Source organism: Panthera leo, chromosome F3 (assembly GCF_018350215.1).
Source record: "Panthera leo isolate Ple1 chromosome F3, P.leo_Ple1_pat1.1, whole genome shotgun sequence".
Taxonomy (NCBI): Eukaryota; Metazoa; Chordata; class Mammalia; order Carnivora; family Felidae; genus Panthera; species Panthera leo.
In genome coordinates this window covers 64779347-64895140 of record NC_056696.1, presented here as the reverse complement: position 1 = coordinate 64895140, position 115794 = coordinate 64779347, and the positions used below count along the sequence as shown (strand labels likewise).

General features: G+C 59.3%; 6 protein-coding genes across 16 annotated transcripts; 1 reads left to right on the top strand and 5 right to left on the bottom strand.

Moving 5' to 3' along the window:
* Positions 1 to 14435: 14435 nt before the first annotated feature.
* Positions 14436 to 20951, bottom strand: VSIG8 (V-set and immunoglobulin domain containing 8). Its single transcript, XM_042926073.1, has 7 exons — positions 20903 to 20951; positions 17732 to 17907; positions 17100 to 17301; positions 16782 to 17003; positions 16063 to 16182; positions 15590 to 15788; positions 14436 to 14718 (listed from the first exon to the last, which is right to left on the bottom strand). The coding sequence occupies exons 1-7, from the start codon at positions 20949 to 20951 to the stop codon at positions 14436 to 14438; spliced, it is 1251 nt and encodes a 416-aa protein (XP_042782007.1).
* A 9703-nt stretch (positions 20952 to 30654) lies between these two features.
* Positions 30655 to 59589, bottom strand: CFAP45 (cilia and flagella associated protein 45). Its single transcript, XM_042925766.1, has 12 exons — positions 59513 to 59589; positions 53744 to 53869; positions 51266 to 51402; positions 48663 to 48807; positions 48203 to 48373; positions 46637 to 46815; positions 44478 to 44607; positions 40704 to 40850; positions 35832 to 35945; positions 35053 to 35246; positions 31162 to 31386; positions 30655 to 30858 (listed from the first exon to the last, which is right to left on the bottom strand). The coding sequence occupies exons 1-12, from the start codon at positions 59513 to 59515 to the stop codon at positions 30780 to 30782; spliced, it is 1650 nt and encodes a 549-aa protein (XP_042781700.1). The 5' UTR covers positions 59516 to 59589; the 3' UTR covers positions 30655 to 30779.
* A 14917-nt stretch (positions 59590 to 74506) lies between these two features.
* Positions 74507 to 81482, bottom strand: TAGLN2 (transgelin 2). Its single transcript, XM_042924758.1, has 5 exons — positions 81396 to 81482; positions 76487 to 76693; positions 75905 to 76079; positions 75517 to 75619; positions 74507 to 75264 (listed from the first exon to the last, which is right to left on the bottom strand). Exons 2-5 carry the CDS (start codon positions 76664 to 76666, stop codon positions 75123 to 75125), a joined length of 600 nt encoding a protein of 199 aa, XP_042780692.1. The 5' UTR covers positions 76667 to 76693; positions 81396 to 81482; the 3' UTR covers positions 74507 to 75122.
* LOC122211516 (WW domain-binding protein 11-like) lies at positions 78670 to 88869 on the top strand. Of its 3 annotated transcripts, XM_042924757.1 has the most exons (5): positions 78670 to 79440; positions 83752 to 83786; positions 85104 to 85327; positions 88363 to 88414; positions 88556 to 88869. In XM_042924757.1, the coding sequence occupies exons 1-5, from the start codon at positions 79363 to 79365 to the stop codon at positions 88629 to 88631; spliced, it is 465 nt and encodes a 154-aa protein (XP_042780691.1). In that variant the 5' UTR covers positions 78670 to 79362; the 3' UTR covers positions 88632 to 88869. The 3 variants fall into 3 exon arrangements, 1 of the variants encoding a protein (XP_042780691.1); XR_006198711.1 differs by lacking the exons at positions 88363 to 88414; positions 88556 to 88869 and having other exon boundaries at positions 78670 to 80094; positions 85104 to 85323; XR_006198710.1 differs by lacking the exons at positions 78670 to 79440; positions 88363 to 88414; positions 88556 to 88869 and adding an exon at positions 81501 to 81770 and having other exon boundaries at positions 83732 to 83786; positions 85104 to 85323.
* Positions 82952 to 101125, bottom strand: IGSF9 (immunoglobulin superfamily member 9). Of its 9 annotated transcripts, none has more exons than XM_042924749.1 (21): positions 100489 to 100503; positions 99712 to 99829; positions 98223 to 98477; positions 97777 to 97965; positions 93219 to 93371; positions 92375 to 92529; positions 91986 to 92103; positions 89578 to 89961; positions 89341 to 89483; positions 88098 to 88238; positions 87565 to 87681; positions 87246 to 87396; positions 86921 to 87044; positions 86503 to 86678; positions 85982 to 86232; positions 85725 to 85809; positions 85443 to 85619; positions 85177 to 85219; positions 84003 to 84863; positions 83615 to 83742; positions 82952 to 83451 (listed from the first exon to the last, which is right to left on the bottom strand). In XM_042924749.1, exons 3-21 carry the CDS (start codon positions 98278 to 98280, stop codon positions 83270 to 83272), a joined length of 3636 nt encoding a protein of 1211 aa, XP_042780683.1. In that variant the 5' UTR covers positions 98281 to 98477; positions 99712 to 99829; positions 100489 to 100503; the 3' UTR covers positions 82952 to 83269. The 9 variants fall into 9 exon arrangements, with proteins under 9 accessions (XP_042780683.1, XP_042780682.1, XP_042780689.1 ...); XM_042924748.1 differs by lacking the exon at positions 100489 to 100503 and adding an exon at positions 100013 to 100168; XM_042924755.1 differs by lacking the exons at positions 99712 to 99829; positions 100489 to 100503 and adding an exon at positions 100013 to 100168 and having other exon boundaries at positions 89578 to 89723; positions 89820 to 89961.
* Positions 101126 to 105179: 4054 nt separating this feature from the next.
* Positions 105180 to 107615, bottom strand: SLAMF9 (SLAM family member 9). The gene is given in 5 exon segments (XM_042924789.1): positions 105180 to 105422; positions 105790 to 105937; positions 105940 to 106073; positions 106757 to 107098; positions 107532 to 107615. Coding segments are annotated over 5 exon segments (777 nt in total). The 5' UTR covers positions 107578 to 107615; the 3' UTR covers positions 105180 to 105315.
* Between the last annotated feature and the right edge of the window lie 8179 nt (positions 107616 to 115794).

Genomic DNA, 115794 nt, shown 5'->3' with positions numbered 1-115794 from the left:
CTTCAGAATACACATCCCTGGGGTTGAGGTAGCCAGGAGCGCCCCCATCTGTTTGGGTGCCAGATTCCTCCCACGACAACCTTTATACCATTATTTCCGGTAGGCTCTGTTTTTTGCTCTTTGTTTTCATCCAACTTTCCTTGAGCAAGAGGCTTTGTACCTGTCCTTCCATGCAAAGCACAAAAGCAAGAGCTGCTAGGGTGGAGGGGTCCTGTGACACGATGCCAGAGAGAGTGGAGAGGGGGGCACGGCAGAAGAGAAGTGTGAGAGATACATGGTTTTTTGGCATCAGTGGGGATAGGAACGCCCAGTTCCTCATTTAAAAAGTTTCGCAGGGGCGCCTGGGTAGCCCAGTGGGTTTAGCGTCTGACTCTCGACTTTGGCTCAGGTCGTGATCTCACGGTTTGTGAGTTCGAGCCCTGCCTCTGGCTCTGCGCTGACGCTGTGGAGCCTGCTTGGGATTCTCTCTCTCCCTTTCTCTCTGCCCTTCCCCTGCCTGTGCTCTGTCTCTCTCTCTCTCTCTCTCAAAAATAGATAGACATTAAACAAATTAAATAAAAACAAAAAAAAGGACGGCACAGAGCAACCATCTCAACCACCCCAGATCCGGGAAAGTTTCAGTGGGTGCCTCCCCTCGGGCTGTGCCCTGGTCAGCGTCAGCCCCGTCTGCCGGGGGTGTGGGGGGGATGGCAGGCTGAGCACACAGGTAAGTAACAGAGATACTCCCTCTGCACAACTAGCCAGTTCTGGGAGCCACACTTCCAGGGAACCACCGGAAAACTTGGGTGTCAAGAAGAGAATGACCCAAATCGCGAAAAGTCTAGAAGCCTTATCATCCGAGAAATGACAGAAGAAACTGGTCATACTGAGCCTAGAACAGAAGACTCAGGGGGTCCCCAAGTGTTCGAAGGGCTCTCCCGTAGGCAGGTTGTACAGCCGAGGCCACAGGAACACGTCCCTGAGAGGCAGATGGTGACTCATACCAGTAATAGGACCTTCAAGCTGGAAGGAAACGTTGTGGTTTCTCAGTTCAGGTTTCTCATTTCTCAGGGGGAAAGCCAAGGCCCAAAGAGATGGTTACTCCTTGGAACAACATAATTGGTCAGTGACAGAGTCAGAGTTAGCTTCAGGTTATCGAATCGGCCCAGCCCCTCCCCTGCACCACACTGCCAGGGAAAAGCTCCCTGCCAGATGGAGAGCCCAATATGAAGTGAGCTGTTTTGGTGACAGCGGTGGCACAGAACCCATTGCAGAGCGATATTACAGACTAGAGCTTTTTCGTGTCAGGTGGGAAGTCACGGCACATCGGGAATGACAAATATGCGCTCCCTCCACGCCGCCCTCCAGCACCGTGCCGGGTGTAATTACTTATGACACACTGGTCCCACTGAGTCCCCAGGCAGCCCAACGCTCAAGTGACTCGGGCCAATTAACAGAAGTTGGGAGCCAAGATGAAACCTATTAGCCGTCCCTGCCCTACACAACCCATAAGAGCCTTCCCACATCACACGAGAACTGTAAAGTAAGGGAAGAATGAGGGGACAGCGAAATGAAGGAGGCCGATGAGACGATTCAGCTTGTGTGTCAGAAACACGCCAGCTTCCTGCAAACAAGATTTCTCCCAGCTTCCTTTCCTCCGCCCTTCTCTCGGCCTGTTGCCCAGGAATGTACCAGAAATGAACAGGGGGAGGCATCAGTGGGAAAGCCAGGAAAGCACAAAACGACACGAAATCAACCAAATAAGTCAATAGGATACATTTGGCCGTTTAATAAATCATGCTCTTGGGGCGCCTGGGTGGCTCAGTCGGTTACGCATCCGACTTCAGCTCAGGTCACGATCTCAGGGTTTGTGGGTTCGAGGCCCGCATCGGGCTCTGTGCTGACAGCACAGAGCCTGGAACCTGCTTCGGATTCTGTGTGTCCCTCTCTTTCTGCCCCTCCCCTGCTCATTCTCTCTCTCTCTCTCTCTCTCTCTCTCTCTCTCTCTCTCAGATAAATAAACATTAAAAAAAATTAATAAATAAGTAAATAGCCATGTTCTTTAGGATATCTAACAATATTGTGAAAACCTGGCATCAGAGTTCTTTGGAGGCAAAGAACAGAAACCAACTCTGGTTTTAACTAATGCAAAAGGAGGAATTTTCTAGAAAGCTGTAGGTAGCTCAGTGTCTTAGTTCAGGCTGCTCTAGAAGAATACCAGAGTCTAGGTGGCTTAGAAACAACAGAAATTTATTTCTCGTGGTTCTGGAGGCTGGGAAGTCCAAGATCAAGGTGCTGGCTGATTCGGTGTCCGGGGAGAGCCCGCCTCCTGGCTCACGGATGGATGGCCATCTTCCCACTGTGTCCTCACATGGCAGAAGGGGAGAGAGAGCTCTCTGGGGTCCCTTCTATAAAGGCACTAATTCCATTCCCAGGGGCCCTGTCCTCAGGACCTGGTCCCTTCTGAAGGCCCTACCTCCAAATACTTTTACACTGGGAACTGGATTTCAGCATATGAATTTGGGGAGAGGGAACACAAATGTTCGGTCTACAGCACTGGGAGAGCCAAAGAAAACACTGAGGAACGGGGCCTCAGAAAGGACAAAGCCAGGTGGCCTCGGGGATACAGGCATTGGCACAGCGTCCTCGGGGCCGCCGTCGAATAAATCTGCTCTCTTTCTGTTCAGTCTGAAGATCGAAATTCCCGGCAAACAAACTGGGCGCAGTCGGCCTAGCTGGGATCAGGGGTCCTCCCTGTGGGGAACAGAGAAGAGTCGCGGGACATCTTGTCCGAGGGGGTGTCGGTTTAACAAAATCAAGGGCAAGAAGAAGTCTGAACTGGGATCAGTAGGGAAGGCAATGCGTCTATCGGTCCATCTGTAACACACCGACCGCTCACCTGCCGGTCTCCTCTTGCCCCAGCACCAGCCGGGAGGCAGAGGAGGCCGGATAGAGGCGTCGCAGTCCGATGCCAGCGAGTAAACCGTCATGCAGCCCCCAGCGTGTGCGCCAAGGCATCTCCTGGCTCCTGAGACGTCGGTCCCCAAGGAGGGCAGTCAGGTCCCCGAAGAAAGTGACGAAAGGGACAGAGACTCCGGCTGGGAGTGGAGCTTCCATCAGGAGGAACTACGGCACAGAGGTTTCCAGGGGCCGGTCTTCCCAGGGCAGCATCCCCGGTGGGTCGGCGGGTTGCCCTTAGGGTCCCCTCCAGGGGACAACAGCCAGGAGGAAATGGAGAGCTCTCTCGTATGACTCACCCGAGAGGGACCAGCTAGAGCCTCGGCCAACTCCGGGCAGCGGACCCTGCAGTTTGTTCTTCCGAGGGTTGTGTCCAGCAAGGACAGGTACAACAGGGTGTCTGCCTCTCCACTCCCTGTCCAGTTATTCCCGGAGGCCGCGAGCATAGATAGTGTCACCCTTCTGCCAAGGCGAGAGGGCCGCGGCCCCGGGTCTGTACCGCAGAGCCTGCTGTGAGTCTCCTGCACAGGCAAGGGTCCGTCCACCTGGAGCTCCCTCTTACCCTTCTAGAACAATCCAGAATCCTGGAATCCCTTGCCCACATGGGAACCTGGGCCTTGTACAAGCCCTTTCCTGCACTTGCCCTCCCAAAGATGGAACAAAGTGCCTGTATGGGCACCCCTACGCCTGAGGGCAGCTAAGAGGCAGCTTTGGGGGTCAGCTCGAAGCTCAGACACGGGGCCAGGGTGCCACGCAGGTGGGCAAGCCCCTCACAGTGTGTGGGACAGAGCTGCGGGCAAGAAGGGGAGGGGGGAGTCTTCTTTGGAGACTGAGCCCTGCTACGAAACCCCCAAAAGCCAAGATTTTGGAATCTGGATCTGGCCTTCCGGGTCATTTTGAAGGTGTACTTGTCAAAGTAGGAGGGCAGGACGTGTTTTCCGTAACAAACCGTTAGCTCGGTTTAGCACTGCAAGTGTTAAGGGCAATATGGACACTTCTCCCCCTGGATTTCTTTCTATCATGATTCCCACCCACCTCTTGAACCTGAGACCTCCCCCCATGGCGTCCCCCACCAGCTGTCACTGCAGCTCCAAAGGAACACGGGGGAGTGGGTCTTGATCAGACCGGGACAACGGCCCCTGGTTTCCCGGAGGACTGAGCAGTCTGTCCCCAGCAGTCACCACGCAGCACATCTTGTAATGAGCGGGTAGCGCCCTGGCAACACAGCCGTGAGCCAGACAGATGGGGCCCTGCACCCAGGAAGCTTGCAGTCTAGTCTAGAGACAGACAGACAATAAACAGATACACACAACCTCCAATTAAAACTGTGTTAAGCTCTTTGCAACTACGGGGATGGAACTGGAGGGTATCGTGCTAAGCGAAATTAGCCACTCAGAGAAAGACAAATATCCGAAGACTTCGCTCATGTGTGGAATTTAAGAGACGAAACAGATGAACACAAGGGAAGGGAAGCAAAAATAATATAAAAACAGGGAGGGGGACAGAACAGAAGAGACTCTTAAATACGGAGAACAAACTGAGGGCTGATGGGGGGGTTGTAGGTGGAGGGATGAGCTAAATGGGTGGGTGGGGGGATGGGCTAAATGGGGGAGGGTCATCAAGGAGGACACGTGTTGGGATGAGCCTGGGGGTTATACTTGGGGATGAATCGCTGGAATCTACTCCTGAAATGAGTATCGCACTATATGCTGACTTGGATGCAAATTTAAAAATAAATAAAATTTTTTTAAAAAATGCGTTAAGCTCTACGGAGAAGAGCCAAAAATTGTGAGCAGGAGTAACGAGGGAGCCAAGTAGGGCCGGGGCAGGTTGACACAAAGGGTGACTCCGGGGACCAGCCCACGCTGAGACCCGCAGGGACGGCCAAGGGGGAAGGCCTGCCGTGCTGGGGAATGAGCCACCCGAAAGCCCTTCTGGAAAGATCCAGAAGGGTCTGCAGGAAGGTCCCTGTGGCCAGGCAGTGATGAGCAAGCTGCACTCTGGGAGGCAGGAATGGCAGAGGTCAGTTCACGCAGGGTCTGGTAGGACACGGGAAGATTTAATATTTAATTCTAATGCGAAAGGAGGCCACTGGAAAGTTTTACGAAGGGAAGGAAGGCAACCAGACTGGCATGTTTAAAAGCTCGCTCTGGGGCCTGGGGGGAACGGACGGAGCAGGAGAGCAGCAGGTGAGCTATGGCAGTGACAGCAGCAAGATCGAGACCACGGGGACAGCGTGGCTGCGGGGAGGGGTCAGGGAAGACACCGGGGCGTCTGACCTTAGTAACCAGGAGGAAGGAGGTGCCATGTGCCCAAACTGGACATGCAGACAGAATTTTTGGGGAAGGGGGCTTTAAAAGAAACAAAACAGGGGCGCCTGGGTGGCTCAGGTAGTTGAGCGTCTGACTTCAGCTCAGGCCAGGATCTCACACTCCGTGAGTTCGAGCCCCACGTCGGGCTCTGTGCTGACAGCTCGGAGCCTGGAGCCTCCTTGGGATTCTGGGTCTCCCTCTCTCTCTGCCCCTCCCCTGCTCATGTTGTCTCTCTCTCTCTCTGTCAAAAATAAATAAACATTAAAAACAATTTTTTAAAGAAACAAAATATTTGGAGGATGAACAGCGTGTTGAAATGAATCATATGAAAATGGCCATTTGTAGAAGTTAAAAAGAAAAAGGTCCCATATGGGTAATTTCATACAGTGCAAGCTAATGGTTTACATGCAGATGATTTGAGGAAGAAAAGCCACCACTTCTGCTCCGCTCCACTCCCCGCCCACCCCGCCCCGGGACAATGGTTCATGCCCGGAGCCGGGTAGGTGTTTCCATTCCAGATCCTTCTACCCGGAGCCGGGTAGGTGTTTCCATTCCAGATCCTTCTACGCGAACTTGAGGCTGGAGGGGCTGCAAGAGCCTCAGGCCAGAGGGCCCCCCCACCGCACCCTCACCGCACCACCGCGCTGCCCTTCCTGCCCTGGTCAGCTTCCCTGCCCGGCCTGAATCCCGCCAACCCAGCCCCGGAAAGCCTGGAACGCTCGGCATCTGAGGCTAACAAGGGTGGGAGGTGCTAGAGCTGCATGGGTGGCCATGAAGGGCTGTCCTTGACCCCGGCACCCTCCGGACGCAACCCACCTCATGCCCCCTGCTGCAGCATCCTGCGTCCCACCTGGGTTGTCCAGGTGGAGCCCCCGATGCCACTCAGGAGCGCGCTTCCAAGCAAAGGGACAGTGTCATGGAGTGACGGTCAGACAGCACGCTGTCCCACACAGGTAAGTCGCGCTAGCCAGGTCAAGGCCACGGGGTAGTGAGGACATCGAGAGGAGTGGCCTCAGGGTCAGGCCGGCTGGTGGAAGGAGAGTCTGGTGAGCCTTGGTGGACGGTAGGGAGGGGAGGGTCCAGCCTTCCAAAATGGAGGCCAGCGCCTGCCTGCATGGGGCTCTCAGCCGCAGAGCTGGAGCAGGGTTGAAGCAGAGAATATCTAGCTACCGAGTCACTCTGGGCTGGAAATGTCCCAGATTCTCCTGAAGGGGCAATGAGTTACCTAGGGGAGCGGAGGGCAGGGCAGGGCAGAGAGCCAGGGGCAGCATGAGTCAGGGCCTAGGGGTGGGGGTGTTCTCAGGCCAACAGAGGGGGGCACTGACGGTCTGCTGTGGCCCATCCCTTGGAGCTGAGGCCATCTGGCCACCACAGACCGTGGTGAACATCCTACCCCTTCACACACGGCCTCCTGTGAGGTTGTCCAACCACCCAGTTTGAAGGACACACAAACATCCCATCACCAACGTCTCTTTGCCTTGGGGACCAGCATAGCCTCAATGCTGCCGTGAGATCGGGGCCTCCTTCCTGGTCCCTTACACCACCGAGAAGAGGAGTGCTCCTGTCCTGCCTGGGGCAGCGGGCAGGGGAGACAGAGAACAAGCTGGAGTCCCGGAAGGATGAGGCCTCATTGGACATTTTCAGCAGAAGTGAGGGCCCTCAGCCTACAGGATGGAGGAGGGAACAGCACATTCCCACACACCCTATCCCTGTCTGGCGAGCATCTCAGGCAACACACACACACACACACACACACAATGTGGCCGCTCTGCCCTGCAAGGCCTTATGTTAGAAATGACTGGGCATGGGGCACGCGGGGGCTCAGTCGGTTGAGTGTCCAACTTCGGTTCAGGTCATGATCTTGTGGTCTGTGAGTTCGAGCCCCGCATCAGGCTCTGGGCTGGCAGCTCAGAGCCTGGAGCCTGCTTCGGATTCAGTGTCTCCCTCTCTCTCTGCCCCTCCCCTGCTCATGCTCTGTCTCTCGCTCTGTCCAAAATAAATAAACATTTAAAAAAAATTAAAAAAAAAAAGAAATGACTGGGCAGTCAGCCACCTTCCATCACAGGGCCTGACACACTCACCCACTTTGTCCCTTTTTCCAGGCTCTTCCTGCACCTCCCAGGGAGAATACAGCCCTTTGTCCATCTTGTTCTCTGATCAAAGCTCTGAAACCAGCCCCGGCCACCCGGGGTCCCAGGACCCTTTCCTCCGGTGACCTCAGAGCGCCAAGTGTCCCAGCGTGGCAGGAAGCCGAATCAACCATCATGAGCATTATTCTTTCATTTTTCCGGATGAGGCTAAGGGTCTCCCTAGGGAGCCCGGGAGCGCCCAGAAGGTTTAGTAGCCCCTCCCACCACCGACACACAGGAAGTGCATGGCCAACACGCACTCGTGAACAGCGCGGTCAGTGCAGGGTGTGGGGGGCGTGCAGGTGCAAAACAAGGCACTCTTCTTCAGACCGCCCCTCGCTGAGGAAGCCAGGAGTCTCAGGGTGGGAGATTCGATACCTGGCTGTCCCCCTTCCAGGCAGCGTAGTCCTGTGGTTGGGCTCAGACCACCTTTGGGGCCTCCAAGGGAGCTCACGGGCACCCGGGAGGAGACGGGCTGCTTCCCATGAACTTCCCACCCCCTCAGGGGCCCTGGGCCGGGGTGAACTCTCCCTGCCGAAGCTTGCCTGTCTTCCCGCATCCTCGCCAACCCTTTGAAACGACATGTATTGAGCGCCTACTGCGTGCCTGGCGTTTTTGCGTCTTAGGTACGCGAGCGAATAAGACAAAGATCTCTGTCCCCGTCACGGGGTCGAGTGTCAATCAGCAATCACCACGACAAATACACTCCTGTCCTAGCATGTTTAGAAGGGGCTGCATTCTATGGGTTAAAGAAAAACATAGAGGGGGTAGGGCCATCAGAAGTGTGGGCAGAAGGGCACCATAACCTTAAATAAGACTCAGTGAGATACTTGAGCAGACTTGAAAGAGGTGAGGATTTAGCCGTTGGGAAGGCTGGAGGAAAGCCATTCTGGACAGAGAGACAGCCAGGGCTGATACTCTGTGGTGTTCAAGAAGCAAGAGTCAGCGTGGGTGGAGAGGAGAGGGCCAAAGGGAGAAGGGCCGTAGGTTATGTCCCTGTGGCACCATGACAGGTCTGGAGGATTAGTGTAAGGACCTTGACCTTGGTTCCAAGCAAAAGGGGAAGCCGTTTCGGTATTGGGAGCAGAAGAATGGTCTACGTATCACTCTGGCTTCTCCGCTGAGAATGACGTGTAGGTGGGCAAGGGGCGGGGGAAGCAGGCAGCAGGGACCCCAGCCAGGACGCTGTCTCTGTAACTCAGGCTGGGAGCCTTCTGGAAGGAGGAGAGGAGGCTCAGACACTGGAGCTCCTCTGAAGGTAGAGCCAACTGGACTTCTGACAGGTTGGATGTGTGTTGCGGGGAGGGCAAAGTGGGGGACAGAGCTGCCATCGACAGTTGGGGAAGACGGTACCAGAAGAGACTCAGCAAAGGTCAGGGGCGTGCCGAGTCTGAGATGCCCATTCGACATCTGAGCAGGTAGGGAGCATGGGGTGTCGGAGTGAGGTCCGGCCCTGGTGCATAAGTCCGGGTGCTATCGGTGTATCGACTTTAATTTTTTTTTTTAAGTTTTTTTAATTTATGAGCTGGGGAGGGGCAGAGAGAGAGGGAGACACAGAATCCGAAGCAGGCTCCAGGCTCTGAGCTGTCAGCACAGAGCCCGACGTGGGGCTCAAACTCACGAACTGTGAGATCATGACCTGGGCCGGAGTCGGACCCTCAACCGACTGAGCCACCCAGGTGCCCCATCGGTATATTGACTTTAGAGGGCTAGGTGGAGAGCTTGGAAGGAAGTCATTGCCATCCCCACTCCTCTCCTTCTCCAACTGTGCGTTACATTCTTGGAAAGGCTTATGGGCATTGAAAGGAGGGAATCCAGCTTCCCCGCAGGAACCCCGTTACAAGAACAGCTTAGGCTCCTGACCAAGCAATTTTCTGATGGCGATAATCACGAACATGCATTTCCTCAAGTCCTTAATAAGCTACGAATGAGAAGCCCCCTCCCAGGGCCCCAGGGTGGTTGAGTCGGTTAAGCGTCAGATTCTAGATCTTGGCTCAGGTCCTGATCTCACGGTTTGGGGGTGTGAGCCCCACATCAGGCTCTGCGCTGACAGCGTGGAGCCTGCTTGGGATTCTCTCTCTCTGCCTCTCTCTCTGTCCCTACCCTGCACACTCATGCTCTCGCTCTCTCTCTCGAAGTAAAGAAATAAACTTTAAAAGAAGAGGCAGAGGAGGAAAGAAGGAGAAGGAGGAGAAGGAGAAGCCACTTGCCGCCACCCCATGCCATACAGGGAAGAGCTTCCTACCGAGCCTGGAAGTCAAAGGCATGGGGCACAGTGGCCTGTCCAGGAGAGTGCTGCCTGGTGGCCGTCCCCCTGTTCTGGAAGGTCTGGAACGCCAGTAGACTCTCCCCAGGTCCTACCTGACTTGCTCATCAGCGGATGAGCAATGTTCACCTTGAGGAGGGTCTGGGGGGATTTGTGGGGCTTTTTCCCTCACGTACCCCCAAGGGAATCACAGCCATTGGCTGTTGGTGGTACCCAAGCTGGGGGAGAAGCGTCCAGCGCTGTCTTTATCCGTCACACTAATCTTAGGGAAGATCAGCCCAGGGAGAGAGTGTGAGCTCTCAGAGGGAGTAGATACTGGGAAAGGACGTGATCCAGCCCTGCCCTCAGTGGAAGTGTGATGGAGATAGGAGGGTGGCAGGACACTCCAGGACAGCTCAAAGATAGCAAAGTAAACATCCTCTCCCCTCCTCTGGGAGCATGTAGAGCCTGGGGTAATAGAACCAGATATGGTCAGTCTGCCTCTGAAGACCTGACACAGGTTGAGAGAGACAGAGAGAGAGTCTGGGGGGAAGTAGGGAGAGAAGTGGGGGAAGGAGGGAAGGAGGGAGAGAGGGAGAGAAAGAGAAGAAAAGGGAAAGAGAGAGGGGGAGGGGAGAGGGCGAGGAGGGGGAGGGGAGGATGGGGGGAGGGGAGGGGAGGAAGTAAGAAGTGTGGCAGGCAGTGGGGCTCAGGCCAGGTGGGGGTTGGGGCTGGAGGCGGGATTACGAGTTGGCTGAGCCGAGAAGCGCGTTCAGGCAGGTCGGACAGGGAGGGGCCTTGGGCTTCAAGTGGCATCCAAGTGGGAGAGGGGGAGGGGCACAGACCAGGGGGTGTCCGCAGGGACCGACAGGCAGAGACAGGCAGGAAGTGGAACCTGTCCTGAGCCGAAGGAACTCAGCCCCAAGACTGAAGTGATTCTCCCAAAAATGTGTGAGAAACTCCTCTGCTGGGAGGGTGGCCCCTCAGCTTCGGGACAGCTGGGTGGGGACCCCTCAGCAGGGACTGTGCACCTGGGAGGGGCTGTCGAGGTCCCCGCTCCAGGGGTTGCCCCAGTGGGCACTGTGCCCAGAGGGCAGCAGACGCGGGCCTGAGTGCTAGTGGGTGGACAAGACAGGGCACAGGAGGGCACGCCCCGCCCGGTCCAGGGAGGTGGCCCTGAGGATCCTGGCAGCCGGTCCCCAGGCCTGACTCTGGGACCCTGCTGAGCTTGTGTTTCTGGTGCTTCCTGTTATTATTATTAGTAACCCTATTACTAATGAGGATTATTGTCAATATTAATACCCGCGTGTGGATTCCGGAGCTCAGAGGCAAGGCCTGGCTCTCCTCCCACTTCCCTATTGGCTGCTTTCTGGGCTCCCTACCTCCTCCCCCACAGGGTAAGTCGCCTCCAGGTTCAATCCCAAGGCTTCATTCATTCCGTCCCCCTCCCCGCGTTGGGCCCGCCACTGACCCAGCCCCCACGCCCTCTGGCCCAGCGGAAGTCACATACCAAGGGCAGGCGGGGAGGCTGCAAAGCCCCAGCGGTGTGCCAGGCTCCGTAATAAGCACTCACACAAAACAGCCCTATGACTAGTCCATTTTACAGATGAAGAAGCTGAGGGCTGGGGGCTTATTAAATACCAGGAGTAAATGGGAGATCGCTGATCGCTCCAGAGGGGCCGGATGGGTGCAGAGCAGGGCTTTCCTGGGGGGGAGGGGGCTCCGGGGAGGGGGGGTTCCGATTGTGTAACTCTGAAAACCCCTTGGCTTCCGGGGAGGCAGGAGAAACAAGGAACCCCTCCCCAGAGTCACCCGGGGTCTGCGGGTCTGGACCAATGGAAATGTCATCGGGCAGCAGGATGTGGCTAGTTGAATGGCAGCCCAGAGAAGAAGATTCACTGGGATTCCATGCCTCTGGGGTCTTGAGAATGGGGGCTTAAGAGAGGGTGACTGCAGCACGACTTCCTAAAACCTGCGGAGAGACTCAGGAGGAACTGGGTCAGGAGGGACTCGGCGTCTCGTGAAGAGACGTCATATTCATGGAAATTCCGTGGATGCCAAGCTAGGGATCTGGTGGTGACCAGGGACGCACAAGTTATCTAATGTTCCGGTGAGCAGAGGATCCGACCCCGGCAAGGCTGGGGAGGGACACCGAAGGCAGCGCTAGGAAGCAGAGCGGAGACAGCCGGCTTCGTGCTGCTGGTGTCTCCACGGAAAAGCACAGAACACCTGGGACCAGACTTGAGATTCCCTCTCCCGCGTTTGGGTGGCCCCCCTACAATGTACAAGCCCCCCCCCCTCGCCCCGTTCAACGCGGCCATTGTTAAAAATTAACTTCCATAAATTTACAAATAAATTGCATCCAGACAACAGAGGTAGGTACTCAGAAAACGCCTCACTTCCGAATTATTTCACTGAAGTTCACTACTGCCTCCGTGGTGGGGGTCATTTACCTCCACGGCACCTGTCTCGTGGAATGCGTCCTGCATGCTGCTCCCACTCGACGCGGGGACAGCTGGAAATCAGCCGCACCGGGGACGCGCGCATCTCAGAAAGGCCAGATGTTACCAGTCAGGGCGTCCCTGCCCCCGTCCCTCCCTCCACTCCCAAAGCCACTGTTAAACATTCACCGCAAGTGTTTCCCCCCCACCCTCGGCACCCCAGCGGTGAGCCCACAGGTACCCACTGAGAGCCCGCCTCTAGGCACTTCCCGGCGTGCACTGAGTCACCCTCTTGGAAGTTGTTTCCAGAACCTCTCTAAAATCTCTTACTGCTTTTTAATAAGCTTTCCTTCCCAGGGCCTCTCACTGTTCTCACCCTCCAAGGAAGGCTGTCTGAGCACAGCTCCCTGGTTCCTGGAATGAAGAAGATGATGTCACTCAACACAACCCCCGCAGCCAGCTGTCCATCCCTCGCCACCTTGCAGGAGGCTGAGCTGGAGGCTCCTCGGACTGGGAGGGCCCTCCCCAGTCATCCTGTTCAGTCCCCTGCCTTCGGGCCAGAGTGTGCCAGGCCCCGTCCCTGCCAAGAACCTAGCTCTCTAGCTGCTACAGATGCTCGTGAATGTGTCCAAGCAAACAAGGGGATGAATTCGGTTCCTGCGGTTCTCTGTTCCCCTCACCATTCAATGCCCTTCTCCCCTGTAACCCTGCCCCCACCCCAAAGCATTTGTCCCTGGTTCCTTCGGTCCCACTGTCTCTCCTTTCTCTTCCCAAGCTCTAGCAAGGCAGAGCCTCCAACGCCAGCACCCTTTTGTGCATATCCCAGACAACCGGAAGGGCTTCCTAAGCGGCGTGTGACCACGCAGGGTTGCAGGGCTTCCTCGGTTCAGAGACTTGAAACCCAGGTGCTTTGAGGTGCACCCATACCCCACACTTCATGCGGTGGGTCGCAGGGTAGGAGCGGGGAGGGTTAGGAAGCCTCCAGGGGAAAAGAGGCAAACAGACGGAAATGCCCGGGCTCTCGACAGGCAGGTGGCTAGGCAGAGGCAGGCAGAACTATGCTCTTCAGAAGACCCTCCAACCCCCTAGGCCAGACACACTTCTGCTTGTGACTGCTGCAGCCATTGTGGGGGTGGGGGTGGGGGAGGGGACAACCACCTGGTCCCCTAGAGGCAGCTGAGAACTGAACATGTGATGCTTAGGGCTCCCTGAGGGCAGAACTGGGACCCAGGGATAAAAGCTCTGGGAATAAAAATTGGGCCCCCGCAGTAGCAATATCTCTCAGACAGAGGTCAAACGGACCGCTTTGGGAGGTAGTAAGATGCCATTGGAGGTATTCAAGGGGCTGGAACATCCTTGGTCAGAAATGCTGGGGAAGGAATTCAGGTATCAGAGAACCGGCCTGAGGTCCTAGAGTCCAACATGCCTGGATCGACACCTTCGTTATTACCTTTGTGGCCTTGGTCAAGATAGCTACTTCCTCAAGCCTCTGTTTCTTCATCTGCCCAATGGGATAGTGCACGACTTCATGGGACTAAAGCGAGGATTGAAGAAGACAAAAAAAAGCGGGCAAGCGCCTGGCACCTAATGGGCACGCAATACACGCCCACCCCCTTTCCTTTAAAGCAGGCGTGGGGGGGTGGGGTGGGGGGAATCGCTACACGAGACGCCCTGCAAGGTCTACTAGCCCCAAAGTATGGCTCTGAAATCCTTCCTGGTGGGTGGCACGGAAGGAAGGCATACAGCCTGGAGAGAGAAGGAAGTCCGCAGGAGGTAGATGAGGGAGGAGGAAGAAGGTGCTGAGGGTGGCCGGGAACCTTTCGGGAGGTCAGCCCTGCCAGTCCCCCCCGGTCTCCCCTCGCCTGCCTCAGGAATGAGAGGGGAAAGCAGGACTCCGGGCCTACCAGGAGGTTCCCCATCCGCAGGGTGACGGAGGGGGGTTGGCAGCCGCTCCCAGCCCAGCCCGACCGTCGGAGGTGGGAGGGAGGGACCGGGGAGGAGGGGCAGCAGCCTCCCGCCCGCGCCCCCGGCCGCGCGCCAGCCCCTCCGTGGAACCACAGCCACCACAATCTCGGGTCTTAACAGTCGCTTTATTGTGCTAACACCGCCGCTCGGGAGCTCAGACCTGACACGCAACCATCCAGTCCGGCCCCGGGGCCCTCCGCCTCGCCTGGGGACGCCGGGCCCCCGGCCTCGACCGCGCTCGGCGCTGCCCCCTACCCACCCCCCCGCCGTCCCCCCCACCCCCCGCCACCGCGCGCGGGCCCCGGGGGAGGCGCCGTGGGTCCCGGAGGCCCGGAGGCCCGGGCGGGCGCGGCGGGCGCGGGGCGGAGCGCGTCCCCAGCTGCGGGCGGGGAGCCCCGCGGCGCGCTCACACCAGGAGCCCGTCGGTGCGCTCCCGCCGCCCCTCGGCGCAGTCGGCGGGCTCCGCGCTCTTGACCTTGACGTAGACCGGGGAGGGGCCCGCTTCGCAGGCGGCGGCGGCGGCGGAGGCGGCGCAGGGCGCCAGGGCCACGTCCTCGGGGCCGCCGCAGGGCGGGGGCGCGTACTTGCGGCGCAGGGAGCGGCTGACGGTCTGCGTCGGGTACCCCAGCAGGTGGGTGACGCTGCGGCCGCGCCCGCCGGCCTTGCACCCGGGCGCCTCGGCGTCCTCTCTGTGGAAACAACAGGCGGGCGGGTGAGCGGGCTCCTCCGGGCGCGGCGCGGGCACGGCCTGGCCGGAGCGGGGGGCCGCCGGCAGCCTCTCGGCCCCGCGCCGCCCTCCGCCGGCGCCTCGCCTCTCCCTCGGCCTCCGCCTGCTCTCCTCTGCCTCCTCCTGGCCGGCGACCCCACGCCGCACACGGGGCCCGTCCGCGAGCGTCCGCCAGCCCCCGGCGGGCAGCCCCACGGGCGCCCCCCGGCCCCTTCCGACGTGCGCACCCGTCCCCGAGACGGGGAGGGAGGCTCGGAGGCCCGGGAGGAGCCGCCTTCCCTGTCCTTCGCTCTCCTTAGCTAACACCAGCCTCGCCCTCGCCTTCTCCTCGCCTCGCCTCTGCCCCTCGACCTCCTTCTCCACCTTTGCCTCCTTCCCCGGGGCTTTGCGGTCATTAGCACTCCTAGGCTTGTTCTATGTTTATTTCTAGTCGGTTTCGAATATACCTTATTAGCACTATCCTTACTATTGACTCTTCTTAAATAAGCATGTCCAGAGTTGTCACCGGCGTGAAACAGGGCAAACACGGGGGGGGGGGGGGGGAATACGGTCCCTGCCCTCCAGGAGCTTACAGTCTAGACAAGGTGCACAGAGAGGTGCATAGACAGGAGGGAAACGGAGGGCAGGGGAGCAGAGGTGAAGACTGGCGCGGGACGGGGAGAGAGGAGCCACGGCGGGTGGCAGGTCGACATGCTGCGGTCCCCGGCACTCCTGGCGATGGCCGGCAGGGTGGGGGTGGGGGTCCCGGCCGGCCCGGTGGCAGGCAGGGGTGAGGAGGGGCAGGGCGCCGGTCCCCTGCCGCTCGGCAGCATGCAGCATGCATCAGGTTTTACCTGATCTCACTAGCCAAGTCGCCGCAGGCCCCTCCGCCGACCCCGCCGCCGCCGTTGCTGTAGCCGAAGGCACCGCGGGAGCCGCCGGCCCCGCCCCCGCAGCAGCAGCAGACGAGCCCCCAGATGCCCACCAGCAGACAGCCCAGCATGAGCAGGGAGCCCAGCACTGCGCCTATGATCATGCCTATGCGCCGGGAGTCTGTGGAGACAAGTGAAGACAGTCAGGCTTCCTGCAGCCCGGCAGGTGCCCCCGAACCGGGAAGTGTGGGGCCGGCCCTCTGTGGGGAAGAGAGCGAGGGTCCCAGCGGGTGTCGGGGCCCCGGGACACCCAGTGAGGAAGGATGAGGAGATGCCTGTGTCCCCCGCGGCTTCCCAGCCCTGACGGAAATGGGAAGGCAGAGCAGACAGCCCAGGCTCCTCCAGTCCCGCCCTCCCCGCCCCAGGGCCCCCAGGGCCGCTGCCACCGCACCCACCTGAGACCTTCACCTCCACCACGCACACACTGTAGCCCACGTGGTTGGCCACCGTGCACTGATAGAGCCCGTCATCCTCCCGGGAGATGTCCTTCAGCACCAGGTCGCCGTTGTTCAGGCCTGAAACTGAAAAAGCACCACAGGGCTGTGGCAAGGGCCCGGGGGCCACCCCAGCCTAGACCACTGCCGGTGGGGAGGGAAGGAGAGAAGGCGGATGCACCCACGCACACGCGCGCGCACACACACACACACACACACACACACCGGCCCACCCCACTCTCCCGATGACTCACTCCCCCGGTGGTGCTGAAACGGAGAGACGAGGCAGCCCCTCTCCCAGCAACGGGACGGAGACACCCTTAATTCACTCTGCCACCTTGGGCAAATCTCTCCCCTCTCTGGACCTTGGTGTCCTTCTTTGTACAGTGAGGACAAGGTGAGACCAGAGGAATTCTCCAGGTCCCTCCAGCTCTGAGAGTCTCTGTTTGGCAGTGAGTACTGTCCAGCCTCCCGGTGGGCCTCAGCCCTCTGAGTCCCCCCCGCCCCCATGGCCCCGGGAAGGCAGGCGCTATCGCTCCCTCTCCCTCTGTGAGGCGCCCAAGGCACAGAGGGGTGCAGCCAGCCGCCTGAGGCTCACAGCGGGTCAGTGCAGCAGCCAGGACCCAGGCCTGGCTCTGTCGGCGTGTCCCCCCAAGGTCCCGCTGTTCGCTCAGACCCACCTTGGTTCAGGGAGCTGTGGAAGGACTCCTGGTAGGAGAGCTCCGAGTGGAAGCTGTGCTGAGAGTGGTAGGAGCCGGCGCGGTAGGGGTGGGTGTGCCCGCTGATCTTGGCCCACTTGTAGGAGAGAGGCGGGGTGCCTCCGTTGGCAAAGCACTTGAGCACCACGTCGTTGCCGTGGGTCATGTGGCCCTCAGACCAGCACAGGGGCACCGCGGGCCGCGCTGCGGGGAACCGGGCAGGTGTGAGCCGGGGCCCGGCCGAGGGGCTCTGGAGCCTGGGTGGGGGAGTGGGGGGCGCCCGGAGGAGTCCGGCCATACCTTGGACAGTGACGATGACCTTCCGGCTGGCCATGGTGGTCTTCTTCACCCGACACTCGTAGGTGGCCGTGTCAGACACCTGCAGGTTCATGAGGTTGATGGAGGCATCATACTGGCTGGGGTCTGAGGCTGCAAAGCGGACCCTCTGCTGCAGGTGGGGAAGGTTGCCATGATTGATCCTCTTGTCCTGGTAACTAAGGAACTGGGAAGAAAGAGAGGACACGGAAGCGGTGAGCCAGGCACGGCCAAGGAGGGCCACGTGGCTCGGTGGCCTCGGGCATTTCACCGATCTTCTCCGCGACTCCGCTTTCTCTGCTGAAAGATGCTGACGATGATACCTGACCCGTTAACCTCCCAGTGAACGTGCGAGAGCACATGAGATCAGGCGCTTTGGAAAGCGTCGGAAAGTGTCGGGTCAGGCTGGGACCGTCCCGAGGCCTCCCCTGCCCTCCGGAGCAGGTGGGAGAAGGCCAACTAATGGTGATTTGTGATTACAGAGCCCGCGGGCCTGTCGCCTCATCCCTGGAGAGGCCACTGGGGACGTTCAAGATCTTCATTTCCTTCTCTGCCCTCCTTTTCCCCTCAGGCTGGCCTACAGGTAGGGCAAGGGGAACCCTAAGCCCAGCACTCACCACATTCTCCCGGTGTGAGGGGTCTGAATTGACCTGCATCCACTCGATGTCCAGCCCATTGGGACCATAGTCCTCAGGGTCCAGGATGTAGGGGCAGCCCAGCCTCACATTGTCACCTTCTGCCAGGTACAGGATCTCCTGGCCATCCCCGTTGATCCGCACAGCAGACAGCAGTGCTAAGGGAGAGGCAGGGCAGGTGGGGGGAGGGGGGGAGAGAAGACCAGGGGGCGGGGGCAGTCAGCTTCTGCCCCTGTCTCCGCCATCCTGCATGGAACTGCCTGGGGAGGAGTGGCTGCTGTGTGTGTGTGTGTGTGTGTGTGTGTGCGTGTAAGCACGCGAAGCGACCAGAGTTGAACGCTCTGATGGAAAATCCTGGCTCATTAAAAGATGCCTTTTTCTGGGCCAAGAGAGTGTTCCCGCGTGGAGACCGGAGGGTGGAAGCCATGGCCGCTGGGGTCCCTTTCCAGCCCCAGGAGTCAGAGACGTGACATGATTGCGGGTGTCTCTGCGTATGACACCTGCGTGTCTGTGGCTGTACCCTTGGGTGTGACCACGTGTGACTGGCTGTGTCAGGGCGCTGAGTGATCGCTCGTGCCTGTGCGCGATGGCAGGCAGCTGGGAGGGGGAGCCTGGCTGCGTGGGTCTGGCGCTGCTCGTGGCCTGGGCCTGGGAATACGGCCACATGCATCCGTAGGACAGTCTGAGCCTTGTGTGATGACACATGGCATTCTGGATTTTGTGTCCGTCCCCCTGTGCCATCGAATGGCTCAGGCACAGCCGCCCACACATGCTGGCTCCAGTTGGGGCCCCTCCCACTGCTCACAGCCCTGGTTCCACTGAGTCAGCCCCGCTGAGAAGCCAAGATCTGGAAGCTCAGGACCCAGCTCCTTGCCCTCCCTCCCCTGGAGCCCCAGGCAAACACTAGCCCCAACCGGTTGGACCCAGAGAGGAATACGGAGTGTGGGGAGTGGGGGGGGGGGGGCCGCCCCGACCTTGGCAGGCAGGACAGGCAGGCTCCACCCCCCAGGCTCCTGCAGCCCTCCCTGCCCAGGCCCCTGGCCCGGCCTGGCTCACGCTCCGGCCCACCAGACAGCCAGCAAATCCCAGGAGTCCCAGCCCTGGTCTCGGCAACTCCCGCTCTGCCCTTCTCCGGATCTCTCGGGGCCCGCGTCTCTGTTAGAGTGTCTCACACCTACGGTTTCACACGGTCACCGCCCCACATCGCCACACTTAACAGACCTTCAAAACGCAGACACATCTCTATGCGGGTCCCACTTTGCTACCCACACAGACACGCGTCTGCACGCACAGTGCGCCTTCATCCGGAAGGCACGCATCCCTGCCCACGGCGCCCTCCCCGTGCGCATCCGCTCAACACTACACGTCCCCGCAGAAGCTTGGTTCACTTCCAGAGGGCCAGCAGGGGCCTTTTTAACACCCCCAGACACCTCAGGCATCCCCCGCCCCCAACCCTGGCGGGGCCAGCAGCCCTAACCCCGCGGGCTCCAGGGTGACCCAGAGCAGGCGGGCCGGCCACGGGGCACTAGCGGATCGTGGGGACACCTCCTCCAGCCCCGGGCCAAGGGAGATGTGATCGGCTCTCCCGAGATAAGGATCCTGGCACTGACTGCCAGCTCCTGGGGCGCCAGGAGGCACACCAGGGATGAGCCAGAGCCTAGAGAGCAGAGGCTCCACCCTGGGAAGGGCTGCCGGGAGGGCTGTCCCCATACCCAGGGGGCTGGCCCAGCAGCCCAGCAGGAGGGTAGATCTGTAGGGGAGGGGGCTGGGGAAGGAGGGGACAGGCTGAATGAGAGCGCCTCCGCCCTGCACTAGGCAGTGTCTTCCCTTGTCCCGGGCCAGGGAGCCTCACCCTAGCCTTTCAGTCTCTCCAGAAGCCTCTCGACCTCCACCCTGTCCGCGGGGCTCCAGCCTTTCCACACCCCTCACTCCTCGCTGTCTCACCTTGGTCCCTCTTGCTCCTGCACTGAGGAAGTCTTGCAGGGAGCATGAGACAAGAGAGGGAAGAGAGCCAAGGAGAGAGAGCTGGACAGGAGTCCCTGGAGAGGAGGGAGGAAGGGGGCCAAGGCGAGGCAGTGAGCCCCCTCCCGTCCCCCAGCCAAAGCACCAGGGACTGTGCGCCCCCTGTGGGCGTCCTTGGTGCGTTTCCCAGCTGCCTGCACAGCTCCTAACCCTCCCTCTGGAGGTGACAGAGCAGAGAGAGGGTGTTGGAGCATAGACACACGGAGTGCCGGTCTGTCCTGCCACACCCACGCCCCACACCACACACATGGACGTGTCCCGGGTCCCCAGACCACAGCTGGAGCTTCGTGAGGGGACCCTGCTGTCACCCTGCCAGTAATGCAGTCTCTCTCTCTCTCTCTCTGTCTCTCTCTCTCTCTCTCTGTCTCTCTCTCACACACACACACACACACGTGTGTGTGCATGAAGGCTGAAAATGCTCCCCGAGTTCCTCCCACAAACGCGCTCCTGCGAACCCAGACCCCAGGAGGGTCTCAGCCATTTCCAGCCATGCCCACACACAGGGGCTCCTGCTGGGACTTGCCCCAACAGGGGCAGGGGGCCACAGCGTCAACCTCTGAGCCCTGCCCTCGAGGTGTGCCCCCTCGGGGTGAGGGGGCTCTGGGAGGCGCCATCCCCACCGCCCCCCCCCCCATCTCATCCTGGGGGGTGGCGCTACCCTGGAGCTCTCAGAGCACAGTCCGTCTCCTAGGGGGCGCTGTCTCCTCTCAAAGCAACTCCCTGCCCTTGGCTCTAGCCTGGGGGTGGGAGCGGGTCCTCCCAGGGGGAACAGCACACAGAGAGGAAAAGGGGCCTTTCCGGGGAGAGCCTCCCCGGCGACACCAGCCTCGCCGTGCGCCTGACACCCTGCCCCACCCCCAGATCCCCAGGCAAGCTCTCCAGGCAAGCCCTGCTCTCCGTGCACAGCGTGTGCGTGCACGTCCGAGCCCCACACGGCTCACAGGCACCGCGAAGATCCATCAAGGCCTGTGCCCCAAACCCTCGGGCACGGGGCCGTCTTGGCCATATCCACAGCCAGCTGGCAGCGGGGCCTCGGACCACCTCCGAGGCGCCGCTGCGGGCCCATTGTGGTCCCTTTCCCTGCCCTCCTGGCATCGCGTGGGTGTCCTTGCCGGATGCCCAGCCCCATACCTGGGCTCAGGCACACGAGCAGAAGGTGGAACGCTCCTCGGACTGCCATGTCTCTAGGCTTGGTGTTTCCTCCGCTTGGGCTGGGTGTCCCTGGGGCCAGCGGTGGTGGGTATGTGGGGACAGGTGGAGGGAGGGGGAGCGGAGGGCCCAGACACTGCCCGGGGTGGCAGTAAGGTGCAGTGAGTGCCGGGGCCACAGCCGGAGTTATTTCTATAGGAGGGAGGGGGCCTGGTCCCCGCCTTGGGGAGGAGTCCCGGGAGCCTTAATTATCGGGGTGACAGAGCGGCCTACCCAGGTATTACCCAGCCCTCACCCAAGCTCTTCCCTCTCCCGAGAGTGGCAAAGGGAGGCCGGCGGGACTTGTAATTAGGCACCTGTTAAGCTTCCAATTCCTCCTGGCCCCATGCTCGGGGTAACAACAGTCGCCTGGTTCTACAGCGTCCACAGAGCTCCCCTCACCACTCATTTGCTGCCTCCTTCCCCCGGGGAGACAGGGAAGCGGAAGGAGAGCCAGGCCTGGGGAGGAAAGGTGGCCAGGCTGGGAAGGGTTAACCCGGGGCCCAGGGACACAGGGGTCTGACCCAGCCTTTCCTGCAAGCTCATCTGTGACCCTGGGGGAACCCCCCCCACCCCGGCCCTGGTTGAGGTCTGTGGGAAGGGGCAGCAGGAAAGGGGACTCTGGCTGGAAGGAAGGCCCAGGCAGATGAAAGAGCCCAGGAACGTCCAGTCCAGCCCGCCTTCCCCTGAGGCCTCTGGCCCTTCAAAGGGAGTCGGGTCTCCCCAGGGCTGAAAGAGGGAGGCGTGCATGGGCACAGGGGCTTCCCCTGGCTGCCCCTAGGGAGCTGTGGCACCCACCCCTACCTGAGGTGAGGCCAGCCCCGAGCGCAGGGGGTTCCTGGGCGCGGGGGTGTTGGGGGCCACCGGAAAGACCAGGAAGGGGGCGTGCGCGCATCACGTCTCCGCCTGTGCACACCTTTCAGGGGTCACTTGGTGCCCTTGCTTCCAGGCACAGGAGGGGAGACGAGGCCCCTCGAGACCTGGACTGCTCACTGGGGTGACCTGGGAAGGTTGGAGCTGGGTGGGTAAGGGAGGAGGCAGAGCGAGAAGGCAGAGGACCAGCCCCCGGCTCGTTGGCCTAGGGGGTCCCAGGACCGCCCACCCGCGATGGTGGGGGTCAGGTCCTGCGCGGTCCCATTCAGCAGCTCAGCTCCCTCAGCGGGGCCGTCGCTGACAGGGGCCACAGGGAGGGCAGGGGTGAAGAGCCTTGGGGAGAGTTACGGGCCGCGGCCAGCTCAACGAGGAAGCGCGAGGAGTCCACGCGCCTCTGTGTTCCAAATGCCTCCACCACCCCCCTCAGCAATGACAGGGTGCTCTAGGGCCCGCCAGAGGTACCAACGAATATCTGTATTTCCTTGTTTATTTTGAGGTTTATGAGATTGCCCTGCACCCTCGGGAGAGCAAGGATCATTATCCCCCCTTTACAGATGGGGGGGGGGATTCAGCCCACCTGCTGCTGCTGAGCCTGGCAAAGTGGGGGGACGCCCAGGCATCCTGACCCTCAACCCAGAGCAGTCCAAGGAAAGGGCTCGGTGGTTGTGTGGGTTAGTAAATGTACCCACGGGGTAGAAGCTTGGAAGGCCAGTGATGGGGGATGGGGGGGGCGGAGAACCGGGGGGGCCAGGAAGAAGGGGGACTGCATGGCAAAGAGGAAAGCTGTGGCTCCATCAGTGTCAAGTGTAGGGCTGGTGGATTGGGTCCTGGCTGTTGGTTCATATCAGAGCCGGGGCGAAGGCTGGGTCGGGCGGTTGGGATCACCAGTGAGCTCGAGGTCACCCTTGAGGAACTAGGGCTAGATTAGGCTAGAGTGACAGCGAGAGCTGAGGCTAGGCTGTGTGACCGGGGTCCGTGTCGGGATAAGGCGCGAGTGAGGGGTTCATTCACAGCCACGTGTGGTAATGCGGCTACGGCCAAACTGGAGGCTGGGCCGAGGCCGACTTAGGGTTGGGGTTCCAGTAGGTTGAGGCTGGGGTTTGTGGTTTCTGCGTTCGGGATTTGAGCTAGGGTGGGCTGTGGTTAGGGTCGGGACGTGCGTTAAGCGGGCCGCACGATTCATGGGGATGAGAAATGAAGTTTGACTTGAGACGCGGGAAGACTTCAGTCCCCATCTGCTAAAGGGCAGACTGGCCAGCCTATCTATCCCTTGGCTCTGGGACAACACCAGCAGTGTCGTACCAACACGGATCAGTGTGTGAATTGAGGGTTTGGGAGAGGGTTCCAAATAGGCGTGAGCCCACCAGAAGCAACCTAGCCCCCTAACAAAGGATCCCCCCCCACCTGAGTCCTGCTCCACAGCCTAAGTCCGCCAGCAGTCAAGCTCCCCCAGCGACAGCTGGGGACCTGGTGTAGGAAGCTATCAGCAGGGAGTGGGGCTTGGGCTCCAAAGTGATCCAGAAGACAGGGCCCACCAAAGGCACTTTTACTGGGTTGGAGTGGGGGGTCCCAGGGGACGCGTGCTGGGGGAAACTGAGGACCTAGATACTCCTAGAAGAACAGCCACTTTTGAGGGCTCCACACCGGGGGCCCTCAGAGCCTCAAAAGGCAAGTCACATTGTTGTTCTCCTTTGACCCACTAAGGGCTAATTGCCACCTCCTTGCAGTTTGGGGCCCATAAATGAAGCTGACGGCCTTCCTGCCTTGTGCCCTGAGCCCTGCAGGGTTTGGAGGCTGGTGACGAGTGAGTGCACTGAGTGTCAGCTTGGTTTTCACAGCAGAGGCCCAGCCCCCTGGCTCTGAGACCAGCCCCAGCCCGTGTCTCTCTCTGGGCTCATCCTCAACAGAAGAAGAGAGGCCACTCCCGGGAGCCCCCCACCCCCACCCCAACTCTTCCTCTCCCTTTCCCTCACCCAGTCTCCACCCCAAACATCCATCTTCCCACCCACTTTCTTTTCAGGTCTCAGAGAGGCCTGGACAGATCCAGGGGACTGTTGGGGTCTGTCTGTGCCCCAGGGAGAAAGAAGACGGTCGAGAGAGTCCGTGCTCAGCAAAGGGGCACAGAAACACATGTGGCATCCAAATGGCCCGTCAGAGGCTCCGAGGGGGAGAGAGGAGGCAGAGGGCCCAGGCTGCCATTTGTGGTCCAGCGAACCCTAGACGGCCCCCCTTGCTTTTCCCTAAGAAATGCACAGTTCATTCAGCACAGGAGACGGGGCCTCCTTTGCGCACACCCGCCAGTTGGGGCTGTATTTGCTTCTCTCTTTTTTTTTATTTATTTGTTCCATCTTTTTTAATGTTTATTTATTTTCGAGAGAGAAAGAGAGGCAGAGCGTGAGCAGGGGAGGGGCAGAGAGAGGAGGAGACACAGAATCCCAAGCGGGCTCCAGGCTCCGAGCGGTCAGCACAGAGCTCAACGCAGGGCTCGAACTCACAAACTGCGAGATGGTGACCTGAGCCAAAGTCGGACGCTTAACCGACTCAGCCACCCAGGTGCCCCTGCTTCTCTTTTTTTTAATGTTTATTTATTTTGAGAGAAAGAGAGACAGTGAGCATGAGTGGGGGAGGGGAAGCGAGAGAGGGAGAGAGAGAATCCCAAGCAGGCTCTGCACCATCAGCACAGAGTCGGATGCGGGGCTTGATCCCACGAACCGTGAGATCAGGACCTGAGCCAAAACCAAGAGTCAGATGCTTCACCAACTGAGCCCCCCAGGCGCCCTGATTATATTTGCTTCTGTCCTAAGACAGAAACAGAATCTCAAGACACAGGCTTAGAAAGGAGTGAACAGAGACACGGAGGAGGGAAGAGGCAGATCCAGGACCCAGAGAGGCCCAGAGGCTGCTTCTGAGATGAGGCGCAGCCCAGCCCCACGACGTCTTGGGGAAGGACAGGCAGAGGCCCCGGCCGGCCTCCCCTTCCTCCAAAGCCTTGCACAGCAATTTCACACAACCGCTGTGGGCCCGGACCTCCTGCCCTGCCCCCAGGTCCCCAGGCTCAAGCTGGAGCTCCCATCTCCCCAGGTCTGCAACCTGCCCCCTGCTAAGCTACACACACACACACACACACACACACACACACACACATGCACAATCAGCAGGCCCTTACCCCTCTCCCAGGCCCCCGTGTAGACCCAGGCTCACCCCTACAACACCCAGGAAGTGGACAGCAGACCCCAAGAGTGAGCGTGCCAAGAAAACCCCCAGAGGAGACGGCCTGGACGACCATGGACGGACTGAGAGAGGGCATGACACGAGTCTGAGAGAGGGCAGACAGGTGCCCACGGGTGGTCACACAGAGGCAGGAAGCCCCTGCGGCTGATCCCTTTCGACAGCTCTCAGCAAGGGCTCGCGGTGGGAAGGCAGCCGGACCAGGCCACGGCGGGACCAGAAGAGTGGGGGGACGGGGTGGGGAGGCCCAGGTGACATGGGGAGACACTGCCGAGCTCAGACAAGGAACGGTTGGTCGGTGACAGAGAGAAGGCCGAGATCCATGGGTGGGCTCAGTTTCGGGAACTGGGCCAGGGCTCGGGGACCGAGGTCAGTGCTGCAGGGTCAGGGGTGGTGGGCAAGGGCTCCTGACCCCTGCGCCTCCCCGAGCCCCTGCTCAGGCCTCCCGAGGCTCCACGATTCCTGCCGGTCCTCCCAGGAGGAGGGGGGCTCCTGGGGGGGCCCAGATGTACCCAAATCCCTCCCATCAAGCGATGGCCCAGACTCACGGGAGCAAGCAGCACAGAGGGGTCCCCAGCCCCTAGCGGAGTGGCCTGCCCACTACTGTGTCAGCACGGCAAGGCAGGGGGTGGGAGTGGGGGGTTGAAGGTTAGGACCCGACATGCTGTCAACGGAACCGCCTGGAAAGAGTCTTTGAATTCCCGATGACAAACCGAAGAATTAAGAGACTCTGATGATAAGATGGGGCGCCTGGGTGGCTCCGTCGGTTGGGCGTCCGACTTCGGCTCAGGTCATGATCTCACCGTCTGTGAGTTCGAGCCCCGCGTCGGGCTCTGTGCTGGCAGCTCGGAGCCTGGATCCTGCTGCGGATTCGGTGTCTCCCCCTCTCTCTGCCCCTCCCCCGCTCACGCTCTGTCCCTCTCTGTCTCTCAAAAATAAATAAAATGTTTAAAAAAAATTTTTTTAAAAGAGACTCTGACGGTAAGAACTATGTCCACCTCAAGGAGGTCAACCGTATCCACCGGGCCTCTCATCCACTGGCAAGCGGGCTGGGCCCTGGGGAGGCCGCGATTAGCACAACTGGGTCTGGTGGGGACGGCAGCGAGGAAGGGGGTGCCAGCTTGCTCCCAGGGTCACGAGCTGTGGTGATGTGCGGCAAGCCCCCTCACCTGCCGGAAGTGACCTCTGAACAGCTCTGGGGGTGACCCGTGACGGGCGCGGGGCACCGCAAGCGGCCGGGGGAGCATTTCAGTCCCTGGGAAAGAAACCAGGGGTCGGTCCAGCAGGACGCAACTCAGAAGAGCAGAGCCAGGGGAGTCCGCTGATGGTTACTTTTGCCCCGAAGGGAAGAGCCTTGACGGCCGGATCTCTGGGGACCTTCTCCCCATTCCCGCAGAACATTCACCGGGGTTGGAGCCAGGCCTTCAGGATGGCCACACAACTCAGACCGGTCGTCCGGGACCGCGTGCACGTCTGTGTGCAGAGAGGCCTTGGGATGGGTTCATTCACGCATCCGGTGGGACTTGGGACTTTGAACTTATAGAAATAAAATTGCCTTTTGATTCTGCCGTGTGGATTCCCCCCAACACACACGGCGGACGGGTACTGTGGTCCCCCTGGGTGCCGGGGGGCCGCCCCTGGCCCGCCTGGCCTGCCTGGCAGTTTCCAGGGAGGTTGTGGGGAAGCTGGCAGGGGCCGAGCAGGGCCGGGTGCCTGTCTGCCTCAGCCTTCCCCGCTAAGCCCGCCTGGCCCGCCCTCACTCTCCTCTCCCTGTTTGTTTCCGTTGCTGGGAGAGGGGAAGGCGGTGCCCGAGGGGTGGGGTTCAGGGGCAGCCGGGCCAGGGCTGGCTGGGACCATGGAAGTATTAACCGTCAGGAGAGCTAACTGCCCGGCCCAAGGGATAAAGGTTCCCTGCTCTCCCCCGCCCTCTCCTTCCAACAGCCCACCCCACCCCACAAAATGCTCCGAAGAGTCCTGTGTTTCCAGAATTTCGAATGCTTGCCCACATGGCTGCATGAGGTACCTGAAGGGGTGTGGTGTAAAAAGAGCCCGGACTTGTTTCGTGTGGTCCCGGCAGCCAGGCGGATGCAGAAAATGACACTCGGACCATCGGGGCTGACCTGAGACCGTTTGGGTTGCCTTTTGAGGTAATGAGCATCCTGTCTCTCAAGGTGTGCAAGCCCGAACTGTCCAATCGTTTGGTGAGAGGTTGCAAAAGGGATTCAAGCGCGAGAGGGTCTCTGCGGCCCCTTCCAGATTTGAGACTCTGATTTGGTGCTCACCCCACTAGCCCCGGAACCGTCTCTCCCCAGGGGCCATGCAGAAAAGCTCCTTAGCTCTGGGCACTTTCTCCCGCTCTCCGCTCCCACCCCCTGCCTTGACTCCTCTTTCCAGGAGTCTCCTGAGAAAGCCACCGAAAATCTCAACCCTATTCCTGTCCCAGCCTCAAAGTCGTCAAAAGGGCATTGGGGTGATGGGCACGCCTTGCCGAGAGTGCATGCAGAGCACAAGGAAAATGCAGAACCGGCACCAGGACCGAGAGTGTCCCAGCAGGGAGGAAGCTTAGAGGGAAGGTCTGGCTGTGTAAAGCCAGGCAGATCAAGAACGACCTAGCCTCTCCTGGGACGCGACCTAGCCTCTCCTGGGACGCGACCTAGCCTCTCCTGGGACTCGAGATTTCTGTGATGTTGGAAATGAGCTTCTTCCGAGTAACCTTGGGTGATTTGCTGGAATACGTCCCAGAGTATGGGAGGGGGAGGAGAGGGGGAGAGGTCACCCTCTGGTCTGGAGTGTTACCTGCCAGGCTCCCCCTCTGCAGGGGGAGCGGCCAGGATGGATAAGAGGGGGAAACAGTGAGGGACTTTGTGGCCTCCACACCTCGACTCCTTGTCTGAGACTCCAGCGTCTCCCCTCCACTGTCACCGAGGCGGCTGTCACCCTTTCTCACCCCAAAAGCCCTGTCTGGCTTTGAACTCTCTGAGCCCCTTTCATCCGAGCCGAATCAAAGTGCTTTTACTGAGACCAATTAATGTCTGGCGGTGACCCGAGTTACAGACGGGAATGCTGAGGCTTTGGGGGTGCCGAGGACATCCCAGCACCCCACTGAGTCAGGGACAGCCGGGCTTGGCCACCAGGGAAGGCTGCTGAGTCATGCAGCCGCCTCTCCGGCAGGTGCGGGGGGCTTGAGCCCGCCTCCCAGCCCCAGCAGAGGGTGACACAGAGGGCAGGTAGGGGTGCGGGGCCAGCCCAGAGCCGGGGGACATGTGCCCGCGCGGCGGCCGCCTGCAGAGCTGATCCAGGGCTCTAAGGTGGAGCCCCACCCCTGGATTTGCCAGACTACACCCGCCCGGCCTGACCCTGCGAGGACCCGAAGACCCAAGGGGCAGAGGACAGGCAGTTGGGAAGATGCTCGGGAACCCAGACGACAGAGTCAGGAGCTGGAGCTTTGCTTTTCTCTTCTTTCTTTTTTGTTTTGTTTTGTTTTTTTGCATTTACGTCAACGAAGACGCACCAAACAGCACTTCCCGATCTCCCAGCCCTGCTTCCGCACACGCTTCTGCCTCAGAGCAGAGGGCGGAATGCTAGAGCCTTCCCTGGGAGAAAGCACGGCCCCCCCCCCGCAAAGGCCCGATGTCTAGCTGGTTGTTCCTGAGCTGTGGGCCCCCCGCCCCCAAGTCCGAGGCAAGCCGTCAGGAATGCCCCACTTCTAGGAGCCGACTCGGGCCGGCCCTGACGCCTGCGGGAGCCTGTGCAGGGTGTCGAGGAATCCCAAGAGTAGCAACCAAGCCCGTCTTCCACATCACGGGCCGATTCCTGGGTTCCTGGAGGGGAACGACTCCCAGACCGTCTGCACCCGCCCAGAGGTGGCCGTGTGCCCCCATCCCCGAAGCCAGGCCTTCATTCAGACCTGCCACCACCCCCCCGCCACCCCACCCCCCGCCGCGGGTCTAGGCCACGGCAAGATGGTCTCATTCTTAGGCCGCGGGAGCTGCCAGGCCCCGCACACCCGCGGTTTCACGAGCAGCAGTTGTGGTGAAATGCAGGCCATGCTTTAAGCCTGTGAACTCTGCCCGCTTCTCCGCATGGGGCCTCACAGGTCAGCAACGGGCCTGGAACACCCTTTCTTCCCGATCCGCACTCCGACAGGGCCCTTGCCTCCTTGGCCCTCAGATGGGTGACTCAGGAAGGGATCTGGGCAAATTCCAGGCACCCGAGGCCCTTTCTGGCTTTCCTGGCAAGAGGTTGCCCCGGCACGGGTAAGGGCTCACTGCCTGGTCCCCGCAGGTAGTAACCGCAGTTGAGGAGCCTGAGGAGCTAAACCACCACAGAAGGCGCCGGAATCCTCAGCGGCGTGCCCGTGAGGTCAGGGGGTGTCTCCCGTCCTGGGAGAGTACCACATCTTTCCAAGATGGGGGCGGGGGCGCACTCAGGGCCACTGAGCAGGAAGGAGGGAGCCCCCCACCCCAGCAGCTAGCCTGGGCAGGGTGGGGCAGGCGGAGACGGTGCCTGGGGAGGCTTCCCTGATGAAGACGAGGCACAGGGAGAAGCTTGCCTGCCCACTCTCCCTGGGCCCTATGAAAAGAGCACTCTTGCCCGAGGCCCTTATAACCTGGCGTTGCAAACACCCAGGACGCGCCCGGCACTGCCCTCTGCGTCCTCTCGTGCAGGGCCCATGGAGGGAAGCAAGGCTGGGCTGTGGATTCGAGGCCTAGAGCACCGAGGGGGCGGGCTGGAGCCTTCCCCGCCCCCCTGGCATACAGAACGGGAAACGGCTCCACCCCTGGGCCACAGTTCTGCAGCCCACAAGGAGCCTGGTGAGCGGGGTCCTTCCAGAAAAGGCTGAGACTATTCTAGAGGCACAAGACATTTGGCGTGGAGCAGCCGAGGGAGGAGCAGGAGCAGACTGGCCAAGCGAGAAGCTTCCGGGAGGGTGGACCCAGGTCCGCTGCACCGGGTGCCTGGGGGGTACCCAGCCGAGGCAGGCGCTCAAGAAGCCTTTGAATGCGTGAATGAATCAGAGTGTTTGGGGGAAACGGAAGGCAAGCTGACTAACAGAGGCGACAGTGGCCTTGGGGAGCCCCAGCTGCCAGAGTTAGGAGAGAGCAGGTGATGGGGCAGCCGGGTCTGGGCGAGGAGCAGGGCCCTGGGTGGGCCTGGGGGTGGACAGGTGTCCGTGTTGAAGCACTGCCTGGAGTGGAGAGGGCAGAGCAGGAGGGTGCAAACGCCACCCCCACCCCCCACCCCCGCCACAGGAGGTGGGGTCTGAGTCACAGGTGGGGGCCCAGCCCGGGTCCCTCCTGCCCCAGCCCCTCCCTGAGAGACAGCTCCAACCGCTGGCACTGAAATACCTCTAAACCAGGCGTGGGACAGGGACAGAGCAAGGCTGTGCTGAAGGAGGACAGGAAGGCCACATCCCGGGGCCCCCAAAAGGCCAGAGGACGCAGGGCGAAGGGCCCGAGAGGCTGGGAGGGACCACCTGCAGAGGGCACCTTCCGGTCCCCTGCCCCAGGCCCTCACGCCGCCCTCGCCCTGGCTCCCGTTCAGTACCCTGCAGCAGACACAGCCCCCCGCCCCCAAGAAAGCTGAGCCGTTCCTTAAAGAAGTGGGATAAATTTAATCTGTACCTCTAAAATGTCTAGGCTAGTGGCAGTCATGGACGCCCAGAGACTGGGCAGAGCCTGTCCCCTTGCAGGCGTCCCCGGGGACAAGGAGGCCCCCCTCAGTTCACAGAGGCGGCTGGCAGGATGTTGGCTCTGCGCTCGGCTTCCACACAGTATTTCTCAGGGAGGCCCGTGGCTCTGCAGGGGGCAGGGGGCGGGACAGGCGTGCGTGGGCCGTGGGACCAGACAGAAGCAGCAGGAAGCAGGCCCCGGTGGGGGTTCCGGGACCTGGGGGCCCGCGCCCCCCATCCCGGCTCCTACAATCCGTCCCCCAGACACGTTCCCGTCAGGGCTCCGGCCCCTGCCACGGATCCAGGAGGCCCGGGCCCGGAACCTTCTGCGGCAGCCCCCCGCCTCCGGAGTCAGGAGTCGCCCCGACTCCCGCACACCGCGTCCTTGGGAGAGGGGGGCACGGGGCGGGGCGCAGGGATCCGGGCGCACCTCAGCTCCTGGATCTTCTTCTTCTTGAGGTCATCGATGCGCTCGCGCCGCTTCTGGGCCTCCTCCTGGAGACGCCGGCCCTCCTCAAAGGTGGCGACGCGGTCCTGCACCTGCTTCTGCTGGTTCTCGCGCACTTGGCGCCGGAGCTCGTCCGCGTGCCGCAGGCGCCCCGCGGCCTTTTGCTCCGCCTCCAGCCGCTCCTTCTCGATCTGCTCTCTCTGAGCCCTGGAGGAGGGACACCGGCTGCACCCCGGGAGCCTTCCGGAAGGGCTCCTCCGGTGGACATGCTTCAGAGACCGCAGCCCCGCACACTGCGGCCCTTTTCCGGGGCTCAGAGACCAGAGCTGCCCCCAGGCATGCGGCCCCCTCCTCAGCCAGGCCCGGCACCGCGGGCGGGCTCCGAAGGGCCCCGTGCGCGCTCTGGTTCTCCTCCATCACTGTTTTGAATTTTTTTTTTTATTTTTTTTTAATGTTTATTTATTTCCGAGAGAGAGGGAGACAGACAAAGTGTGAGCAGGGGAGAAGCAGAGAGAGGGAGACACAGAATCCGAAGCAGGCTCCGGGGTCTGAGCTGTCGGCACAGAGCCCGACGTGGGGCCCGAACCCACAAACCATGAGACCTGAGCCGAAATCGGACGCTTAACCGACTGAGCCACCCAGGCGCCCACTGGTTTGAAATTCTTAATACTTTTTGAACGAGAGATCCCGCATTCTTCTATTTCACCAGGAGCTGGCCTGTGCTCAGGGTTTCACCCACTGGAAGCTACTGTTCCAGCTCTTTCTGTCGTACAATGCAGAACTCGTCTCTGGCTTGTTCTAAGATAGTCTCTGTCTCTCTCCCTCCCTCCCTCCCTCCCTTCCTTCCCACAAACAATAACAATGACATTAACAAAACTGCAACGGGGATGCTTAGAAGTGACAAGGTCTGACACCTGTCGGGCAGGCTCTCGTATTTGCGGGAAGAAGGCGGGAGCTGGCCAAATTCCCCACAGGGGCCTCTTCACGAGGGGACTTTTACGGGCCCTGATTTCCCTGGCCAAGCAGCCAAGCAGCCCGTGTGGGCCAGACAGGCTCCGGAAAACTCAAAGGCACTGTGTTCACATCCCAGGGGGAGCGAGGTGCTAGGCCACCCTGAGCTATCATCTTAGTTCTTTCTTCTTTATTTTTATTAAATTGTTTTTTTAATGTTTATTTATTGAGAGACAGACAGACAGACAGAGCATGAGCAGGGGAAGGGCAGAGAGAGAGAGAGAGAGAGAGGGAGACACAGAATCCGAAGCAGACTCCAGGCTCTGAGCCGTCAGCACAGAGCCCGATGTGGGACTCGAACCCACGAACCTCGAGATCATGACCTGAGCCGAAGTCAGACACTTAACCAACGGAGCCACCCAGATGCCTCTTGACAGAATCAAAAACCAAAACAACATGTAAAATCATCTCAGGCAGGGATTCCTTACCTGCCCCCCTGCCCTGAGGGTACTCGTGTCCCCGACAAAGCTTCCAAAAGCACAAGTCACCTACTCATCTCCCCAGACCCACAACACACAGCATCGTCCCAACTCTGGGCACGTCCCTTACACCGGCGGGCACCTCCCAAACCCTGCACCTGCCACGGAGCCTCCCAGGCTGTCAGGAGACACGCGCTGGCCTCCTCACCCCTCTGTGTTTAGACTCCAAACCTCCACTGCCCAGACACATCTGTGACAGCAGGAAGCCTTGCCTCTTTGCCTCGCCCTTATTTTCCTAGATGGAGAATGGTTTTCTGTTGTTTTACATCCTGCGAGACAGGGTGGAAATGGGAAGCTGCGTGTGTCACTGGAGATCCCCTGGGCTGGCAGGCAGTGGGAAATCTGAGTGGGGAAGAGCCTGATCACTTCACGGGGTTAGGGCAGTGACCTTGGAGCCTGGGCCTCACCCCAGACCAGTTACATCAGAATCTGTGGAGGTGGAGCCCGGGGCCACAGTACTTGGTGAAAGCTCCAAGGCAATTCTCAGCACCACGGGGGAGGGTAGGTGAGCTCTCCCTGCCTAGTCGGTGAGCTGAGAGTCAAAGGCATCCCTCTGTCCGGAAGCAGGAAGCCCGTGTAGAGGCCATCCACAAGGTCATGCTTTGAAGTAGGAAAAGTTGGATTGCTGGCTCCGGGCAGGGACATTCCTAGCACTGGAAGACACCTGGCCTGGTGGTCACGTGGCCCTGGAGACACCAGGTCTAGATGCTAACCCAGAACAGCAGGTGAGACCGAACATCTCCGAGAGGTTGGTCTCGCTTTAATAACTGGCTGGTGCATATGCTTCAGGCAAACAAAGCAAAGAAGGGACAAATGGGTCAGGGGCGGAAGGAGGACCTTAATTTCTTTCCATTAATATTTATTAGTGCCTGCTAAAGGCATGTGGCAGTGAGGGCAGGCATCTGAAAGGTAGTTTGGAGCCCAGGGGCAGAATCTTCGGGGCCATTAAGGAAGCTGCCTTCCTCGGCAGGCTTCGGAGACCACGGCATGACCCTCGAGGGCAGGCAAAGGCCACCGCGGCTGGGGGAGCAGGCGGGGGGCCCCAGGGTCCAATAAAAGACCAGGACCCTGGCCCTGGCAAGGACAGAGATTCCTACAGATCTGCGCTGCCTCTGGCGGGGGGCCCTGGGGTCTGGCATGCAACTAATGGGGTCAATACCAAGGAGGACCTCTGACACATAGACCAGGTAGACCAGAAGGCCGGGCCGCACCTCTCAGTCTCTACTCACCGGAGCACGATTTCTGTAATCTCGTATCCACACCCCCATCGCAATTCGGTTTGTTTCTTTGAAAGCTGCTGCTATCACAGAGTCCGAACCAGAGCAAGAAAGGAGTCACTCCTGGTGAGCCCAGAACACTTAGCCCAGGGGGTGGGGTCTGGTGGCGGCAGGTGACCCCGACTGATGCCAGAGCAGCCGTGACGGCTGGCGGCTCTGGGGGTGAACGACGGGCAGGGAGAGCGACAGTTGTGAACACTTCACTTCCACTTACAGGTGGGAATTATCGCGGAGACAAAAGACAACGAAAATAAAAGGATGACGAGCTGGCAGGAAAGACAGATGGATACAGGGGAGGTCAACCCAAGTAGGAGTTGCTCACATCCTTCCCACAGCGGTGGCCAACGACAGTGTTTTGTTCACCTCCAATATGTCCCACGGCGGAACCTTGAGTTTACGTGTTTGATACTGTTTATCAAATGAGTGGCAAAGACACCCCCGCCCCCCAGAGCTCTTCTCCAGTGACTCACAAGCTTGGTGTCCGAAGCTCTCTCTGTTCCTCGTAATCTCCTCCACCACCTGCTGCATCCTGACCCCTAGCCAGCGGGGGTACGTCGAGGCAGGGGAGGGCAGAGGGACCAGATGTATACTTTTACCTATGCCTTTAATCCTCTGGGATAAACAATCCAAACAACACCCAATTCTTTAGACACCTCCGGGTGCTGGTTTCCAAATCCCTAATCAGAAAATTCTTGGCTCCTGGGGCTCCTGGGTGGCTCAGTCGGTGGAGTGTCCAACTTTGGCTCAGGTCATGATCTTCACGGCTCGTGAGTTCGAGCCCCGTGTCGGGCTCTATGCTGACAGCTCGGAGCCTGCTTCGGATTCTGGGTCTCCCTCTCTCTCTGCCCCTCCCCCTCTCAAGCTCTGTCTCCCTCTCAAAAATAAATAAACATTAAAAGTTCAAAAAAAACAAAAACGAAAACCTCTTGGCTCCCCATTCTTGTCTTTGAAACATTTCAACTACCCATCCATTCAGAATGGCTCCACCGTCCCGGGCAAGAGGAGAGCACCTCTGTCTGTGCACCTGCCAGCAGGGTCCTCCCCCAGTGCGGGCCATCCCTGCCACAGGCCAAGGAAAGGAAGCCGGGGTGCCCAGCCCCACCTACCGAAGAATCCTCTCGAAATCGTCCCGGTCCCGTTGCACCTGAACGGCCAGAGCGTGCTCCTTGAAAGCCACCTGTTCTAGCCGGCTCTGGCGCAGTTTGGCCTCTGTCTCCATCTTCTTCTGGGCGTTTTCCTTTTCCTTCCTGCGCCACTCCCTGTCCGCAACCTCCTGGTTGCGCTTGGCCCGCAAGGCGTCCTGGGAAAGGAGAGGGTGGGGAGACCAGCGAGGGTGCAAACCGACCCCGAGACCCAGCGGGCACCTCAGGAAGACACCAGCTGCAGACTCCGACACGGCCTGCTTTGAGGCGTGGCGTGGATTTCTCTGGCAACAAGGTCATTGCAGGGAAGAGTACATGGAATCTCGTAGAACTTTCTGGTCCACAGATACCCCGAAGGGTCACCTTGCCCTCCCTCGCCGCCACCCATCCCGATTCTTTCCTCCCCAGACCTCGAACACCTCCAGGCGGTCCTGCGATTGCCTCTCGTTTTAAAAACTGCTAATAATCGGGGAGGGCCTGGGTGGCTCTGTCGGTTAAGCGTCCGACTTCGGCTCCAGTCATGCTCTTGCGGTTCGCGGGTTCAAGCCCCGCATCGGGCTCCTGCTTCAGATTCTGTGTCTCCCTCTCTCTCTGCTCCTCCCCGCCCTCATCAGACTGTTCAAGTCTAGGTAACCTGCATCCCCTCTTCCGCACCTCTGCCCTCCAGGGTGGTTTCGCAGGCTGTCAAAGGGGGTAGTTAAGGGAGTGGCGGAGGCACAGGGGAGCCGAGACTGAGCGGGTACCTGCTGTGCCTGGTGATCCTGCGCCCTCTCCTGCATGGCCCTCAGCCGGGTGATCTCCTTCTCCTTCTCCCTCCGGATTCTCTCCTGCTCAGCCTCAAACTCTGCTTCTCGCGCCTGCCAGGAAGAAAAGGTCTCGTAGAGCAGCCCCCACCGCTGCAGCCTTGCAGAGACACGAAGCCCCCGCAACGGTCTGTCCGGGGTCTCCACTCCCTGACTGCTTTTCGGGTTGGACAAAACAAAGCTAGCAACGCATGCAAGCATCCCAAGCCCAGCCTTCACGCTCCATCCACTGCGTCGCAGACCGTGTCCGAGGAGCAAGGCCAGTGGGCCGTCTCTCCAAATACCAACTGCGACATCCTGCGTGTCGTGTAAAACGCAGCAGGTGGGGGTCCTTAGTCCCTGGGCACACGGCCAGCCACACTTCGGGCAGTCCTGCGGTGGCCAGCAGATACCCAAGGAGCGAACCATCAGAGTTGGCGCCCTTTGCCACTTCTCGGAAAGAACAGACATATCCCTACAATCTTCCCAAGCCCGGCTTCCCGACTAGCATTCTTGGGTAGTCATAAGACTAATGGCTTGGGTCGGGCGGAAACGTGATCCTCCCATAAAGAATGTTCCGTAGCCATCATTCTATCTGCCCAGGCTTCTGTGAAGCCCGGTGAGTTGCCCGCTTGTGAGTTGTGCACGGGGGGCTGTGTGTCAAGCTGGCCTCGGTTTCACCTCGCCCCAGATGGCAGGGCAGGGAACTCTGGAGACTTCCACAACCAGTCTCTGCCTTTAGCCCTAGAGGGGCAGCCCTGGCTGCAAGAACAGAGGCCCCTGTGAGGTGAGTCTTGTGACATGGGCTGTGGGCGTGCCCAAGCACCCGACCGCTATGCCGGTCGCCAGCCTATCCCAGCTCCGCCCCCCGGTGTCCCTTCCACGTGTGAAGACCAGCCCTACTCTTCTCCTGTTCAGAAATCTCTGGTGACTTCCCCACCAGCCCAGGCCTCCAGCTCTGCTCAAGGTCCAAGGGGTCCCCAACAACCGCTCTCAGCTCCCTGTCGCCTCGCCACCTCATCTCTTGTCGTGACAGCCACGGGCTCTGCAAACTGTCCACCAGCTCCCACACGTGACGGGCTTATTACCACTACATCCACCCATTCGGGGAACCGGTGGCTGAGCTCCGCACAAAGTGCACGGCATTCCAGGTACGTTCGACCCGGTCTGCTGTTGGACACACAGCAAAGCATTCAGGGTATTTTGCATCAGTCAGTGACAAGGCTTACAAGGTGCTGTAATGGTTCAGTGAGACAACACCTGTAAAGCATTTCACACAGAGCCCGTGCACAGACTGAGCTCCCGACGTACGGCAGCTCCGTGATCACTGTGATGCCCCAACCATCCCTGCCCCCAACCATCCCTGTCCCCAACCATTCCTGCCCCCAAACATCCCTGTCCCCAACCATCCCTGCCCCCAACCATCGCTGTCCCCAACCATCCCGGCCCCAACCATCGCTGTCCCCAACCATCCCCGGCCCCAACCATCGCCGTCCCCAACCATCCCATCCCCAACCATCCCTGTCCCCAACCCTCCCTGCCCCAACCATCCCTGTCCCCAACTATCCCTGCCCCAACCATCCCTGCCCCAACCATCCCTGTCCCCAACCATCCCTGCCCCAACCATCCCTGTCCCCAACCATCCCTGTCCCCAACCATCCCTGCCCCCATCCATCCCATCCCCAACCATCCCTGCCCCAACCATCCCTGTCCCCAACCATCCCTGTCCCCAACCATCCTTGTCCCCAACCATCCCTGTCCCCAACCATCCCTGTCCTCAACCATCCCATCCCCAACCATCCCTGCCCTAACCATCCCTGCCCCCAACCATCCCTGCCCCAACCATCCCTGTCCCCAACCATCCCTGTCCCCAACCATCCCCGTCCCCAACCATCCCTGCCCCAACCATCCCTGTCCCCAACCATCCCCGGCCCCAACCATCCCCGGCCCCAACCATCCCATCCCCAACCATCCCTGTCCCCAACCATCCCTGTCCCCAACCATCCCATCCCCAACCATCCCTATCCCCAACCATCCCATCCCCAACCATCCCTGTCCCCAACCATCCCTGTCCCCAACCATCCCTGCCCCAACCATCCCTGCCCCCAACCATCCCTGCCCCAACCATCCCTGTCCCCAACCATCCCCGGCCCCAACCATCGCTGTCCCCAACCATCCCATCCCCAACCATCCCTGTCCCCAACCATCCCTGTCCCCAACCATCCCATCCCCAACCATCCCTGTCCCCAACCATCCCATCCCCAACCATCCCTGTCCCCAACCATCCCTGCCCCAACCATCCCTGTCCCCAACCATCCCTGCCCCCAACCATCCCATCCCCAACCATCCCTGCCCCAACCATCCCTGTCCCCAACCATCCCTGTCCCCAACCATCCCATCCCCAACCATCCTTGCCCCAACAATCCCTGTCCCCAACCATCCCTGCCCCCATCCATCCCATCCCCATCCATCCCTGCCCCAACCATCCCTGTCCCCAACCATCCCTGTTCCCAACCATCCCTGTCCCCAACCATCCCATCCCCAACCATCCCATCCCCAACCATCCCTGTCCCCAACCATCCCTGTTCCCAACCATCCCATCCCCAACCATCCCTGCCCCCAACCATCCCTGCCCCAACCATCCCTGTCCCCAACCATCCCTGTCCCCAACCATCCCCGTCCCCAACCATCCCTGCCCCCAACCATCCCTGCCCCAACCATCCCTGTCCCCAACCATCCCCGGCCCCAACCATCGCTGTCCCCAACCATCCCATCCCCAACCATCCCTGTCCCCAACCATCCCTGTCCCCAACCATCCCATCCCCAACCATCCCTGTCCCCAACCATCCCATCCCCAACCATCCCTGTCCCCAACCATCCCTGCCCCAACCATCCCTGTCCCCAACCATCCCTGCCCCCAACCATCCCATCCCCAACCATCCCTGCCCCAACCATCCCTGTCCCCAACCATCCCTGTCCCCAACCATCCCATCCCCAACCATCCTTGCCCCAACAATCCCTGTCCCCAACCATCCCTGCCCCCATCCATCCCATCCCCATCCATCCCTGCCCCAACCATCCCTGTCCCCAACCATCCCTGTTCCCAACCATCCCTGTCCCCAACCATCCCATCCCCAACCATCCCATCCCCAACCATCCCTGTCCCCAACCATCCCTGTCCCCAACCATCCCATCCCCAACCATCCCATCCCCAACCATCCCTGTCCCCAACCATCCCTGTCCCCAACCATCCCTGCCCCAACCATCCCTGTCCCCAACCATCCCTGCCCCCAACCATCCCATCCCCAACCATCCCTGCCCCAACCATCCCTGTCCCCAACCATCCCTGTCCCCAACCATCCCATCCCCAACCATCCTTGCCCCAACAATCCCTGTCCCCAACCATCCCTGCCCCCATCCATCCCATCCCCAACCATCCCTGCCCCAACCATCCCTGTCCCCAACCATCCCTGTTCCCAACCATCCCTGTCCCCAACCATCCCATCCCCAACCATCCCATCCCCAACCATCCCTGTCCCCAACCGTCCCATCCCCAACCATCCCTGCCCCAACAATCCCTGTCCCCAACCATCCCTGCCCCCATCCATCCCATCCCCAACCATCCCTGCCCCAACCATCCCTGTCCCCAACCATCCCTGTCCCCAACCATCCCTGTCCCCAACCATCCCTGTCCCCAACCATCTCTGCCCCCAACCTCTGTTCCTGCTGTTGCCTGCATCTCCTGGCATCTGATAAGCAAGCCAAAGCCAAACAGTAAATAAATTAAAAAGCTTTGTTGAGCTTCATTTTCTGTGGCTTGCATTTGGAGCATACAGGTATATCTGATCCGCCATTTTCAGAACACGCCCGCGATGTCCCCCTGCCTGCCATCCCTGCTACAGGGAAGTAGGGCACGTTCTCTGTCACCACGGAGCCTCGGAACTAGCAGGAGGGGCACACATGCAGCACTGAATGCCTTTCCTGCCACCTTCAGTCCTTCCTTCTCGTTTTACCTAACTCCACGTTCGCTCCGTCTAAGCCAGGCTTAGAAGCTGTTTTCCACTCTCCACTCCTCACTGACCCTGGTCCCTCCGGTTCTCAGCCCGGCTCCTGAGTGAGCCCACATGGCGTGAGCGGCCTCTCCTGGATCCCCTGCTCTGCGCCACACCTGTGCTCGCGGCTTCCACAGCCACTGCGGGAGAAGGCTCTATTTTCTAACACCCAGGACGGGATGCCCAATGTAGGAATTTTCACAAGAAAGTTATGGGGCAGGTGACCCATGATTACTGGGGATATAATTATGCAGAGGCCACCAGGAATCCACAAAAACTTCACTTTCCCCGAGAGTTTTCATTTTGTTCCCTGCCTGTACCTGACCCTCATCCAACTTCTAATCAAAGGTGTTAACAAGGATATAACACCCTAAATTGGGTGTCCCTCGAGCCTGCTCTCCGTTAATGAATAAGTGAACCGGCCAACATGAAGAGGAAAAGGAGCCAGGTCCTTGAATGAAGGACATCCATTTTGAAAGGGAGGCATGGCTGCCTGCGGTGAGTCCCCTTAGATCTCAGGCCGGCCTCTCCGTGTCGTAGATGTTTTGTTCGTGGCCACAAGCCCCGGGCCTCGGAAACCTACTATCTTCAGGGGCGCCTGGGTGGCTCAGTCCGTGGAGCGTCCAGCTTCGGCTCAGGTCACGATCTCGCGGTTCATGAGTTCGAGCCCCACGTCGGGCTCTGTGCTGACAGCACGGAGCCTGCTTCGGATGCTCTGCCCACCCCACCCCGCCCCACCCCTTCCCTGCTTGCGCCCAGAGGAAGAAAGAAAGAAACCTACCATCTTCTTCTTGGTGAACTCCATCACCATCTGGTCCGCCAGCTTCTCCTGAGCGAGCAGCTCTGCTTTCTGTTTCTGGTTTTCGTCGTTAATGCGCTTAATCTCGGCTTGCATCTTCAATTTTTCCTGGTGCCTTCGTTCCATGTCCTGAAGGAAGGAAGCCTCCAAGTGGAAGGGGGCAAGACCAGGAGACACTGGCACGTGGGGGCAGAGAGAGGCAGGGGGACGCGCGCCGTCTGCGGTCTAGCCAGACCCCTGGTCAAGGGGCCCTCCAGCGTCGCCGGTGACCCCTCGCAGCCCCTCTTTGCCTTCTGTACCCTCTTGGCTTGGTGGCGGTCCTGACACTCTTGATTTCTATACACTCTCAGGGAAGCAGAGGCTCTTAAAACTCTACCCGGCGGCTCCCATGTGTCCTGCGAAGTCCTACCCGCTTTTCCCGGGCTTTTCCCCTGCCTTCAATTTCCTTCTCTTAGGCAACCCCTAGCTTTTGGTCTCGACTCAATGGCGATGACCAAAATAATAAAGCGTTGCCCTCATTGAGTATGTTCTACCCGTTGGGCACTTTATGCAGCCTAGCTCTGAAACCTAAATGCACCCCAAGACCCTGAAGGGTAAAGCTTGTTATGTCTCTCCTGCAGATGAAGACACTGAGGCCCTGAATTCTCAGGGCCCCACGCGGAGTCTTGTGCACAAGATGGAATGTTGGAATCTGGCCCACCTATACTCTCCCAGGAATCTCCATCTCTTTGCGTTCAATTCTTCTACCCATCAACTCCCGCTGCACACTATTTCCAGTTCCTTCCATCTGTCAAAGGCCAGGCCCCACCCAAGACTTCCAGCTCTTCCCCAGCCGCGCTTCTGACCTGACTCATCTGAGGCAACTCTGCGGGCTCTCCCCAAGCTTGACTCACAGCCGAGTTCAGGGCTCCCAGGAAGCTTCACGCACCAGACCAACACAGCACTGACTGTCCCCCCCACCTCCCCCCCAGGCCTGTGATGCATGAGTCATGGCCGTCAGCGCTCCCTCACTCTCGCCGTGCCTACCTCTTCACTCACCCCACTTTTCCCCACCTGGCCCAGCGACTCTCCACTCCTTTCCCCCTTCTCCCTTTCTTCCTTTCCTTTCTATCTGCTTCCCACCAGAGCTCGGGCTGCCACTGGTACCCATGCACTATTTAATCCCTTGACCAGCTCAACTAGAAAACCCACTGACTTCCCATCCACGATGCATACAACCATGCATTGACTCACGTCTTTGCCTATTTATTTACTTTTCAGTTTGTTGTTTTTGTTGGTTCACTAGACTTCCAAGAAACTGAAGGACTTTCACTGTCTCTGATCTCTGAAGCCATTGCAAAGCAACCCCAGGAACCACCCCCCCCGCCCTGCTCTTCTCCCTCTTGCTAGCAAGGTGGGGAGCACTGCCCTGCACCACCCAGAGATCATAAGGCAGGTCTGAGCTGGGAGACACACGTTCCTATCTTAAATTTTTTTTAATGTCTATTTATTTATTTTTGAGAGTGTGAGAGAGAGAGAGAGAGAGCACGTGCAGGGGACGAGCAGACAGGGAGACCCAGAACCCGAATCGGGCTCCAGGCTCTGAGCCGTCAGCACAGAGCCCGACGCGGGGCTCGAACTCACGAATCAGGAGATCATGACCTGAGCCGAAGCAGGACGCTCAACCGACAGAGCCACCCAGGCGCCCCAACACATTCCTATCTTCAAGTTGCCTAAGAACACTTCCTGGAAGCTCGGAAAGTGCCTCTTCGAAGGACAGTACCAGCACGACGAGACACATCGGGCGACGGTGTTGACTCACAGACACCTGGAACTTTCTCAGGGAGTCCCCCAATTCCCCCTCCGACAATCTAGCCAGATCTCCCGGTCTTCCTTTCGCACCCCTTCCCTGCATGCTGAAGCCCCGTCTCCTCTTCCGGGCTCTTTCCCTTGTTCCCTGAGCCAGGAGCTCGGCCAGGCCTCTCTGGCTTCTCGGCCCAGCTGGGCCCCCTTCTCAAGCAGCTCACAAGGCTGCCTGCCCTCCTGCCCCGGGTCTTCCTGACTCTCCCGGTGCTCCTCCCCTCACTCCCCACACAGGCCCTCACACTGTGAGGCACTCTGAGAAGCCTCCAAAACCATGAGGCTGCCCCCCAAGACCCCTCAGGGACCCCCATCCCTCACCGCCATCACATCACGGGGTGGGTGTGGGGGGGCGGGGACTACAACCAGCCATCTTAACGTGGGGAACGAGGAGAAAAAGGAAAGAATGCACACTCCACAAGTTAAATGACACCCTGAGGACATAACCCGACAGGCCGGAAAGGGGGACGCTCCTCAAGTCTAGCTAGCTTGGGCGCTCCAAAATACCGGTACCATAGCAATGAAGGCAGGAAGGAACCAGAGTTCTTCCAGGTGAAAGCTGACAAAGGAGGCCTAAGTGAATGCAAGGTGGGGGCCTTGATTGGATCCTGGTTGGAGCGGCAGAAGACAACTCAAGGCACCTTCAGGGAGCCACTGGGGGACTGAATGTGGATTCGGTATTAAACGATATCAGAGAATCATTGGATTCCGCTTTTCGACGAGGGGCTGTGAGTGTCGTAGCGTCCACTGGACAGAGAACGTCTCTGCGCTTCCGAGACGAGGGCTGCAGCATTTAGTAGCAAAGAGCCGAGACACCTGCAGCTCACCGCCGAATAGCGTAACAGGGACAGAACGCGTATGTGCTCCGAAAAGAGACAAGCGAGCAAGGCAGACTGGCAACCGGAAAGTCTCGGAAGCCTCGGCCCAGCGCTGATGGGTGTGACACAATTCTTCCAGTTTGCCTGTGTGTATAAAAATGTTCGCAGGCAAGGGGCGCCTGGGTGGCTCAGTCGGCTGAGCGACCGCCTTCGGCTCAGGTCACGATCTCACGGTCCGTGAGTTCGAGCCCCGCGTCGGGCTCTGCGCCGACAGCTCGGAGCCTGGAGCCCGCTTCGGATTCCGTGTCTCCCTCTCTCTCTGCCCCTCCCTCTCTCATGCTCTGTCTCTCTCTGTCTCAGAAATAAATAAACATTAAAAAAATTTTTTTCGATTTTTTTTTTTAAATGTTCACAGGCCAAAAAAACGGAGTGGGGAGGGGAGAACAAATAAATGTGCCAAATGCTCGCCAGCGAGGGGCCTCTGCCTAATCCCAGCAGACCAGACCCGCAAACAGGAGAGGATTTAAGTCTCCGCAGTTCGGGCGGGTAGCTCGGGCGGGTATGTCATCGTTTCTTCTGCGATGGATGTGCCCACGGGTTTTATTTAGACGAACGGGTTGGGGGGGGGGCGGCAGGGGGAAGGCTTGGTTCTTGCACACAATTAACCACACTGGGGTGCCCTGCGCTTTGAATGAGGGAACCGCAGGGAGCCTGGGCCGTGGACCCTGCGGTCCACCTGCCCGGCGCATCGTGTCCCCGGATAATGGCAAGAGGGCTAGAAAACATCCCTAGGGGCTTGCGTGTGCGAGGCAGACAGCTATGTATTTCCTTTCTGTGTCCACTCACGCAGACGCGTTGGTGTCGGACCCCGCGACCCGGGGAGGGGGGCGGGATGCCACGTGTCCAAATCCCTGCCCACCCCCGCCCCCTAGCGCGGCGCCACGGCCAAACGCGTGTCCATTACGGCCGCGACGAGCTAAGGGCGGCGATGTGAGATGCGCGGGTGCCTCACAGAAAAGCAGTGCACGCCCCAGTCCCCCGGATCTCGAGCGCCTTGGCGCCGGAGCCGCTGGGAGCGGCGCTCGGTCGGGCGCGTTACCCGCAGATCTTCCTCCTGGAGCTGCTGCATGGACGCCAGCACCTGCTCCTTCTCCTGCTCCCGCTGCTCCGCCAGCAGCGACCGCTCCTCCCGGTTCTTTTCCATCTGCTGCACGATGTGCCGTCTGCCCCTAGGAGCGAACGGCAGCGCAGGGGCTCAGAAACCCGGGGCCCGCGCTTCTCTGCTCCAGCCTCCACCCACACAGCCCCCACGAAGGGAGGTGGCAGTCACAGGGACAACTCGACGAGCGCCCCGTAAAACATCTCCGTGCTTCCTGAGACCAGACTGTCCTGAGGGGGCCGGTTCCCTCCCTTCCAAGCCCCCTTTCTTCGAAAATAATTTTTTAACGTTGATTTATTTTTGAGAGAGACAGACACAGAGACAGAGCGCGGGCAGGGGAGGGGCAGAGAGAGAGGGAGACACAGAATCGGAAGCAGGCTCCGGGCTCCCGGCTGTCAGCACAGAGCCCGACGCGGGGCTCGAACCCACGAACCTTGAGATCGCGATCTGAGCCGAAGTCAGATGCTTAACTGACCGAGCCCCCCCAGGCGCCCCAAGCTGCCTTTCCTGAGATTCCCCTTCTTCGTTTGTTTGCCCACGTGTGCACCCCACATTGCAACGCACCTTCTCCCTTTCAGTGTGTCAAGGGCTTCTGAAATCCTATCGTCAGCACCCCAAGCCCGCCAGAGCAATCGTGGGGCACCGCCCCCCCCCCCCGCCATGCTCACTTCAGTTAGAAAGCCCACGGTCTCCTTCCTGTGCTGCCTCTTGCTGCGTCCTGTCTTGTCCCCCAGCCACCTCCCCCGCCCACTTCGCTAGCTGTCCGTCTGTCTTATGCCCCGGCCCTCACCGCCGGTGGACAGGGCTGGGTGTGAGCAAGCCTCTCGGCTCAGCGATGCCCTGGCTTAGCTCCACAGTAAAAAGCAGAGAACCCAGAGTCTGCAATCAGCGTGGCCGGTGACTCCCTGTGTGTCGTTGGGGTGACAATAAACCCAGAGGCGTCCAGACCCCATGACGGATGAGTAAAGGCAGGGACAATGAGGGAGGACACAGGCCAGGGTGAGCATGGGGAGGAAGGACTACGAGACTCCCATCCAGGTGGAGCCCTTGAATGGCTTCCTGACTCCAGATGAAATAAACGGGAGGAATGAGTAAAAGAGTTGCAGGGAGGCAGGGCTGGGGCTCAATATAAGGACCAGCTCAGATCATTAGAGCGGCCTAATGAGGCAGGCAGAGATTTTTTCCTTAATTAGAGCCGTTTGTGCAGAAGATTAAGAACTACTGAGCTAATAAATAAATGTTTATAGGGAGCCTACTGTAGTCTGCCAGGGACCTACGAGAAGAACAGGGATGGATGGTTCCAGAGGACTGAATCAGACAGAGACAGACACCAGCCAGTCAGTGTGGTTCAAGGACTGTTTATGGAAATATTTCTTGCCTTCCATGGTGGGTGTTCTATCTAGATCTGGGACACCATGATTCTATGATTTACCTCCTCTGGGGCTTGTCCTTTCCTGCAAAGGGAAGGGGACTGAATTTATTCATTCTAACAGGCGTTAGCCACCGGCCAAACTCTCTGCGAGGCCCGGGAGCTACGGAAGTGAGTTAAGACGGGGACGCCGTCCTCGGGGAGCACGCAGTCTGGCGCGGGCCGGGGAGCCGCGGTGCGAGAAGCATAACACAGTGTGTGGGAGACCACACCGCGGTGTGGCCGGGCCCCAGAAGGGAGCCACCGAGCCTGCCTGGGGAAGGGAGAGGGGTTTCCGGGGGAGGTGACGGCAAAAGTGTCACCCACGGAAAGAAGAGAAAGCGTTTTCCAGGGGCAAAGGGGGGAAAGAAGAGGCTTCGAAGCAGGAGGAAGGACAGAAGCGTGAACTGTGACAAGCCCAGGGGTGCTGGGGGAAGGGGGTGGGGGGGACGCGCAGAGGGGACGGCAGGAAAAGGCGGGAAACGAGGCTGAAGGGGGGCCAGGTTGTGAAGCGACCACCTTAGGAATCAGCCTTGAGAAGCTCTGCGGTTCTCATAATCCCTTCCTCAGGCTCTGAGATGCTCACCGATGGCGATAGTGACCATTTCTCTTCGCCGCCCTTGGCAAGGCTACCCGCACCCAAAGAGCCACGGAAGCGCCAGGGAGGGAGGCCCCAAAACCACGGCTTTACCGGATTCTTTCCTCCCTCCGCTTCCTGTCCAGCTCCTCCTGCCTTTGAATGGCCTTCTGCCGTTCCACCTCCATCATGTGATCCAAACGCCTCTCCTCCGCGTCCAGCTCTCTTTGAATCAGCTGCTTCTCCAGGATCTGGGCATCCCGGATGGCATGGCACTTGGCATTGAGGATGATCTGGAGGCGGGGAGACGACAGTGGCCCTGGGTCAAGGCACGCGGGTCGGGCGGGATGCGCCAGGGGGTGTGGAAGGTGGGGGCGAGAAACGGGTACCGCTGGGTATGCTGGACACGCGCACAGCCTCGCGCAAGCCCGGGAGAGCGAGAGCATCCTGTGCTCGCCCTCGCCTCGGCGGAGCTCCACGCCGACATGTGCCAGGCCCCTGGTCTGTGCGAGGAGAGGCCACGGTAGCGCCTTGCAGGGTATCGGGCCTTCGTGTTCGGGGGGTCATGGCGCTTCGAGAACATAAGGAAAGCTGTGGACCCTGTCCTCCTTAAGATCCACTCACACACACGCACGTTACATTTCCATGAAACTTCAGAGGTTCGAGGTTCTCTGGGGGGGGGGGACCCATGAACCCCCACATTCAGACCCTCTGTCCTCCTTCTCAGGGAACCTAAGACACTCTTGCAGAGACCAAGCCGCTAGAGTTTTAAGGTGGAAGAGCCCCACATGACACGTCAGGGGACGGCCATCCGTGAGAATGAGCGGGAGAAAGTTCTGGAAAATAAAAGGAGGTGTGAGGAGAAGGTGTAGATGAGGGGGTTGGGGGTCGGCGGTGTGCATTTGCTTGGGACCCACGTGCAACCGAGAAACAAAAGTCCAAACGAGCCTCGGGTCTTCACGCTCTGGGCTAAAGGAGGCACTTTGGTGTCTTGAGAAGAAGCCCGCTGCGGAGGGGTGGGGGGAGTGGGGGGGAGGGGACAGGGCGCGCGGCCAGAACGGAGCCAGCAGGACAGACGCGGAAGTCGCGTCCTCACCTTCATGTGCCCACCACACTTGGGAGAGCCTCTGCTGTGGGTTAGCCCGTTCACCCCCGCCTATCACCCTGGTAAGTGGTTTCACCGCTCTCGCTCTACAAATGAAGGGAGAGAGGGCCGCCTGGGGGGGGCTGGGCCGTGGAGCGTCCAACTTCAGCTCGGGTCACCATCTCATGCTTCGTGGGTTCGAGCCCCGCGTCGGGCTCTGTGCAGACGGCTCGGAGCCCGGAGCCTGCTTCCGATTCTGTGTCTACTCCTCTCTCTGCCCCTCCCCCGCTCATGCTGTCTCTCTCTCTCAAAAATAAACATTAAAAAAAAAACAAAACAAAACAAAACACAAACAGATGAAGGAAGTGAGGCCCAGGGTGGGTATGTGACTTGCTGCAGGTCGCACAGCTAGCCTGTGGCAAGGCCGGTCCCCCCTCCGACCGCAGCAACACGCCCCCTCCATCAGCCCCTCACCGGTCACCCCTGCTTTCCCCACGTCCAGCTGGGGCGGAGCCTGTCCGGGCGGGGGTTGGGGCGTAAGAGGAGGGAGGGGGTGGCAGTGGGTCCTGGGGGTGCGGGAGGAGCGAGGCCCCCACCTTGCTCATGCCCCTGAGCTCCTCCTCCTGCTCGGCCTGCAGCCGGCTGGCTCTCTGCAGCAGGTCCTGGGCCCTCTGCCTGGCCTCCTCCCCCAGGTCGCTGAGCTTCCTGTTGGTTCTCCACACCATCTCCTTGTGCTTCATGATCTTCTTACGTGTGGCCGCTGCGTCCTACGGGACGCGGTCTGGATCAGTGGGGGGGATTGCCCTGGGCGCTGGCCCCGCCACCACGGGTGACCCAGCGTGACCCCGGGATGGCTTCACCCCGTCATGCCCTCGGAACCCAGAAGTCTCTCCGCCTGGCTTCCTGCTCGCCCCGCCCCCGCCCCCCAGCAGCGTCCACACCTGGCGTGCGCTCTAGGGTCTCCAGGAAGCACACGTGGGCGCCTCCTGCCAAGGCCCCCTGACCAGAGCTCCCCGCTCCCGTCGGCGGAGATCGGGGCTCGGGGAGGGCAGCTACCATGACGGCCTCCTTCTCCTTCTGGAAGGCCTGCTCCCTGGCCTCCAGCTCTTCTCTGCTCAGGACGTGGGACGCCCATCTGATGCGCTCAAAGTCCTCAGGGCTCATGATGAGGGGCTCCCCGGAGGGATCCTTGGCGGGAACACTGACGCAGGGGATGAGCAGTCAGTGGGGACGAGGGGGAAGCTCTCAGCACCGCTCCGCCCTCCCCTCCTCCCTCACCACTGCCAGGGTCCCCCCACGCCGGCCCGATGGGCCCCCTGGGGAGAAGGGGTCCCAGGCGAGGGACGGGCCAAACAGAGACGTTTTAAGGACTTTTGCTAAGAGGTCCGGTGCGTACGTTGCCCTGTCTGTGCAGCCGCGAGCCCCTGCGCCATGTGCACAGACGCGCATCCCCGCACCGGGCTGGGAGCTGACCTCCTGGGAGCCCACGCGTGCGGCTCCCGCTGCCCGTGCTGTGGCCCCGCGGGTGCAGCCTGTGTGCTGGGCCGCACGCTCCTCTAGGACTCAGACGCTGCTGACCGCACGCCCGGCGGCCCAGGCCACGGCACAGAGCTGGGCCCAGAGGCAGAGCTCAAAACGACGCTGGCGACCTGAACTCCAAAAATAGCTTATTCCTCGAGGACGACTTAAAAAGGGCGAGGGGACGCCGGACAAGGTCGAAACGGATGCTGTGAGAAACCTAGGCATCCCTGTCCATCCGGCCCAGAGAGAAGCTTTGAACCCTAAATATTAATTAAAATCTCTGATCAACAACAGTTGGAGGCATGTCTGTGGCCCTCTCCTCCTAGCCGCCCAGCACATTCAACAAACCAATAGTTAATTATAATGATTACAAACAAATGACATACATAGAGGATGCAGGCGGGAGCAGCAGGGGCCAGGACTAAAGCTGCTTCTGGGTGAGGCCATTTAACAGGGACACGGCAGCGCAACGCAGCCGGTCTGAGGCAGGAAGTGAGCCTCATCCCATAAAACTTGTGTGCGCACGCGTGCGTGTGTATGTGTGTGAGCACGCGTGTGAGTATAAGTGTGTGCCTGCCTGTGTATGTGTGTGCACGTGTGTGTGCGCGTGCGTGTGTGTGTGTGTCTGCGTATGCAAGTGTGTGAGTGCATGCGTGTATGTGCATGTGTGAGTACGTGACTATATGTGTACACGTGTGTGAGCAAGTGTGAGTGTATGTGTGCAAGTGTGCATGTATGTGAGCGTGCTCACGTGTGTGTACTGTGCGTGCACGTGTGTGCATGCATATGTGAGAGTACGTGTGTGAGTATATGTGAGTGTTCACGTGTGTGTGAATATGTGCATGTGTGTGCATGTGTGAGCATATGTGTGTGGGTGTGTGCACACGCACGTGTGCATTGTGTAGGTATATGTGACCATGTGTACACAAGTGTGTGCGTGTGTATATGTGTGCACGTATTGTGTGTGTGTGCGTGCAGGCCTGTGTGCACGTGTGTGCACATGTGTGCATGTGGCAGGCACGTGTGTGTGCGTGCGTGTGTGTTGCAGGTGTGGGTGTGTTTGTGCACGTGTGTGTTGGGGAGGGCCCAGGAGGAGACCCGAATGGTGTATATGTGTGCAGGTATTGTGTGTGCGTGCGTGCGTGCGTGCAGGCGTGTGTGTATGTATGTGCATGTGTGTGCACGTGTGTGCATGTGGCAGGTGCGCATGTGTGTGTGTGCGGGTGTGTGTGTGTGTGCGTGCGCACGTGCCCATGTGTGTGGTGGGGAGGGTCCGGGAGGAGGCCCGAATGAGTGATGGATCTGGGACGTAGCCTGGGACCTGAAGGACCAGAAACGGTCGCATCTGAGACGGCATCCCGGCCGGCAGGACTAGACGCCTCCAGGGAGGAACGCTGCCTTGGGCCCCACCGGTAGCTGCAGCTCTGCTGACCATAAAGGGCCATCTGACGCCAGGGGCTGAGCCGACCGTGCTCGCCGAGCCGTGTCGCAGCCGGGCTTCCCCAGCTCCCGACGCGGGCGGCGCAGCCGGGAGCTCCAGTTCTCCGAGGTGCGGCCAGAGTTGGGAGAACGGTCCCGAGGGTGCAGCCGGGCCCCTGAGCGAAAGCTCGGTTCACACTGCCGAGGGGGAGGCCTAACCCCAGGGCGCCCGCCAAGGAGGCGGCTCCAGGCAGGAAGCCGGGCGGGCGTGCGGGGCGATCCCAGAGGAACTTGGGAATTCCCCTTGGGAATTTCCTCTTCTGGCCTCAGAGCCCGGGAAGAAGCCAGGGGCCTGAGCAGCATCTGGGCAGTTCCTCCTTACTTCAGATTCTTGGTGCAGCCAGAGCACTAGGGGGGCTCAGCCGGGACCCACCGAGCATGGCCCCTCTGCCACCAGGCCCGTCAGCAGCCAGAGGAAAGGGAAAAGGAAGATGCTGGGGGTCAAGGGTAAAGGCAAGAAGAGATACAAAAAGAAGAGAAACAAGAGAGGCCGAAATGCCGAGGAAGGAGAGCTAGGAGGCAAACAGGGGAGACGAGTAGGAAAGAAAGGGGGGCCGGACCAACTTCATGAACCCAGGGAGCCCCCTCTCCCCGCACGGGTCTTCGGCAGAAGGGCAGGCTGGGACAGGAAGGCCGGGCACCGCGCCCTGGGCACTCACATGAGTTTCCGGACCATGTCCCGGGTGACGACCTGGATGGTCTCCGGCTTGTGGTCCAAGCTCAGGGCAGCGAGAGTCTTCCGAATGGCGTGCTTATCTCGGAGCAGCACGGTAGGACTGTTGTCCTGGGTCAGAGGCTATGGGGTCAGGAAGGACAGCTTAGAAGCTGGTCAGCCCACACCTGCCAGTCAATCCTAACTTCTTCAAGGGTAGCCTTCCCCTCTTTCTTCCACCCCAGCCGGTGGCAGAGAAGGCTGGCCGGCACCCGGTCCTGTGGGGACCGCCGAGAGTTGCTGGGGCACTGAGAAAGCAGTGTGGTGTTCTGCACTTGAACCTGGCTGCATGTGTTCTGTACCGACCAGCTTCTCTGAGAACAAGCCCCCCCAACCCTCCGTGTCTCGTGCAGACACTCCTGGGTCGATGGGGAGGGGAGTGCCTAGTATGTGTCCATTCCCAACCCCAAACCATCAGGAATGAAAAGCTGGGGTCTCCGGGGTCCTCTGCCTCCATGAAATATTTAAGAAGAGAGAATGGTCCCTCTCGGACGCATGGTGGGTTCGAGATAACACACTTTGATACAGATTCATCCAGTCTATGATATTTGGGAGTGTTTAATCTTTCCTTATGATTAATTTACTTGGACTCCCCCCACCCCCCGAAAAAAAAATCATATGGAGGGAGTTAGAAACGGCTAAAGGGCCTGGTAGAGACCTGCTCTTACAACTAATGTGGTGAGAAAGTCAGGGAGTCAGAATTAGCAAGAATACATATTAAATGTATGATTTTTTTCCCAAAATGTTCCAACCGTGAACGAGTCTGATAATAAGAATGCGAAACCACTGGGGCACCTGGCTGCCTCCATCAGTTAAGCGTCTGACTCTTGAAAATAAAAAAATAAAATAAAATAGAATAGAATAAAATAAAAATAGAATAGAATAGAATAGAATAAAAATAAAATAGAATGGAATAGAATAGAATAGAGTAGAGTAGAGTAGAATAGAATAGAATAAAATAAAATAAAATAAAATAAAATAAAACAAAATAAAATAGGGGCACCTGTGTGGGTGACTCAGTCGGTTAAGCATCTGACTTTAACTCAAGTCATGATCTCACGGTTTGTGGGTTCGAGCCCCGTGTGGGGCTCTGTGCTGACAGCTCGGAGCCTGGAGCCTACTTCTGATTCTGTGTCTCCCCCTCTCTCTGCCCCTCCCCTGCTCACACTCTGTGTCTGTCTGTCTCTCGATAACAAATAAGCGTTAAAAACAATTTTTTTAGTAAAGTAAAATAAAATAAAAGCACTTATTTCAGGAAAATTTTGAGCACAGGAGAGAATTTCACTTGTCCCAAATGCAGTAACTGTGATCCCAAGTGGAGGCAGGGGGATGGCCTCAGTGGAGGCCCTCCGGGTCCTGAGCTCACTTTGCAGGGACGTCCCCGGGGTGCTGCTGCCCCCTGCTGCCCATCTGCCGCCAAGAGGGCGCAACTCAGGCGCGCCGCGGGCCGCGTCTGCCCCCTACTGCCGGCTCAGAGACTTCTGACTCCCCCCGCAAGAGGCCAAAGAAATGGGCCAGGAACGGGCATTTTTCCCACTGCCCCTCCCGCTAGCCAGCTGGACGACTCCTGGAGAAGGCGGCCCTTTCCAAACCTGTCTTCACTGCAACTAGGAAACCCCCCAAGGGCCCCAAACAAAAGCTGCCTGCAAGTGACAGTGAGCTCCTCTGATTTTCCCTTGTCCGCAGGAAACTGCTGCAGGTGGGGGTCTTCTAATGGAGAGAGATGGCCGCCTTGAACCTTCTGGAAAGCCCTTTGCGGTTCACGGTGAGAATAGCAAGCACAGACCCTCCCCACCCCACCACTCCCCCCACCTGCCCGCCGCCCAGGTGTTCACAGCTGGTCTTTTCTCGGTCTCTCCGTCTCTCTCTCCTGGCCTCCCTTCTTCCTTCTTACCTGTTGCACATCCCCAGTACCAAGAATATCTCAAGCCGCTCTAGCTAGCTCTCCCTCTCGGCACCTTCTCTCCTTCGCTTCGTGTGGGCGACATCAGCACACGAAGACCTGCTCGGGGGTTTCCCAAAGCTCAGTAACCCTGCTGGCTGAGCCCCCGGGGTGGGGGTGGGGGCTGGGTTCCTCCCTGACGCTGTTCTCGGATGGAGGGGAAACACCTTACTCCCTCCCCATCTGCAAACTCGACCTTGAGCCTCAGACGTCTCCATCCTGGGGCACTGACTGGGCGGCCATCTGCTCTCCGCAACAGAACCCCCTCGACGTTACGCCAGATTTTACACGCCGGGCGGACGTGAGGCTGGCAGGGGTGGGGGAAGCCACGTGTCCCTGTCCCCAGGGGCTGCTCGGGTCTTCCTCGGGGGGGCCGCCTGGGAGAGGGCTGGCTTGCCCAGCACCGGCTGCGCCCTGAGCACCGCCAGTCCTGGTCACTGCCTCCCCCGGCCGGCCACCTGGAAGGGGCTGGGCAAGGGTTACCTTGACACCTCCGAAGAGGCTCTCGTCCACCTCGGAGCTCACGGCTTTGGTCCGATAGCGAGTTTTATTCCTCGACCTGTTGGAAGTGGTGGAAGAGGAACTCGGGATGCCGGCGGCACTCAGCGGCTGCAGGGAGAGGCAGAAAGTGGGGCTCGTCAGCACCCAGCGCCATCTGCACCCTGGGCGAGGTAAACCCTCTGGCAGCCCGTAGTGGGGAGAAGCAGGTGGAAAACCACTGAGGGAAAGCAGCCGGGAAACCCTGAAACGTAGGAGACACCCCACAGAAGCGGGGGATCCTCTGGGTAGGCGCCGGGTGAGAAGGCCCGAAGGAGGCCAGGTCCCCGTGTGGCACCGAAGCAGGGAGGAGGAACATGGGGATGGCAGGAGGAGGACATCATTGTCGTCCCGGTCCCAGTTGCCCACAAGGACACTCTCTCGTGAGGCCACTTGGGCTGCCTCCCCAGAAACGCAGCGTCCTCTCCGCCGCCCAGCCCCTCAGCCTGAGCTCGGAGCCCCCTTGGCAACTAACACGGCTCTCTGCCCTCCTCCATGTCTCCACCAGCTCACGAGCTTCCGGGGGGGACCAGAGGACACCGAGGATGGAAAGGCACCCGGCCCGCGGCTTGGCGCGCGGTGGGTGCCCCGTAAACTCCAGTGGACGAAAGGCTCCTCTACAATCAGGCAAACTGCTTGATGGTGTCCAGGCTGTGGCTTTCACTCCACTCCTGGGACCCCAAAAGCGTGCACCAGTCTGCATTTAACCACCCGGTACCTCCCACCATTTGGAGAAGTCCTCATCTAATGAGTTGTGAGAGCTACGGCCCATCTCTTCCAACTATAGATGCTAAAAACACCAGATGCACATGAGCCTTCTGAGCCTGGGCAGAGGGCCTCGGCTTCACCGATCGGATCCCCTGAGCCGGAGAACGGAGGGGAGCTGGCGGCCCAGAGAGGTGCTGGCGAAGGCGGCAGCACCAGCCGCACCCAGCGCCTGGGGCCCTGCTGATAAGGACGCCCGCAGCAGCACCCACCAAGCTGCCCGTGCGTCAAGGGTCCTTGCCAGGCCGGGTCCGGGTTGTGATTTTGGCCCCGGTTCCCTCTGGAGCATCTCCCTTTGTCGCCGTTTTCCAAGCATACTTTCCCAGCCGGGAGCTCTCCCAAATCCCCTCAGTGTATGCCCTTGTACTCAAAGTAGAGTTCTGGCCCTTGGCCTGCAACCAACGAGACTGGCTAAGACACCCTCCGCGCCCAAGGCTCAGCGAGGCTTCAGCTCTGCCCGGAGGGAAGTCTGTCCCCAGGAGGCGGTTTCTGTGAGAACTGGGGGGCGACTCCAGGCTTCATCTAAAGCTGATCCAAATCCCCCTTTGAAGGAGCCACGCGGTCCCACAGTTCTCTAAGCTGAGCTGTCTCGGGGGCACGAGCTACCCACTTTGGGTCTCCCGAGCCTGGGAATCGGCAGCCGTCCAGGGAAACGGACTCTGTCGCTCAAGGTCACCAGACCCTGGGCAGTGTGTTCTAAAAGCTCTCTCCGACCGGCCCTGACCAACCAGACAGCCCTGGGCACCTGTTCCACCTGGATCAGGCTTTCACACCAAATCGGGAGATTATTCTCTAGCTGAGCGCGCACCGCCTGGCTTCCAGTGGGAGCCTCCCTTTACAGCCTCAGGCAGCCCCGGGACGGCAGAGCAGGCAAGCTTGGATTTATTAAAAGGCAAATATAGCAGGCCCCGAGGATGCCTAATAACAGTCTGAAGGGTTATTATATGGTAAGTGGTGAGCAATGGCTCCCCTTTCCACCAAAAATAGAATAAGAAGAAATGAATAGAAGCTACAAAAGGGAGGAGGAGGGAACGCATTGGGAGACCTGGAAAAGGTGGAAGGCGTTGGATCAGCAGGGATGGCGAGAGCTCTGGGTATAATTAAGGGGAACGGTGTGGGGCCTGGCACACAGTAGACGCTTAGGATGCATTTGATGAAGAATGAATGAATAAAACCCGGCCAGGTGACCTCCACGAGGCCCAGAACACGCCTGGCTCCGGGTCACCGCACCGCTCCGCGTTTTCCGAATCACCGTGGAAACGAATGTATGTGAGAGGGCTTGGAATACAGATGGAAAGTATGATTATTGTTTTGCATTTGTTTTCCCGGTTCTTTTCAAGGGCTCCTGCAGGTTTTTTTCTTCGCTCAGGTGTCCACGGGACTACAGGTTCCTCCAGGGCTGAGATCCAATCCCCTCTTTCCTGCGCCCTTGGGACCCGGGTCCAGAGGAAGTCACTCAAGAGATACGAGAGCCTGCCTGAGCCTAGAAGGCAGATGAGAGGAAGGAAAAGAGATGACCACAGGAAAGTGGCCCCTGGGCAGGGCAGAGGGAAGCACTGAGCTCTCTAGGGTTGGGTGGCTGAGAAACCTCACGGGGGAAATGCTGACTTTGAAGCCACAAGCCACGCACCATGGTCAGCACAGCCAGTTTCGCCAAGAGTAACAAGGACTAGGGAGGTCACCGTGTAAAAGCACTAGGAAAAATGAAGAACCAAGCAGAAACGGAAAGTTAGATCCCTCTAGGCCAGAGACGGTAGCCAAAAGGTTCTTTCAGGAAGTGAAGGGCTGGCTTTATTTCTTGCATGACCAAATAAATATCCCCAAGAAGCTGAGCGGAGCCTACGGGGGGAGGCGGCTTCCGAAGGAAGGGAAGGAAGAGAGACCGTTAAAACTGGCTATAGCTGGGGAGGCAAGAGCGACTGGGAGGCTCGGGGACCGATAAAAATGCCAGCCCCGCTTTGATATTTTCATCTTGCTGACCTAGCTCACTCTCTCTCTCTCTCTTCAAATACCATCCCACCCCAGGACCACAGGAATTTGGCCTCTGCTAGGAATCTGGGGAGAGACTCTGATGCAGAAAGATTAGCTGGTCAGTCAGATGGCTTTCACTTTGTCATCGATACAGGACAATCTCCATAATACATCAACTTTTGCAGAAAGCAGATTATAAGAAACGTGCAAGTTATTCCTGCGGAAATGTGTGTTTGGAGGGTACACGCCCAGAATGCGTATCCACAAAAATGTTGGACAGAAATTTGGGGTGACCATTAATATCTTAAGACGGTTCTTGTAGTGGATAGTTTTCTGCCGTGGAGCAGGTAACTATTTTTGTAGGTAACACACTGTATTTATTTGAGAACAAAACAGGGCCGTGGGCCTGATGCTCTGACTCTGAACACAGAAAAGTGACGCCCTTAAAAACTTCGGATCTGGTACGTTCAGCTCAAATCCAGCAAGACAGCTGAAGCATGGATGACGCGGACGGCTGTGGACTTTCTCTGTCCTGTTACACCTGTCAGCTGAACAAAGACCTTTCACGCCCTCTCCTGGACGTGCTCTCCACCCCGGGTTCCAGTCCCTCTTTTCATACAGGTTCGCACCACAGGCCGGCAAATGCAGGCTTCCAGCTCTTGGCCCGATTCTATTTCCCCTTCTGTGGCCTTTGGTGGCCAAGAAGGTGGGGATGTCCACGCACCAGGCACCTGCCTTTTGCTGCGTGATCCACTCAGGCCACCTCTTTCGCCAGCCGGGACACAAGGTTGGCCATCTGTGCGATGCCATCCGAAGGTGGCATCCTGGTCAGTACTGAGGTCCCAAACCTCCTTCTGAAGGGTATTGCTGTTTATTATTTTTGCAAGAGTCCTGGAAATCTGCCTAAGTGTGACCCCTGCCTTCCTGCGGCCATCAGCACCCCTCCCAACCTCCCCACTCCTCCAAACACTCTCCGAAGCTAGTGAGCAGCACCATACACGCGTGCGAGCGTGCGCACACACACACACACACACACACACACACACACACACACAAGGCCTGCCGAAAGAGCAGAGATCACTCACTTGACCCACTACTTCTCAAAGGTGCCCACATGCCCAGTCCTGTCCAAGGGATTTCAGCAGGCCAACCCCGACCCTGAGTGGCCCTTAGGTGAGGAATCCCTCATCTGAATCCTCTAAAGACGACAATTCTGGGGGCACCTGGGGGGCTCAGTCGGTTAAGCATCCAACTCTTGATTTCGGTTCAGGTCATGATCTCCTGGTTCCTGAGTCCCAGCCCTGAATCAGGCTCTGTGTTGACAGTGCGGAGTCTGCTTGGGATTCTCTGTCTCCCTCTCTCTCTCTCCCTCTCTCTCAAAAATAAATACATAAACATTAAAAAGTTTTTTGGGGGGTGCCTGGGTGGCTCAGTCTGTTGGGTGTCCGACTTCGGCTCAGGTCATGATCTCACGGTCCGTGAGTTCGAGCCCCGCGTCGGGCTCTGTGCTGACGGCTCAGAGCCTGGAGCCTGCTTTGGATTCTGTCTCCCTCTCTCTCTACCCCTCCTCCGTTCATGCTCTGTCTCTCTCTGTCTCAAAAATAAAAAAACATTAAAAAAAAATTTGAGACCACAAGCCTAGTTTAAGTGCAATTCCCTGATTAATTTGCACTTGAAATATGAAAATTTTAAAACAGGAGAAAAAGGAACGAACATTCACTGTATGCCCTTAGATGCCAGGTGTGATGATAGGCCATCACAGACAGACCCATACCCTGTGCTCACAAGCGCTGAGGACAGCTTGGAATAAGTATGCCTGATAAAAGGGATAAATGAGGGGCGCCTGGGTGGCTCTGTTGGTTGAGCGTCTGACTTTGGCTCAGGTCATGGTCTCGCGGTTCGTGGGTTCGAGCCCGGTGTTGGGCTCTGTGCTGACAGCTCAGAGCCTGGAGCCTGCTTCGGATTCTGTGTCTCCCTCTCTCTCTGCCCCTCCCCTGCTCATGCTCTGTCTCTCTCTGTCTCTCAAAAATAGATAAATATTAAAAAAAGAAAAGAAAAGAAAAAAGTGATAAATGAAAGGGGATTCCCCACTACAATACCCCAGGGAATCCTCAGATATGGGGAGCTGCTCTTTGTTGGAGACTTGTTTGTTTTATAATTAACAAACCTCTTCTGAAATTCCTACTTGGGGACGCTGCATTTGAACCACTGAGCCCTAGAAAAGCAGGGTGACCTATGGGCATGAAACGTGTCTATGGTACACCCAGGGCAGCTGGTGTGCCCCAGAAATTCTAAGGTTATTTCCCACACCCAACCAAGGCTCCATCGCCTGTCCTCTGTCCCTCGCCCTTATCCGTCAGGGACCAACACAGTCCTCACCGAAACCCAGACACCCTTCTCAGCTCCTCCCAGGCCTGGTGCACCTGTCAACGTTCAAGACTCTGTGATCCTTCCCACCTTCAGGACTCCGTGATCCTTCCCACCCCGGGGAACCCCCAGGCCTGCCACAAGCAGACCCAGTCCCTCTCCAGGACTTTTCAAACCTTTCATTCACAAATGTTTGTTGAGTACCTGCTGACCTAGGTGACTTGTGCATTGTCACTCTGCTAATCGGTGGCCGAACAGGTGCTATCACCCGTCACGTGGCCTCCTCACCCGTGGCTTTCCCACATCACGGTCCACAGTCCCCAGCCAGTGGGGGCCCTAGCCTGAAGAACAGGGACGAGAACATCCCTTTCTCCGCAGCTCCCCGGCTCAGCACCACCCCACGCTTTCAATCCCTAGCGACCCCACCCATCATTCCTCCTTTGGAGACCCCTCAGGACTTCCCTTATTTCTTCTAGCCGCGCCCCTGGGCCTTCCTGACCCCAGACCTCGACACCACTTCTGCGCTCCCCAGCACCCCGCCCTCCCCGCTCGGAACCCCAACCCAGTTCAGGACACCTGAGGCCCCCCTCCTTGGTTCTCCCGGGACCTCACCATCTCAGCCGCAGGCTCTGGCTGCGCGCCTCCGCCGCCTCCAAAGCTCACACCGCCACCAGGGCGCTGGATGTTGATGCGTTACCATAGCAACAAGAGCGCGCGGGCTCCGGCCCCGCCCCCGGCCCTGGCCCCGCCCCTCGGCTCCCGCGGACGCACCCGGCGTCGGGCGCGGTCTGGGGACCCGAACCCCTGCCCCGAATGGGAACCGTGACCCGCAAAGGCTGAGCCGCGCGGGCGCCCCCGGCTCTCCTCTCCGGCTCTGGCTGGACCGTAGGGTCGGAACCCGAACCCTCAGGGGCCTGGCATAGGCCCAGGACGTCTAGCAAACGGCCCTCCTGCAAGAGCCAGGCCCCGGGACACCCCCTGGGTTACCATGGTTACCGTTGCGCCGGTGCCCCGGAGGTGCCCGCCAACCGTGGATCAGAAGAAACAAGTTTCACAACAGGAGAGAGTCTGGTTAGACCACAGAAGACTTCCCGCCCTGAGGATGTGTGTGTCATTTCAGGAGCAGTTCCTTGAAGTGTGGGGCCTCTGACCTCCAGCTCGGAGACCGGGGAGTTTATTCAGAAAAGAAAAACGCATGCCCTGTCGACTGTCTGAATGGAAATCTACGGAACCGGCTTTGGGAAACCTGCCTTTTAACCGCTTCCCAGTTTGTGCATGGACTGTTCTAGAAGTGTTTTTAGAAGTTTGATGATTTTCCCAGTCTGGTTTGGCCTCTTATACCTCCCCAACCTGCAGGGACGAAACTGAACCGGCCCCGGGCAGTCTGTGTGCCCCAAGCCTCACAAAGCCTCTGCACCGTCCAAGTACGTTTTCTCCTCCAGGCCCGGTGAGCAGAACGGGGGCCGAAGCGCCATGATGACTCTGTGACCCTGTGAGCCGCTCTCCCCCTCGCCAACCTCTCCCCGGTCCCTGGCAGCCTGCCGGTCCGAAGCTCACTGCCACTTGACTTCTGTGCTGCAAAGCCACAGGGTGCATTCGAGACACTCTCTGGGCTGAAGGGTTGTCTGCAGGGGCACCAGCGCTGTTGACAGGCCCCGGGGAACGCGGGAAGGGAGCTGGGGTCACCTCTAGTTGTTCTTAAAAGGACCTACTCCAGCAGGCTCCACATTCTTTCTCTGGAGTTCCCAGCCTTGTCTCCTTTGGGATCCTCAGAAGAACAAGGGGGGGTGGGGGGAGGCGGTGGCCACAGCCTTGGAGGTGGGATCAGGGTGGGGGTGATCCAAGCTAGCATACCCCGCAGGCCCGAAAGGGGGAGCACGACCCTGCCCGCAGTCAAGTGGGGGAAGGACTTTTCCAGGCACCTCTCCTCTCCCAGCCTCTTCCCAGCAGCCCCAGGAGGAGCCACGACGAAGTCAGCAGCCTGCTGACTACTGGCTGATGCTTCCCGTAAGTCCACAGAACCCTCATCCCTGGGGGGTAATTATCCGCATCGCCAAAGAGGAGACTGAGGCCAAGAGGGATCACTGTCCAAACTCACAAGTCTGTGTTCTCTTCTCAACCCAGGCCGCCTCTCTGAAGGAAAGGTGTCAAGTCAAGGCAGGAAGGACAGGGTGACAGTAGAGTGTCAGGGAATCCCCTGCCAGGCTTTCTCTGAATATACCCCAAAGCTCTCAGTGCCTAAGTTTCAGGACTTGCCTGAGCAGGAGCCCTTGCAAGACTCACATCAGGGCTCGCAGCTATGTGTCTGCTTGGCCGTGTGTTTTGTAGATTTTTGGATTTCTGTGAAACCTGTGTGTGTGGTTCTCCATCAGCTGCGATAGTGAAGTTGTTGCCTACTGTCCTGCTGGCGGAATGGGTGCCTGGAACATTCCCTCTGCCGGCCTGCCACGCCACCTCACCTCACACCAGGACCCGGAAAGTGCCAGCCATATTCTCGGTGGGAATAGGTGCTGTGGCACCCAACACCAAAAGTACGTGCAAAGCGGAAGAAAAACAAGGGTTGACACTGTTTAAAAAGCCAGAAGCCAGTGTGTGAAAAACTTCCAATACCTCCCATCGTGTGATATTGTAAGTAGAGATGCTGTTCTTCTCACTGCCTGGCCAAAACGGAAGTTCTCTCTGGCCAGGAAGAGACCCAGTAATGCAGCAAATATAATTATGAACACATCGTACGCCTCACCAGAGAGAAAGCTGCCTCCAGAGGACCTAAACTTGTCGGCCACTTCTGTTTTTCCAACAGTGATAGGGGTTTTCCTTTTTACATTCTTCTCTGAGATAATCTCAAACACAGAAGCCCACTTGAACTTTTCTGAGTAGAAGGAAACAGTCTTTCCATTTAAAAACGTTTCAGGCCTTGTGTATTAGTTTTCTACTCCTGCTCTAGCAAACCACCACGAATTTCCTGGCTTAAGACAGCACAAGTATATTATCTTACCGTTGAGGAGTTCTCACTGGCCTAAAACTAAGGTGTCAGCAGAATTGCGTTCCTTACTTACCAAGGCTCTAGAGTGAATCCTTAATCCAGTTTCTGAAGTCCGCCATATTCCTTGGCTCGTGGCCCACTTCCTCCATCTTTAAAGCCAGTAGCCTTTCGTCTCTGAGCACTCTACATGAGTCACGTTTCCTTCTACTGGGAAAGTGTCTCTGATTTTAAGGACTCCTGTGATTAGATTAGGTTGAGCTCACCAGGATAACCCAAAAGAATCTTCGCATCTCAGGATCCTTAACAGAGCCATATCTGCAAAGTCGTCTTACCGTGTAAGGTAAATATTTAGACATTTTTCGAATTGAGAGATGTTTGGAGGAGGGGAGGTGCCTACCACACCTTGCCAGGTAACAGTGACCTTTTAAGGATCTGAAACATTTCTTGGGAGACAAACACAAAATACAAAATGCAAAAAAAAAAAAAAAAAATTATTCAAAAAGTTGTTACAACTTGAACATGCATTTTTTTTAATATGAAATGTATTGTCAAATTGGTTTCCATACAACACCCAGTGCTCATCCCAACAGGTGCCCTCCTCAATGCCCATCACCCACCCTCCCCTCCCTCCCACCCCCCATCAACCCTCAGTTTATCGTGCCTTTCTGAACTGCATCTTGGAAAGTCTCTTTGAAGATTTAATATAATACAAGTGAGATTTAACAGATATGGGCAGATGTCAAGAGTACATCCTCTTCAGGACGCCTGGCAGGCACAGTGGGAACAGCCTGTGACTCTTGATCTCAGGGTCGTGAGTTTGAGCCCCACACTGGGCACAGAGCTTACTTAATTTTTTTTTTTAATTTTTTAAAGAGAGTACATTCTCTTTCATCAACTTTAAATGTATGTGTTGAAGAACAGAAAATTTACTTTAAAATTAATGAGCTTGAGGCTCCTGGGTGGCTCAGTTGGTTGAGCATCCGACTTCGGCTCAGGTCATGATCTCACAGTCTGTGAGTTCGAGCCCCGCGTCGGGCTCTGTGCTGACAGCTCAGAGAGTGGAGCCTGCTTCGGATTCTGGGTCTCCCTCTTTCTCTGCCCCTCCCCTGCTCCTGCTCTGTCTCTCTCTGTCAAAAATAAATAAACATTAAAATTGATTAACGAGTTTATTCTGTACAGAAAAGGAAACGATCAGCAAAATGAAAAGGCAGCCTATTGAATGAGAGAAAATCACGTAGTCTCCCTCTCTCTCTGCCCCGTCTCTCTCTCTCTCTCTCTCTCTCTCTCTCTCTCTCTCTCTCTCTCAAAAATAAATAAACATTAAACATTTCTTAATAAAATAAAATAAAATAAAATAAAATAAAATAAAAATAAACAATAAAATTCTCTCTCAAAAAAAAGAAAAAGGAAAAAATGTGGTATATATAGACAACAGAATGCTAGTCAAACAATAAAAAAAAGAGTGAAATCTTGCCATTTGTGATAATATGGATGTATCTTCAGGGTATTATGCTAAGTGAAATAAGTCAGACGGGGAAAGACAAATGATATGATCTCACTGTTGGGGGAGGCCATCAAAGACCTGACCTCGGTTGACCCATGAGCTGGACCCGGGCAATCCGAGGCTCCTTAGCCCCTCCTCTGTCCTTGGTTTATGGTTCCGCCTGGCTTTCCCCCTCCCAGAGGCTGCTCCAAGGACACAGCCTTGAGATAATGATGCGGCCCTGAGAGCATCTGGCCAGTATATGTGACCGAACCCCGTTAAGCCTTCTATATAAACTATTACGATTTGGGGGAAGCGGGGCAGGATCTACTAGTCTGGCTCCCATCCTCGTACGTAAGTTCCCTCACTAGTCAACCTGCCGCCTTCCAACCTGCAGTGCTCATTTCTTTCTTTGGTCTCTCTCTGTCCTCCACATACAGGGCCAGTTTGAGATTCCATCCGGGAAGCTCCTGAGAGGGTGGCAGAAAAACACTCACTTCTGTGTAGAATCGAAAACAACAACAAAGAAACAAAACCCAACTCAGAGATACAGAGAACAGATGTGCGGGGATCTGTGTGGCTACACGTGGGGAGTCAGGGCTGGGGGAGTTGAGTGAAGATGGTCAAAAGGCACTAGTTTCCAATTATAAGACAAATAAGTCATGGGGTGTAATTATAACATGATGGCTATAGTTAATAATACTCTATTGTCTATTTGAAAGATGCTAAGAGAGGCGATCTTAAAATCTCTCATGATAAGAAAGGCAACGGATGTTAACTAGATGTACAGCCGTGATCGGTTCTCAATAGATACAAATACTGCATCATTATGTTGCCCACCTGGAACTGATACAATGTTATGTGTCAATCATATGCCAACAAAAGTACTTAATAGGTTTATGAAACAAAAGTGGTAAAAATGAGCCATGAAATCAGGACAAATTATTTTGAAATTGAGAAGTAAATTGGAGCAAAAGTTCTATCAAAAAAGGCAATTCAATAAGAGAAATAGACAGAGTTTGAATAAACAGGCACTTGGATTGTTTAATAATCCAACTAACAAGAAGAAAATCATAGGAACACACTGGGAATATCTTACATTTCTTACTGGTTTGACATAAAATATTGCCATTGATAGAGCTTGCAAATTCGACAACTATAAAAATTGCTATTTCGCCCACAGCAAACTGTGAGATGAAAGAAACATCCTAATCTATTAATAATAATAAAAGTGTCGATCAACCCCTATCAGAGGAAAGAATGAGTTATCACTGTATTCTGTCTGTGTAAAATAATGTTATAAAATCACTGTCATTTGGAGAGACAAAGAACAAATAGCCCGATGGGGCCCCTGGGTGGCTGAGTCAGTTAGGCACCTGACTTCCGTTCAGGTCGTGATCTCACAGTTCATGGGTTGGAGCCCCGCATCGGGCTCTGTGCTGACAGTTCAGAGCCTGGAGCCTGCTTCCGATTCTGTGTCTCCCTCTCTCTCTCTCTGCTCCTCCCCCACTCATGCTCTGTCTCTCTCTGTCTCTCAAAAATAAATGTTTAAAAAAAAAAAAAAAAAAAAAAAAACAGGGACACCTGGGTGGCTCAGTTGGTTACGCGTCCAACTTCGGCGCAGGTCATGATCTCACGGTTCATGGGTTCGAGCCCTGCATCAGGCTCTGTGCTGATGGCTCAGAGCTAGAGCCTGCTTCGGATTCTGGGTCTCCCTCTCTCTCTCTGCCCCTCCCTGGCTCACACTGTCTCTCTCCCTCTCTCTCAAAAATAAATAAACATTAAAAAAAGATTTTTTTTAAGAAGCCAGAAAAGGTAAGGGCGACAGCTATTTTAGAGCTGAATTCAGGGAATTCACGCAGATTTTACGTGACTCTTTCAGATGTTACAATGTTTACAGTATTTGCCAGATTTGAAAACACTTCTAACTTGTCATGATTTCTTATTCTAAATAAATGTTTACTCCTGTAATTGATTTTGTCTTAATAATTCTGCCTTGTCTCTCTTCAATGGGGCTTCCAAAACTCTACAAGCCTGGGGCCTCACAATGCCGGTTCCACCCCGATAAGTAGGGAGGCGACTTTCCCCTTCTCAGCAAAACTTGGCTGCAAAGTGCAGCCATATCCGGTGGGGTCGGGGTGGGGTGCCCTTGCTCTCCCCTCCCAGCCTCAGCCAGCTCTGCCCACTCCTCCCTGCCTTCCTCTCCCACCTTCTCCCCTGCGCCCCGCCCTGTCCTGGCCGTACTCCCTGTTATGCGTCTGGGTCACCCGCCTCCTTTGGGTCCCATCCCCATGCTCCCCTTTGCTCCCGTCCTCTACTCCGCCCCTTTGCGGCCCGACTGACGCCAGGCCGCCCCGGGCCAGAGCAATCAAGGCTTAAAAGGCTAAGAGCCTGAGGAAGAGGGCAGGTCCCCACCCCCGGCCCCACTCCCAGGCTCCGTGACCCTTCCTAGCCAGTCGCCACTCCCAAAGGAGCCTCAGAGTAAACCCTGCGTGTGGTCCCAGGACCCGGGCTGCGCTGGGTCCCCCGCAGATCCTTCTCATCCCCCTGGGCCTTGAAACCATCCTGGGGCTTCCCCTGACCCCACCCTGCCAGCCTCCAGAGGTGCTCCCACCCGGGCTGAGGCCACAGGGATCAGAATTTTGACTCTGCTGGATAAGCACATGTCAATGGGAGGAGCCTGGGAGATGCGAGCCATCAAGAGAATCATCAAGTCACAGTTAAAATGAAAAGTCTGGCCTGTCGCTCGAGCTGGTCTCCCGTCCGGGAGCCAGGAGAAGGGACAGTGGTTCCCTGCTTCTGTCTCTCTTCCTCTTTCTCTCTCTGTGTCTCTCTGTCCTTGAAATGCATCTCAGAGGATCCCTGTAGCCCAGGGATCAGTGAGGCTTCTCAGAGTGGCTTGGGGGCAACAGGGCCACATACAGAGAACGGCCAAGAGACTCCCACGCCTCCTGTGGGAGAACATAGTTCTTCGTTCGCTAATGTGGTCTCTGAACTCCTTTGATACGTACGTCTTGGGACTTCTTCAAAATGGGGGCCCCACCTCCTTCCTCTGGACCTGCCCCGCCGCCCCAGCTTCTGCAGCCTCCACCCCTCTTCAAACCCAACTTCTGCTCCCCGTTGGAGCAGTGACCATCTGTCTGAGGAGGGAATTCTGCAATGCTCACTCAGTTCTCAGTTTAGCACAATTTCTTCCAGGCTGCCTCACAGCCAAGAAAATTCCCTCCAAGGGGCAGCTCCGAAGAAGCTCTCCTGTGATCTGTGCTCCCTGGGCGGCACATCGAAGAAGGAAAGCGGGACTCATTTTGGAGCCAGACCAGCAGGGTTAGGACCCTGGCCCGGCCACCGGCAGCCGAGAGACCTTGGGCCACCTGCCTAACCACCTGGGCCTTTGTTTCCTCTTGTGTGACGTTCGGAAATAGCCCCAAAGAGGGCTCAGAAATCCATTTGCACGGGGCCTGGTGGTTTTTCGTCCCTTCTTCTCCTTCCCCCAGAGCAGGGGGCTAAGCAGGAAGGGGGGAGGGCGGATATCTTCATCCTCTGTAGTATAAATACGGTCAGGCATCCGACTGTAAATCCTCTAAGTTGCAAGGGTGCCTGAAAGCCTATCTCACTGCCCCCTTCTTCCTGGAGCCCTTGAACTCTCGAACCGGCCGTCAATTCTTCCCAAAGTAAAGTAGAGCCGAACACATAAATAAATGCTTGAAGGCATGAGTTGTTTCACTCAAAGTATTTGCTGCCTCCCCTCTTTCTTCAAAACTCGCTCTCCCATCCTTAAATACTGTGGGGCCTCCCTGCTGCAGCCAGAGAGCCCAGGCGTGGGGCCGGGAGTGGGGAGAGGGTTTGAGGACCCTGGGGAAAGATGTTGAGCACCAGGAAAAGAGCAGAGGGGAGAGGGAAGGTTAGGAGAGTGTGCGGGGAGGGGGGGGGGGGGGGGCCCCGGGGGGGGGTGGTGGTGCTGGAGGCCCTGAGTCCAGAGGGAAGAAGGAGGGAAGGAGGGGAGAGGACACCGGCCAGGAGGCAATACCACCCTTGGGGCTGGGGGGGATGGTGGGGAGTGGGGCGCTGAACCTCCAGGGGACTGACAGAGACTTCTGGCCGCACATCGCACCCTCTACCTGGCCAGGGCCCCCCTGGGCGGACAGCCCCCGGGCCAAGGAGAAGGACATTGAGCAATCTGCAGCCTCCACCCCTCTTCAGAACCACATCCCCACACTCCTCCCTGCCCCAGGACCTGGGGCCAGCGTTTCCCCCGGTGCCCTGAGTACGCCTCCACACGCCTGGCACCGGGTTCCTCTCCTACGTGACCAGCACAGACCCTGGACTGGGTGGCGGATGTTGAGATAAGGCCAAGGAGGGAAAGCCGCCAAAGTCAGGAAGTTACACAGCCTGTTTCCCCTGGCAACTCAGCCACAGTCGCCAAACAGTGCAGGGTGGGGGGTAGGGCCAACTCCCATCCAAGGCCTCGAGCCAGGGCCCTCCCAGACCTCCCCGTCTTCTGGTTGGAGAAACTTCTCTCTGCATCCCCTACGACAGGGCTGCTTAAGAATCATGGGGGGAGCCAGGGTAAAAAGCAAATTCAAGAGGCGCCTGGGTGGCTCAGTGAGTTCAGCCTCTGACTCTTGACCTCAGTTCAGGTCGTGACCTCACGGTCCTTGGGCCCGAGCCCCGCGTCCGGCTCTGTACAGAGCATGGAGCTTGCTTGAGGTTCTCTCTCTCCCTCCCTCTCTCTCTCTGCCCCTCCCTCTCTCTCTCTCAAAATAAACAAATAACCTTAAGAAAGTAAAAGACAATGCAAATTCAAGACACCACCCGCATCAACTCCACCAGATATTCCCAGTCTAGTAGTTCTAAAAGGACAAACTGGGCTCTGCATTTCGAGCCGGCACCCTGGGTGACTCCAATCTTGGCCGTCTGAGGACAGATGTCACTGAGAGAGCAGAAGAGGTCTGAGCAAGCTGGGATTCCTTGTGGCAGGCCTGCGGGAGGCACAGGACGGGGAGCAGCGTCGCCCAGCCCTCTGTGTCTTCTTGAGTCAGCCCCAGCCCCAGGGATGGGTACGCACTTTGGGTATTTTCAGTGTCCACCGAGTGACCAGGAGTCCAGAGATCTGGGTTCTAGGACATGCAGAAGCAATTCAAAACCACGAACTTCCCCTGAGCCACCCTCCGGGCCGGGTCGTACGGGGCCAAGAACCATGAGGCGTTCGAAGATGCAGAAAGTGTGCAAGCACCCGGGGACCTTGAGCATGTCGCTCACGGTGTCTGGGTTTGTTTTTCTCTTTTTTCCAAAGGGGATAAAAATACTAAAGCCCCGGCGGCGGCTGGGTGGTTCAATTGGTTAAGTGTCTGACTTCGGCTCAGGTCACGATCTCACAGTTTGTGGGTTCGAGCCCACATGAGTTCGTGAGTTCGAGCCCCACGTCGGGCTCTGTGCTGACAGCTCGGAGCCTGGAGCCTGCTTCGGAGTCTGTGTCTCCATCTCTCTCTGCCCCTTCCCAGCTTGGGCTCTCGCTCTATCTCTCTGTCTCTCAATAACAAATCAATAAACTTAAAAAAATATTTGAAAAAAAAAATACTAAAGCCCCACCAAGAGGGGACAAGTCTGTCTGAATCTAGTAGGTATGGGGGTGCCTTGAAAGTGCACCTCTCCGTACATCGTGGGGGTCGTGGTAGCTTTTGTTGCTGGAGGTGAACACTGGGCCGTCAGGAAGCTCCAGAAAGTCAGAGAGCGTTGGGGACAGGAACCCCGAGTCACGGGATCCAGGGCCTGGGCCTCGGGGTCCCTCCGTTAGTCCTTTTCTGAAGCTGCCAGATCTTCGCTGGCCTTGGAGGGGCATTTGCTGTGAGCTGAACTTCCTGCACTGCTCCTCAGGCCCTGACGTCTCCCTTCCTCACTGTGGCCCCGGCCTCCACCCACAGAAAAACCGCAGCTCCTGCTGGCCTCCGGTTGAACCCTTCCCGGGGTCAGCGAGCTCAGGGGGGGACCCCTGCCAGGGGCGGGCAGTGAGTGTGGACGGCTTTTGCCATCAACCCCAATCCCGGTTCGGCCGCCAGCTGGGTTCTGAAGCTCCCCGTCGCTCTTGGCCTCAGTCTCCTCACCTGCAAAATGGGACAGAAGGAGAATCTGTGCGGTGGCGTCCAAAGCAGATACGCTGCTCCTGGATTTCCCATCCGAGAGACGACACCGCCCTTACCTGGTTGCCGAAGCCCTCTTCCTCACTCGCCACAGTCAACCAGAAGGCACTGACCGCCCTCCGCCCCCAACAAAGCCACTCTCAGTCCAGCCTAGACCAGTGCAGTAGCCTTCTAAGGTCGACCTGCCTCCGGAGTCTTCCCAAGCCCAGGCCCATCTCTACCCTACAGCCCGAGGAAGCTTTCTAAAGAAGACACAACTCTCTTCCCTTCGGCCCCCTGCTTAAAATTCTTCAGGGGTGTCCCAAGCGCTTGAGGAAGGGTCTAAAATCTTTCAGTTGACTTTGAAGCTCCTCTGAAGGGCTGGTCCCGACTTCCTTTCTCAACTGCACTCAGCCTCCAAGCCCACGTTCCACAGTTGGGTTCCGCCCGTTCTCATCTCCAGGCAGTGCCCATGCCGGACCTCCGCCCGGAACATTCTCCTCACTACCGTGGACCACCCCTTCAGGTTTCTTCCCGTCCTTAGATCCCCCGGTGCAGACATCAGCGTCTTCCAGAGATCCTCACTGACATCCTCCCCACGAGGCTGAGTGGTCCCCTCCTGTGGGATCGCATGGCACCTATGCTCCCCTCACCACGCCCCGAATCTCATTATACCTGGCTCTTTGCTTTTGCTTTTCTATCTCCTCCGAGGAGGCCAGAGATTCCACCTGTCTTGCCGAGGCTACGTCCCCCAGCACCCCCAGCACCCCCAGCACCCGGTGCATACATTGCCCTCAGTGGGTGCTCAAGAAATGTTTGCCGAAATAATTAAAGAACAGATACAAAATACAGATAAAGCTCGTAGCTCCGGGACCAGCAGAAGGTGGCAATGAACCAGCCCACACCGAGCCCCACTCTTTTTTCTCTCATGGAAACACAATTCAGAACTCAGGTCCTGCCAGTGGCAGGGTGAAATGGTGAGACAGCCCCAGCGTCCGAGGAGTTGTGTGATTGTCCCCCCGTCCCTACCCCGCGACCTTGCTCTGTCCCGACCCAGTCTCTGGTTCATACCCGACTCGGGCCTCTTTGCCCACCCCCACTCCAGGCTGGAAGGGAACAGCCCCTCACCCCCCACTAAAAGTTGACCTCTGATCACACAAGCGAGTATGACAGCACCTACCCGACCCCCCGAATCTGCTCAGGGGAGCACATCCCTGAGATACACAGCCTCAGCTCCCCCACGATATCACCACTAGCCTCCACTCCAGAAATGACCCGGGCAGCGGGAGGTTGGCATTTCTCCGAAGGCACATACCGCTGGCTTCCTGAATGATCACTGGCTGGGCTCATATCCGTTTTATCTCCCCTCCAGGACTATGTGCTCTGCGAGCAAAGAAATCATGTATTAATAATCATCACATCCCCCGTAAGGCCTGACGCAGAGAACCCCAATAATTGCCGAACGAATACATGAACTTAAAAACTGCATGCATGCGTATGCATTCCCAGGCAGAATCGCCCACTTTCCACCTTAGGATGGGATGTGTCCTATTATCGAAAACATTCCTCTTGACCCTGAAGAGATCCCGGAGGCTAATAACCTTGGGAGTCAAGAGGATCGTTTTTCCTCGTCTAACCTAAATTTCTCTAAATGCAACCTCAGTGCGTTTCCTTTTAATATCCTCCTCTGTAGCCACTGGGACGAAAACTCATTTCTCTGCAAGGAGACAGTTACTAACTTACTCTCCAGGCTTCTCTTCAACACATTTAATCCCAGACCCTTTACAGTTCCCTCCCTGGGGCCCCGTTGTCCAGGCTTCTCCCCTGTTCTGCGGCTCTTTGGGCCTTTTGCCAAGCTCTCAAAGGCCTCCCCCCACCCCACCCCGCCCGCCCCGGCTGTAGACGCAGGAATGGGACATACTGTTCTCCACGGAGCCATGTGCAAACTCACGGATGCTTACATTCTGCCTACGCACACGGACACACACCTCTCTGCACCCGGAACCCCCAGTCCTTGGCAGACACAGCCTCACAGGCGGCCTCCACACGCGGTCGGATTCCTCTGCTCCCACCTGCTCCCTGGAGCCCCCGCCCCGTGAGTTCTCACACACCTAAACACACGTTCACAGGCGCAAGAGGAGGCCACACAGACCTCGCCATGCTTTTACCCCAAGGATGAGCCAAGCTAGGCCAAGCAGGGGGAGCCATCTTCCTCCTCCTCCTCCTCCCCAACCCCCCCCCCCACCCATCTTTCTTCTCCAGGCCTTTCCATTGGTCACAATGGGCCTAACCTGCTTTCTCTCCACCTCCGAGGTGATTTTTCAAGGCAAGGAGAAAATGAACTGAAGTTGGCTCCTCCCTCCTCCCGCCCCCCCTCCCATTTCTCCCCCCAAATCGTCAGTGTGACCTCCATTTGCCCAGAACACATCCCCTTCCCAACCCACCCCTGGCCTCCCCCACCCCCAACACTGGATTCACAGTTTTGCACCTGTTGGAAATGAACCATGAGGGAGCATTGGAAGCTGACAAGACAGATGGGTCCATCTCAGACCCAATGACAGGCTGGCTGACTTGCGACCGTGGTCTGGCTGGGCACCATGTCACTGGGGCAGGCGATTCAGGAACGTGAGCGTAGGGTGATATTCATTGGCTCGACAAATATTTATCCAGCAGCTACAACATGCCAGGCACCTTGTCGCATCCACAAAACCAACACAAACCTGCCTTTACGCGGTGTACATTCTGTGGGTGGAGAGAGAAAATAAATAAGTCAAATACACTGTGTGTCGGGTGGTGATAGGAGAAAGCAGGGAAGGAGGACAGGGTGCAGGCGGAGGGTGGGATGTGCAATTTTAAGGACGCTGGCTGCGGAAGGCCTTACGTGGAAGGGGACATTTGAACAAAGACCTGGAAGAAGGAGGGAGCCATGGTGAGGATGGGAGGGGGACAGTCCCTGGGCGCAGGGCACTGGGAGACACCCGTGTGGACAACCTTGGAGAACGAGGTGCCATTCAGAGGAGCTCTTGCCCTCAACCCCAGGGCTGGGACCCCGAAGTGGAGGGATGGGCAGGAGAGACGAAGGAGGCCATATTAGGCACAAAACCGCGGCCTCCCGTGGCCACGAAAAGGCAAACCGAAAACAAAGCGAGTTTGGAGGTGTCCGTGCAGGCCATTTCCAGAAGGAGGGAGGTGCAGCTTCGTTGAGGGGAGACGGGGGTTTCCCACAGAGCTTGTGGGCGGGTGGCGGTCACAGGCAGAAGAGAGGCGTACCCTGTGGCCAGGCCTTTCTCCAAACCCGCCCATGTTTGCCTTGAAGAAGGGGTTATTCCTGGGGCGGGGGGGGGGGGGGGGCGGCTACAGCTCCCCGAAGCATCGCTGAGCGAGATCAGGGCAGCAGGGCGGTCAGGCGACACCGACCCCAGCGCAGGGGCCCCACAAACCCCATTGACCCCCCACTTCCGTTTCCTGGGTGCTCGCTGTGCCAGGGACTTTGCCCTGCTTTCTGCACGGGGCCACCAACACACTCGCAGCAACACGAGGAAGGAGCCGGTGTCTTGAGTCCTCGGGTGAGGGCCACCCCCACCTCCACACCCCTTTGGGCCAGCCCCGCTCCTTGCTGAGCAGAACCACACAGGCCCGCGGCCAGGCCGACCTGGGCTCAAACCCACGTCCCTCCATTGACTCCTTACGTGGCCCTGGGTCGCCCTGAGACCCAGCACGCTCATCTGGGGACCAAATGGGGGGAAGCGACGCAGGAATAGCCACCTCGGGGACCGCTGTGGGAATCTGCCCCGAGAAGGCAGGGACTCTCAGTCCTGGCTCTGAGACAGGCCGAGTGTCTCAGAAAGTTGTGAGGCGTGTGGCCGATAAGCCGTAGCTGTAAATAGTTAAATCAGGGAAGGCTTGGTTTTTTACGTAGAACTGTTAGTGAATTCAGTGTTGTCTCTGCAATGACATCACTCTCTGGCTCCAGCATCCCGCAGAATCTCCAGAACCAAAGGGGTAGGATGACAGCTAATCCCCTGGGAATTTGCATATAAGCTGCAGCCTATCTTATCTGTGTCTCAGCCTGAGGGACCACGGCCCCCAAGCAAATACCATCTCCCTCTGCAGCATCAGGTGCCTGATCAGGCGTCAGGATCAGGGGCTAATGTCCCCAGGCACAGAGCCTAGCACATAGTAGGTGCTCCTTGGCAGAAGTCGCCACGACAGGGCAGTGAGAGGAGAATGAAAGTCACCCTTGGGCACAATGCTGTGGCTCTGCCCCCCTCAGGAAACAGCTGCCCTGAAGGAGAAAGCGGGGAGGGAGGACCCCACTGTGGGGGGCTGGCCCGGGGCCTGTCCAGTTCTCCGAGGAAGACCCAGGGTGTGACAGAGAGGCCGTGGGGTAAAGGCGACACCTGGGAGCTGGAAACCACAGGGCGGAACGCCCATGCCTCGGTCAGGGCCAGCTCAGGACAGCCTGACCCCGAGATTGGTTATCTTGGTACGAGGCCGCCCACCCAGAAGGGAAGTGCTCCCGCCTGCTCTCCCAAGCACGTGGGGTCAATCAACAAGGCTTCCTCCCTCCAGCCACCACCACTGACTACTTCCTGCTCACTCACAGCCTGTCAATTCCTCCCCACCACTGCACCTTTGGCCCCTAGCCCCCAAGCTGATCTGGCCAACTGGACAGGGGCCACCTTGTCCCAAGCCTGCCCGAGGGGCCTCCCGCCCAGCCCCACCCTCCTCTGGCTGGGGGAGGGGGCCGACCAGGAGCACCAGGTGGGATGTCCAGTCCCTCGGGTAGCTGTGGGCACCGCCCGCATATCCTCCAAGGGCAGCTGTGAGGCCCCGTCCTCAACCCCAACCTCCCCTCACCTAAACCACGGGAGCCAGAGAACAGGGAAGAAAATCAAAGAAGGGGGAGAGGATCGCAGCCTTTCATCTGAAATCCCTCCCCCCTGTACCAATCACCACGCTGCCCCCCACATTTCCTCCCTTCCCAGTGGAGGGCTCACAGCCCTAGACACAACCAGAGTCCATCCAAAAAAAGGCAGAGATATTTATTTAAATCAGCAAACTCAGGTTTTTCAAGCCCTAGCCACAGCAAGGGGAATGGAAAATGGGAAGCCAAGAGGACCCCTGCCAGGGGCCAGCTGCCTTGATGTGTGGTGAGTGCAGCCCGGCTGTGGCTGGGGAGGCTGGGGAGGCGGCCGCCACAGGCCTCTCCCTATAAATTAGGTCCCTGCAGCCACAGCTGGGGGCGAGGCATGCTTGCGGAAGGAAGGCCGGAAGGCGGCGTCCCTGACCCCCGGCCAAGGAATGGATTCAGGGCACGGAGCTCAGGGGTCGTGGGGAGAGAAGCCAAAGGGCAAGTGAAGAGGTATGCGGCTGGGGGGTGGCGAGGCCCCCAAATTTTGGTCCCAGGAGAAAAGAGGCCAGTTGTGGTTGGTCCAGTTTGGGTGGGTTTGAGGAAGGGAATGTATTAGTAAGCCCAGGGGGAGAGCCCGCCGTCGGGTGCCCCCCAGAGGAGGCAGGCCAGGCCCCCGCCCTGGCAGAGGGGAGTCTGCGAGCCCCAGGGGCTCTCGGGGAATGTCACTGCTGAAATATACATATATATTAACCATCCGTGGGAGGGCGGGGCAGGGCGCGGTGGGATCAGAGGATCTGGCGGGGCATCCCGTAGCCGGTCATGCCTGCCTGGGACGCCCCGCGGTTGGTACCCATCTGTAGCCCGATCACGTTCTTGCCCTCTTGTAGCTGGTTGTCCGAGAAGTTGCGAGGGTTCTCCTTGGATTTCCTGGGCCGAGAGAGAGTGCTGGTGAGAAAGGGGCTGGAGGTGGCCCCGGTGAGTGTCTTCCCTGGGGGCTCGAGTGCTGCCGCCAGCTTCGCTCCCCCCGGAGCCACCTCCCTCCCCGTGTCTCAGAAGGGACAGTCCCTTGCCGTCCCAGGAGAGCAGCGAGGACTCGGGATGGTGAGGGATGTAAACGTGCTTTGAGCGGGACCATTTTCTAGGGACGGGGACAGGCCCCGGGCGCCCCGCGATACTCACTTAGGAAACCAGTTGGGATCTCCAGAGAAAAGCCCATCGTCCCGGGCTACCGCCAGCCCACCCAGGTTCATCAGCGTCCGCTGCACACACGCCATGTTCTTTCCTGGGAAGGGGAAGGCGGTGTGTTGGCCTCGGCCGCGCCGGGGGCCCTGGGTGCCGGGGTTCCACCTCCACCCACGTGGTCAGCAAGCCTGGCTTCCCAATTCTTCTCCTCTTCATCCCCACACCCTCCACCACCCCAACCCCCAACACGGCCCACTCCTCCATGAAAAACACACACACACACACCCCTGTCCGCGAGGTGCCAGAAACCCGCCCCCTTCTCCCTTCAAGACTGCCTAGCCCAGCCTCTGGCCTCCAGGGTGACGGCGCCCCGGCCCCGGCCCACCTTCCCAGAGGTCCACAGTCTGGAAGATGTCGGTGGTGTTGATGCCATAGCGTTCGGCCGCCTGTAAGAACTGAGAGATCTGCTCCATCTGCTTGAAGGCCATGGTGGAGGCCTGGATCTTCTTCACGGGGGCCTGCCCCTCGGGGTACAGCCCGTTGATGAGCTCACACAGCACCTGGGTGAGGACAGCAGGGGTGCAGAGGTGAGGCCGTGCTGCTGCCAGAGACGCTCAGCCCCGGAGGTTCCTGTCCTACCTGAAGGCGCTCTGCCTCCCCCGGGAGGGATGCCCGGGCTCCCTCCCGCCCAGCCCTTGCCTCTGAACCCAGAGTGAAAGCCTTGCTGTCCCAGCATCACTGCCTAGAACACCCCCCTCCCCCCCACCCCGGTTCTTCCCCGTGTCCCCTCGGGCCTCCCTTGCACTCCGTGGGAGGGAGGAAAACACGGGTCCTCTGCAAGATAGGTGCCCAGGCTGAGGAGGAAGCGGGACGGGTGTGCCCGCAGTTCCGCAGCTGAAATAACCCCAGGCCCTCGCAGGCCCGGCTCCGTCCCGGGCACTTGCAGTCAGAAGGGCCCAGCGCTCACCGTGCCATCCTTGAGCCAGTTCTGGAAGTTCTCGCGCCCAGGCTGGGGCCGGCCCACATCCTTGCGGCACTGGCTGGTGATCCACTGGATCAGGATCTGCTCCAGGTCTGCGTCATACTGTTTCTCGATCTTCTGCTGCACCTCCCGGCTCAGGCCGTAGGCAGGTCCCCTGTTGGCCATTCCAAAGGGCAGCGGTGGCTGTGGGAGCTGGGGAGAAGACGCGGCCGGGACCGCAGTCAGTTCTCTGCAGCCCGCAGGGACACACTCCCTATCCCCTGGAGACCCGCCATCAAAGGAGGGAACTTTCACCCTGACTCCGGGGCACAGGTCAAGCACTGCTCAGAGCTCTAGGGTTAAGGGGCCACACAGGCCATCTCTGGGTTCCCCCAACCCTATGACAAGCAGTCTGTTTGTTACACTGAGTCCTCCCATTAGATTTCATTTGAACAGCCCCACTACTCAGATGAGACAGAAAACCCACTGGAAGAGAATCTGGGGTAAATGAGGCCAAGCCAGGGGGTTCAGCTCCTCATTTGGGGGTGGTCAGCTTTAGCAAAGGCAAGCTGGCCATTCTAACCCTTCAGCCCTGGGGAGGAAGATGATTTGGGGAGAGGAGGAAGACCTGGATGGCTTGGCAGATCTCTGCCAGGAGCGAGGGCACTGGACACAACTGCCCTCAGTTAGCCACTGGCTTTCACTGAGCACCCACTATTTGTGCTGGGGGTTGCGGGAGAGACAGAAGCCTTGGGTCCCAGAATGCCAACAGAGAGACCAAGTGAGCACCCAGGAAAGGGTAAGGCTTGTACACGATAAATACCGCACAGGCCTACACAGTCAGACCCTACATCAAGGAAATGCAGAAGAGAGTGTGGGCAGAAGCAACCTGGAAGGCTTCCTGGAAGAGGAGGTCTAAGTAGGTCCTTAAAAGATTTCGGCACACAAAAGGAGCCTCCCACGAGAAACCACTGGGCAGTCCAAACAAATTCTACTTTCCTTTCTAGAAGCTGTGGTGGGCAGAATCATGGCCCCCCAGAGGCATCTACACCCTAATTCCCAGAACCTGTGAATGTTACATGGCAAAAAAAAAAAAAAAAAAAAAGGCCTTGCTGATGTCACTGAATGAAGGGGAGAGTCCCCTGGACCATCCAGGTGGGCCCAGTGTCCTCACAGCCAGGGGTCTCTATAAGTGAAGGAGGGAGGTAGGCAAGTCAGAGCAGGAGAAGCAAGAAGAAAGCAGAGTCAGGTCAGGGTCAGGGTCAGGCCCACGTCCTGGACAAGGCCCGGAGAGGGATTCTCCCCTAAACTCCCCAAGGAGGAACGCAGCCTCACTGACACTTTGGTTTTACCAGTGAGACCTCCGGGGGGATTTCTAGAGCTGCACAATGTGCTTTAAGTCACTAAGTTTGTGCTCATTTGTGGCAGGAATAGGGAACTGACACGGGAGCCTCGGGTGGTATTTTTAGGGAAACCTGGGAGGGGAGGGAGGGTTGGGGAAATGCACAGGAGGGTTTAGCTTCATTTGAGGACCTCACTTAGGAAGAACTGGGTGGTTTCCAGACCTGGCCCGTGGGCAGTCTGTCCCCACCTACTACCTCACTACCTAGGTGCCCCCTCCGGGACCCCATGGAGCCGTCTCAGGAATGCTACTCATGCAAGGGGGAGCCAGGACCAGAGAAAGGACAGGACCTCAGTTCCTGTCCCCATCCGCTCTATAAATGAGCTTCCCTTTCCATTCTGAAATGCAGCCAGCTGTCTGCTGCTCATACAGGGGGAGTCCCCAGAACAAGCACCTGTGTTCAAGGACAGGAAAGGGAGACACTCTTGCCCCCCACATCCGGCTCTAGACCAGGTCAGACTTAAGGGCTGAAGTCACTCAGGCTCCCTCTCTCCCACACACCCCAGGTTAAACAATCCTGCCCCCTGCCATGGGTCTTGGGGCTCAGGAAAAGAGTCAGGTCACAGGGGCAGAGTCACCTCAAACCCCTCTGGCCGCTCAGCCTTGGGTCTCAGGCTAGTCCCCTCCCCCGCACTCCAACATGGCTGTTCCTTTCCACTCCAGCTTATCCAGCAGCACATTTCCAGAAGGAATCCTCCCCACAAATCAGTTATTTTTATACTTCATTAAGAGCAACCCACCTCCCCCCCCCCCCCCACCCCGCTTCCCCTTCCCCCCCTTCCCCTGCCTAAAGCCTGGGCCAGATAAATGTCGGTCTGGGCCTTGACCCACATCACCAGGCACACACACACACACACACACACACACACACACACTCAGCTGGGGGAGGGCAGGCTGAAGCCTGTGGAGCAAGGAGGACAAGTGTCTCTCCTCCCAGCCCAGCCTCAGCAGCCCAGGGCCCCTGGCACACAGGGGCATGTCCAGGAGACCTGAGATGAAGGGCAGAGGCGGGGGCCTGCAGCCACCAGTAAGCCCCCTTTTCTTGGCCCAATGTCTAGACCTCTCTTCTGGGAGCAGCTTCACTACGGTCCCCTGGGCCTCAGGGCTGTGTCTCCTTGGAGCCACGTGGCCTGAGGCCAAGGGATCACGATGGCCGGGGAGAGAAAGGGCAGGAGAATCATTAACCCAGGCAGCAGGGTTAGCGGGGGAGAGCAGTGGAGAGCAGTGTCCCCTCCATAGGGGCAGAACGGACTTGGCCTCCCAGACCCACCTCTGGGCACAGGGAGGACGCTGAGGGTCCCTCCCCAACTCTGGAGACTGGACCCAGCTCCACTCTGGGGCCACAGCCCGTGAGTCCTGAGGTGCCACAGCTGTGGGGCAGAGATCTGGGAAGGGGAGGGGCCTTGGGAAGGGGCGGGGCAGCCCAGCCAGCCCGTCCACAGCTGTTTCTCCTCCGGCTCCCTGGGGTAGGCGCCAGCGGATGGGCCGATGGGCCGTGGCTGGCCGGCTGGAGCTGGGGCTTCCGCAGCCCTCCCTCAAAGGAAGGGAAGACAGCCAGGTGCCTACTGGGGTGGGGAGCGGTGTAGGAGATGCCTGGGGCTGGGGGTCCAAACAGAGACGACCGCTGAACCACCTGGGGGGCGGGCCTGGCGCGGGAACAGCCCTCACCCCCACCAGAGACCCGGGGCAGGACGCTCACCTCGCCCCACCCCACGCAGATGTCAAGGGAAAGGGTCCCTGGCTGGGTGTTTGGTGCGGAAGACAGAGACTCTCCATTCATCGTGCACGCGGGGGAACTTCCTAACTCAGAGTCGGGGGGGGGGGGGGGGGGGGGGGGGGGGGGGTCGGCGCTCTTCTGAAAGGGCGAGATGGGGGTCTCTGTCCCCAAAGTGAAGCGCACAGGAAGCAGGCGGAAGCAAGGATGGCGGACACCTGTGACCAAGGAGCCACGCGGGGCAGCCCCCCCCACCGTCAAGTCAGTGAGCAGAAGAGAAAGCTGAGGCTGCACAAACAGGAAGCCTCAAGGCTCGCGGGAGGAGGGGTGAGGTGGGGGCCGTTGCCATGGCTTCTGTGTACCAAACACAGGAACCCGGCCAGGGTGGGGGCACCAGGCAGAGACACGCACTCCACACACATGGAGTGGTGACGAGGCTCTGGGCACCGGGGCCCGCAGGCGGCATCCTTGGAAAGGGGCCCCTGGCCGCGTTCTCAGGTGTGGACAGGTGCAAGGGATTCCGCAGCGGGGGAGGCGGGGGGCAGCTGCGGAGGCCATGGGGGGGCATCTGGAGGAGTGCGAAGTTACAAGTTTGGGGGCAGAGAAACAGACTCCGGGAAACAGTTCAGGAGAAGAAATGCCCCGGGAACCGAAGGCCTGTCGGGGGCCAGAGAGCCCCATACCTGAAAATCCTGGAGGGAGAGGGGCTGGGGTGGAGAAAGCAGCAGAGGCCAATCCCCAGGGGGCAGGAGAGGGCTGGGGCGCTGGAGGGGGGGGGTGCAGTCGGCCAAAGACGACCGCGCCGCCTCCGCGGGGCGGACCCCCCCCCTCCCCAGCCTGCCTTGGCCTTCTCTGTAGCTGTGGGTCTTCCCGGGGGACTAGGGAGGAGAAATGGGGGGTGGCGCCGGAGAGGGGGAGCTGTCCCTCTCTTTGGTGCTCCGCGGTCAGAACTCGGGAAAGCCCATCCAAGCCACTTGGGCACCCCCCCCCCATCCCCGGGACCCTCACTCCCGCCACGCTTTCTGCTCCCAGATGCCAGGCTCCCCCCAGAACTTCCCGGGCACGGGCTGCAAGGGGGCTCTGGGAGGCCTGCGGGGCCGGGAAGGCGGCCGTCCACTTCCGGTCCTGCAGGACCGGCCCCGCCGCCCCGCCTCGCCACACCCAGGGCCGTTACAGCCGGATGAGTCACCCACAGCCCGCCGCTGGGGTGACGCAGTGGTCTGGGCAGCCCGCCCGCCCGCCCGCCCGCGGCCCCCGCCGGCTTTCCCAGCAGCAGGGGGCGCGGGGTGGGGGCCCCGGCCGGCGGGGGGGTGGGGGGGATGGTGGACCGGAGCCCCTGCAAGCAGCCCCCTCCCCACACCACCCGCGCGCGCCTGCGGCGACCCCCCGAGGTCGGGGGCCTCTCCTCCCCAGCCCGCGACCCCGAGTCCCCAGGAAGACGGCCGGCGGGAGGAGGCACAGAGAGGGCGGCCCCCGCACGTGCTCCTGCAACCGGGAAGCTCGGGGTCGCGGGGAAGCTCGGGCGCGCGGTCCCTCGGAGCCCGCCAGCCACGCCCCGACGCCCTCCGCTCGTCAACCCCGACGGCCCGGTCCCCATTGCGGACGGACGCCCCGTCGGTGCACCCGCACCCTCGCCTGACCTCATCGCCCGGCAATGCCGGGTCGGGGCTTGGGGACAGGACCCGACAGCACCGGGCGCGCAGAGCCGTCGTCGGACCCTCGCGCCGGCCTCGGGAGCAAGTCGCCGGCGCGGGCCTCCCGCTTCCCGGAGGCGCGCCCCCCGCCCTCCCCCTGCTCACCGTTGGCGGGCCGGCACGGCGCACTCTGGGCGGGGGCTGCTGGCCGAGTGGCGCGCCCGGGCCGGGCCGGGGGTTTTCAGCGGCTCCCGCCTCGGACGGGGCGGACCCGGGGCGGGGCGAGCGCCCAGAGGCTTTAAAGGCGCCGCAGCGCCGGGGCGGAGGGCAGAGCTTGGGGAGAGGGGCAGTGGGCGGGAGGGTCTGGGGAGTCGGGCCTCCGCGGGCGGCTGCAGTGGTCTCCACCCAGGAGAACCACCGTCTGCACCTGGGAGCTCACAACGTGTGCCTCGGTGGGAAGCTTTTTGCCTGGAAGATTAGCGCAAGACTGTGGGCGTGTTTACGTGGGAAGAAGCGTCTTGATTTAAAAAGGGTGGTTAGGTAAACGGAGGCACGGGAAGACCCCACCCCCACCCCCCACCTCCAGCTGGCTAAGGTGGGACAGTACCGGGGTGCAGGCCAGGACAGTACCCGCATGTGCTCCCGCTCTCCACCTACTTCAGGCCTGGGCAGGAACTGACAGTGAGGTCATTCTTTGCCCCCGGGGCCCAGGGGGCGTGACCACTGTTGGGACCCAGGGTTCAGACCTGATTTCTTCCCCTTAGTCTCCTCCTCTCTGACCCGGCATCTCTTCCTAATCCTGGAGGGATCAGAAGAGGAGGCCTTAGGGGAGGAGGGGGAGGCTGGCAGTTCTGTGTCTGTGAATGGAGGGCAGCATAGCTTAGGGGTTGAAGGAGCACCCCTCTTCTGGCTTCTGCTGAGCAGTCCCCCTGGGGTGGAGTCTCTGCCTACACCCACCAGTGGGGTTCTTCCTGTAATGCAGAAGCTACTGTTTGGCCTGGTTTCCAAGGACATCCACCACCAGCGTCCTTCCACCCTTCTGTGCCTCGTTCCCCAATCCTGCCCAGCCCTGACAGCCAGGTCCACCAAGTGATTCCCTGGGCGACCCACTGTTCTCACTCCTCTGTGCTTTCTGCCTGGGATGTTTTCCCTCCCTTGACCCACTTCTGATCTGCTCTACCCCATGCCCACTGTGTGACCTCTGGGCAAATGACTGAAGCCTCTATGCTTCAGCGGGCCAGCCTAGAAAACAGAGAATTCTACCGACCCCATGGTTACAGAAAAGGAAATGATATACATGAATAGCCTAGAGCAGTGCCTGGCCCATAGCAGGTGCTCAGTGACACTAGCTATTACTGTTAGTTACTCCCATCCCGTGAGGAGCTCCCCAGGGGAAGCACTGTCCCCAGTTCGTGCTGTAAGTACTCATTGTTTGTGGGCTCCTTCCTCTGTGCTACCACAATATCCAACACCTAGCTTTATCACAGAACTTATCACATCACACCGTAACTGTTTCTTTGCCTGCTTCACCAACTGGCAAAAACTCACCAAGGGCAAAGGCTTGACTTCGTGAACTTTGTTTTCTCAGCATCTAGCTCAACGGTTGGTCTTTAGTAGATGCCCTCAGCAGGCACTCAATAAATGCTTTTTGAAAGGATGTTGAGTGCAGCCCTGTCCACTCAGGAAGGGCCGCCTCCTTTTTAAGGGTTCGGGGCTTTTCCTACCTCCCTCTCAGATGCAAAGGCAGAAGACACACAGAAACATTTGTCAGACTTTCTTTATTCACCTGTAAAAAACCTCACCCACACCACAAACACCATCACCGTCACCACACACACTCACACACACACGGGCAGATCTAAGATCCCTGTCCCAGTCCCCGGACTCCGGGGGCCCGGCATATACACCTCCTAGCAAGCCCACCCAAGCCCACCACCACCAGAGCTGCAGGAGCAGTGTTCCAGGCTGGAGCTAGGGCTTGCTGGGGCCTCCCCTCTGCAGGCTCTGTGTGCCTTCACCCAGCCTCCTATCAGGCGCTCTCACAGCAGAGTGGCCTGTTCGGGGTGGGGCACTGGCTGTCTATAGACTGGTGGCCGGACCCTAGTGGCATCGCGGCGGCGACGGAAAGCTAGGAATTCCTCCCGGAGGACAGCACAGCGGGCCTCGGGGCCAGAAGCACGGGCAGCATTCAAGAGGCCACCCTCCTCTGGAGTCTTCACATCTGCAAGAGGGGGGCACAGCAAGGACAGGGCTGGGGGTCACTGGTGCAGATGAGCCAAGGGAGAGCAGGAGGAGCAAGGCTGGGGCCCGGGGCCCGGCTGGGAACAGACGGGGGAGAGGTGGAACGGGGGGTGCCGCACCGCCTTCCTGGGGGGCTCACGCACCTAGCTCTGGCTCAGCTTCAGGTCGGGGTCGAGGGCCAGCCGCGCCCAGGTGCAGAGTCTCCAGCAATTCCATGTCCCCAGGGAATTCTGAGTCCCACTCATAGTTTTCATCCACAGATGTGTTCCTCCTGTCACAGGGGACAAATGCGTGGTACGGCGAGAAGAACAGAGGGTGAGCAGAAAAGCCCAAACCCAGAGTCCCCCAACTCAGCTTGGGCCATGGGTTTCCCCCGAAGATCCCCGGACCTCAGCAAAAGCTTCTAAAAGGAGACAAGTTCTCCTGGTCCCAGGGTGGGAGAGCCCAGAAGGCACAGTGTATTAGGAGAGGGGTGGGGCAGTCTGGGCAGGGACTGGAGCCAAGGTGGGGAAGGGCAGGGACTGTCCTCACCTCTTGCTGACTGTCACCACGTGTTCCCTTCGGGGCCACCTCTCAGGGCCACTGGCCCAGCTGCCGGTGTCTCCCGGAGCAGGGCTGAGGTAGCTGCCTCCCGCAGAGGGGGCTGTGGAGGGGGGCCGAAGGAACGAGGCGCTGCCCCGCCCGCTGCTCTGGCTGGTGAGGCTACCCCGAGGGGCGGCAGGGAGAAGGCTTGGCAGCAGCCGTTCCCTCAGTGTCCAGTCGGCCAGTGCCGTGTACAGGGGCTCTGGGGTGGCCCCGGCCCCGACCACAGCCCCAGGAAGCGCTGCCCTGGGGGACACGGTGGCGGAGTCCAGGGGCTGAAGGAGAGATGAGGTGGGGCAGGGCCGGGTATCCATGTAATCTGGGGGTGGAGCAGGCCCGGGCTCCTCGAAAGGGGGCCAGTCCCCGTCCACATTCATCTCCCGGAAGAAGGGCAGGCTCAGGTACTGAAGCAGGGGTCCTGGACCAGGCAGAGGACTGGGCGGGGCCTCGGGAGGGGGCCCCACAGGGCTGATGTCTGCAATGCAGAGGGGCTGGGGCATCCCACTGGGGCTGCTGCTGCTGCAGTCATAGGACCTGGCCTGGTGCTGGGATGGGGTCCGAGGTTCAGCTCGCTCAGAGCCTGACCTTTCCTGGGGGGTCCCGGCGCTGGGTCCCATCACAAAGCGGCCGTCTGGTCCCCGGCAAATGGGCTCCAGGGGTAAGGGGCCCCGGCTAGGTGGAGGATCCGGAGGGGGGCTGGGGGGACCAGCGGGCTCCCCCCAGAGCAGACTCTGGCGCAGGCTGGGAACTGGGGAGCCCTGGAGCTTCAGCTTTGCCACGCTGTCGGGACTGCCCGAACCCGGAACAGAGCTGGGGAAGGACAGGGGATCCGGCTCTGTGGCAGGGAGCCAGGCCCCTTCCCAGGACCAGCCTTGAGAGGTTTGGTGAACAGAGCAGAGCTAGGGACAGCGAACAGACACCAGGACCCACGTGGTGGAGGGGTGGCAGAAAGGCGCACAGGCAGCAGTGGGCAGCCCCAGGCTGGGACCTCTGCACTCCCACCCTCACCTCCTTCCAACTTCTGTTCCGCCCCTCCCCGCCCACCCCAAGGCACCACCGAGGAGGCCAACACAGCGGGCGCAGAGGGAAGGCCGAAGGAAGCGGAGGAGGTGGAGGGACTTACTGCGGAGCTGACTTCCCGGGCGGGGAGAAGATAAGAGGCGCATCTGTTCGGGCAGAACCAGAGGTGACACCGGCAAACCTCAGGCCCTCCAGAGCCCCAGGCGCACAGCCTCACCCAACACCCACCGGCAAACCCTCCCCGCTGGGGACAGGCAAGTGCGGACAGACAGGACGCACCTGCCCTGCGCGGGTGGCGGGTGGCCACCTCCGGGGGGCGGGGCTGGGGCGGGAGGCGGGGCCCGCGGGGGCGTGGCCTCGGGGGCCTACCTTGGCGGAGGCGCTTGCGGCGGCGGCGGGCTGCCCTGCGCCGGTTGGTCAGGCAGGCGGCCAGGACGCTCACGAGGACAGCCACGCCCAGGAAGCAGACCCCGCCCACCACGCCGGCCAGGACCGGCTGGGGCAGGAGGCCTGGCAGCTGCGTGCGGGAGGGGTACACCTCCAGGCCTGGGCGAGGGGTCACGAGGGGCGGTCGGTGCCCGCGACAGTGGGCTCAGCGCCACCCCCCCCCCCCCCCCGTGCTTACGCTCTGCCCTCCCGCCGGGTTCTCACCGGAAGTGGACACGTTGGCCGTGTTGCTCGGATCGCTGACATAGCTGCCTGCGAGGGCCACGAGGCGGAACTCGTACAGAACGTCCTGGGGGTGGGGGTCCGGGGAGGGGGTCAGGACCCAGCACCGCCCACCCCAGCTCTGTCCAGAAAGACTGTGCAGTTGGGAAGGGAGGGTGAGAAGCCCAGGTTTGGGGAACGGAGCCGGGGCCCGGAGCACCGCGGGGAGGAACCTCCCGGTGCCTGCCTCCCACACATACCTTGATGAGCCCAGGTACCAGCAACTGCATTTCTGTGCCTGCCACGGCCCGGTCTAGCACCTCCCAGCCCTGGGAGCCTTGCCGCCCCTCCAGGACATAGCCATCCAGTGTTTTAGGGACCAGTTCTGGGGGATCCCAATGCAGGAGCACCCCCCGGGGTGTCCTCACTGCCACCAGGCCTCGGGGAGGTGACAGGGCAGGTGACATCTCAGTGGGCGGAAGACTGGGGGCAGCTGGCGTGGTGGGAAGCCCTAAGCAGGGCAGACAGGCATGAGATGGGGCTCCCAGGACCCTTCCACAACATGCCAACCCCTCTATTCCCCGCCCCCAACTCCATGCTCAGCCATTCTCCCAGAGCCCCTAAAGACACCCCCGAATCACGTTCCATAAACCCCTGTGGACCGCAAGCTGCCCGGCTCCTCTGCCCCCTCCCACCCAGGTCGTGCCAAATCCAGGTTTTCCCTATCAGTCCTATCCCGTCCGGTCAGATGCTGGCGTTGGGGCGGGGGGAGATCTCTCACCCTCGGGGGCAGACAAGACGATCTCACTGAAGGGCCCACTCCCCAGCTTGTTCTGAGCTAGGACGCTGAACTGGTACTGGATATGGGGCTGCAGCCCCAGCACCAGGAGGTAAGCAGCCCCCACAGGCACTGCCAGCGACACCCAGTCATGGTGGGTTCGGTCAGGACGCTTGGCCCTGGAGGACATGAGGAAACGGGGGGACTTCGTTACTAGGAGGGCCAGGAAGCTCTGGAGTCCAGAGACTGACCTGTCCCCTCCCCTCAGCCGTCCAGGATCTCGGCACCTGGGCCCTGAACACCAAAGATCCCCCTGGAAACAGGGCAGCAGAATTAGGGCGGGCCTGGGATGGAAGGGTGGGAGGAAGGGCAGAGGGCCAGAGGGAATCGGGTGGGGGGACAGGAGCGGCAGATCACTCACAGTGGGGTATACCAGACACTGAATCTCTGCAGATAGCCACCATCAAAGCCGGGCTCCCAGGAGACATTGGCACCCTTGGGCAAAGGCACCACGGACACATTGGTGACAACGTGTGGGCTGGTGCCTGGGGAGGGGGAATTGAGTGGGGGGGGAGGGGAGGCTGGTCAGGTAAAGAGCTAAGGAGGGTTCCCAGGGCCTCTGACCTCCAACCCATCACCCCAGGGCCCCCTGCCCCCCATCCCCATGTGGACCTCCAAAAATGATTCTCCCGTCCCCTGTCCCACATGGGTTCCTCTAGCCCCCAGCCTGCTCTCCGGCCACTAACCCAGCACGTAGACATGTGTGGAGGCGGCCACTCGGGCCACAGCATTGCTAGCGGTGCACTCCCAGCGCCCATGGGCCTCCTTGGTCAGCGGTCGCAGGATGAGGCTACTGTTGCTGCCCACCTGGGCCTGGCCCTGCGGCCGCCGGCCCACCTACGGAACCACTGGTCAGCCCTGAGGACACATGCGGCCACCCCTCACCGAGGGCAGCTCCAGCGTCCTCCCCACCCTGCCTCCGATGGCTCCCTCCTTCCCGCAGAATGACGAGGGGCAGGGGTGCAGAGCGTGTGCGCATGGGCAGAGCGGGGCTAGGAGCCTTACCTTGGCCCAAGAGATAGCAGGAGGGGGGTCTCCCTGGGCAGAGCAGGGGATGAGTAGCTCCCGCCCTACTTCTTGGAAATATTCTTCCTTAGGTCGTTCTAGAAAAGCTGGGGGAGCCTGCAAGCCAGATCTGGCATTGGGAGGGGCCTCCCGCACTGCCATCTAAGGGCCGCTCCCCTCTCTGGGGCTCCCATCACACCCCATCTCCCAGGGTCTCCCTACCTGTTGTCTCTGCTCCCCGGCGGGGCTGGAGGGAAACGGGGGTCTGGGAGGCCTCTCTGGGGGGTACACACCTCCCCGGAACACCCTTCACCCTCCCCTCTGCTTCACACCCCTTTTCCTCGAGGCCAAGGTTAGCGACTCGGGCAGGCAGGTATCTTACTTTGGGGACGTACGCGCCCCTCACACCCCGCCTCGCCAGCACCACCTCTACAGAAATTGCCGGCACGGAGTCTGACAGCTGCCGCCGCCACCGTTGGACTCCGAAGTGACTGCTCTGCCCCCCTCGCCAGGGCGCCCGCAGCCACCCTCACCTTGAGCAGCACGCGGGTCACCGGGGAGGGCCCTGCAGTCCCGAGACTGTTGTAGGGGGTGCAGGAGTATTCTCCCAGGGCATCCTCGTTCCCCAGGGCGATGATCAGGGAGCCCTCGGGGCCCTGGGACCAGCCAGGGAGCTGCGGGGAAGTGAAAGCGGTTCAGCAGAGGCTGGAGAGGAAGGAGAAGGCCACATCCCTGCGGAGGACTCCTCCTCCAGGCCTGACCCCTCTCTGAACTCCAGGCCTACGCTTCCCTTTCCAGCGGCGCCCCCTGGAGCTGAGCCCCGCCTGCCTGCCGGGGTGTCCGGCACCCGGTAACGAAAGTCAGCATCTTCCACTCCAAATCCTTTCCTTTCCCTGCCTTCCCTGTTGTTTGTCAAGGGCCCCACTGTCCCCACTAACCTGGACTGCTCACTCCCCCGTGGAATTGCTCACCACATCTCTCCTCCGGGAAGGCCTCCATCTAGGCATGAAGCCCGTCCACGCCCAGGACCCCCTCAGCTCTCACCTGGACCACTTCACAGCCTCTGAGCCCCTCTCCCTGTGTCCACTCTGCCCTCCATCCACCCGACAGAGTCAACTCCTGCTCAGAGCTCCGATGCTGTCGCACCGCCGCTCAACAGCTTCACTGGCTCCAACTGCCCGCAGACTTTTTTTGTAACTTCCAACAAAAACGTATCCAGTCCTCCCATCGCAGAAGCCCCCGGGGACGGGGACACTAGGATTAAAAGATGCGGTGGTCGCCCACGAGGGCGGACAAAGACCCCAACTGCTTGTAAGAACGTAATATTCACTTGGTACCCACGCTTCTCCCTCTTGGCCCCAACCTGTTTCTCCGCAGCACCGTGTACCCACGGGCATGTGGCTCCCCTCAGACTCGAGGACTCGTCACGCCCTACACGCGAGGCACCGTTTCCTGCCTCGGGGCCCTGGTTCCTGCTCCGAATGTCTGTCCACCCCCCCAAGGCCCATCACCAAGGTCCCAGAAGTTGTTGCTGATCTGTCCTCAACCAGCCCTGGCCTTCCAGCAGAGTGTCTGTCCTACCCCTTCTAGGCTGTGCCCTCCTTCAGGACAGATGCTGTGCTCCTCCACAAACACCCCCACACAGCCCCCCAGGGAAGGGGTGTATCCCTAGTCACTGACTTGAATTACACTGAGCTAACTCCACCCCAGCTGACCTGCCCAGGATCACACCAAGCCACACCCTTCCTTCCCCCCCACCGCCCCGGAGGTCTGTACCTTATCCAGCTGCAGGGCCTGCCCATCCTTGGTCCAGCTGACGAAGAGCAGTGGGGGGTTGGCGCGGACCGGGCACCGGATCACCCCCCGCATGCCTACGGGCAGGGGGGTCTCAGGAGGCATTGCTGTCACCTGCGCTGGGTCTGGTGGGGGAAGCAGTGGCAGGTTGTGGGGCAGGAACTAGGCCTGGCCCAGGGGGAGGGAGCAGGCTTGGGGAGGGAGCCGGGTGAGGCTTACAGAGCACAGTGAGGTAGGCAGAGGCCGAGGGCGGGCGCCGGAGGCCGTTGCTGGGCACGCAGGTGTAGCGGCCTGCATCGTCCGGCTGGGCGGCCAGCAGCCGCAGGCTCCCGTCTACCAGGATCCGCACTCGGGGCTGCAGGCGGCTGCAACGTGGCACGTGTGGGCAGGGGTCCAGGCTCGCTGAGCCGGGGGACTCCTCCAAGGCTGCCCGCCGGCCCCCGCCCACCCCCAAGCCCCACCTAACGTGGAACACGTTGACGCTGTCCTGGAACCAGCTATAAGTGAGGTTGGTGGGGTACGCCTCAGCCCGGCAGGCCAAGGAAACATCCTGGGAGGCATTGACCGTGCTGTTCTTGGGGGGCACCACGATGACCGGGGGGCCTGTGGGGGAGCACATGGGAAGAGAGAGGCCTCAGCCCTGAGGTCCCCTCTACAGTTCTTCCTGCCATCTGCCCTCTGGCACAGGGGAACTGAAACAGCCCTAACCCCTGTACCTCACGCAAGTTCCTTCTCTTCCCCAGACCAGATCCCCTTCCCACCAGGGACAACCCAATTCACCCGGACTCCCCCGCCTAGAACCTGCGTGTGTGCGTGTGTGTGTGTGTGTGTGTGTGTGTGTGTGTGTGTTGGGGAGGGGGAGGCAGGCTCACTCTCTGCTCATTTACCCTTTACCTCCCTCCACTGTCGCCTGCTAAATCACCTCCACGTGTCCTACCCTAATGCAGGTGCCCAACACCTCACCAGCGGATACAGCACGATCCCCGACCGAGGCTCCCCCATCTGGCCACTCTAGCGGCCATTCGCACAGAGACACCCCCTTTGGCCAGAACACAACGCTTCTGTTCAAGAACTCACAACTCCTGGGGCGCCTGGGTGGCTCAGTCGCTTGAACGACCGACTTTGGCTCAGGTCATGATCTCACAGTTTGAGAGTTCGAGCCCCATATCGGGCTGTGTGCTGGCAGCTGGGAGCCTGGAGCCCGCTTGGGATTCTGTGTCTCCCTCTCTCCCTGCCCCTCCCCCACCCATGCTCTGTCTCTCTCTGTCTCCGAAATAAACAAACATTAAAAAAATCTTTTTTTTCAAGAACTCACAACTCCTGGCTCCCACCACATCAAGCTCGAACTTCTCGATCCAGCCTCGTGGGCACTCAGGATCCAACCCCTCCCGGCCCGGCCAACCGTCTTTTCATACGCCAACCCTTAAGAACTCTTTCAGCTCAGTGTGGGCGTGTCGTGCCCCCGAGCCGGCCGCACGCCTTTGCTCTCCGAGCCCCCCCCCACCCCCCCCCAGTCTGGAAGGCTCTTCCCACAGAGTCTGGCCAGCCCGCATCATCCCTGCAAATCCGTCTCTCCCTTCTACCGCCCCACTGCTCTCTCCCCTCCCCGGGCTCCGCTGCCTGGGTTGTCGGGCATAGGAGGTGACGATCCGAGCCGGGGGGCCCTATAGGACACGACAGACACGCGGGGCGCTCCGCTGAGCACCTCCCTGCACCATTTCTTTTAAGCCTCACAAGAGCCTTCTGTGCCAGGAATTACTGTCTCCACAGATGAAGCAGTGGAGGCCGAGAGGCAGAGAGAAGTGAGGGCCCAAAGTTAGCAGGGTAGGCAAGACTGTTCAGACCTTCCTGACCCTGGCGGGCTTGGCCCTTAACAGTTCCTCAGCGCTGCCTTCCCACAGAACCAGGGAAAGTGACACTTCACTAACTCATCTGCCTTCCCTTGAGAAGAGGCTCTCCGAAGGCAGAGTCCAGGCCATCTCTTAGCGTTCCTTCTAGACGGAAGGTCTCGGACGGGAGGTACTAAGTGCTGATCACTGTACTCAACTGAACCTGATTAAATTCTCAACCTAGTCCTAAAATGTAGATACGAACCTCTTTATATATAGATGAGAACCTGGGGGGGCTGGGGGGGTGGTTACACACCACACTGCTGGGCCCTAAATATCTACTCGTCCATTCACTGCTCCTTTTAAAATTAAGATGCTGGTTTTTAGAGGGGCGCCTGGGTGGCTCAGGCGGTTAAGCGTCTGACTTCGGCTCAGGTCGTGATCTCACGGTTGGTGAGTTCGAGCCCCCCATCTGGCTCACTGCTGTCAGCGCAGAGCTCACTTCGGATTCTCTGTTCCCCTCTCTCTGCCCCTCCCCTGCCTGAACTCTCTCAAAACTAAATAAAACATTAAAAAAATTATATATATATATATAGATAGATAGAGAGAGAGAGAGAGAGAGAGAGAGAGAGAGAGGGAGAGAGATGTGGTTTTAGAGCACCAGCCTGCATTGGCAGCTCCCTTTCTCTCCACGCCCCTGTGTCCTCTCCTGCTACGTGCACCCCCAGCCACAGGTCAGAGCCCCCCCCCCCCATACAGGTCCCTAGTTCCGGCCCGCAGCACCCCCACCAAGAGCACCTAGCACCAGCAGCTGGGTGGCGTGGGAGGCACTGCCCTCGGTGCTGGAGGCTTGACAGGTGTAGACCCCAGAGCTGCGGCGTTCCACCCGCTGGATCCACAGCGTTCCATTCTGCACCTAGGGTAGGAGGGGATAAGGAAGGTTCCTCCTCCTCCTCCCCCGCCCCCCGCCCCCTGCCTCCCCTTCCCTCCCTCCCGCGGGCCTCAGACCCTGCACTTCCGAGTCTGGCCGGCAGAGGGCAGCAGCACCCCAGGCTCAGGAAGCCAGTGAGGCGTCCCCCCCTGGCCAGTCTCCCAGCTCGGCATTTGGCCCCTGGGCCTCTAGCCCCGCCCCCCAAGCCTCCCCCTCACACCCTATCAGGCCCACTTAGCCCAGCCCCGGGACTCACTTGCACCTGGCCCTGGCCCTGGCCCAGATCCTGTCCTCGGAGCTTCCAAGTCACATGAGGCTGTGGGCTGCCACGGGCCACACAACGCAGGGTCACAGGCTCCAGTTCCTGAACTTCCAGCACCTGGGGAGGGGTCTCCAGGAACTGAGGGGGTGCTGCGGAGAGAGAGGCATCAGGGGATGCCAGAGGGGCTCTCAGTCCAAAGAGCAGGGACACCGGTCAGGGCTGCAGGCCTCAGCCCACCGGCCGGCCCCACTGCTCGGGAGTCCCCGGCCCAGGGCCACCCTGCCTGCTGAGCTCAGGCCAAGTGAGGGTGGCACCAGCCCATCCCCACACTGGCCTGCGGACTTAGCAACTGGGGCTGTGCACAGGAGGGGTGTCAGAGCCGGGGGAGAGCTAGTGGCCCCTGGCACTGCTCTGGGGGTCCGGAGGCCTGGGTCCAGACTCCGCTCTGCCCCTAAGCAGCGGCAGGATCCAGTCTCCCCATCTGAGAAAGGGGAAGGATTCTGACCTTCCTTCCTTCTTAGGGTTGACAGAGAATTCATGAGGTCCGGGGTGAAAAGGTGTTTTGAGAAAACAAAATGCCGTCTCAACACGTGAGTCGTGTTTCGCTCAGGGCCCGGCAGCCCCCTACCCATTCCCCTCTCCCGGCCAGAGAGGCAGGGACGGGGAAGACAGAGGAAGTTCCAACACTGGAGGGCAGGCGTGGCGGTGGAAGGGGCAAGATGCAGACAGTGAGCCAGCAAACAGGAGTGTCCGCGAGGGTGGGGCCCCGGAACCACCCCCCCCAGAGGTCCTCATCATGCGGCCCCCCCCCCCCCCCGACCTGCCCCCAGGTTCATACAATTGACTGTGAGGTGCACCCAGGAGCCGTTAACAGAGTCGTCCTCAGGGCTGTGCTTGTCCAGGAAGAGCACTCGGCACTCGTACCAGCCCTGGTCTTCCACTCGGAGCCCCTCAATCCGGAGAGATGCCCCCTTCTGCAGCCGGACTCGCCCTGGGGGAGGAGCCCCAAACCCTGGTCACGCTGGTTACTCTCAGAGGTCAAGAACGAGGCCCTGTCTCCTCCAGTCACCCTGATCCAGCGGGGACCAGAGAGACACAGGTGGGGCTGGGGTCACCGAGGGCAGATCCCTCCATTCAGCCCCGGATCACTCCTGCCTTTTAGCAGCTGAGATCCAGTTTAGACAAAGAGAAACCCAGAGTGGTAGCAGGTGCACAAGACACCCTACTGAACCGCAGGTGGCTTCAAGGACCGTTGGGAGGAGGGCGGTTTAAGAGCCACACTTAGGGGCGCCTGGGTGGCTCAGTCGGTTAAGCGTCCAACTTGGGCTCGGGTCATAATCTCGCGGTTCGCCAGTTCGAGCCCCGCGTCGGGCTCTATGCTTACAGCTCGGAGCCTGGGGCATTCTGTGTCTCCCTCTCTCTCCGCCCCTAACCCACTCGCATTCTGTCCCCGTCTCTCTCAAAAATACACATACATTAAAAAAAAAAAAAAATTAAGAGCCACACTTAGTCTCCTCGTGAGTCTTACAGGATCTGCCCCAGCCCTGGGCTCTTCGGAGGGGCAACGTATGGCTCCTGGAGGACCCCTCCCGCCAGAGCACTGGCCCTGGAAACCTCAGCAGTGTTTGGGGCCCAAGCAGGGACCCAGACCTCGCCTACCAAAGCCCCTAATCCCTCGGGGCTATTATCAACGGCCTAAGCGCCTTAGGGTGGCCAGAGTCCAGCCCAGCCAGGCAGCAAGGTCAGCAGCCTCCTCACCCCATCCCTTCACGCCCCAGGGCACCCGGGGCCCCGGCTGACTGGCCACACGGAGCTCCACAAAGCCACACGGCCACAGCACAGGCAGACACACACGCCCACCCTCCGTCAGCATCCACTACGCCACCAGGTTCAGACTGAGGCTGCCCCCCACATCCCTCGGCCCCCTCCCCACACAGCTTCGGGGGTCACCGGCAGTGCCACCTAGTGAGAAAGGCCCACACTCGGGAGCCAGGGAGACCCAGAGCCCAGCTCTGCGGTGTATTCCCTTGGGCAAACTGGCCGACTCGGGTTTCATCCGGAAAAAGAGGTGAAGACCAATCTGGCTGGGGAGGGAGGGGGGAAGGGATGCGGGGCAGGCAGGCGGCCCACTGCTCACGTACTGAACAAACGGATGAGCACAAGGTGTGAAATCAGAAGCGGGACTTGATCTCAGGACTCCCCTTACCTGGTGGCAGGTCCTCTCTGCCCACCCCCAGCAGCGGCTGGCCCCACCGCGCACCACACCGCCCTGCCAGCACCTGGGACTGCCTAGACCCCTCTCCGCCCACGTCTGCCTAGACGTCACCGCCCACGTCTGCGTGTTCAGCACTGGTGATCTTTCCAAAATACAATCTAAGCCTGCAGGGATATAATCTAGTGCCGTCAGGGAAGAAGAGGAGACTGAACGGTCTGAGGCAAGTCTTAGGCAAGGGACTTTTTCCTTCCAAGGACGAGGTCCAGGGGTGTGGACTCTCCAGGATGGGCGGACCTGCTTCCAGGGCTAGGTGTTGAAATCTCCACCTAGGAGATAAGCCTAGGCCTTGCGGGTAAATATTTAACACAATCACACCCTTCCACACACACCCCCTTCGGGATCCCTCCGTAACCCCCATCTGCGTGGCCACGGAGCCCTGCGACCCCAGAGTGCAAAGTCCCCTTAAGTTCCAAAAGACAGCCACTTCTCATTACGGTTGTCTTCGAGCTCCACGAAAAAAGCAGGAAGAGGAAGGGATATTGAGCACTGAATGTGGACCATGTAACATTTAATCCTCGCAGGAAATCCATTCGAGAGGAAAGGACGGACACGAAGCTTCCTTCCAAAATCCCACGGCTTGTAAGTGACAAAGTCAGGCCTTCTTTCTCCAGATGCGGAACACTTTCCAGTGCACCGTGGGGTTAGGATCATGTGACGCTCGGGGCACACAGCACTGACCACATCCAGGGTGTTCCCACTCAGGGCGTTGGTGGTCAGCGGATAACGGTTCTAAATGTCTGCGGATCTGAACATTCAAGGAGGCATACTGCGTGCCCTCCCTTTTCTGGGAGATACGGGCTGCTAGACTTGTGGCACGGCACAGGAAGATGGCCAGGGGCAGGCAGGCAGTCCTGAGTCCTCCTGAGTCCCGGGCCCCTCCCGGAGGCCCACCCTCCCTCCGCAGGGCCACAGCCTGGTGGGCTTCAGACCCTCCCCCGCCGCGCCCTGCCCCGCCCCACACATGCAGGGGTGCGTAAAGGAAGCGGGAGACACTGACTGCTCTCTCCAGCTCTCAGAAGGCAGAGAACCCACACACACGTGCATACAAGCTCACATACACAGTTCAAAAGATGCTCCTTGCTGTGTTCAGAGGTTCCAAGGACCACGAAGCGAGAGGACTACTGCTTCCCGGGAGCTGTGACCACAAGGAAGGTTTTGCAGGAAAAAAGGGGAGAGGCCTGGAGGGTGGAGTGTTCTGAGAATAAGAGAATTGCCTCGGGGCCCCCGGGTGGCTCAGTCGGTTAAGCATCCGACTTCGGCTCAGGTCATGATCTCGCAGTTTGTGAGTTCGAGCCCCACGTCGGGCTCTGTGCTGACCGCTCAGAGCCTGGAACCTGCTTCGGATTCTGTGTCCCCCTCTCTCTCGACCCCTCCCCCGCTCACACTATGTCTCTCTCTGTCTCAAAAATAAATAAACACTAAAAAAGGAAGGAAAAAAAAAAGAGAACTGCCTTGCAGCAAACAACTCGGGACAGAGAGAAAACTCATGCCTTTCTGCCAGCCGCACTGTCACAAAGTTCCCAAGAAAGACAGCATGAAAGTCAAAGACCAAGTCAGCGCGAGGGTTAGGAAGGCGTCCCAGCCTGTTTTATACCGCTTTTCACCACTTTGAGCTAGTCTGTAAATCCCGGCCCCTCCGCCAGATGGATTCTGGAGTCCTCAAAGGTTGGGAGCTGGGGTCTCAGGCGTGGTCCCTCCCACGTTCTAGGCCACCAGCCTCACACACGCAGTCCCAGACCATCTCTCCTTCACTTGCCCAGAGGGCTTATGACAGGACGGCATTGTCCTTAGCAACCTCCACCTCCCGTTGCTTAGCAACTGTGGGTTCGGAGTCCCCTGCACAAAGGCCGAGAGGCCCCTTAGACGGGAGGCAGTAAGAGAGTTAATGGGCACAGGGCCCTCCCCCCCAGCTCTGACTCCCCAGACTGGCTGGACTAGCTACTGGGGGGCGGGGGCAGGGGTGGGCACTAAGGGCAGGGGCAGGAAGAAGCCCTGGGGTTACGGCTCACAGTTCCCACAGCTCAGAGCCACACGGAGAAAGGAAACCCACAGGTAGCACCGTTGCCAGCCGGCCAGCCAGCGGCTTGTCTGCCCGAGGGACCCCAAGACGGGTAGAGAGAAGGACAGTTAGGAATCGCAGGAAAATTCCTCTCCCTGCTCCGCTCCACCTGCCCCTGCCCTGTCCTCAGTCAGGCAACATTCTGTATCTACCCAGCCTCAGCCCTCAGCCCAAACCCCTCCGGGCCCAGCCCCGGCCCCGCAGAGGCAGGGAGGGCGGGCTGGTGGGCACGGCCAGTTTTTTTTTGTGTTTTTTTTTTTTTAACCTCACTTGTCCTAATTGGGCCCTGCTTTCATCAGCTCTCACGGGGCTTGTGTAGACACATCCGCTCCCACCAGGCTGTTTGCCAACAACTGCCCCCGGTTTGAAAATAAACTCTCCCGGTTTGAAAATAAACTCTCCCTCCGGCGGCACCTGCCTGAGCTCAGCCTGCCCCTCAGGGACAGCTCAGCCAATCCCAGAGCCACTCTCAGGATTCAAACTAAAGAGGGGAAAGGTGGGGGTCCCCTCCCCCATCAGCGTCCCCAAGGTGGCCTTTCCTGGGTTTCCCTCTAAAGACTGTCTGGCCCAGCAGCCCCCAGCCCTCGCCTCGGGCCCTCCCACACGCTGCCCTCTGAGGCCTGCACTAAACCGCTCAGATTAAGACTCCATTCGGGATTAGGAGGAAGCCCAGCCCTCTGAGGGAGCCAGCAGGGGTGCGGAAGGCAGCTCCAGGTGGAGGGGGGAGGGTCCATACGTTAGAACAGAAGCCACATAACCCAGTCTGGCCCCATCCATTCCCTGACCCTTAGGGACCCTGGCCCTCCCCAGCCCCCCCTCCGTGCACACGCACCTCTGGACGGAGACCCCCCCCCCCAGCCTCCGCTGGAGAAGCACACAGGCCACAGACCCACCCACCCTGCTGCCCGTCAACCCACCTGCCAGCCGCCTAGAGCCCCCCAACTGGCATGACGCAGTGGGGGAGGGGGAAGGCAGAGCAGTTAAGAAGAGGTCTTGCCCTCCCCCCACCCAGCCCCCCTCTGTTGGGGTGTTCACAGTACCTCCTGATCCCCCTTGTCTTACCCACGTAATCGGGGTCAATTCTGGGAGAGTAGAGGCCGAACTGGATGAAGATGGGGAGCAGGAATCCAAAGCGCAGCCACTCGATGACATGTAGCGGGGGCCGGCCAGCCGGGGGCAGCAGGTCACAGCCCAGCACCGCACTGTCGCCAGCCCGGCCCACCACTGACCCCACCTCAGGCTTCCCTCGACCTGCGCGGACAACAGGGACCAGAATCAGGGCAGGGACAGGAGGCTCCCTCAGGGTCTCTGCGCCATCCCTAGGACTCTATGAAGTGGCTGAGAGAAGCCTCGACTTCTCCAGAACCAGCGCTCTTCGTCCCCTACCCCGCGTGCTCACAGAGAACCCTCCCCTCCCCCGCCCCGGGGAATGCCCCCCCCCCCCCCCCCCCCCCCCCCCCCCCGCCAAGGCCGGCGGGGAGCTCTTGAGCCCAGGGAATCCGGCTCACCGTCAGCCCCCTGGCTGATGACCAGGCTGAGGACGGCCAGACCGAGGCAGCAAACCATAGCCCAGCTGCCTGCTCGGCCGGCCCCTCCTATCCACGGGGCCCCGACGGAGGGGCCCGGGAGGTGTCCACAGCCCAGCAAGCCCCGGGAGGGATGCCTTCTGATCCGGTAGCAGGTTTCAGCTCTCACTCTTCTGCACGGTTAGGGCTTGGCTCACGTAACACCTGATGCAGCCGCTCCCTGGAGCACCACCAGATCTAAACACAAAACGCGAGGCAACATGCCGAGTGGGCCAATACTGGCAACCAGAAGAAACCCCACCGTCAGAGACAGGCCAGGAGGAGAGCAAACGAAGAGAGAGGGGAGCAGAGAAGCAGGGGAGGGACGCAGATACCAGAGATCTTGCCGCCCTGGGGGATAAGGGCCGGGGTGGGGGCTCTGGGAGAACCAGGGAGCACTGGGTGGGGAGTCCTGACAGGGGAGGACACGGGGAGGGTGGGGCAGAGGAGTTGGAAAGATCTGAAGAGAAGCATTCTGGGGAAGCCCAGGTTACTGACGTGCCCGGAAAGCTGAGCTTGGAAAAGGATTTGTCAGAAAATGGGAGATGAAGGGTCCCCATGGCTCAGCCCCTTCTCTGTTCTTTCCCTAGTCCTGATGCTGATAACAAGTAGCAGATCGCCAGGGAGAACCAGGATTACTCCTTCACCCCACAGTGACAAATAAGGACCCTGCTCAGGGCTTGCTCAGGGGCACAGAGCCAGTGAAGGGCAAAACCTGGGTGGGAACCCCCAGAAAGCGGCCCCCAGGGAACCCACGCACACAATCCCTTGCCCACCTCCCCAGCCTCTGTGACTCCTGGAAGCTGGGGAGGGACGCCGTATCTCTTTCTCCACTCAGCCTCCCAACACTGCTTTAGCAGTGACTGAGTCAGGCAGCGGGGCGAGGAGATGCCTCCCCCACCTGCTGGAATTGGGGGCCGGGATGGCACCCTCCAGGCCTGGGCAGGTCCCGGGACAGGCAGCTGGCACCACTTTCCCTTCATGATGCTGCCAAGCAGCCCTCGCTCCGCCAGACAGCACGACCCGAGTGCCTCATCCCAAAGCTTCCCATTCGCTCTCCTCCAGTGTCCTCAGGGCCCAGACTTTGCCAGGCTTTCCCTTCCCCAGCCCTAGAGGCATGGTCCCTGAAGCCGGAAGCCTGCCAGTCCCTAGTGAGTACAAAGTGAGCCCTGGGGTGCGCAGGGTAGGAACTCCCGTGGGCCCCAGAGGGTGGTCACAGTGGGCTGGGGGCGGGACTGCTACGGCCTTGGGCCCCCGCAAATCCAAGCGGACTCTGCTCTGGCCTCCACCCCGCTCCCGGCCTCCCAGTCCGGACTGGCTGGAAAGCATCCCGCCCTCCTCCTCCCCCCCCCCCCCCCCCCCCCCCCGTGTCTCTCAGCCCGACCCCTGCCTCTACTTAATGGCCCCGCGTATGTAACTCCGCACGACTCACCAGCAAACCTTCCCCTGGCTTCCCTCTGCCCGCGGCGGGCTCTCCCATTCTTCCCCGAAAGAGCTTCTCCCAAACGGATGGAGCCCCAGTTCCCTCGCGGCTCAGCTTTCCGAGCACCCTAGTAACCCGGGTTTCCCCAGCATTCCTCTGCTTTCCCTACGATCTTCCAACTCCTCTGCCCACCGCGCCCCCTCCCCATGCCCTCACCCGTCTGGTCTCCCCACCAAGTGCTCCGATTCCTGCTATCCCTACTTCTCACAGCCCCCCCCCCCACCTCTCCGCAAATTCCCATTTTCCACACCTGATCTCCAACTGCACCAGGTCCTCCGCGGTTCCAGGCACTCCCTTCCCGTCGCCCGCAGAGTCCCCACCCATCCTCTCCGCGGGAATCGCCCTCCCGAAAATTCTCCGGCCCCAGCCCACAATACTCTCCGGATACCCCACCCTCAATTCCCTTCTCCTTCGCCTGCTCCGGACCCCTGAACTTCCCCCCCTTGCTTTTGGACACCCCCCCCCAAGACCCACCCCCCTGCACCGACGCGCGCGCGCACACACACACACACACACACACGCACGCGTTACCTCCAGTCGCCTCCGGTTCTCCGGGAATCCCCCTCCCCGACCCGCCCCCCCAAAACCCCACTTCACTCCCCAGAACTCGAGTTCTGCTGCCCCCGAAGAATCCCACGGCGCCCCCAGCCCCCGCCGCCTCGGCTCCCCCGGAACTCGCGAGCCCCGCCGGCGGCCGTCCCTGCCCCGCAGCGCCCCCGCCCTCACCTGCCCGGCGCCGCGCGGCCCGGCTCCCGCAGCCACACAATAGGGGGCGGGCCCGCCTCCCGCCCGGCGCCCCAGCGCCCGCGTCGCCAGGGAGACCGCCGCGCCCCGCCCGCCGCCGCCGAGGGGGCCGACCCGCGGGGCGGGGCGGGGCGGCCGCGACCCCCGGGCGGCCTGGGAGTTGTAGTTTCGGGAGGGCGGGACGCGCGGCGGCGGGCTCGGGTCGCCCCCTGGCGGAGCTCCGGGCGCCGGGCGCCGGCCGGGGAGGGAGCGGGGGAGACCCGCCGCGCGGGCCCCGGGTCGCCGGAGCTGGCCCGCCGTCCTCCCGGGCCTCGCCGCCCGCGAGCCCCCGCCGTCCGCGCGCGGCCGGGGAGAGGCGCGGGGCCGACAGCCGAGCCCGGCCGGGAGCGGGACCCCCGGGGGGATCCGCACAGCTCGGGGGGGCCCCCCCGGCTCGCGTCCCCCGCCCCGCCCCCCCCTTCCCCGGCCCGACTGGAAATACCTGTCTGCACCCGCGAGCTCCCAGGTCCCGGCCCGGCGCCTCTCGCAGGGTGCCGAGGGGACCGTGCGCCCGGGCCCGGCCTGCCGAGTCGCCCCCTCCCCGCTGCAGCTGCCAGCGCCTGCGACCCGGCGACACAGGCCCAGGCCCGGGGCGGGACGGCAGGACGAGAGGCATCCCGGGGCGGGGCCCTGCAGGGTGCCGGGCCCTGGACCGCGGGCTTCGTAGCGCTCGGGTCACCCGCGCAGAGACCCCGCGAGGCGGGCGTGACTCTGCTTGACTCGGGAGAAAACGGAGGCGCAACCAGGTGGAGCGACTGGCCCCAGACTTCCCACCTCGGGGACGGATGTCCTGCCGAGCCCCGAGCCGAACTCACACCCAACCTGGACGTCATCAAACCCACCTCCTTAGAGACCTCAGGCCGACAGATGGCTGGCATTTCTGCTCCTGGGAGCTTTCTACTTGGTGAACTTGGGCCGCCTCAGGGATGGGGGGGTCCATCATGCCTTCCCCAGCAGGCTTCATTAAGCAGCGCACCTGCCCAGGTCCTTTCCATTGACCGCTCACCCCAGCCCGAACCCCCGTGACCCCGCCTGACCACGCCAGGCATTTCATTCATGGAATCATGGCCTCAACCAGGGTGGGGTCAAGGGCTCACACCAGCATCCCAGCCTCCCCCTCCTTCCGGATGATCTCGGCCCCAAGGGCCCACATCCTGGGCCAGGAAGCTCCCCGGCCCTCTTAGGAGTCCATTCCATCCTTAGAGAGGGACTGCTGGAAAGTTCTTCCAGATGTAAACGTCTGTGGGCTTTTTGCCACAGCCTGAGGTGAAAATGTGCCGGGAGAGGGGGAGAAAGAAAAAGGCCCTAGAAAAAGAGCCTTTTTTTAATCCCTTGGGCCCCTCCCTGGCCAGCAGGTAAAATTCACCCCCCCCAGGGGTGGGGGGGAATCAGCCACCCCTCTAGTCCAGACATTCATTCATTTCTGCTGTCTCCACAGTGTTTTCTTGAACAAGAGCCCATTTCTTTCAGTTGTTAAAGTCACGTTTCGTAAACTTGGGATTTAAAACAGGGTTCCATTTTAGAAAGGTTTTGATAGGATCCTTTTTTTTTCTGGACGCCTATTCTGTGAGCTGTATTATTATTATCATTTTGCTCTGGTTCACAGGTATCTTCTGGGCTTTTTGGCAAGAACAGGAACCTAGCCCTGTAACTGGCTCCTTCACCAGGCCAGAAGTGGAACTCTGAGTCCCTGAGGCTCAAAAGTAAGATTTTCTTCTGGGTTGCCCACCATCCACGCATCCTACTCTCTGGGAAAGTTTGTTCAACCAACTAGGATTTTACCTAATCCGGGTATCAGCCAGCCCACATATTTTCAGCCTGTTCACAAGATCAGACAATGTTGTCAGTTCCAGGGACACTTGACCACTGTGAGCAGTGGCCCGTTTACCGGGGCAGAAAAGCAGTGTGGCTTCTCGGGGCGCCTGGGAGGCTCGGTCGGTTAAGGGTCCGACTCTTGATTTCATCTCAGGCCACGATCTCATGGTCTGTGAGATCTAAGCCCCAGGTCGGGTTCTGCACTGGCATCAGGGAGCCTGCATGGGATTCTGTCTCTCCCCCTCTCTCTGCCCTTCCCCTCCTCGCACGTGCGTGCTCTCTCTCTCTCTCTCTCTCTCTCTCTCTCTCAAAAATAAATAATGAAACTTTTCAAAAAGAAGAAAAGCAGTGTGATTTCTCAGACTGTCACCTAGCTGTCGGCGTGCCTGGTTCCTGCACCCAGTGAGACCAGAGGTCCAAGAGCCTGCGGTGTTTGTCTGGTTCATGCTTGAATTCTCCCACAGCCCTGAGTACGTCAGGGGGGCCCTGCCTCCTCTCCAGACCCGCCTCTTACCTCCCTCTTTAACACACGGGTGTGGACCTCACTGTGCTCTCACAAACCCGTGTCTTCGGGTTCATCCTCTGTCCGGCTAGGATGTCCTTTCTCTCCCTTCCCTGGACTCCCTACTAATCCGGGGTCCGAATTCTATTCACCTCTTCCCTCCAAGGCACGGTCCTGCCCCTCCCACCTCACCCTCGCCCTCACCTTCACGGGGGCCCTGGTCACACCTCACTGTAATGACACCTTCACACACTCCAGGAAGACTTCCTTGAGGGCACACAGTGTCCTTCCTGCCTCTCCAGTGCCAGCCCAGCACCGGACTCTTGGTAGGGCCTCGACTAGCACCCTTCTCCCTCCCTATTTGCTTTCACCTATTTCAAAGGACAGGCAAATGCTGCAAAGTGCTACCAGGTGGGTATTGTCCCGGCTTCCTGCAGAGCGAGAGGCCTGGGCCTCCCTGAGCTTCGAGTCCACCTTCTGCCTTCCAATTCCAGGGGCCTGGGATGGTTTGGGGCCTCAGCCCTTCTCTGTTTGGAGATGGCGTGAGAAGTACTTGGCCGAGTCCTGGGGGAGAGCCTCGGGCCAGCTGCACAGGGACCGTCTGTTCCTTCATTCACTTTCCGTGGGCCTGACCCTGAAACACAGGGAAATCCGTTGCCCTGTATCTATCTTCCCAGTCAGTCTCCAGAAGCTGTATTACAGGAGTCCGAGGAATTGGGGCTGCGGTTTTGGCCCTGAACCTCAGGCCTGTTTGAAGGTGGGACTGCTTGGGAGACCTCAGGCCAGGGAACTTCTTCCAGGGGCGCCGGGGCTTGGGCCCTCAGGGACTAGAGCAGATCAGTTGCCTGCCTGAGGAGCTCTGTGGGGACTGGTCCCCAACCTCAATACGTCCTTCCCAGGCCCCAAGGGGCTGTGTCTCCTGCATAGAAACGTCACCAGGATGGGGCATCCGGGTGGCTCAGTTGGTTAAGCATCCAGCTTTGGTTCAGGTCATCATCTCGTGGTTTGTGAGTTCGAGCCACATGTTGGGCACCATGCTGAGAGTGTGGGACCTGCTTGGGATTCCCTCTCTCCCCCTCTATATCTCAAAATAAAACAAGGAAGGAAGGAGGGAAGGAAGGGAGGGAAGAAAAGAAGGAAGGAAGGAAGGAAGGAAGGAAGGAAGGAAGGAAGGAAGGAAAGGAAGGAAGGAGAGAGGGGGGGAGGAGAGAGGGAGGGAGGGAGAAAGGAATGAAGGAAGGGAGGGAGGGAGGAAGGAAGGAAGAGAAAAGTGTGCCTGGCCCCCTGTCCTGTTTCCCAGGCTGTGTCCTTTGTCCCCACAACCCCTGTGCATCCCACTCCCCTTCACAGCCCGACATTCCTTCTCTTGGAAGTCCCTTTGGAGATCAGCATCCTTCTCGCTGAGAGGGGAAGGTGAGATCTGGAGGAAGGTCAGGAATGTTGGTCCCTAGTCCCTCAGACTCCTCTTCCCATGGTCCCCAGGGGCATAGTCCTGCCCCCACCTCCACAGCCACGTCTCTGGTAAGAGCCCCATCGGCTGCCCCTATGCCTGCCCCTATGCAGAGTTTCCTTGTAGAAACGGACCGAGTCTGGATGCTGAACAAAATGTCCCAAGCGAGTGGCAGAGCAGAGCCCCGAGCTCCTGCCGTCTTCCCCAGTGCTGTCACCCTATCCTACACCACCTCCTCCAACTCACTCACGACCCTCGACCCTCGACCCTCGACCCTCATCACCTGTCACCTGGGCGGCTTCCTGTTCCCCTCCCTAAAGCTTCCCCACCTGCCCCGCATGGTGGCTGCATTGAGTGACACCCACAAGATCCGACGTGGGAGGGTGACCAACACAGTGGTTCAGCAGGCCCGGGGGGGTGGGGAACGTGGATGGCTTCGGGACAAAGGTCCAGAGAGAAGGTCTGAGACATGGAGATCTTTAGGGGAGGACAGGACAATAAGACCAACCGCAGACAGCGGTCAGAGGTCCAGACTTCAGCTACTGGTCCAGCCGAGTTGTTGTCCCCCTGGGTCAGGCGTCAGAGGCCCTGAGCAGCTAGCGTCAGGCAGATAGGGAGGTGACTGAGGGTCATCGGGCTCGCCTCAGCCCCAGATAAGACAGCTGGAACAGACGGAAGTTCAGGGAAGCAGGTTTGGCCCGGAATCATCCAGCCCAGGACCAAAGGCCGGCTCCTCCAGAGTGGCGGTCACCTGATTTGACTTTATTGCCGGATAATCTTCCCTCGGGGAGTATGGCCCTTCGGACACCCACCCGGGGGCACCCTGGGAGGAAAAGCACAGTGGGGGGGTGGGGGGAAGGACTCCGGGGTGGGGGGAGGGGTTGGGAAGAAAGAGTGCTCAGCACAGGGGTCCCCAAGGGGCGATCAGGCCAGGCCGGGGCGAGGCTTCAGCCTCGTTTCTCTTGGGGGTCCTTATCCCTGGCATTCTGCATCTTTTCTGGGCTCAGATGAGCCAGAGCCCCACGGCCAGAGTGACCACGAGGAAGGAGAACAGCAGCCCTTTGGCTCAGAGGCAGAAGTAAGTGGACGTATCCAAGGCATAGCCAGGGTCTGGGGGCAGAAGGAGGCAAGGAGAGCGGGGCTTGCCAGAGGGAGGGGGAGGTCCCCGTTAAGAGGCAGACCCCCGGCCCAGATCCCACACGGGGGGCTCGAGTCAGCAGTCAGTTGCTGTTCCTTTTCAAGTGTCTCTGGACATATGTGTTCTAGTCACGGAAGCTCAGGAACTAAGATCCGGGGGCGGGGGGTGATCTTAAGCTGAGCCAGAGAGTAGAGAACCTTTGGAAACTGGGGAGCACTGCCCTCCCCCCCAGTGCAGCGGTCAAGTCCCCCTGGGAAGGAGGGAGGTTCTGGATCCCAGGCACTCTCTTGGGAGGGGCTGAGGGAGGGAGGTGGCCGCCTGTCTCTGGGGTCCCGGTACCTGCACAGAAGGGCCCGGCAAGGACCAGACGGGAACGGACGCTGCTGACGGGGTTGGTGGCCCTGCAGGTATAGGAGAGGGCATTGTCCCCAGGTCTCCGGGACACGCTGAGGGCAGAGCCCTCACGGACTGTCTCAGTGTCTCAGGGCCATGTTCCCAGGACAGCCAGCTGTGGGTCACATCCAGGCCCGCCTTCTCTACAGAACACATCAAGGACACATTACAGCTCCTCAACAGTGGGGTGAAGGGTGTGTCCCCTGAGAGTCCCTTCACGTAAACAGAGACTAACAGAACCCATCCACCATAACATCTGCTTCCAGGGTCCCCCGGGCAGCTGCTAAGGTAGACAGACCTGCCTTTGGCATTTCCTACTCCCCCCGCCCCCACCACCCAATGTCTCGCCTTCTCTCTCTCCCCTTTGCACCCCACCTCCCTCTAAACCCTATTCTGCCTTCTTGATCCCAGAAAATATTGTCACACGTTCTGCGTGCGGAGGGGCTTGGGGGGGGGGGGCATTTATAGTTTAGTCAGCGTCTCTGCAAGATTCGAGGTAGAACATCAGTCAATGTCACAGGCACTAAGAGACTTGGTCCAGGTAGAGAGGAGACGTTGGTTAGTAGCCCTCACATCATACAGAAGGATAAAAAGCTCGGGACTAGAGGCGGCATCCAACGCCAGGAGGCGGAATCTCGGTGGGAGGGAGAGACCCCCCCCCCCCCCGGCAAGGTCTGGGGCACCTGCCCCTCTCACCATGTTGGGAAGGTCCAGGGGAACAGCCTTAGGGCCCAGGGCCTCACTGCATCGGTGGCTGCAGCTCAGATCCTGGGGTTGGGCACACCGGAGACACTCTGCCTTCCGGTCCCAGCCCCTCAAACCACAGCCCTGAGTCCTGAGACCTCTACTCCTCTGCGTGCAAAGCCCAGGAGAGCCCCAAAAAGCAGCTTTAGAATTCCCAGCCTCGACTCACGGTAGACACGGAGACTGTAACGCTGCCTGGCGGAGATCTGGGACGTCCTCAGGTTGACCCGAGCCTTGTAAGGCCCTGAGTCCCCCCAGCTCAGATTGCTGGTGAACAGGGAGTAGCTGGGGTCCGGGAAGCTCACTCTGCCCGCGTATCGAGCGTTGGTCACCGTGATGGTAGCCGGCTGTCCCTCTCTCCCCGGAACCACCGTGGCAAGCCTTATGCGAGAGGACCAGATGACGTCCTCGACCTTGTCATTGAATGGTCCCTCCAGGGGAAGGCTGACGGACTCCTGAAGCGCAGCGACTACTTCCTCGGCCTCCACGCCATCTCCAGAATCCCCGTCGGCTGCAGGGAAAGGAGGAGAAGGAGGCAAAGGCCCCGCCGGTGTCTCAGGGCCGCCGAGCCTGGCAGCGGGGCTGTGGCGCGTGCACACGGCCCCCGGACCGTGCGGCTTCCGGGCCCCGCACTCAGCCTCGCCCCCAGCCGCCTGTGTGGCTCTAGCTTTCCGCTGTGCCTGACTTGAGCACCTGCCAGGGGCTGGCTTCCGTCTGGGTCGTCCCCCTCCGGGTTTTACCTTCGTGGCAGCTGCGGGCTGGTCCCCTTTCTAGAGCTCAGGCTTCCTCATCTCTCGGTCCTACCAAAGCCACACCCTATTCCTCTTTAGTCCAAAAGGGCCGAAGCATCCGGCCCCAGAGAAGGTGCCCAGCCAGCCCAAGCCTCAGCAGAACAGCAGAGCAGAGGGGAGGAGACTCTCTTGTCCCGGACTGCAGTCTCTCACCTGCCCAAAGCAGCAGGAACAGGAACAGCATCCGAAGGGCCCCCATGTCAGCGGCCCTGCGCCCGAGGAGGTTGGCCTGCTTGGCCCCCAAGACTATGAAGAAGACAGGCTGCTAGAGACAGAGCGACTGATTGACAGTCCCTAGGAGGGGAAATACATCCCACCCCCCAGCAGCCTCCGACTTCCCTTATCCTCACCAAGCCCTTCCCTGTCGGTCTTGGGAACTTCTCTCTGAGCCCAACTGCTGATCTGGTTCACTCCCTGACTCATGCTTCCTGTCCATCGAACGCCACTCGGACCCCGCTTCCTCCAGGAAGCCTTCCTAGACTCCTTGCCCCCTGTATTCCCAACCCACCCCCCCCCCCACCACCACCACCTGTCCTGAGCCCTCAGCATACTCTGCGTCAGCTCTCGTTTGGAAGTTCCTGTGTCGCTGTGGTCATCTGACCTTATAAGCATCTTTCTCTCCCCAGGTGGACTCCAACTTTTGGGGCATCTCTGTAAGTCCCACGCTAGACACAGGTGGCAACCAAGTGATATTTCTGGAATGGATGAATAAATGAAGTATTTCTCTCTTTTGTTTTTTTTTTTGAGTTTATTTATTTATTTTGAGAAAGGGGAGTAGGGAGAGAGAGAGAGAAGGAGCCCGGGGCAGGGCTTGAACTCGTGAACCACCAGATCGTGACCTGACCTGAACCGAATCCGAGAGTCAGAGGCTCACGCGACTGAGCCACCCAGGTGCCCCTGGAGTATTTCTAGTTTGCTCTTGCTAGGTCCCCACTTGAGAGACTATTCGGAGGAAGAAAACTTTCGACCCCCTTAGGTTGTCCACATTATGGAAAGAGTAAATGGTGTGAATATGATGCGGACCAAAGCTGTAGGAAATCTGACGGTCAGAGCTGTCCAGGAGGCAGTGGTGGCCTTGCGAGGTAGTCTCCACCCCTGGTAGTCAAGCTAACACTGGAAAATCTTGGATTGTTGGACGTCGCACAACCTGTCTGGCATCAGATGGGATAACCCTTAAGGTTTTTTTAAACACTCAACTCTACAGGTCTGTGCTGTGATCAGGAAGCAAGAGCGATGTCCCCAAGACCGAGGACACAATGGGGGCAGATACATCAGTTCTGGTCAAGGGCCAGCTTTTCAAGCCTTTAGGTTGGCAGATTCAGCACTCCGTCAGCTATTTACTAAGCAGCTTCTGTGGCCGAGGCACTGGCCTGAGTCCTGAGGGATTAGCAGTGACCAAGAGTTTTAGATCATGACTTCAAAGAGATCAGGGGCAAGGGTCTGACCTCGGACAACTAACTGAGAGCTTGATGAGTTTCACCAAGGACTCATCTGGGGAGGCTAGGACAAGGGGATCTAGCAAATTTGAAGCCAGGAGGTCAGGAAAAGCTTTCAAGGAGAAACGATCTCAAGGGTAGTAGGATCTGCTGAGAGAATGAGGTGGGGTGTCCCAAAAGTTCAATTTCAGAAGCATCAAACCTCAGGGATTGGAGGTTTTTTGAAAACGTAGATCAGGTCCCAGCCTGAGTATGAAAACGTTCTTATGTAATCTTCCCATTAAAAAAAGAAATCAAAACAAACCAAAACAAAGTCACAGGCATAATGTGCAGAATTTAAAGGGTGAGTCTATCCGTTGGGGTCTCCGAGAAGCAGGTGCTGGCGTTGGGGGTGAACGAAGTTTCACGTGGGTGGAGGGAAAAGCCCATAAAAGATAAAAAGGAAGGAAGCAGGGTCAGGCAGGGAGAGGCCACCAGCACCACCGTGCAAAGCGGACCGTCCCTGCTCTGCAGCAAAGATCCCACACCCTCTCTGTGCAGTCACAGCTGGGCCTCCCCAGGAAGAGCAGGGGCCCGGGGGGCTGTGCTGGAGGCTGTCCGTCAACTGCACCCCTGCAGAGGAAGACGAGTTCTCTCTTGACGGGGATCCAGGATCACCTTCGTGGCCGCTGCAGTGAACACGGTGTGACCAGATTGGTTGGACCTGTCTTCATAAACAAGCATAAACAATATGTCATGCTTCTTGCGTAGAGGGACATAATTCTCTCTCTCTCTCTCTCTCTCTCTCTCTCTCTCTCTCTCTCTCTCTCGCACACCGCCATCCTCCCTAAGCTCTCTCAGTCGGATGTGCAGAAGGGACTTCTCAGAAGATGATTTTCAAGCGCTCTGAAAATCTGATTTTCATTCTGCCTCGTGGGAACTCAACTCCATTTCTGTCGCTCACTGCCCCTTCACTGTTGCTGTTGTTCAAAGATTTTATTTTTCAGTAATGTCTACACCCCACGTGGGGCTCGAACTCACAACCCCAAGATCAAGAGTCGCACGCTCCACCGACTGAGCCAGCCGGGTGCCCCTGGCCCCTTCATTTTTGTCCAGTAGGGTGGTCTTCCCCTGCCTCGGATGAGAACTCTGGTCTTGGCTTCTGGTCTGAGTTCAGAAATGAGAACTTCCTGTCCCGTGTAATAACACAAAATTCCAACCTTAACTTCAAGTCGGTCTCCCCCTCCCCTGGCTTGGGTCTGTCTCAGGTTGGGAGCCTACACCGGGGAACGGGAAAGAGTGTCTCTGCTCGATGAAAGTTTAAAAAAAAATTTTTTCTTTAATAAAAATAAAAAGAGTGTCTCTGCTCCCTCCCAGCTTACCAGGCACTTCTGCCCGGAGCTCCCTGCCCCCAGCTCCTGCCCTGCCTCTCCAGCAGGGTGAGCGCCTGAAGGAGAGGTGACGACGTCCGGCTAAGTGGCTTTGCTGTCTGGGGGTCTGGCAGATGGCTAAGAGGTCTCTTCCTCTGAGGAACAGTTTTGTGGCTTCTGGAGAGTTTCTGCTGGTCCTATCCTTCCTACCCTTGACCCAGGCAGATGCATCTCTACTCTGGGTGGTCCTTCGAAAGTCCCTCCACAGCCCCTGGACATGTGACCAACGTTCTGTCCCCTCTTCCCGCCCCTCCGCTGTCCCCACTGTGTGGCACCAGAGACGCAGCCAGCAGGCTGTCTCAATGCTGGCCCTCGGTGATCTGTCATATTCCTCCCTGACAGGTGCCAGGATCTACAGCATACATCGCACGCCTGCCTGCCTCGAGGGGGTCAGATCTCAGCGCACAACGCTCCCAGGCCTTGGACCCTCCCCCACGGGACCCATGTCCAACCTCCCCAAGTCCTCACCTTGACGGCCCCTCCCTTGGCCCGTGTCCTTTAGGGGGAAGTGGCGGGAACTCAGAATAAAACAACAGCTGTGTCAAAGAACTCTCTTTCCAGCGACCCACCCTGAATCCCCACCCCCGGGTGAGGGGTCCCAGAGCAGGGACCCAGGCTGCCCTTCGATCCTGCTGTAAATCCCACCAGAAGAGAGGTCCCCCTCACTCTGCTTTGCTCTCCTGACACTTGTCTCATAGACACGGTGCTGGAACCGCGCAGAGAGGCTCCCGGCTAACACCTGGCATGCGACGGACACTTTGGGTTCCCTTCCCGCAGCCTCCGGCCCGGCTGATTTCGGCGTTGCTGTTGGACGGCATCGTGATGGTCCCCGCTGCACCCCCCCCATGCCTGCACCTCTGCTTTTCCGCTTCTGGGCTTTCTCAGAAGCAGTGGAGGGCCACTCAGCCCAGGCGCGGAGGCGCAGGGGGGGCCGTGTACAGACCCCGGAGGCCACCCCAGCCAGTGAGGCGCTGACTTGGTGGCTAAACGCCCCCCTGCCCTTCCCTGCGACCCTGCTGAGGCTTGTGCTCTGTGGTCCTTCAAGGGTTGAGCCCCACTTGCCCACGGCAGTGACCCACCGTTGACACAGCCGGTGTTGGCTTTCCTCCCCTCCCAGGCTCGTCTTCCTCGTTCTTTCAGGTTGGCTTCCCGGGTCACCTCCCCATAAAGACTTCCTCCACCCAAGCCCTTGTCCAAGGCCCTGCTCTGGGAGGAACCCAGAGTAAGATACCGTTGTCCGTGATAAAAATAGTTGCGCCCGTGACATTTAGCTCCCCGGTGTCTCCCGCCGGGTTTTCTTAGGGACAAATAAGTTTCTCCTGCCATAATAGCCCTGGGAAAGAGGGGCCAGGGAGAAGCCGGTCCTGCTCCGACGGAGGGGAGGGGCAGTAATAAAGGGTCCGACCTTTCATCAGACTCTCTCTCCTCAGCTTCTCTTTGGGTCTGGACAGATGGGGACCCGCACAGCAAAGCCACGGCCCTGCAGGAGCCATTAGCAGATGAGTCCCAAATAAGCCACCTCCTCACGTCTCTGTTCTATTCCACCTGCCCGGTTCGCCTTCTTCTTCAAGGTCAGGGTTCAAAGCGGTGACTGAGCAGGGCCGTGAAGGCGGCAGGAGAACCCTAAGATAGCGTGCAGGTGGTTAAAGGGCGCCCAGAAGGGCCCAGAGCTCCCCCTGCGCAGGGACCAGCCCTTGTGGGGTCCCTGAGGTGGGAGAGAACAGCCCCCACGCACGGCAGGGCACGTGGATCCCGCCAGGATCCCACCAGGCGAGGCCGAGAGACTGAGGTGAAGGAACTGAGCCGGGCAGCGGAGGGGGCAGAGGGCAGCTCCCAGGGCCCCGAGGGCAGCTCGAGTGTATAAGGCCCGCTCTCCCCAGAAGGTCACCTGTCACGGCTGGAGAAACACAGGACGGCCCAGAGGCGCACGGAGGTTGGGGGGGGGGGGGAATGGGGGTGGGGGGGGTTAGGTAGAAAATCTGTTTTAAGATAGGAGACAGTTGAACATATTTAAATGCTGAGGAGAGAAGCAAGCAGGAAGCAGGAAACGAATGACAGGGTGGACGCAGAGGGGCCCCCACCGCTCCCAGAAGATGCGAGGGAGCTGAGATTCAGGGCCCGGGAGGAAGCCCCAGCCTCGGGGTGCGAGATCGTCTTTTATTTTAGGAAAAGACGGCCAGAGATGGGGTGGGTTTGTAAGCGGCAAGAAGTTGAGGGGAGTCCTGTCTGGTGGTTTTAATTTTCTCGGCAAAGTAGAGGTCACGTTATCTGCTGAAACTGAGGGTTTGAGTGGGTGTGTCAAAGGCAGACATTTTGGGAGAAAGGACAGGGTTCGAAACAGATCAGGTGACTCTGGGTCCAGGTTTCTGGGGACTGTCCCAGTTTACGCCTGTTGTCCTGGCCTGGGTATCAATAATGCCCCTTTTTGCTCTTAGGAAGGGTCCTGGTTTGTAGGATAAATTATGTGGATACCCTAGAACAGGAGCAAAATCTTACTAAAGGAGTCTCAGTGAGCTAGCTAAGCTTTATTATTTTTTTTTTAAGTTTATCTATTTTGAGAGAGAGAGAGAGAGAGAGAGAGAGAGGGAGGGAGGGGCAGAGGGAGAGGGAGAGAGAGGGAATCCCAAGCAGGTTCCACGCTGTCAACACGGAGCCCAGTGCGGGGCTCGAACCCGCGAGCCATGAGATCATGACCTGAGCTGAAATCAGGACTCGAACGCCCAATGACTGAGCCACCCAGGCGCCCCGCTAGCTAAGCTTTAAGAGTTGAGGACCACCCTTAGCTCTTCTGGCCAACGAATGGCCCCGACGGTCCGGAGGGGGCGGGGGGGCGGGCAGGGGGTACGAGAACGCACCTGCAACAGTCACACTGCCTGGGCTCCTCCCTCTGCGGAGTGGGGTCCTCACCGCACCTGCTCCGCCTGCCGGGCAGCGGTGGAAAGAAATGAGGTGTCAAAGGAAATGAGCCTGCAAAGGGTGACAACCGGGAGGGTCCGTGCCTGTGAGATGTGCTTCTCACTGATAGCCCGCGACTCGGGAAGCTGAAGGGCTTTGGCCTCAGGACGACCCAGAGCCCCTCGGTCATCGGCCAGGGTCTGGGGCCACTGAGGAGAATACACAGGAAGTCTCTAATGCTGGACACATGCCCAGGTTTATTCGAGAAGGTTCCCTGGCAGCACCGATCCGCAGAGGTCAGGGAGGCAGAGGGCGTCGCTGGCAGAGGCGGCCCAGCTGGGAGTTACCGGGAGTTCGCGCCCCCTCCCCACCCCCCTGTGCCAGGTCAGCCCAGCACGCTCGCTGCCCTGAGCCCCGGGCGCGCCGCGCCCGGCAACTCATTCCTCGTCCCTCCCGGGCATCCAGACCCCAGAGCGACTCCCGCACACCCGCTGCCCTCGACTTCTCCCAAGTGCCATCGAGCTCAGAACGCAGGGATCAGCGCGGGCACCGCAGAGCCGCACAGAGTCCCTCGGAGGGCCGGTTACCTCGCCGGTTCCTCTGGCCCCGCTCCAGACCCCGGGGAACAAGGTGGGGGGCGTGGGGGGAGGGGCTGCATATCCGCCTGCTGCTCCAGGTCCCCCGGGGGTTCCGCTGCAGGCTAACATTGGAGAACACCGCACTCTCCCTGCTCCTCTGTTTCACTGAAACGGAGAGGAAATTCCCCGGCCATAAATCTTTGTCTCCGCGCGAGTAGGGCTCTGAGACTGCCCGCTTCTTGGGCTGGGCTTCCCAGAACAGGAGAGGGTCTCTGGGGCTTTCAGTGCGTCCTCCCGGGGGTCCCCTGGCAACTTGGGGGCGCTCTGTCCCCGATCATGCAGGGGAAGCGGGAGCGAGGCCTGGGAGCGTCCACCTGACACGGTCCGGGTCCCGGGTCCCGTGTCCGCGCTTTTCCTTTGACGTGGCCGGGGCGGGGGGCGGGGGGAGGTGGGGGCTGTTGAAACAGAAGCTGTTGGAAAACAGGGCGCCGTCGCCCAAAGAAGAAAAGTTCAGAATCTATTGGTCTCGTCCAACCCCTTATTTTACAAATTAAAACCGCAAAAAGCAAAACCAAAAACCAGAGGTCCGGATGCTAGAGGGGCGTTTCTCGGGGGCCACACGAGGCCAAGCAGACGCCCACCCCCAGGTCACCGGGTGTCTTGCTGGCGGGAGACTTGACTCGGTTGGACTGACTTGAGCTGTAACAGAGCTACATCTGGTGATGGCCCCGCGCACGGAAAACCCGCGCGGTACAAGTTACTCGTGTTTTGGTGGAATTGTCAGTTTGCATTTGTACACGCTTTTCACTTTTAATTGTATTTGAGGCTGGAGGCGCTCAAGGAGCCGGAAGGGTGCGGAGGCCAGTGGCCAGAGGAAAGCCAAGGCCGCACCCCGGGCAGGGGGGCCCCCCCGAGGGTACTTTTCTCACTGACTTTAGCACTCACAGAGCAGGCTCCAAAGCCCAGCGCTTCGACGTCCCAGAATTTATCAGAATCTGGGACGCTGCCTCGTTTTATCAGAGGTGACATCGTTGTTAAGTGGCGCATAAAACTGTGTGTTCATCCCGCAAATATTCACGAAGCTTCGGGTAAGCGCCGGGCGCCGCTCTGGATGCCGGCGGCGGCCGTGAGCCGGGAAATGCGGCGGCTACAGCATCACACCGGGGCTCGGGGGGCGTGAGCAACACACACGGGCAAACAACAGCCAGCAGGAAGTGGCGAGGTGAGGACAGAACCGCACGAAGGAACGACCCGGACGGCGGCCAGGTGTCCACCGGGCCGAGAGCTCAGACCAAGCCCGCCAGCCGCAGCTGCGCCCCGACGTCTCCCGCTCGCTCGGTCAGCGTGAGGAGTTGGCGACCGAAGGCCGCCGGAGAGCACGGTGCTCGGGAAAAGGAGACGGCCTGTGGCTCAACAATTTGGCCCCAACCCCCGCGCCCTTCTCCACGGTGCTCCCTCTGCCAGGCTGCGGCGGGCCGGCTGCAGGAGCCCCAGCCACAAGCCAGAAGCCACCGTCGGGGTTTACCTCTGTGACTCTGCGTGCCAAGGCCACGGCCACCCCACCTCCTTCTTCTAACACGGTAGACGCTTCCATCCGACCATCTGGTTCTTTGGAGAGATTTTGCAAATTTCATCTCTGATCCACTGAGTAGCGATTTACTAATTTGGGATTCAGAAAGCGCCCCCCCCCCCCGCAGCCCCATGCGCAAACACACATGCACACGTACATGCACACACACGTATGCACCCGTACTCACACAGGAACACACGCGTGTGTACTCACACATGCGCACGCTCGGACGCATACACGCACACGTACTCACACCTGCACACGCATTCACACCTGCACACACCCATACACACGTACTCACACATGCACGCGCGTGCACGCTCGCACGCGTACACGCACATGTACTCACACTTGCACACGCACCCATGCACACGTACTCACACCTGCACACCCACCCATGCACACGTACTCACACCTGCACACCCACCCATGCACACGTACTCACACATGAACACACGCGTGTGTACTCACACATGCACGCGCGCACACTCGCACGCATACATGCACACGTACTCACACCTGCGCACG

Bases quoted from the DNA above. Each gene is read 5' to 3' on its own strand.
- LOC122211516 (XM_042924757.1), top strand. From the start codon at position 79,363: ATGGGCCGATGGGCCGTGGCTGGCCGGCTGGAGCTGGGGCTTCCGCAG. The intron at 85,328-88,362 runs GCAAGTGCGGAC...TTCCCTTTCCAG, and splicing joins ACCCTCCCCGCTGGGGACAG to CGGCGCCCCCTGGAGCTGAG. The intron at 88,415-88,555 runs GTAACGAAAGTC...TCCTCCGGGAAG, and splicing joins GCCGGGGTGTCCGGCACCCG to GCCTCCATCTAGGCATGAAG.
- CFAP45 (XM_042925766.1), bottom strand. The intron at 44,608-46,636 runs GTAAAGCCGTGG...GTTCGCTCCTAG, and splicing joins CGGAGGGAGGAAAGAATCCG to GGGCAGACGGCACATCGTGC. The intron at 35,946-40,703 runs GTAGGTTTCTTT...TCTTCCTGGCAG, and splicing joins AGTTCACCAAGAAGAAGATG to GCGCGAGAAGCAGAGTTTGA.
- TAGLN2 (XM_042924758.1), bottom strand. From the start codon at position 76,666: ATGGCCAACAGGGGACCTGCCTACGGCCTGAGCCGGGAGGTGCAGCAG. The intron at 76,080-76,486 runs GTGAGCGCTGGG...GTCCTCACCCAG, and splicing joins ACTGGCTCAAGGATGGCACG to GTGCTGTGTGAGCTCATCAA. The intron at 75,265-75,516 runs GTGAGTATCGCG...CTCTCGGCCCAG, and splicing joins GATCCCAACTGGTTTCCTAA to GAAATCCAAGGAGAACCCTC.
- VSIG8 (XM_042926073.1), bottom strand. From the start codon at position 20,951: ATGGCAGTCCGAGGAGCGTTCCACCTTCTGCTCGTGTGCCTGAGCCCA. The intron at 17,004-17,099 runs GTATGGCCGGAC...GGTTCCCCGCAG, and splicing joins GGTCATCGTCACTGTCCAAG to CGCGGCCCGCGGTGCCCCTG. The intron at 15,789-16,062 runs GTGGGTGCGGTG...TTGTCTCCACAG, and splicing joins GGTGGAGGTGAAGGTCTCAG to ACTCCCGGCGCATAGGCATG.
- IGSF9 (XM_042924753.1), bottom strand. From the start codon at position 98,280: ATGGTTTGCTGCCTCGGTCTGGCCGTCCTCAGCCTGGTCATCAGCCAG. The intron at 92,530-93,218 runs GTATGAACCTGG...CTCTCTCCGCAG, and splicing joins GGTGCACCTCACAGTCAATT to CACCCCCTCAGTTCCTGGAG. The intron at 87,045-87,245 runs GTTAGTGGCCGG...CCCCCTCCCCAG, and splicing joins CACACATGTCTACGTGCTGG to GCACCAGCCCACACGTTGTC.